This window comes from Arachis ipaensis, chromosome B8 (assembly GCF_059453495.1).
Source record: "Arachis ipaensis isolate K30076 ecotype BB chromosome B8, ASM5945349v1, whole genome shotgun sequence".
NCBI classification, from domain to species: Eukaryota; Viridiplantae; Streptophyta; class Magnoliopsida; order Fabales; family Fabaceae; genus Arachis; species Arachis ipaensis.
Genome location: NC_142443.1, coordinates 3,594,351 through 3,721,690, shown reverse-complemented (window position 1 = coordinate 3,721,690; position 127,340 = coordinate 3,594,351). Strand labels below are relative to the sequence as shown.

Below are 127,340 nucleotides of genomic sequence, written 5' to 3'. Positions count from 1 at the left end.
ACAAGAAAAATTATGGAAGGAAAAAGAATTATATTCAAAAGAAAGAATCTCACCAGAAGTGGGATAAAGAAAGAAATATCGGGCAGAATAAATCAACAGAGGATAAGTGTTTCCGTTGTGGTGGAAAGGGCCATTGGTCACGTACCTGTCGTACCCCAAGGCACCTAGTCAATTTTTACCAGGCATCTTTGAAAAAGGATGACAAAGGAAAGGAAACAAATTTTGTTTCAAATAATGCTGAAAATTCCACCACTCATTATGATGTATTTGATTTCTTTGAGGATCTTGAAGGAAATATTGGTCATTTGATCAATGATGGAATAGTTTAATATGTGGGATTCTGAAGTATCTATGTAAATAAATAATGTAAAGAACTTATTGTTAAGTTTTATTTTCTATGTATTAAAGTTTTAAATATGATGTATATAAATAATGAAATATTAATGTTTATGAATTTTGAAATCATTAAATATGTCATGTTTTAAAAAAAAAATTAGTATATGACATTATTTTTATGTGCAATATTTCTTAAAAAAATAACTCCGATCAGTATTCAATTTAACTGTGCATACTACTCATTTTATTATTATTTGTCTTTGAAGAGAATGGCAAGGATATGTAATGAAGATGTATGCCTTGCGGATAGTGCAAGTTCGCATACTATTCTCAAAAGTGATATATATTTTACCCATCTTGTGCCAAAAGAAGAATGTGTTAATACTATCATTGGCTCAGGCAACGTGATAGAAGGCTCCGGAAGAGCTATAATTTTGTTTCCTGGAGGAACAAAATTTATAATAAATAATGCACTATTATCTACCAAGTCCCTGAGGAACTTGTTGAGTGTCAAAGATATTCGCCGAAATGGATATCATGTTGAGACAATGAATGAGGAAAATCATGAGTATTTATGTATCACAACTCATGATTTAAATAAAAAGGTAATATTAGAAAATTTACCCTCACTTTCATTTGAGTTGTATTATACCAAGATTAGTACAATTGAATCACATGCCATTGTAAACCAGAAGTTTACTAGCCCAAATGAATTCATAAATTGGTATGATAGATTGGGTCATCCGGGAACAACCATGATGAGGAGAATTATTGAAAACTCTCATGGACATTCACTAAAGAACCAGAAGATTCTTAAAACTAGTGAATTTTGTTGTGCTGCATGTTCTCATGGAAAGTTGATTTTAAGGCCATCACCAGTAAAAATTGGATTTGAGTCCCCTAAATTTCTAGAAAGGATTCAAGGTGATATATGTGGACCTATTCATCCACCATGTGGATTTTTTAGATATTTTATGGTCCTGATAGACGCATCTTCGAGATGGTCACATGCGTGCTTATTATCTTCTCGCAACCTGGCGTTTGCGAGATTTTTGGCTCAAATTATTCGATTAAAAGCACAATTTCCAGAAAATCCAATCAAAGTAATTCGTCTTGATAATGCTGGTGAATTTACTTCCCAAACTTTTGATGCTTATTGTATGGCTAATGGAATAAGTGTTGAACATCCAGTAGCTTATGTTCACACACAAAATGGGTTAGCAGAATCACTTATTAAACGCCTCCAATTAATTTCTAGACCCTTACTTATGAGAACAAATCTCCCAACCTCGGTTTGGGGGCATGCTGTTTTACATGCTACAGCACTTATTCGTTTGAAGCCAACGAGTTACCATCAATTCTCTCCTATGCAATTAGCTTTTGGCTAGCAGCCAAATGTTTCCCATTTAAGAATATTTGGGTGTGCGATATATGTTCCCATTGCACCACCTAATCGCACCAAAATGGGACCCCAAAGGAAATTGGGGATATATGTTGGATATGATTCTCCCTCTATAGTGAGGTATCTTGAGATACAAACTGGAGATGTGTTTAAAGCCCGGTTTGCGGATTGTCATTTTGATTAATCAAAATTTCCAACATTTGGGGAGAGAATAAGCTTCCTGAAAAGGAACTTAATTGGAATGCATTATCATTGATGCATTTAGATCCTCGATCAGGGCAATGTGAACTAGAAGTTCAAAAGATCATACATTTGCAAAGAATAGCAAATGAATTGCCTGATGCATTTTTCGATACAAAGAGGATAACCAAGTCGTATATACCAGCGGAAAATGCTCCAATTCGAATTGATGTCCCAGTTGGACAAATTGCCACCGAAGCAAATACACGCCAGAAGCGTGGTAGGCCTGTCGGTTCCAAAGACAAAAATTCTCGAAAGAGAAAAGAGGTAAATAATATTCCTGTTGAAAAAGACATAGTAAAGACACCTGCAGTTGTCCAAAATTCTGATATAGTGTTAACGTCAGAAGACGTTCAGGTACCTGAAAATTGTGAAAATGACGAGATCTCGATAAATTATGTCTTTACAGGAAAGAAATGGAACCGAAATAAGACAATTATCAATAAAATATTTGCATATAATGTGGCATTAAATATCATGCATGAAAGTAAGGATCTTGAGCCAAGATCAGTCGAAGAATGTCGACAAAGAAATAATTGGCCAAAATGGAAAGAAGTCATGAAGGTCGAGTTAGACTCACTTGCAAAACGTGAAGTCTTTGGACCTGTAGTCCGTACACCTGAAGATGTAAAACCTGTTGGATACTGATGGGTATTTGTGAGAAAACGAAATGAGAAAAATGAAGTTGTGCGCTACAAAACCCGACTTGTGGCACAAGGTTTTTCACAAAGGCCCGGTATAGATTATGAAGAAACGTATTCTCCTGTAGTGGATGCGATAACATTGCGTTATTTGGTCAGTTTATCTGCATATCATAAACTGCATATGCATTTAATGGATGTGGTAACAGCCTATTTATACGGCTCATTAGATCGAGATATCTATATGAAAGTCCCTGAAGGACTAAAAATATCTAAACCATCCAATGAATATTCGCAAGGGTTATACTCAGTTAAATTGCAAAGATCTTTATATGGTCTAAAGCAATCTGGACGAATGTGGTATAATCGTCTTACTGAGTATCTGTCCAAAAATGGATTCAAGAATGATGATATATGTCCGTGTGTTTTCATAAAGAAAACTGCATCTGGATTCATTATAATTGCTGTGTACGTTGATGATTTAAATATCATTGGAACTCCTGAAGAGATTCCAACAATTATAAAAACTCTAAAAGAAGAGTTTGAGATGAAAGATCTTGGAAAGACTAAATTTTGTCTCGGCCTGCAGATCGAGCATACAAAAAATGGGATCTTTATTCATCAAACGACATACACAGAAAAGATCTTGAAAAGATTTTATATGGATAAGTCACATCCCTTGAGTACCCCAATGATCGTAAGATATTTGGATGTGAAAAAGGATCAATTACGTCCTAAAGAAGAAAATGAAGATATCCTTGGTTCTGAAGTACCATATCTTAGTGCTATTGGAGCGCTAATGTATCTTGCTAATAATACACGACCCGATATATCATTCGCGGTGAATTTACTAGCGAGATATAGTTCCTCTCCAACCAGAAGACATTGGAGTTGAGTCAAACAAATCTTTCGATATCTTCATGGAACGGTTGATATGGGATTATTTTATCCCTATGGATCCAAGTCAAACCTAGTTGGCTATGCAGATGCCGGATACTTGTCTGATCCACATAAAGGGAGATCTCAAACAGGATACCTGTTCACATATGGTGGTACAGCTATATCTTGGAGGTCCACAAAACAGACGATTGCTGCAACATCCTCTAATCATGCTGAAATACTGGCGATTCATGAAGCTAGTCGCGAGTGTTTTGGCTGAGGAGTCTGATTCAATATATTCTATCATCATGTGGACTGATTGATCATAAGATAGCTCCAACTGTCCTATTTGAAGATAATACAGCATGCATTGCTCAACTTAAGGGTGGATACATCAAAGGTGATAGAACAAATCATATTTCTCCCAAATTCTTCTTCACTCATGATCTTCAAAATCAAGGGACAATTGATGTCCAACAAATCCGCTCAAGTGACAATCTGGCAGATTTATTTACAAAGTCACTCCCAAAATCCTCCTTTGAAAAATTGGTACATGATATTGGGATGCGCCGATTTCGAGACATTAAATGATGTCGGCAAGAGGGGGAGACTGTACTCTTTTTTCCTTGGTCAGGTTTTTTCCCATTGAGTTTTTCTTGACAAGGTTTTTAATGAGGCAGTCCCTATCGCAAATGATATTGTACTCTTTTTCCTTCACTAAGGTTTTTCCTAGAGGGTTTTCCTTTAGTAAAGTTTTAATGAGGCAATAATCCTAAATGGTCATCCAAGGGGGAGTGTTGTGATAAGTTCAAAAATGTGGAATGTGGATGACCATTCATGGGCGGCTGTTTTTTCCTACGAAGAAGTGTTGCTCCCAAGCCAAATTAACATTAAATAAAGTTTGAAATATTCCATGCTTTACCTCTATAAATAGTGAGGTATGAGACAATGGACGTACAGTAACAATAAACAAATGCAATTCTCTCTCTCTTTACTTTTAATATTTCTTTCTATCTTTATATATATATATATATATACACATTACAACATATAATATTATTATATATATATAAATCATTATTGAGCTAATTATATTAATGCTAGAGTCTTCTATTTATACATCTTTATTTTATATTTAATATATCTTTTATTTATTTTACAACATTAACAACGTTAATATTACAAGTGGTCTCAGTTATAATTATTTTTGTAGGCTTTAATTCGGTAGTATTCTGAAGAGATACTTCTACGATGAGGTTGATGGCTTCTCTTTCGTGTTATAGAAACATCAAATGATTTTAAGTTTTTTGAGTAACGCTAAGTCTTCTAAGTCTTCTTATAAATTAAATCTAACTAAATTAAATAATAAAATTTAAAATATTGCTAATCATAATATTTAGAGTAATTACCCAAATCAGTCCCCGAAAATTTTAAAAACGGACATTTTAGTCCCCAAAGAAAATTAATACACAGATTAATCCTTTAAGATTTGTTCCGATGGACAAATTAGTCCCCAGTCCAGTTTCCGGTGTGACTCATCAAGGGAGACTGCTGAGTTGGCACGTTCAGATGCACATGTGGCACTTAACATGCACAGGTGTCTGTCATGGACAAATTGGTCCCCAGTGTAAAAGGCAAAGTGACGTCGTTTTAAGGTTGGAGAAACGTAACGTTGCAAGGGGATAATGAAAGTCACGTTTCTTCTCTTCCCTTTCAACCCTTTTTCACTGCAAAAAGACCCTAATCCTATTCTTTCTTATCAGTTTTTACTTTTTACAGAGAGCACTCTCCACGTTGCTTCATCACGACCCACCTCATCTCCCACCTCATCTCCCAACATTACGATCGTGACGGTTGTTGTTCAATTTCATCTTTGTATTCCGTTACCCTTCATGAGGCGTCTCTCCTGGATGCATCAGTACCAATTCGCAAGGAAGAGGCACTGAAGTGGATGTGATCACCATTGAAGATTCACACTGAAGAAGGTGAGACTCTGTTTGATTATGTTTCTCGTAGTTAGAATTGATATATTATTTTGAAGTGTATCTTGCAGTATAGAGCACAATGCTATGTGTACAAAGTGTCTTTGATTTTGCATGCATCTTCCTTGACAGTGACTAAATTTGCTGAATGAACAATTTTTTGGTTTGTTTCTTTTAAGAAAATTGTGACAATAGAGCTAATATTCTATGAATATTTTTTTGGTTTGTTTCTTCTATTCATACAGGTAGATGGAGGAATTTGCGATTCCTATTTTTCACCATGGTGGACATTTTGTGAGGGATAACAAGGGATTTCTTGTATATATTGAGGGAAAAGTTGAAAAATTTCCTAAGATGGATATTGATCTGATATGCTTCTTTGACCTGCAAACTCTGTTCAAATGCTTGGGTTATTTGGATTATAAGGCTATGTACTGGTTTGATCCTACTGCACCTGACTTAGAGAATGGGTTGCACCTTATAAACGGAGACCTTGAGATTAATCAGCTGCGTGAGAATATACTAAAGAACAAGGACACGGAGGAGTTTTATTTGTATTTTGATCACCCAATAATGGTTACTCCTGTTGAGGATGTTGAGATGGACATTGATATTGATGCAGATGTTGAAGAGGATTCCAGTGATGATGGGTATGAAACGACAGAAGATGAACCATACAAACCACCTCCCCAAGGATTTGAAGAGGATAGCAGTGACTCAGACTGTGTGATTGTGAAGAAACAGAGTAGGAAAGTTTGCAAAAAAATAGAGAGTGTGGTGGAAAAGAAGAGCTTAAAGATGGTTAGTTTAAAAAAGAAGGCTTCAACAGTTGATAATAGATGTACTGGTGGACCCAGTTCTAGGCCAACTGTGGGTACCAAAAAATCTGCCAAGGCAAAGTATAATGGACCAATTGGTGCTAGAGGCCCAAAATCTCCTGGGCCTATTAGTGCTAGAGGCCCAAAATTCTCTAGGTCTGTTGGTGCTAAGGCCAATTTCAAGATCCAAAAAAATACTGCACAAAAGGGTGCTGCCTCGACCTCCTTTGGGGCAAATTTTGGTGGAAGAGGTGCTGCTATTCCAAGATCAGAGGATGCAAATTCTGGTGAAGATGATGAAAAAAGTGCAGAAAATGTGGATGAAGAAGATCCAATCTTTGAGTATGAATCAGAGTCATTGCTGACACCAAATAGTTCTGAAGATGAAAAAGAGAGGTATGAATTTCCTCAATTTAATGATGCTGCTGGATTTGGAGAGGTGTATTTTGAGTTGGGGATGGAATTTGCCACAATTGAATCTTTCAAGATTGCTCTGAAGGATCATGTCATTTATGAGGGAAGGAAAATTAGGTATATAAAAAATGATCAAAGGAGAGTTAGATGTGATTGTGAGCATGGGTTGGAGAGAATAAAAAAGCCAAGAAAGTCAAAGGGGGCCAATGAGGCATCTACTAACAACAATGCAGAACCAAAAAGTAATGATGCAAACAATGTTCAGAGAGGTGATGGCAATGATGTGGGAACTGTGGAAGGTGGAGCTGTGAATGAAGAGGCTGCAAATGTGACCGTTGAAACTAATTCTGTGAAAGTTGTTACTGCTGAGGCTGCTGGTGCTGTCAACAAAAGGTAGTTTTATTGTGCTGATTTCTTAGTTGCTTTTGCCTTAGTAAGTTAACGGTTAGTTTTATATAGTTAATTGCTGGTTAGTTTTATTGTGTAGTTATTAGTTAGTTACCAAGTTATTAGAGCTGTTAGTTATTTTCTTGTTACTTTTAATATTGTTAGTATAATTTGACACGTTAGTAAATTTCTGGTTTCTGCTAATTTCTTAGTTAGTTGATGGTTAGTTTTTTTAGCTCTTTTATATAGTAAATTGCTGGTTAGTTGATTAAGCTGCTGATTTCTTAGTTGATTAAATTTTTGGTTAGTTGATTTCTTAGTTTTATGCAGTTAAATTGCTGGTTAGTTGATTTCTTAGTTGATTAAACTGCTGATTTCTTAGTTTTATATAGTTAAATTGCTGGTTAGTTGATTTCTTAGTTTTATGTAGTTGAATTGCTGGTTAGTTGATTTCTTAGTTGATTCAACTGCTGATTTCATAGTATTGGAAGTATGCTTTCTTGCTGCAATAGTTCCCTTGGCTCTTTGCATCCATTATTAAAGAAAATATTATTTATAATGAATCTTCAGTGTGCCAAAACTCTTGTGCATCAAGTACTTGGACAATTTTCTCCAAGCATGAAATGAAGTCTTGTGCCAATACTCAAGTGTTAAGTAACACATGCGCTTGATGCATACTTTTATTTCTTTCTGGGCACACATTTTGGAATATAACATGAAGCAGGCAATCATTCATTAATATTTAATATTGAGAGAAGGTATATTTTGAGACACCAAATTTTAATGAAATACAAATCCTTGTATTGCTAACCTTAATAGCAGCCACTCTTTGCGCCTGAAGCTTGGGATCCTGGTGGATAATCTTCATTCGGTTGCTAAATAGACAAGTTTTGCTAAATAGTTAAATTGCTGGTTAATTAGTTGATTTCTTAGTTGATTCAACTGCTGATTTTTTAGTTGATTTATAGTTAAATTGCTGGTTAGTTGATTTCTTAGTTTTATGTAGTTAAATTGTTGGTTAGTTGATTTCTTAGTTGATTAAACTGCTAATTTCTTAGTTAATTTATAGTTAAATTGTTGGTTAGTTGATTTTACTGCTGATTTGTTAGTTAGTTGATGATTAGTTTTTTTTTTCTTGAAGAAGAAAATTTTACACCCTGTTAAATACAAACTTGAAATAAGACAAGAGTTTCAACCATAAAAACTAAATCGGTACTAATAATACTCAGGATATCAATCTTGAGCGGCATTAATCAAAGCCAAAATTGATTAGGAATGCATAATCCATGCCCATGATTTAGGCAAAAGAAGAATGGTCATAGTGAGTGCTACCTCAGAAAGAAGTTGCCATGCTGATTTATGTTACCATCACTTTTAGTTTTCCTTTATCATAATACTTCACATTAACTTCCTTGGACCCCTTTAATTACTCTCCACTTTTCATTTTTGAGAACCATTATATTTTTGCTTTCCAAGTGTCATTTTCAATTCTAAAAAGTTTAGAAATTCTTTTTATTTTCAACATTGCGATCATGTATATCATCAATTTGTTATCCTCCTCTCCTGATAGTGACCCACTTAATTGATTCCCTCATTTTTACATCAGTATAAATTTAATATTTAAAATCAAATGGTGCACAAATTTATGTAAATTCTACTTTATTTAGTGTAATAACACATGCATCTATTTTACATAAAAAGTGTATTGTTCGGTAACTAACTCTTTTGGACTAATTGGACTGTCAGAAATAGTAAGCAAGCAGTATAGTTTTAATATAGTTTTAATATAGTTTTTTATAGTTTAATTGCTGGTTAGTTTTAATAGTTTATCTGAGTTGCCGTTAATTGTTTTTTTTCTTTGATGGTATGAGATAGGGTCTATTGCCTGCGTTAAAAGAGGTGATGCCTCACGCACATCATTAGAACTGTGTCAGGCATATATGGAAAAACTTCACAAACCGATACAAGGACAAGAGAGTTAAGAATGTTGTGTGGGAATGTGGGCGAAAGCTAGTGCACTCTAGGCAAAGTAGGGAGTGCAGCACTTTTTAAAAGTTAACCTGCTATCAAAAGTAATTAGGTAAATTAAATTTATTTATTATTGTTATTTTTTTTTGTCATGGGCTGAACAAACAAACCGGCACTAACAAAAAAAACTAAATTTGATCGACTTCCTCCTTTATTATGTTATTGTTGATCTGATGTCTTCAAGCATTTTTACTGTTTTGTTTGCTAGCAGGTGCTTCCACTATTGTTCTGTCTAGCCACAGATTTTGACGCTCTTGAACCCACCCCATTCCACATCTACCATAAATGGACCTTCAAAGTCCGAAAAATTGCTGCCATAGAAAAGGAAGACGCTGTCTGTCGCCGCTGCTGGTTGGCTGACTCCAAACGTAAAACTGATTCTGTAGAAGAACCCGGTCTCCATGAAGGCGCCATGATTCTTAGATGACAACGAATCAAAGCACAAAATACATGACAGTTACAACAAGTCCATTATCTTTTATTTCAAATTATCCTCAACGTGTACGTAATAGAATGAAAAATTAAAATACAATTATATTTAAACAATTATTTGTATTATTTTTATTAATTTATTCAAAAAATAATTAAATTTTGAAGCTAATTGGTATAAAATATTACATATATAAAACTAAGAAAAATCTTTATTTGTATAAGAATGAGCCTAATAAATAATTATTTTATTTAATATATAATTAAGAGTATTTCTTTTTTTGCCAACGAGTTATAGTTCAAATGACATAGTCTCTATATTCACCTAAGAGTTGGTAAAAAAAAAGAATACTTTTTTTTTATTAACTTTTTTAAACATTAATTATTTATTTTACATACAATATAGAAATAAATGAATATAATATTTATTGAGTAGACGCAGTTACGTAAAAAAAATTTATTGTCATAGTATTTGAACCAAAGAAAAAAAAGTATTATTTAAAAAAAAAACTAATAATATATTTTTAATAATATTCTTAATACAAAATAATAAATTTTAAATATTTTTTAAATAATATATATTAACTAAAATAATATAATTATCCCAAATAATATATTATAAATATAGTAAAATGACATATTTCAATAAAAAAATTGTTAATAAAAACTTATATGAATTTTTGTTTCGCACAAAATAAAATTATTATACGTTTGTTTGCTTTTTACGTTGTATATATATTTTTTTAATTAAATTAGTATAATACAAAATCTTTTATCATTCTGTTCATATTTAATGTTTAAATTTTGTTTCTCACAAAATAAAATTATATATATATAACACAAAATTTTTTATCATTGTGTTTATATTTAATATTTTAATTTTATTTCACATAAAATAAAATTTATTTAAATTTTAATATTATATACATAATATATATTTAATATTATTTTTTTAAGATTCTAATATATCTTTTTTTTTAGATTTAGTACATGAATTTTCAACTTATTTTTTATGTATTATTTATTTTAATTCTAAAGTCCAATAATTTTTTTACAGACATGTTGTTTTTAATATTTATATACTATTTTTTTATTTTGAACTTCAGCCCAATACCTGAGACTTACAAAAAAAATCTAAAACTTATCAAAAAATGATTAACCTGATTAACAGGTTACCTTTTTAAATCCAGACCATTCAAATAAAATATAATAAATGAAGAGTTCAGATTTACGAATTCATAAGGTGTGCAGCACTCCATACTTAGCAAGGAGCGTTTAAGAATGAGCCGGGAATGTGCTAAATGCACCACTGATGCCGAGTTCCAAGCAAGTATGATGAAATTGAAAAGGATTAATGAAGATGCATGGAGCTACCTTGCAAAGTTTGACCCAGCTTGTTGGACCAAAGCTCACTTCAGTCACGGGCCCAAGTGTGACAACCTCACCAACAATATGTGCGAGGTTTGGAATGCAAAAATAGTTAACTATCGATCCAAACCCATTTTGACTATGTGTGAGGAGCTTCGGTGCTATATTATGAGGAGAATGACGAAATACAAACAAGTTTTGGAGACCTACGTGGGCACTGAAGTGGCTCCTACTCAACAAAAAAGGCTTGACGACATTATGAAGGATGTTAGATATTGGCAGCCAGTTTGGGTTGGTGACGATGAAAGGAGAATATTTGAGATCCAACAGGGATCTAAGAAGCTGTCTGTTAATCTATCTCTGAACAAATGTACCTGTAATGCCTGGCAATTAACTGGTACTATATTATCAATTTATTTTCATTTACGAAATTGTTGTGCTTTAGTTGCTAAAAGTTTGTCCTTTGTAGGTCTTCCGTGCGTTCATGCACTTGCTGCCATAGCTAGAAGGGGTGATAGACCCAAAACATATGTACATCCACTTCTGAAGATTGGAGCAGCTTTAGCAACATACCAACACTGCATCCAGCCTGTTAACTCTGAGGAGTATTGGGAGAAAACAAATTACCTGAATCCAATTCCTCCAAAGCTAAAGAGGCCAGTAGGTCGACCAGTAAAGAGGAGGAGAAAAGATCAATCTGAGAAAGAAGCTAGTAGAACCGATAACAATAAGGTTACGAAAATATTTCGAGTTACGTGTAGCAAGTGCGGAGAGACTGGTCACAATTTCAAGACTTGCAAAGGTCCTCCAGCAGCAACAATTAGAAAACCAACTAATCCGAACAAAAGAACAACAAAAGTTGGAACAAATTCTGGAACCCCAACCCAACCAGCAGAAGAGATCCATATCTCTCAGTCAGCACCCCAAGTGCAGGTAGTAACCACGACCAAGCATATTGTTGCATATCTCTTGAAGGGACTAAATAGGATTTAGTAATACTCAATAGGGACTACACTGGGTATTTTAAAAATCTATGGGGACTATATTGTGAATTTTTAAAATAGCTGAAGGACTATTTTATGTATGTATTTTTTTCCTGTTTTAGACTGTGGTTGAGCATTCCCTTCCGACTCATGCAGCAACAAATTCACCTGATTTCGTGACTAATGTTGTGAGTGAAAGGATTACTAAATATTCACATTGTGCTGCTAATCCGATAGTTATGCTAACATTACTTTGTTTAATCCTTGCAGAACATTGTCTCAAATACATTGTGTCAAGTTGCAGGTAACTATGGAGCATCTAATCTACCAAGTACAAGGGCCAAGCAACCTATCATTAGGCCTCATCATCCTGCAACAATCCATTTTAGCACACCCCCTCCTATTCCACCACCTGGAACCTCTCATGGAGTCTCAGCAGAAACTGTTGCAGCTGCAAGTGAGGGGACTGCATCAAGGATGTTCCAGTTTATCCCAAATCCTGGTTTCAATCATCCGAAAAAGAAGTGATGAAAAACTGCAAACTAAGGACAAATGATTTGGCTATTTTGATGTCTTAGTTTAATCTTTTTTTGGTTATGAAGAAAACTTGAAATACTATTAATGCTCCATTAGATGAGAGATTGTTTCGGACAAAACTCTCTTTTATTTTTGAATCATGTTTAGACTGGTGTATGCATGAATGTTGTCTTTGCTGGTTTAAGTAGCTATTATGTTTTAAAGTTTAGAGCAACATATTTGGTATTGCAAGTATTGCTGCTGTTTTATTGTTAATTTCTCTTCTAGTATCTTCAGAGTTTGATATATCACATCAAATGTGTATATGAATTTATAAACTAAATCCAGGAAACAAATCTATGAAAACACCACTTATGTTATTTACTAATTGTTTTGGTATTATGTTTTTTATTTGCCAAATAACATACCACCCCACTTTTGTGATTATGCTAGTATAAGAAACTATTAAATACTCTGAGAAAGATGATTGTGACGTGTTGGCAGGGGAGCTTTTACCAAAAAGCATAACAAAGTTAAATAAGTCTTGTTTGTGAACCAAACAAGGGAATTGATAGAATGCTAAAAATTAGTTTTCAGCTTTTACAAAGGACATATTTGTTCAAGCAATTATGTTTGAATAATATTTTAGATACTTATGATTTTGTAATGATTTTATAATGGTCATCCTTTTAATTTTTTGTTAGACCTATAAATACTAATATGTTGTAAATATTTTGTTTTATCTAACTTTGATTCAATTCACAAAGAAAATAGAATGCAACTGTGATTCACACCTTGAACTGAATCAATGCTTATATATCAGTTACAAAGAAGCAATTCCAACTCCCATGACCAAAACCAACAATGCACACACGATAATAACAAACACTACATTAAAATATCTCGTCTTCCACTCAATTTCTGGGACTACATTTTGATGAATTTCTAACATGTCAACTCTACTTTGCAATTCCATCACTTTATGCTCCAAACCAGCAATGTTAGCAGCAAACATATGTGAAACATGACCAGCAGTCTCACAACCATCCATTGCAACATCCTCCAAATAATCATAATCCAAATTGATGTAAAATAATTGATCAACCCATGCAAAGAACTTGCAATGCGGTATTTTTTCCTGTTTATCACACAACGACATTATTCATTACCATTCATAGTACAAGATAAATTAGTAGAATCCCTAAAATTGATTACCTTATATAGTGGGCATCCAAAAAAAAGTCTACCCAGATTCTCTGGAGTCCTTGAAATGGAGATTATTGCATTCAAATCGCACAAGCATTTTGGGTGTTGCCCTTTCAAAAATTCAACTTTTTCTACTTTGCTATTTTCAGCGTGTTTGAGACCATTACCATTAGATCGACCATGTCTTCCTCCTCGGCGGCTCCATGAAGAAGTGCTTCCTTTGTTTGTCGCCATTGCAGTTGAAATAGGGTTTACAATGGAGCTTATGATTACACAGTTTCAGGCTTTCAGCAATGAAAAATTTCAAATTTATTTGCAACGAGAGGTTTGGAAGAGAACATCAAAACGACGTCATTCTTCACCAATGTGCAGGGACTATTTTGTCCTTTTCGCACACGTGGACACTTAAGTGCCACGTGTGCATCTGAACATGCCAACTTAGCAGTCTCCCTTGATGAGTCACGCCGGAAACTGGACTGAGGACTAATTTGTCCGCCGGAATAAATCTTAAAGAATTAATCTGTGTATTAATTTTTTTTGGGGACTAAAATGTCCGTTTTTAAAATTTTCGGAGGACTGATTTGGGTAATTACTCTAATATTTATTATGTTAGATGCGAACATTATTCAAAATAAACCGTTATATACCAGTGTTTGTGACGTTGTGTCCTGTAAAAATAGATCAAATCAGACAGCTCATTAAAAAGACAACCTTGACCTGGGACCCAGCTGCCAGTTTCGGAGCCGACCTTGGCGTCCACCAAAGAGAAGTTATTTCTAGTTATTATTAGTTTACTGCTGCACGTGGCTGCTTGTACAAGCCCATTTCCGTAGGTTGGATTTGGCTTCTGACTCTTATTGCACCCAAAATATCATGCGGCGTCAGTCACGAGCGAATTTTCGCCTTTCTTACGTTGATGAAATGTTAAAAACTCCTTATGCCCCCGGTGATGCGTGCCCTGGTTTGGTACTAATGCTGTGTCCTGTGTGTACTGTACTACTGTGTACTTTGCTTTGCTGAATATCCATACGCCGAAAAATAAATAATTAATATTACTTTTGGAATGCAAGATCTAGTTTAGTACAAACACGCCAGAAACATATTACATACCTTACATATTCCTGCCTCCTCCACAAGACTAACCACCCTTTTTCTTTTTTATCCTCTATACTCCCCAGAGAAAAAAATAATAATAAATGAATATATATTATTTGTGGAATTACATCTCAACAAATATGCTATTTACAGAACTTGGACTCTCCTAGTTAATAGCAGTAAGAGGGAGCCTGGAGTCTCTAACTGATTGCGCGGCTTCGTATGCCCCAATTTGTTTAACATCTCCATTTGCTTGTTTTGGAGATCTTGCATCCCAAAATGACTTCAATAGTTCGTCAAACGATGGGGTTCTTAGTTCTTCTATGGATGAAACGCTTGGCAAATTGAAAGGTCTCTTTCTTGGTGTTGAACAAGATGGTTCGTCCACCTGTTCGTCACAGGGTAATTAAGACATTTAGAAAAATTTGTACGCAGTAACAAGTAAATGTTGTCACTGTACTGTTTGTGAACTATAACATTACATATTATACGCTCTAATATACAAAAATATGTATGGCAAGTTCAACTCTCTTACCGTGTATTCATTGAGCAGACATTTGCCTGAATTTTCGGTTATCTCTACAATTCTGTGGTAATGACCGCCCTTCAGTTCTCTTAGATCTCCATAGCATGGGACGATCATGGAGTTCAGGTTCTCACAAGCTTCATGATCAAGTTGCAACGAATCTGCAAGTGCGGTATCAGTTGACATTTGCATATTGATCTATAAAGGGAATAAAATCATGGTAACTGAGGTATGAGACTAAAATACTGACCATCGATCGATAAGTTAATATCCTTGTTAGCTGTGCCTGCATCTTCGAGTGTTGTTGATACAGCACTTGAGAATTGGGTTCGTAGGCCTTGATTAGCTTCCATTCCTCGCCTAGCCAGAAAGTAATGGGGAAAAATAAAGCGTAACGTTAACAATATAGTTAATATATATTATTGTATTTTGATCATTTTGGTCTGAGTGGGCAAATCAAAGCCTACCTAATTATAGTATCCACTGAATCACCATTTCTCTTCTCCAAACTAACCAAGGACTCTTGAGCTTTTCTCCATTGTTGCGAACCTACTTTGGCCTTGTTGAGGCTGCAGTTGTATGTTCACCGTTAGACACAGTAAACAGAAGATAGATAATAAATGATTAGGAAAAATTGATGCATTGTTTATATACCAGGTTTGAAGAACCTCAACTAGGTGTTTCTTTCCAGATTCTACAGCAGAAGTATTCTCTTGGTAGTTTGATTCTGATTTTTCCATGTGAACTCTCCATTCTGCCTTGACAGATGAAGTGGAATCCTGCATGGTTAATGTTTCTTGCCGCAGCTGACTGGTTTTACTGTTTGCACTATCGCGAAGATCATTAACCGCCATTTGAACCTAGGAAAAATAAGAATAGGATGTTATCTTCAAGTGTTTGTGGGAGACTCTATAAGCCAAACTTGAAAATTCACATGTTCAGAAGCAATAGCTACCAGTTTTTTCTTTCTAGCATTTGAGGTTGCAAGCATTTCTGCCACTTTCTCCAATAGTTGTTTTTCCTCAAAAGCAGCACACTCCTACATTACCGAAGTTAAAAGATAAGACAAATTTGTGTTCTCTTCTTAAAAATAATATCCAATCATGATTTGTGTAATTATGAGAAAATACATAGTTGGTCACCTCAAACTTCTTTTCAAGCTCACATAATTTTTTATCATTATCAACTTGTGCTTCCTCCACTATTTGGGTCAGACTGGATGCATGCTTGTCTAAAGTTTCAAAGAAGTTCACCGTTATTTTAGACACTGCACGGTTAGTCTCAACTGCTCTAGCATGTGCCTGCATGCAACAGCAGAAAATTGAGCATCCTCAAAAATCAGAATGTCCAACTCAAAAGTGTGAACAACCCAAAAATTGCATACCTCCCGTTGTTGATTAGCATACGCAGTTAAATTGGCTTCTTGCTTGTGGAGACTACTTTGAAGATCGTTTAGTAGCGAATCAGCTTCTAAGGCAATTCCTTTAAAAAGCTGTAGCACAGAAATCAAGTTAAACATAGCAATAAAATCTGACTTTAGGTAGAATCAACTTCAACGAGTGAATAATAAATCGCTTACATCCTCCAAGGCAGAAGAATGCTTTGCTACTTCAGATTTCAAGTCTTCATAAGTTAACTGGTTATTTCCTTTAAGCTCCTCAGCCAAATCATCCAAAGCTTTAATGCCAGTGCCATACATGTTTTTCACCTTTGCTACCCTTATTCTAAGGTCTTCGGTAGCCTTCAAAAGCATACCAAAACGAAGTTAGTAAATCCGGAAAATTCTAGTTTTCTAACAAAGGTTTGTTTAAAAACTTTAAACCCACCGTTGCCTTTGTTGATACAAAAGACTGCATATCTTCCTCCATATCCTTTAGTTGCTTCTCTTGATGCATTACAGATTCTGACACTGTCTTGTGCAACACCTCAAGCTGTTGAGCTAACTGAGACTGGAATTTTTGGATAAGTATTCTATTTCCTTCTTCAATTTTATCCTTCCGCTCTATTGTTGGAAAAGAAAATTTATCGATAAATATGTCCCTCATGTCAGTGGTATGTACTTTATTCAATTCATTCCCAGAAAAGGAAAAAAGAAAAGAAAAGAAACTCTAGAGAATAATACTAACCAATTTTGGAAAATAGGTTTGTCACATCTGATGCAGCATTCTCAAGCTCAGCTCGTAGGTCAATTGCACGTTCCACAAGTGCCTTCTCTGAAAATATAAGAAAAGAATTGATAAAAAGATATAAAATGTAAGCATCTACTCACGCAAAATACTGAACTAGATTGCATTGGCATAAGATGGTATTCAACCAACTTGAAAATTTAACAATACTAGAGGAAGTTACACAAACGTAGGATTATAATTCACTAACCTGATTTTAAGAGATTTGATATCAGATATTCCTTTTCCTTAATTTTTGCATTTGCTTGTTTATGCCTTTCCTCTAGATCAAACAAGGACTGCTGAGTTTCTTCTAGACTTTTCTGAGAATACAGACACCAGAAGTAAGTTTAATTTGTGAACATATCAGCAGTTCAACACAAAAGAACGGAGTTATGCATGACCGAATTTACCTCAGTTCTTTCAAGTTTGTCACTTAATTCAGCAGTCAAATGTTGCTGAGAATGGTAGAGTTCTTGAAGCTCCACTAGTTGCTAATCACAAATCAGGGCACATCGTTATTTTAATTGCTAACTCAATAGCTATAAATGGAATAATCAATGACGGAGTACACACCTTATCTTTGGACTCTGCCTCTTGTTCCATGCGCTCTATCTTTTCAGCCATGGCCTATGGAACATAGATTAGGGATTAGCAATGCTGCCAAAGCTATCACAGTATTTCCAATTCAAATTAACATTAGAACACTCAAAGGAAACCTTCTTCTCTGCTTCTTCGTGAAGATATCGATCACGTGGTATATAGATTCCATTCTTCTCTCTAGCAGCATATACCTCTGGGTAACATAAATAAAAAAATTTTTAAAGGAAGAAACATCGAGGAAGATAAGTTTAACAATCTGAAAAGTGTAAACAGTAAACAACCTTGCTTCAGTCTGTCAATCTCGGAATACAAATCCTTGATCATTGCAGATTTCATCATTTTCTGATTAACCTGACAAAATAACCAACTCCAAATTGTTATATATGGTTTACTGTTGAAAACATCAAACTGATTCGTTGAAATATCAAAATGTTAACCGGAAAGAAGGAGCAGCAACTAAAAAAGTCACCTCTGGTTTGTTCTTTATATTCTTGGCACGATGTGCATAATCCAAGGTACTAAGGGTTTCTTCAAGACAGTGAATGGAAGGCGATATTGTGGCAATAATGCATGTCTTGGTTTTACCACCCAAGGAATCCCTCAACAATCTGGTTAATTTGCTATCCCTGATATAATAAAAGAAAGAAGGCCTGATTTAAAAGTAACCAAAATAATATGAATGACAATCGACTATATTAGTTGCAGCTGCTCATACCTATACGGAACGTGACCTGAGTGCTCAACAAGGGCGTTAATCACTCGACCTAGTGTAAGTAGACTTTTATTTATCTCCCCAGCCTCCCTTGCTCTACCCTGCAAGTATTGTTTTTCTTAGTGGAAGTTCAAAAGCTGTGAAATTTTGTTCTGTTCAGACACTAGAGAACAAGGCAGAGTCAATGCAGCAGATTAACACAATTTCTTAGAACACCAACAAAACTAATAATTAATGACAAAACTTATGCGAAAACAAACAGGATATCATGTAGCCACATGTTCCCACCCAAATCAGGCATAATCATATAATACCTCTCTTGCACCAGAACGAGAGATATTCTCAGAGCCTGCAAGGTCCACAAGATTTAGCTTTCCACATTTAATCATTTCTTCACCCTCCGGAGTACACTCCTTAATATGAATTGTGATTGAAAAAATGGAATGAGAACGGCTACTTTGTTTGTTAAGAAGAGTCTCAGCAGTACGCCTTTTTGCTGAACCTTTTTCCAATATCTTGTAAATTTCATTTGCAGTGCAAACAATCTCTTCCTCTAATCCTCTAACGAAGACACCCCCTTTCCCATCCTCCATTAGAGCGATAGGTTTTTTAGACTTATCATCTACAAATTTTACAGTCTCCTCAGGGGCCAAAAGATCCGTTATTTCCTCATTGTAAAGCTCTAAGAACGTTACTTTCATGTTGTACTCTGCATTCTGAGCCTCCAATATATCGAAAATCTGTTTCACAGCTCTGGGGATGACACCAGCATCACTCGGAAATTCGCCATTCTGCACCATGAAGAGCACAGAAGGAGAAATGGATTTCAATACAAAACGATTGAGCAGACGTAAAAAGCAGTTAAAACAGGGGAATATTGAATAACCTTCTTTCTAGCTCCTCCTTCCATTGTGTATGTCTTCCCCGTTCCCGTTTGACCATATGCAAAAATTGTGCAGTTATAACCCTCAAGTACTTCATACACAATCGGAGACACAGCCTGGTCATACAGTTCCTTCTGCTGAGAGGCAGGGCCAAACACCTACACTCCAAAGTAAACCAAATTCAAAATAACTGCAATTGCTGTTTAAATTACAGAAAGAAAGGAAAAAATAAATATTTAGAAGTTCTTTACTACCATGATCACGACCGATAAGATATAAGTTATTTCAAAATGCCAATGTGAAAGGGCTTTCAAAATCCAATTGATGAATGTTATTTTCTTCTAGAATTCTAAATTGAACCTCCACAAGTATTCTTATTCACTTTACTAGAAGATTCTCCACAAGATCACATATGTGCAATACAATTCGTGCACTTGAATAAATTGCAAGAAGGCACAAAACCTTGTCAAATGCGAAGGTTTTATCGATCTGTTTGTTGGCTATATTCTGCACAGCGGAAACCTCCCTTCTACCTTCATTGCAGGAAATCACAACAGGCGTATTCACCCTCATTTCATCTTCGTTCAACGGCCTGCAACAAACAAAACGAAAACAATCACATAACAATCCAGAGTTGCAAAAACAAGCTGAATCAGCTTAGCAGCGAGTGAGAGTCACCTGCATCGGAGGAGAACCTGCACATTGACGCCTTTGTCCTTGTCATTCTTATTGAAACTAGTTGAATTGGAATCCGCAGATCGCAGATCTCGCACTGCCTTGTCGCTGGAGCGAGGCGTGGATGGAGATATCGACACGAGTCCTCCTCCTCTTCTCTGCTGTGCATCCATGATCGGCGATGGAAGAGCGTGGAATGTGGATAGAGAATGAGGAAGAATCGGAATTGAAACGATAAAATGAGAAGCTTACAGTAGGAAGAGAACAAAGGAAGAAAAAAGTGCCGGCCTTCAAATGGAATTTCACGTGAGAATTCAGAAACCAGAAATCTTAGAGTCAAAGACTCTTTACACTATGCAACACAATATAATACAATCCGATATTGCTTAAGATAATAATTTCCGTCGATTTATAAATAATAATTAAATATATATTATGATTATGTAGTTAGTTGTCTTGATAGAGAGAGCGTGTGAGTGTGTGTCTTTTCTCGGGAGCTGGAAGAGAAAAGGTGCGTGTGACTGTGAGCGATCCAATTTTGGGTACTGACAGAGATAAACCAAATAAGTTACAAATTTCCGAACTCAAATAGAAAGCCGTTACGGCAATTCACGAGCAAAAATGGGCCCGGATAACGGCGTCCAAATGCCACCTTTCTACTTTCTCGTTTCATTCGACCGTTATAAACAACACAAGGTTAGCTTCCGTCAGTAACTTAAAAAACCCATCTTTTATTTTGTTTGAAAAATTTTGAAACCCTGCCTTTTTCGTAGGGTAAAAATTTACTGTGAGAGAAGTGCTAGGTAAACAATGATCATCTTGAATAACATGAACAACCATTAATCAAATAAAAATACATTACATTCTAATTTAATGCTACTAATTAAATTTAAGATTAATTTACTCTTTTAATCCTATTAATTCACATTATTCACACATTATTAAAAAATGTTGTTGTTTACCTATACTTTTTCATTCACTATTTAAGTATTTTTAACCAACTTGGGTTGATCAAGTGGTCAGCTCACTTGTCCGCTTAAATAGGTGTTAGGGATTCGAATTCCGTCTAGTGCATGCAGCAACCCATTGGCAAAGAATAATAAACAAATAAATAAGAGTATAAAGGTGAGAGTTCCTATTTATTATGAAGGAGGAACAAATTAAAGGTGGTTTCAATTAGCATATGACCAAGGACCCACTGCAAATTCTGCTGGTTTAATTTAAACAAAATATTATGGTCCGGGGACCTTGTCTACTCTTTGACTTTTGAGTTGATGTTTTAAAAGTGGAGTGATTTGCCTCTGATTTTTTATTATGAGTGTTGATGGGAAATATATCATGCACTATTTAAATATCTCCTGCTAGGTTCTAGCAAGCAAATCACATTTTTCAGGTGCTATCTGTTTTTAATATTTAGACTTTATATATTAGTGTTCCAGATTGCTGCAATTTTTGTTTTTCAAATAAAAAAGGTTCAAAGTACACCTAACAGTCTAACCTGAGATTCATTTGGAATTGACAAGGTACATGATTAGGAGATCTAATAGTGGATGGTTTTGACATGATTAGGAGATCTAATAGTGGATGGTTTTGATAATGCATCTTGAAAAGATACATAACATTTTTTAAAATTAATTTTTTAGTATATTAATAAGGTTTTTTTTTATTATTTTATTTTATTTTACAAAATAGAGTTATTACAAGTTTACAACTTAAAAAAAAAAAATAGCAGTAGTCACCCTAACCCTGTTTAGATAATGTTTATTTGTGGATACATAATAAAAGTAAGCAAAGTTGGTACCTGAATGGAACGGAAAATAATAAATAGAGTGATTTTTACGATTGAATATGATTTAGATATATAAAGAATGAAGAAAGAGGAGGAGTGTTGATAAGGAAAGAAGTAGAAGTTTGGTGGTTCAGAAAAGGAAGGCAAGGCAAGGCAAGGCAAGGTAGGGTATTTAGCATGGTGGTATAAGGTACCCCACCTTGATAATGATAAAGAATAAGGCACATGCTAGCCACTTGGTTCTTATGATTGTTATTACGATTCCTTTTTCTTCATTTTTATCTTTCTTATGTATAATTCTACAAACCTTGTCTTGTAGTTTTGATGCATGGCAGAATCCTATGACCATAAATAGGCTATATGAAACTTACACTGGATTTAAATTTAGTTAGTTATTAGTTTATTTGATATTTGATTGATTTGCTTTCTACATCTACTCATCTAATAACACCTTTTTGCTTTCTTTAACACTCCATACCATATATTATATGATGTTGTTACTTACGTCTTTGTTGGTATGCCCATCGTCTTCTACCCAAATATTAATTTTTCTAACGAAAAAAAAATTACAAAACTTTTTAAAGCAGGGACATGAAGTTTAAACTTGAAAGGAACTCTACTAAGATAATAAGGAATCTATCTGATTCTTGTTACTAGCTACCTCGGCCAAAACAAATAGATGACACAAGAACGAAGCAAAAGCTGCTTAAGTGCAACAGCTATGAAATTTCCACTTCGGGTGCAATTAACTTGGCAATTAAGTGCAAGTTACGGTTAGATAGTTCCTTATTATATTGGACCATATATAATTCATATTTATATAATATGTGTTATATGTTATTATAATGATATAATTAATCAAGAACGATAAGGTTGTGCCATTGACACTATTCCGTTCTGTAGTGATACGTTCGTGAGAATATTTATATACGTTGAAAATTTACTTCATCGATGTACGTACAATTTGGTTGTGGTCGTGAGAAATCATTGAAAACTAACATTGAAGCAAATAAGCAATCCATATTGGGATTTTTTTTTTTATGTTTTAATATTTGTGATACAATATATACAAAGATAACAAATATCAAATGAAAATTATTATTTCTGTATGTTCGATGACACTTATTTTTATATATTTATATAACTATATCGCTCATATCAAATGGGTGTAGTCATGAGATCAGACATAACTAACTTGGGAGATTAATTACAAAAATGTGTCCACTCAAAGTTATTGTGCTTTTCTAGTGTGCGTGATTTTTTTTTTCTGTGGAAATAATTTGTCATACAAGTATTCATCTCAAAAACTTAAATTAATAAAAAAATAATATAATCATTATGTTACGATGGGTAACCGGAGATTATTGGGTTGGATTAGTTTGGCTGGCCCAATCGTTAGAATGAGGAAGTATCCAAGCGGATTGATGATCCAAGGCCCCGTCCGACTTCGGTATGAGAGAATGGGGGGTGGTACCTGCAAAGATACTCCGATGCCAAAGTCAACAAAGGAAGCAAGACAAGTCTAGAGAGTATTGGACTTCTGAGATACCTGAGAAGTGTCAGTGTATTTATAATGGTGAACCCATAACCACCATTGGTGTAGTTCCGTTATTTATGGGGAGTAACCGTCCCTTTATCTTAGGGAGGTTAAGATATGACTCCAGGAAGTGGGTAGAGAGATTTTAGGGGCAGTTACTCATTTGAATGGGTGTTTATCTGCCAGCTAATCTTCGTCCCGACTTCTTTAGAGCAAGTCGTGGTAAGGACCGACTTCGTGGGGCGAAGGTCGGTGTATGGCGAGGCTCAATCCTTTGGATTGGACCTTTTGTTTGGACCTGGGCCTTATCATTGGGCCAGGGTATGAACAGTGCCCCTACTCAAGCCCAATTTCTTTTAGGACTTGGGTTCGAGTATTCTACTCGGGGTCGTAGCCGACTTGTTGGAGGACCGACGTGATGGTTTGGAACCGACGTGACTTTTCGTGACCTTTGATTTTCACAGTTACGTCTAATCAAACGTCGTGTCCGTTAGAGGTTTGCGTAGGGGTTGTCTTGGTAACGGTGCACCCATTAATGACTGCGTCCATTTTTACCATTATGCCCCTAACGTGTTTATAAATACGTTCCTTCTCTTTCGTTGCTTCGTTTCTGCGATTTTTCAAATTTTCTTCTCATCCGTTCGTGGAGCATTCCTCGTTTGAAGGCTTTCATTTTCCTCTACCTTATTTCCAGGCGAAGGTTAGTCTTTTTCTCCTTGTCTCTTTTATGAAATGCTTCTGTTTGCATGCCTTTACTTTAAAGAGAGGAGTTGACTTCGTAGGCTTTTTGTTTGATTCTGTATCCCCTTAGAGACCCTGTTCGTGATCTTTTTCCTTTTTCCTTTGTAGGTTTCGCTAATCCTTTTTAGGAAAAGAAAAATGACTTCCATAGAAACTCTTGCTCAGTGGGTCGATGTTACGGTCTTAGGAGAGGAACCTATGGTTGATACTGATTTTATCACTGACCTTCGCACTCGTCACCGGCTCTGCACCTCTGATGAGGATGAGCCAAAGTATGAACTGCTTGCCCCGGGTCCGGAAGACCGGGTTTGCTTTGGGAGGGCTTCAGAGGCAGCCCCTCATTTCTTTTATATGTACGAGAGCATGATCACCCGCCTGGGCGTTTTTCTCCCTTTCTCTGATTTTGAGATTGCTGTTTTACGTCACTGTCGTGTTGCACCTACCCAGCTTCACCCCAATTCATGGAGTTTTCTAAAAATTTATCAGTTTATCAGCCATGCCTTAGAATTTTCGACTTCTTTGAGGATTTTTTTCTTTCTTTTCCACATGACCAAGCCCTTCAGTGGGCAGAATAATAAGCAACAATGGGTATCCTTCCGAGCTATACAAGGTCGGAGGGTCTTTACCTTTTTTGATGAATCTTTCCATGACTTCAAAAATTATTTTTTCAAAGTTCAAGCCGTAGAGGGTCACCACCCCTTTTTCTTGGATGAGAATTCTTCTCCTCGCTTTCTCTTGTACTGGTTAGAGACTTCCCCCTGTGAGAAATATGGTTTGGAGGATCTGGATGAGGTGGAGGCAACCATTGTAGGGTTCCTCCGAGAAGTATGGGGGAGGGCCCCATATCTGGATACCAAAAAACTTCTCCAGGGGTCGTCGTCTTTTGTCCAGACACAACTAGGTAGCTTTTATCTACTTTGTTTCCGACTTGTTTCTACCGACTTGAAGTTTACCGACTTGTTTTACTAATTGTTTTCTTTTACAGAGATGGCGAGGAAGAATTCCAATGAGTCTTACCAGAGAGTCCAGGAGGCCAAGGCGAGGTCTCGCGCCAGAATCGGTGGTGCCAGGGTAACTAGCTCTCCTCTTCCTCTTCCTCCCCCTTCTTCCCAAAATTTGGAGACTCCTTCTCAACCCATTGTTATCTCCTCTTCGACTTCTTCTCAGCCGTCCCCTCCTCCCCGACCTTCCCCTGAGCCAGAGAAGAAGAAGCACAAGGCTTTAGAGTCTGGCTCTTCTTTTGAAGGTGAGGCTAAGGTGGATGCTCCTGCATTTATCCGAAAATTTATCTACCCCATACCCGTATAGGTATGGATGATGTTTCTATTCGGAACCACCTCACTATTCTGGCTGAGGAGAGCATCAGGGCGGCGGGGATTTGTGCCAAGTTCCTCGATATTTTTGAGAAGACTCCTCTTAGCTCTCTGGGTTCAACCTCTAGGGTTGAAGAGTTGGAGGGAAGGCTTCTCATATATCAGAAACATGAGAAGGAGTTGAAGAAGGAGGTCGCCAAATTGAAGGAGGAGAGGGATGACCTCCGAGAGAAGGAGAGCAAGTTACAAGCCCTATGTAACATGGAGGAGGGCTTGAGAAAGAAGGCGCAGGAGAGTTATCAGAGTTTATTTGAGGACCTTGTGGCTGTAAGGAGGGATTTGTTGAACTCTCGGACTGCCTACGCCGAGTTGGAGGACTCTATTGCTGAGGGGGCCGAGGAGGCCTGGAGGATTTTTAAGGAGCAGGTCGGAGTCCTTGATCCCGACCTGGATCTGTCTCCTTTGGATCTTGACAAGGTCATTATTGATGGTGCCATAGTTTATCCCCCAGCTCCCGAGGTCGTCACCGAGTCAGATTTGAAGACTCGAGGGCAGAGAATCATTGAGTCCCCTCCTCGTCCAAAGGATGTTCCGAGTTCCTCAAGACCTCACGGCACCTCTTCTCCGACTCCTATGGACACTTCTCTCCCTGGTCCTGATGGCGCTCCGACTTCTCTTCCCGACTCTGGTGGTGATCCGACTACTCCCTTTGGTCCTGGTGGTGATGCTCTTTAAAAATTTGTTATTTGTTGGCTATATGGGGGCCCGGCCTGTGGGTCCCCTCTTTTTTAAACTCTTTATATTTGTGGTGGTGGTATGTTGACATTGGCCTTTTGTGGCCGTAAACAAAAATATTTATAGTTGCCCTTTTTTTTTGGATAAGGGTTTTAAAAAATACCCTTTTTAGTATAAGGGTTTCAGCTACCTTTCTGTGTGCATGCTTTTCTGATTTTGATTTTTCGAAGTCCCCTTGATCTTTTCTAAAAACCTTTTCTTTGGCTTGTCTGTATTTCTGAGCTTTTTTGTTTTAAGGACTTTTAGGACATCTTTTAAGCTTTTTCTAGGCTTTTTTGATCCCTTTTTTATTATTCCTTATACTCAACTTTGTTTTATTGAGCTTTTATGGCTTAAGTTATTTTTGCGATGCGTTTTCTTTTCTACTCGGTTTTTCATTTCGACTTATGAGTCGGAATGTTTCCGAGTTTCTCACGATCAACTTTTATAACCTCTTTACACCGACTTGTACCTCGTCGTTTTATCCTGACGATCATCTAGGTCGGTTCATGGGATTTTCACATTTTGTCGAGCTTAAGTCGGCGCGTTTCGTAGAAAAGTAAACGATAGGGAATTTATAAGAGATATTGTAAAAAAGATCTTTATTTATTTGGGAAGGTACTTTACGGCTGCTAAGGGTTTAATGATCTATTCCCCCCTTAGCCTCTACTATGATGCCTCGTTAAAAATCCTTCTTCAGAAAAAACCCTTTAATTTTTGGGAAAAAATCGTGAAGTTGGGAAAAGAGTACATCAGGGAGTAGAGTTCGCTTTTAGCTATAGTACCTTTTCATGTTACAAGCATGCCACGACCTTGGTAGCTCGGTGTCGTTTAAGTCGGTCACTTTATAATAACCTTTTCCTAAGACCTCGCTAACTTGGTAGGGTCCTTTCCAATTAGCAGCGAGTTTTCCTTCCCCCGATTTGTTGACTCCTATATCGTTTCTGATCAAGACCAGATCGTTTAAGGCGAAACTTCTTCGACTGACTTTTTTGTTGTACCTGGTAGTCATCCTTTGTTTCAGCGCTGCTTCTCTTATCTGGGCTTGTTCTCGGACTTCGGGGAGCAATTCAAGCTCCTCTTTGTGCCCCTGTATGTTCCCGATTTCATCATGGAAAATCACTCTTGGGCTTTGCTCACTGATTTCCACTGGTATCATAGCTTCTACACCATAGACAAGTCAGAAGGGTGTTTCTCCAGTGACAAATTGGGGTGTCGTCCGATAAGCCCACAACACTTGGGGGAGCTCCTCTGTCCAGGCTCCTTTTGCATCTTGTAGTCTTTTCTTTAGTCCCACCAGTATGATTTTGTTAGCTGCCTCCGCTTGTCCATTTGCTTGTGGATGCTCCACCGAGGTGAACTGGTGTTTTATTTTCATACTGGTTACTAGGCTTCTGAAGGTGGAGTCGGTGAACTGGGTTCCATTATCTGTGGTAATGGAGTGAGGTATCCCATACCTTGTGATGATATTTTTGTAGAGGAACCTCCGACTTCTCTGGGCGGTGATGGTGGCCAATGGTTCTACTTCTATCCACTTTGTGAAGTAATCTATTCCCACGATCAAGTATTTGACTTGTCCTGGCGCCTGGGGAAAAGGACCTAACAAATACATTTCCCATTTTGCGAAGGGCCATGGAGAAGTTATACTAATGAGCTCCTCTGGGGGAGCCACGTGGAAATTTGCATGCATTTGGCAAGGTTGGCATTTTTTCACAAATTCTGTGGCATCTTTCTGCAAGGTCGGCCAATAAAATCCAGCTCGGATTACTTTTCTGGCTAGCGACCTGGCTCCGAGATGGTTTCCGCAGATCCCATTGTGGACCTCCTCTAGCACTTCAGTGGTCCTTGAGGTCGGTACGCACTTCAACAATGGCGTTGATATTCCTCTTTTATAAAGGATATTTTTCACCAGAGTGTAATATTGTGCTTCCTTCCAGATTTTCTTGGCCTCTTTTTCCTCTTTGGGGAGGATGTCAAATTTTAGGTATTCGACCAGAGGATTCATCCATCCGAGATTTAGCCCGGATACCTCAAGGACATCTTGTTTGCCCTCTGCTTTTACTACAGAGGGCTCTTGGAGAGTTTCCTGGATCAGGCTTCTATTATTCCCTCCTGGCTTAGTACTTGCTAACTTGGAGAGGGCGTCTGCTCTGCTATTGAGATCCCGAGTTATATGCTTAACCTCGGTTTCAGCAAAGTGCCCGAGGTATTCCAGAGTTTTTTCCAGGTATCTCTTCATGTTTGGGTCTTTGGCCTGATACTCTCCATTTATCTGGGAGGTCACCACCTGAGAGTCACTGTATATCATCACTTTTGTTGCACCGACTTTTTTGGCCAGCTTCAGTCCTGCAACCAGGGCTTCATATTCTGCCTGATTATTTGAAGCTGGGAATTCAAATTTGAGGGATACCTCTATTTGAGTTCCCCTTTCGTCGGCTAGTATTATGCCTGCACCGCTTTCTGTCTTGTTTGAGGATCCATCTACATAAAGTTCCCATGTAGTTGGCTTTTCCTCTTGATCTCCCGCGTATTCTGCTATGAAGTCGGTAAGGCATTGGGCTTTGATTGCTGTTCGAGTTTCATACTTCAAGTCGAACTCGGAGAGCTCTATTGCCCATTGAACCATTCTCCCTGCAACATCCGTCTTCTGGAGGATTTGCTTCATGGATTGGTTCGTCCGGACTTTTATTGTATGTGCTTGAAAGTAAGGCCATAGCCTTCGTGAGGCTATTACTAAGGAGTAGGCAAACTTTTCTAGTTTGTGGTACCTTAGCTCGGGGCCCTGTAGAACTTTGCTGATGAAGTAAACTGGATGCTGTCCGACCTCGTCCTCCCTTATCAGGGCTGATGCGACAGCTTTGTCTGCTACGGACAAATAAAGGACGAGGTCCTCCCCGACTAGAGGTCGGGTCAGTATTGGTGGTTGGCTCAAGAATCTTTTGAACTCCTGGAACGCTCCTTCGCATTCTGGAGTCCATTCAAACTAGCATCCCTTTCTTAATAAAGAAAACAGTGGAAGGGATTTTAGTGCCGATCCTGCTAAAAATCTGGAGAGGGCTGCAAGTCGGCCATTCAGTTGTTGAACCTCTCTCAAGCAAGTCGGGCTCTTCATTTCCAGGATAGCTTTACACTTATTGGGATTTGCTTCAATCCCTCTCTGTGTTAGCATAAATCCTAGGAATTTTCCGGCCTCCACTGCGAAGGTACACTTTGCGGGATTTAGCCTCATCCCGTGTAACCTTATGGTGTCAAATACTTGCGAGAGGTCTGCTAAGAGGTCGGCTTCTTCCTTGGTTTTTACTAGCATGTCGTCTACGTAGACTTCCATTAAGCTCCCAAGGTGGGAAGCAAACACCTTGTTCATCAGCCTTTGGTATGTGGCCCCTGTATTTTTTAATCCAAATAGCATGACCACGTAGCAAAAATTTGCTCTGGGCGTGATGAATGATGTTTTCTCCTGGTCTGGCTCATACATTGGGATTTGGTTATATCCCAAGTAGGCATCCATGAACGACAAGTATTGATATCCCGAGCTAGAATCTACTAGGGTATCAATACTCGGGAGTGGATAAGGGTCTTTGGGACATGCCTTATTTAAGTCGGTGTAGTCAACACACATCCTCCATTTGCCGTTTTGCTTCTTAACTAGCACTACATTTGCTAGCCATGTTGGATATTTAACTTCTCTAATGAAGCCGGCTTCTAGGAGTGCCTGTATTTGCTCTTCCACCACTAGGGCTCACTCCGGGCTGAGCTTGCGCCTTCTCTGTTGTATAGGTCGGGATTCCGGATGTACCGAGAGCTTGTGGGACATGAGCTCGGGGTCTATCCCAGGCATGTCGGAAGCTTTCCAGGCGAAGAGGTCAGAATTGTCTCTTAGGAGCTTGGTCAACCCTTGCTTCAGGGTTTCCCCTAGGTTGGCTCCTGTGTTGGTATTCTTTCCTTCCTCTTCGCCGACCTGTATTTCTTCAGTTTTTCCTCCTGGTTGTGGTCGTAGTTCTTCTTTGGCCCTTGCACCACCGAGCTCTATGGTGTGAACCTCTTTGCCTTTTCCCCTCAGGTTCAGGCTTTCATTGTAGCACTTTCTTGCCAACTTTTGGTCTCCCCGCACTGTTGCTATTCCCGCAGGTGTTGGAAATTTCATGCAAAGATGAGGGGTAGACACCACCGCTCCGAGTCGATTCAGGGTAGTTCTGCCGATTAGGGCATTGTATGCTGACCCTACGTCGATGACTATAAAGTCTATGCTCAGAGTTTTGGATTTTTCCCCCTTTCCGAAGGTAGTGTGGAGGGGTAGAAATCCTAGTGGTTTTATTGGGGTATCGCCTAGCCCGTACAAGGTGTCGGGGTAGGCTCTTAACTCCTTTTCATCCAGCCCCAGTTTGTCAAACGCGGGCTTGAAAAGGATATCCGCCGAGCTTCCTTGATCTACTAGGGTTCTGTGGAGATGGGCATTAGCTAGGATCATAGTTATTACCACTGGATCGTCGTGTCCAGAGATTACTCCTTGCCCATCTTCCTTTGTAAATGAGATGGTGGGGAGGTCGGATGATTCATTTATGACCTGGTAGACTCACTTGAGGTGTCTTTTGCGAGCAGACTTGGTGAGTCCCCCTCCCACGAATCCGCCTGAGATCATATGTATATGTCTCTCCGGAGTCTGCGGTGGTGGGTCTCTTCTATCCGCATCGTCTCGCTTTCTCTTCCCATGATTGTCCGACCTTTCTATGAGATATCTGTCAAGTCGGCCTTCTCTGGCCAGCTTTTCTATCACATTTTTAAGGTCGTAACAGTCATTTGTTGAGTGACCATATATTTTATGGTACTCACAATAGTCGCTGTGACTCCCCCCTTTTTTATTTTTAATGGGCCTGAGAGGCGGCAACCTTTCAGTATTGCAAATTTCTCTGTATACGTCCACTATAGAAACCTTTAGAGGAGTATAAGAGTGATATTTCCTGGGTCTGTCGAGACCGAGGTCTTCTTTCTTCTTGGGCTCCCTCTCCCTCTCTTTTATCGAGGGAAGGTGCCCAGGTCGCCAACTCGACTCTCTCAGTCTAGCATTTTTCTCCATGTTGATGTACTTTTCGGCTCTTTCTTGTACATCACTCAGGGAGGTGGGGTGCCTTTTTGATATGGACTGTGAGAAGGAACCTTCTCTAAGTCCATTTACCAGCCCCATAATGACTGCCTCGGTGGGCAGGTCTTGAATCTCTAAGCATGCTTTATTGAACCTTTCCATATAATCTCGTAGAGGTTCTCCAACCTCCTGCTTTATTCCCAGGAGGCTCGGTGCATGCTTTACTTTATCTTTCTGAATGGAGAACCTCATTAGAAACTTCCCTGAGAGGTCCTCGAAGCTGGTGACCGACCTTGGAGGGAGACTATCGAACCACTTCATTGCTGCTTTCGATAAGGTGGTCGGGAAAGCTTTGCAGCGCGTTGCGTCAGAAGCATCAGCCAGATACATCCGACTTTTAAAGTTGCTTAGATGATGCTTCAGATCGGTGGTTCCGTCATAGAGGTCCATATCGGGGCTTTTGAAGTTTCTTGGAACTTTTGTCCTCATTATGTTCTCACTAAAAGGGTCCTCCCCTCTTGGGGGCGACTCTTCTCGCTCGTCACGGGAGTTCCGACCTCTGAGGGAGGATTCTAATTTTAAGAGTTTTTTCTCTAACTCTTTTCGTCGATCCATCTCCTCTCTTAGGTGCTTTTCTATCTCCTTTTGTCGCTCCCGTTCCTGTTCCAGCTGTTCCAAGCGATTTTGGTGAACATGGACTAGCCCCATTAGTTCAGTTGCGTGGGGTGGTCCGTCCTTTTCTGATTCACGCCCCTCCGAGGAATTTGTCTTCGGATTTTTAAATCCGGAGGTCCCTTCCCTGTGTTGGTCGTTGGTTCTCTGGTGGAGGGTCAGGTCTGCGTCGTTGTTTCTGGTATCCAGATTTTCTTGTTCGGAATTCGACGCCACATGACCATCTTCAGGGGATACATCCGCCATTACTGGCTGATCTCTCGGGCCCCCGACAACGGCGCCAATGTTACGATGGGTAACCGGAGATTATTGGGTTGGATTAGTTTGGCTGGCCCAATCGTTGGAATGAGGAAGTATCCAAGCGGATTGATGATCCAAGGCCCCCGTCCGACTTCGGTATGAGAGAATGGGGATGGTACCTGCAAAGACACTCCGATGCCAAAGTCAGCAAAGGAAACAAGACAGGTCTAGAGAGTATTGGGCTTCTGAGATACCTGAGAAGTGTTAGTGTATTTATAGTGGTGAACCCATAACCACCGTTGGTGTAATTCCGTTATTTATGGAGAGTAACCGTCCCTTTATCTTAGGGAGGTTAAGATATGGCTCCAGGAAGTGGGTAGAGAGATTTTAGGGGCAGTTACTCATTTGAATGGGTGTTTATCTGCCAGCTAATCTTCGTCCCGACTTCTTTAGAGCAAGTCATGGTAGGGACCGACTTCGTGGGGCGAAGATCGGTGTATGGCGAGGCTCAATCCTTTGGATTGGTCCAAACAAGGATTGGACCTTTTGTTTGGACCTGGGCCTTATCATTGAGTCAGGGTATGAACACATTATATCTTTAATATTATTAATAAAAAAATAATATAATCATTATATCTTTAATATTTTTTCTCAAGTAAGAGTTTTATTTTGGATTTGTTTAATTTTAGATCTTATTTTCTTCTTTTATTTATTTGATAGAAGGAGGCAACATAAACAGTTATATATTTATATCTCTACCATGAATAATAAAATTATAAAAAGAAATGAAAAAATAAAATATAAAAAATGTGGTACTTTATTTTTTTTTATTAAAAAATTATAAAAATAAAGCTAAATATATATAAAATATTATTATGAAATATTAGAATAAATAAGAATAAGATATCAATAAATAAAAATAAGATAAAAATTTAATAATGAATTGTGAAGAATGATATCTTTAGCATGTTCTAATATGAAAAAAAGAATAGTATCACCGCCCCATCACCCCTAAGAACGGGAGTCCAACCTAGCTAATTACCAAAGTTACAATATAAATATGAATTTATCTATCTTTGAATACTTTTGCTTGGGACATACTCTATGTCTATGCTTCTGCAAAGATGACCACCTTCTCTGACATTTTCACATGATATGACGAGGTTCTCAATCTGATTCTTTCCAATTCAGAAATATGCTCTTTGGCCTCCACACGTACACCTTCAAATTACGCAATGTTGTTCAAAAAGGAAGTCAAACCTTATTACTAATACTCCCACTACAAGCCTTAATGCTTTTATCTAGTATATATATGCTGTTAAAAAAAATGTAATTTTTTATTCATGTAAAATTATATGCCCTAATGAAGCTTAAATATGTGTTTGGTAACTAAACATATTTATACATTTTAGTTTTAGTCACTAAATAATAAAAAAGGTATTCTATTTTTTTTTCTTGGACTTGAAAAACTTACTCTAGGTTATGCATACTGGATAGCACTTAAGCCCATATTGACCCAAATCAATCTGTTTTTTAGGCCTTATTCTGTTATGTTCTCTTTTTATTTGGAAAAGATTCTGTTATGTTCTTACGTTTTAGGCCTTGATGTTACTGTTTTTCCCTTGGACTCTTTTGAAGCCCAGAAGTGAATCAATGCTATCCAATAAAAAAAAAACTATACAAATACTTTGACAAAATCGTTGACAAACATACAAAATCCCCCTAAAATAAATAAACAAGATAAATAATCCTGTTAGTCCTGTTCAGCAATTTAAGTTCAAGCAGCAGTATATCAACCACAAAAAGATCAAGGAAATCATCTGAACTAAAAATCAAATATCAATGTATATGTAATCTGAATGGAATGAACAATAATTTCCCCTTTCGAGTGAGGGACACACTCCTCAATGATAACAATTCATAATTTCTTACCACTCCTCTATTCTTTGCCTTCCTTTTTATCCTTTTCTCTCTCTAAGTTGTTACGTAACTAACTCAATACTACCTCTGATTTTATTACTCTACTGCGCCCTTATTTTAAAGTTCATAATCCTTCATCCACGCTGGCTGTTTCTTCACCCGTTTGTCCCTCTGCTCAGCTGCTGGTTTATCTGGCCCAATTACTATCTCATCACTTTCAGTTTGCTGTATTGGGCCGGGAGTAGCAGCTGTTAATGGGCTCGTATCAATTACTCCCCCCATGACAATGACCTTGTCCTCAAGGTCTTCATTCAGAAACATTTTGGTAAGTTCGACCCAATTCACCCAAGTAGCTTCCTCTCTCGGGGTACCTTCCCATTCTACAAGCACTTGCACTTCTCTAACATTTTCGTCTGATTGGGAGACACGACTATCAATAATGGCAGCAGGCACAGGTTCAAACGGTAATGATGGGGGTAGCTAATGGATGCTCGTATCACTAGAGACCTCGCCCTTGTACTCCTTCAACAAAGATACATGAAAAACAGGATGAATTGCGCTACCAGCAGGAAGTTCCAGTTTGTAAGCAACCACACCTACTTTTTGTAGCACCTTGAAAGGTCCATAGAACCGCTTTCCAAGCTTCAAATTTCCACGGTTAATTACTGAACCTTGGCGATATGGTTGGAGCTTGAGGAGGACCCAATCACCGACATTGAAACTCTTCTCGCGCCTATGTTTATCAGCTTGGCGTTTCATGCGATCTTGGGCAACCTTCAAGTGATAATGAAGTTCCATATCGAGAATTTCTCTCGCACGCAACATGTCCTCAACATCCTGAACAGTTGCAGTGTGGTTTATGTAACCTGGAATGGGACGAGCAGCGAAACCATACAAAGCCTCATGGGGTGACATCCCAATGGTGGAATGAAAAGATGTGTTGTAACAGTATTCAGCCCAGGCAAGGTAAGCAGACCACTTAGAAGGGTAAGAGTGAGAGAACACACGTAAATACTGCTCAATAGTGCGATTAACGACCTCAGTCTGACCATCCGTTTGTGGGTGGTAAGCCGTGCTAAATAGAAGTTTGGTTCCACAATTCTGAAGTAATTGCTTCCAAAATCGGCTCAAAAATAGTGGGTCACGATCGGATACAATCGTCGCAGGAAACCCATGAAGTCGTACCACCACATTTATAAATTTCTGGGCCACCATCTTGGCTGTGAATCCGGTCTTTAAGGGAGCTATGCGAGCTGTTTTGCTGAACCTATCAACCACAACCAGTAACGCTGTAAACCCAGCAGAAGGAGGTAACCGGGTGATGAAATCCATGCTAATGTCTTCCCATGGTCTCATCGGCACTGGGAGTGGCTGTAACAACCCTTGCGGCTTTGCAGTGATATATTTAGTACATTGACAATCCGGGCAATGATTCACAAATCGAATCACATCTTGCCGCATTCCCGGCCAAAAGAAGAGCTCACCTAACCCCTTATATGTCTTTAATATTCCCCCATGCCTGGCTGTCACCGTTGTATGAAACTGGTGTAGAAGAAGGTCTCTGAGGTTATCAATTTGGGGAACCCAAATCTTACCACGATATAAAAGAAGACCATCTCGGAAGGTATAGTCCGAGGAGATGTCACCCGTGTGCAATTGCTCCTTTAGGATTAACAGTTCTTCCACTTCTTGGTTGGCCTTCAAGAGGGCTGGAATGATTGAGGCTTGAAGAGTAGTGAAGGCTTGGAATTGGACTCTATCCATTTCTTCTTGCTGCCTTGATAGCGCGTCTGCTGCATTGTTAAATTTTCCAGGTCTATATTCGATGTCAAAATCGTAACCCAGTAATTTGGAGAGGTAGTGTTGCTGTTCGGGGGTGAGGATTACCTGCGTCATAAGCTCCCGAAGACCTTGATGATCTGTTTTAATAGTGAACTTGCGGCCTAAAAGATAATGCCGCCATTTCGCTACTGCCTGTGTCACAGCATATAGCTCTCGCACATAAGCCGAAGCCTGTGCCATGCGTAACCCCATTTTCTTACTGAAATACGCTATAGGATGGCCTCCTTGTGATAGAACTGCCCCTATGCCGGTGCCTGACGCATCCATTTCTACCACAAATTCTTTGGAAAAATCAGGGAGTGCGAGTACGGGAGTGTGCGTCATAATGTTTTTCAACTGATGGAATGCTTGATCTGCAGCAACTGTCCACTGGAAGGCATTCTTTTTCAACAGCTCCGTCAGTGGGAAAGCTAACTGGGCATACCCTGCCACAAACTTCCGATAATACCCTGTCAACCCCAGGAATCCGCGCAATTGTTTCAGATTCGTGGGTTCTGGCCAAGCAAGAATAGCCTCAATTTTCGCTGGATCCACTTTCACTCCTTCCCCTGTGATCACATGGCCCAAATATTCTACTTGTTGTTGGGCAAAGGAACATTTGGATTGTTTAGCAAAGAGCTGGTTCTCACGCAGCACTTGTAAAGTGAGGACAAGTGCTCTAGATGTTCCTCCTTACTCCTGCTATATACCAATATGTCATCAAAAAATACTGCCACGAAACGCCTCAAGAATGGCTGAAAAATACGATTCATGGTTGCCTGAAAGGTGGAAGGTGCATTCGTAAGTCCAAATGGCATTACCACAAACTCGTAATGGCCAATGTGCGTTCGAAAGGCAGTTTTATCAATGTCCTCCTCCTTCATGCGAATCTGGTGGTAGCCACTGCGCAGGTCAATCTTAGAGAAATAGATGGCACCGTGCAGTTCATCTAAGATTTCATCAATAGTAGGGATAGGAAACTTATCTTTTACTGTAATGGAGTTGAGAGCTCGGTAATCGACACAGAAACGCCACCCTCCATCCTTCTTCCTGACTAGCAGTATTGGACTAGAGAAAGCGCTTTGGCTATTGCGAATAATCCCTGTACTCAGCATTTATTCCACAAGCCTCTCCATTTCTTCTTTCTGGAAGTGGGGATAACGGTACGGTCGTATACTCACCGGTGCAGAGCCAGGAATTAGATGAATATGGTGATCGACTTCACGTTGCGGCGGCAATTTAATGGGCTCCTCAAAGACTTCTGAGAATTCAGTAAGAACCCCTTGAACACTTTCATCTTCCAAGGTAGCTTGTGGTGTGGAATCAGTATTGGTAACCTCTAAATGGAACATGGAGACAATAGCGTTGCTCGCATTGAGCTTCTTAAGCTCTCTGAAATGAAGATTAGCATCCTTCAGTAGCCGCTCACCTTGGAACACTACCCATTTACCCATGATTTTAAACTTCATGAATAATTCCATGTAGTTAATCCTAATTGTCCCTAACCGCATCATCCAGTGCACCCCCAAGACAACATCAGCACCCTTTAAGTCCAGTACATAAGTATCAACCGCAAAATTATACCCTTGAGCTGTTAGTGCCAAGTTCTTGCACATTGCTCCGCAATGGATAGAATCACCGTTACCCACCATCACTTGTAGAGCAGGAGTTGGACTGAGCGACAAATTCAACTTCTTGGCTACAGACCCTTTTACAAAGTTATGAGTACTTCCACCATCAATGAGGATCATCAATTGTCGGTTAGAGTGGGTACCACGGACTCTGAGCGTTTCCGGGTGAAATTCCCCTGCGAGGGCATTCAAACTAATCTTGGGTGGTTGTTCATCCCCTTCCCCAGCGTCGTCGGAATCAGATTCTGGCTCTACCACTGCCGTATGAGGCTCTTGCATCAGTTCCCGTAATTCCTCTTCCCCCATTAGGAGTTGCAATGATGATTTGCAGCGGTGACCGGGGCTGTACTTGTCGTCACAATAATAACAAAGTCCCTTTTCCCGGCGTGCACGTATATTGGCGCTGGTGAGTCTCTTGACCGGTGGGGTTTGTGGTGCGGTGGGAGAAGAATTGGTTGAGGGGGTGGGGGGAACGAAGGGTTTGAAGAGGTGACGGTGTGAGTGATGGGTTTCTGAAGTTGGGAAACTGGGTGTAGAGTTCGGTTGGGTGCAAACCGATTCGGTGGCCCAAATGAGGAGTTTGATTTGCTGCTATTGTTTTTTGTGAGGCCCAAAGTTACTGCATGTTTCTGCTCATGCAGTTTGGCAAGAGAGACAGCTTGGATATAGGAATTGGGTCGGGCCAGCAGTAGCTCGCACTTCAGGTGCTCTTGGAGCCCAGCGGTAAACAGAGCCACAATCCACTCTTCACTCAGCCCTGTCACACGGTTGCTCAGTTCTTCGAATTGACACTGATACTCTTCCACCGACCCACCTTGCTTCAATTCCTTGAGGGCTGTTCTTGGATCATAGAACACGTTCTTGCCAAAGCGAGCATTCAGCGCCTCAAGAAATGAGTCCCAGGTGTACGCAATATTGTTGTTGACTCCCCAGCGGTACCATGCATAGGCGGCACCCACCAGATGGAAGGATAGTACCCGAATCCTTTGTTCAATTGGAATGTTGAAGGTCTCCAAGTATTGCCTTGCCCGGAAAACCCAATCCTCTACTCCATCTCCTTCGAACATAGGAAGGTCGGCCACCTTCAATTTTCGGGGCCATTGTGGTTCTCCATCCAAATTAACAGATCCCGAGCCTTCCACCACATCATCTCTAGCAAAACTGGGATCGCCACTAGCTGCCTTCAGTTTCATACCCTCACGGAGCAGCTTTTCAATAGCACGCAGTGATGAATCCATCGCTGTAAGTTGCTGTTGCGTCCCTGCTATCCGTTCGTTCGCCTCCACCAAACCACGGCTCAGCGTCGCTACCTCATGCTTATTGGAGAGTGTTAATTCTTCTAGTCGGGATAATCGAGTTCCTTCCGTTATCTTGAGTTCGACTCTCAACGAGAGCACCAATTGTTAGTCCTGTTCAGCAATTTAAGTTCAAGCAGCAGTATATCAACCACAAAAAGATCAAGGAAATCATGCAGTTCAGAATGAAGTAAAAATCAAATATCAATGTATATGTAATCTGAATGGAATGAACAATAATTTTCCCTTTCGAGGGAGGGACACACTCCTCAATGATAACAATTCATAATTTCTTACCACTCCTCTATTCTTTGCCTTCCTTTTTATCCTTTTCTCTCTCTAAGTTGTTACGTAACTAACTCAATACTACCTCTGATTTTATTACTTTACTGCGCCCTTATTTTAAAGTTCATAATCCTTCATCCACGCTGGCTGTTTCTTCACCCGTTTGTCCCTCTGCTCAGCTGCTGGTTTATCTGGCCCAATTACTATCTCATCACTTTCAGTTTACTGTATTGGGCCGGGAGTAGCAGCTGTTAATGGGCTCGTATCAAATCCCCTAATGGTTATTCACAAAAAATATGATTAAGCAATTGTGTTGAACAGTTTAGTGAAACGTATTAAATTATTTTAAAATTTTCAATTATCATTAACATATTTTTTTATAAATTGTCTGCTATTCATACCCTATACCAGAGTGATGGAATACTATTAGTCCCGACTCCTTAGATTGGTGTATTAGTACCATAGTAGTAATGATTTATTCCGCAATGCAATATAACTATATAAGTTTGAGAATAACAACTCCCTTCTCAAATGACTTATTTGCAGAGAAAAGATATTTCATCATAAAATAATAAATGGGGTTAGGTTGATTTAGATTTGAGACGCTTTGCCTTGTAAGACTTGAAAGCTTTGGCGTCCAATCCCAACGAAGTCTCCGTGACGAATGAAATCATTAACCGCTTCTTTCTTTGACCCTTCTTATACACTTTTTGGTTCAATTTTTTTATTTTTTTTTCTTTTTTAATTTACAAAAGTTTAGTGGGTAAGCTCCATTATTCTACCGGGATCAGGAAAGATATAAAGTAATTAACAATTTTTTCTTATTTTTTGACTTGCATTAAAATCAAATTAACCAATTCTTCACATTTCTATCACTAAAAGTGTTACGTCTCTAACATTATATATAAAAATTCATGCAATTTTTGTGTGTGTAAATTAATAGTAAAGAATTATTAGATATTAATTTAATTAAATATATCAAATTATTTACTATTTTTAATTATTAATTTTATACAATTGCTTATTTGTAATATGTTTTAACTTGTTTTGTGTGGGTTAGTTACACGTAAATAATCTGTTTAGATTTTAGTTATTTTTATTTAGAATGAAGAGGTTTAGGATATGATAGATTAGAAACTTAGACTTTCATGCAATTCTTAGTTATTATACATTGACAAGTTTGTTTAATCAATATTACCTACTAAAGCATTTAGTTTGCAGCCAATGAGTTATTAGCTCAAATGGCATAGTCTCCCCATACTCAATTAAGAGGTTGCGGATTCGAATCTCCTATCTTTGGTAAAAAAGAAAAAAAAAAAAATTTAGTTTGCAACTTTGCATGATTGCAAGTGGTGGTATTTGGATCAACTTGTATGTATTTTAATTACAATATGTCAAAGGATATCAACCCAGTAGATATATCTTGATCTGTTCCTTTCAATAATCTCTTTGGAAATTCTTATATGAAAAAATCAACCTAATAATATAGATGGACCAAATTTGAAAAATGTAACAAATATTAAATGAAATTGGTTGCGCATGAGGTGACCTGAGTGGTCAAAGATATTTTCCAATGCAAGGCGCCAGAATAATATTCGTTGACCAAAAAAACAAAATAAAATTCAACACTGATGATTTATGGTTGTGTTTGAGATTGGAGAAAATGAATGAAGGATTGCGTTTCCTCTATTTAAGCATGTCTAAGTTGTGTGCTATATCATATTAGTTAATTAATTAACACCTTCTGAATCTAATAAGCACAAATGGAACTTCCAAGTATTTGCAAGCTTTGCTTTGCAATCTTCATCCTAAACGCTTCATTGTTGTTCCTCGCAGCAGCAACACCACCCTCGGACTCAAACTTGTTCCGAGAATACATTGGAGCTGAGTTCAACAATGTCAAATTCTCAGATGTTCCTGTTAACTCCAACGTTGACTTCCACTTCATTCTCTCCTTTGCCATTGACTACGATACTTCATCTTCTACTTCTCCAACCAATGGAAAATTCAACATCTTCTGGGACAATCAGAATCTTAGCCCTTCCCAAGTATCTTCCATCAAGTCCGAGAACTCCAATGTCAAGGTGTGTTACAAACCACTTTAGCCGTTAAAAACTTGCTTATTTAACATTCATTAATTGTTACAAACCTAAGAGCCGTTAAATAAAAATTTAGTCAAATCAATCAAATTATCTAACGACTCTCAGATATCAACTTCACGTGAAGTCGACTTTACCTGAATTTCTACCTTGTTACAATTATAACAATTAATGAATAGTAACCAAATTCTGACTATTTTTTGTTAATTTTCTTTTATTACCAAACATTTCTGTAATATTTAATAGGTAGCACTTAGTCTCGGCGGCGACAGCGTTAACGGCGAATCTGCTTACTTCAATCCATCTTCGGTGGATTCATGGGTTTCCAACGCAGTTTCTTCGCTCACAAGCATAATCAAGGAGTACAACTTAGATGGAATTGACATCGACTATGAGCACTTCAAATCAGACCCTGATACCTTTGCTGAATGCATTGGAAAGTTGATCAAAACTCTCAAGGAAAATGGGGTGATCAAATTCGCTTCTATAGCTCCGTTCGACGACGACGTTGTCCAGAGTCACTACATGACACTGTGGAAGAGTTATGGAAGCCTGATAGACTATGTGAACTTTCAGTTCTATGCATATGACAAAGGAACCACAGTGGATGAGTTCATAGGGTACTTCAACACACAGAGTTCAAACTATAATGGTGGGAAGGTGTTGGTGAGTTTTATCAGTGATGGGAGTGGAGGGTTGTCACCAGATGGTGGATTCTTCACTGCATGTAGCACTCTCAAGAGCCAGCAGAAACTTCATGGTATCTTTGTCTGGTCTGCTGATGATTCTAAGGCTAATGGATTCAAATATGAGAAGCAATCACAAGCACTTTTGGCTATTCCTCATTAGATTTTATGTATATATGTCTTCATTCTGTTACTATATGCTTTCTATGTATGTATTTGTTTCCAGAGTACTATTTTAATAAAATGGTATTTTAATTTCTATACTTTTTTTTCACAAAATTGTCAACCTATTGTGTACATTCATGACGATTTGACAAAGAAAGCATTTAGAGTAACATTGGTGCTTAATTTCAAGAAGTGGAAGGCCAAAATCTTATCTCAAACAGTGTTATAATATTGGTGGAGCACTCTGCTTAATCTTCTGCCGTAGCAGGAAAGAAAACCATTGGAATTCATACAAAATCCACTTATTATTACATTGTATAGATGCTTAATGATTATTATTCCCTTGCCATGCAAATGGATTAAATAGTATTTTATTATTTAACAAGGATAAGTAGTACATATTCATAGGAACATATGTGATAGAATAGAACATGGGTCTTATTTAACAGCACATAAGTATATGATATAGAGTAGAGTAGCTTGAGGTAGAAATTGTTGCATGATCATGCATTATTCATTGGTTATTATAGTAATTATGGTAATGGATGGAGACACCAACGCCTCTTCTTTTCTTGAGAATATCCATGCCTCCAAGAAAGAACACAATTGGAGAGAGAGTACCCCAGTCCTCATTCTCCGCACTGTACCCAGCAAACAGCTTCCTTTTCGGATAAAACTCTCCCACTAGCTTGTTGTATTGCACCAACAACGTTTTTGGATCCAACACTGGAGATTCCTCATTTTGGAACTGGTAATCTACCCAGTCAATTAGAATTGGACACGTCTTGTACAAGGGGAAGTAGAAGTCCTTGTTGAGACCTGAGGATGGTGAAATTGAAGCCACACTAATCACACCACCATCCTTTAAGTTCTTCATGACCTGCCCAAAATAGTGATGATATATTTTTCATCAATAATTATTGTTAGAAACAAGAGACTAAACTGGAGAAAGGATTTGTGTATTATTGAGTGTATTCAAGTTGTCTGGAATGATACAATATAAAAGGTATTTATAGGTATTAAGAGAATCGTAATAATAAAGACGTAATCTCCTATAATAAATATTCAGATATACTAAATAATACTAATTGATCCTAATTATATTCTAACCATTATGTTTAAATAATACTACTCTAACTCTAACCTGGGCAATGCAGTCGACAAAAACATCGGGTGTGGCATTGATGTGGTCGTATAAGACATCAATGCCATCAATTTGGAGGTCAGAGTGATCATTATGGATGATGTTGGTGATTGATTGAGTTGCATTGGTGATCCATGAGTTGTTGTCAAGAGGGCTGAAGGGGAATATGGTGCCTTTGTTTCCAATGCAAATGAAGACTTTGACATTGACATCAGGATGGTCCTTCTTGAACTGAGAGATTGCTGAGGCAGTGACCTTTGTTAGGTCCCAAGTGGGTCTGAACACCCCATTGGTTGGGACACCCTCTTCATCATAGTCTGTGGCGTATGTCAGGGCAATTTGGAACTCCTTCAGGAACTTACTCGATACAAATACTTGTAAGAATGAATCATCAAATGTGTATTGCCTAAAGATGGATAATGCCATTGAATTGCAATTTGGGGTAATAATGTTGATCTTAATGTGTGATCAACATGGTGGCTTTATATATACTTGTTCTTAATTAGATAGGTGAGTTTATGAATGGTTGAAATGCAAGGTATGTATGGAGTTACCGTAAAATCAAATCAAGTTATTTCACCAACTCTCTAATCCTAAGAAGAACAAAGATTTTGTAGTTGATCCTTCTCATTGGATAGCTATGGATATCATCCCGGATTTTGTCAAGCTAAGATTCATCACTTGAGATTGAAGGTCATCAAATATCTCTGAAAACATTGTTTAAACATGTTTTATTGTCACGTGCTTGCATCTAAACTCAATAATGGACACCACTTCATAGTCATGTATGAATACTTGAAGGAGTTTTCATTAACTTGACGTTGGAAATTATCTGCAATAATAATATTTTAAGTAACATTTTTCATTGATTCTAATATCACATTTTTGGGTCTATAGCCATCAACAACATTTTTTTTGGGCCTTTTAACCATCAGCAAGTTCAAAAGGGCATTCACTGTCCAACTGAAAGAATTAGTCTACTCATCAGCTATGGGCCTATATAAGTATATATCATGCATTTACTCCTTGTCCAAACTTAAATAACCCAGATAATATGCCAATGAGCCTTAGCTCACACGGCATTCCGTTCCCTCCCCATCTTAAAGATTTCGGGCTCAACTCCTACTAATTGCATTCAAGGAGAAAAAATTGGTAAATATATGAAGAATGTATAAGTGTATCTACTTGTACCTAAAATTGGAGATTGTCCAATCCATTTGAGGTACCTAGGATTAGGGTTTATAAGTTAGTCTGCTTCACCCTCGAACAATAATATATCAATCCCAATAATAATAAAAAATATATCGTCCAAAATCAAGACATAAAAGTTAAGGTGAATTATATAAAACTTATAACTTAGTATATAATTTTTGTTTAACTTATTTCCTGTGACAAATTTTAAATATTAATTATTAACTTTTTTTAATAAGCCAAACACAACTTTTTAAGCACCATGCTAATCACCATCATCTCATAAAACAAAAGTCCCATGAAATGGTGATGAATAATCCGCGCATATTCACCCTAGAACTCACAGCATATATAGTAAATAATCAAAATCAGGATTCAGGAACAACACTGAAGCGTATATTGCAAATACAAATGATAGGAGAATGTGTGATATCAACATCAAATGACAAGATCATGACATGCCCGGAATCTTGCTGCTTTATAGCTTCTCATAATAATAATTCATCTTTATTTCTCTCTTTGGCTTTCAGAAAAGATAATTTAGGTCCTCCTCCCACCTAGCCAAGGCTATATATGGCTACCGCTAGATATATAGGTACAATCCATTTTGGCACAATCATTAAATTTATGAACCTGCTTACAACTAAATATGAGAATTTTTCTTTGCAATATCAAATCAATGATAATACAATCTGCTAATTCTTTGTTGAAATTATTAATCGCCAGACACAAAATAAGGCCAGACTTTAATAACTTCCAACCATATTACCTGCCTGCCTCTCAAGACCTTTGACTCAACATTCCAAATGGTTCCTTATGATTTGTTGAATACAATAAATTAATTTGTATTCACTTTTATATTAAAACCATCATGATTGATCATGAAATAAGTAAATTGTCAAATTGGATAAAAGTACAAGAAACTAGAAGACTCCACATATTACTAACTTGTTAGAAGATTTGAAAATTTATAATTCATGATATTTTTTATAAAATCTTAAAAGATTTAAAAATGTTACAAATTACTTACAACATATTAGAAGTAGTGTTTATAATGCAAAGTCAAATATGAGTTGTAAAGTTTAACTATATATTTTGCCTATATAAAAGCTTGAAACTCATATACTTTAATATCTCTATATGAATGAAAATGTATTAAGTTGTTAGAAACTCTATCTTCTCCTTTGTGAGTATAGTTTTTAAAATCAGACCGATCAATTTGACCGAAAAATCAATAAACCAAACCTTACATCGGTTCAATTGAAAGCTAAAACCGATACGAACCTTCATGTTCTAGAGCTTCTGAAAATGGGCCACCAAGTTGTCATGTTTCTTGTTAGTATATATGCAAATTATAATAACTTATAGATATCTTTCGTCAAATGATTTACTTTTATTTAATTTATTTTAATTTTAGTTATAAATTTATTTATTTTTTCTTTTGATAATTATGCAATATCTGTTAATATTATTTTTCAATAAATACTTGTAAGATAGAATAGTATAATATGTATAAATTAATAAATAAATTATTAAAATTTAAAAATAATAGTTATTTTAATATAAAAACAAAACAAAAATACTTATGATAGAGTAAAAATAATAAAATACTTATTGTTCTTGTTCTATATTATTTTAGATTGGCTTGATTATTCTTAAAATGTTAATAAATATATGTATTTTAAATTTTAATTTTAAGTTTTTGACTATTTTATATTTTTTATTTACGTAAAATTGAGAACTGGTTTAATTAATGTCACATTGGTTGAACTAGTGACCCAATGACCTAATAACCTAATTGGTTCGATTATCATTTCAATTTTGATAATTATGCTTGTAAATGTGTTAGTAAATTTAAGAGATAAAAATATGATAGTACTATTTATGTAAACAAATAATTTTAAAATTAATTAAGTGTAAGTATTATATTTACAACATAATTGATTAATTGAAGCCTAACTATGACAACTACTTATTAATAAGGTTGTGTTGACCTTAATTGGCACATCATTGCCATAATAATCTCTAATAATAAGGACAGGAAAAGAAAGAAAACATAATTTTTTCCTTCTCAGTATAAAATATATCTACTTTTAATTTAATAATCTTGTATCTCAATTCTAAATTACAATTAAGAGCAAATATTGTCCAAGAGAAGTAAAACTCTTACCCGGTAGAATGAGTATGAAAGAACGACCCACCCTAAGCTAGAAACACGTTTTTCGTTAGCCAAAAAGCCTATTCAGTATTCACTTGGACGTATATATATATAGGCACTTACGTCTTATACATAGCATTTTATTAGTACACATTTCTTTGCAACATAATGATCATGATTCGTTACATGTCAACTTTTTCCACCAATTTCTATAGAGTTTGTATAAAGTGCTTAATTAAGGATAGAAAATGACCTTACCCCTCTTACCATTATGCTGATCGATATATATATATAGCATGGCACTTGTTAGAGTTGTAATTAAAATGAGTCAACGGTTAAAGGCCTTGTGAGGTCTAAATGAAATGACAAATCGACACATATACGTTGAAACAAGAAGGGATATAGAGTCCTATATGATTAGTTTGTGAATTTTTCATACAAGACTAATGTACATGACAAGAGAGAAAGTGATACCTGCGGAGATTATTATTATGATACGCTGCTTAATGGTATGATCCATATCCTTATCCGATATTTTCCCATTCATTCATGCTATGTGTCAGTCAAAATCCATCACTAAAATAATCATTAATATAAAATATATATTAAAAATAAATTAAATAATACAAATTTTTATATATAAAAATATAATAATTAATTTTAATAATTAATTTAAATATACAGATAATATTTTTTTATTTATATTAATTCCTTCCATCTGTCACATACATGATATATTCTTATTCACGCCGCCCTCAACCTCCATCACACGGGTTTTTTTAGATGGTTAATTATTTTATAAAAAAAATATATAAAATGTATAATTAAATATAATAAATATTTTATATTTAATTTGATTTTTTTATGATATTTTTTAATTTAAGAGATCAAAGACTAATCTATTATAAATCAAAAATTTATTTAAAAATTTATTGTTGATTAATAAATTATTATATGATAAGACAATTTAAACTCTCAATATTTAATTATACAAAATAATAAACTAACTACTAAACGAATTAAATTTAGTTATATTTTATAAATATTTAATTTCTAAATGTTTGTAGAACATTTTTATTAGTATATATATAACTTAAAAGATGGATGTATTATTTATCCACTAAAATACCAATAAAAACTGGTAAATTTAAGTTTGAAGTTGAGAGTCTTAACGAGTTGACTCGAATCTAGCTAGGGCAAGATGGAATGGGTGATAATAGTGGAGATAACTGTTGAAACTTGAAAAGATCGGATGGGGGTGCAAATTGTTTCGTTGTCTTGTATCCATTGGGAAGAATTCAGCTTTCCATCTAAGCATAAACCCCACCAGACTCAAATTCCATTTTTATTATTATTATTATTTCTTCATATAGCTTTCTAGCTACTAAGACTTCAATTCTTGCACAGGCCGGTGCTACCTATATAGCTAGCTATATTATCATTCTTTCTTCTCTTCTTTAATTTCATCATTTAACACTTATTTCTTTTTAAACCAATTTGGACCGGTGAAATTACTCGTTCTTTTAAATAAATATTAAAATTTAAATTTTATCTTATAATATAATAATTTATTGACAACAATAAATTTTTAAATATAACTTAAATTTACGATAAATTAATTTTTGATTTGTCAAATTAAAAAATATCATAAGAAAATAAACAAATTAAATTTAAATATGTCCAAATTTGCTAATTTTTTTTTGTTATGGAAGTAAAAGTGGTGATATGCTTTAACATTGTAATTTTTGGTGTTTTTTAAAACTATAGAAAGTACACAAATTCTTGGGTCCGATTTCTGTACTTAAATTTTTTTTATTTTTTTTAACACAAATCGAACGGTCTGATTTGTGTACCTCTCAGAAATCGGACGGTCCGATTTCTGTACCTCTAATAAATCGGGCGGTCCGATTTCTGCTTCTCTAGTTAAACGATTCCACATTTTAGTATAACACCCCAACAATCTACATTTAAAAAAAGAGAACAACTAGAGAACCAAAAGTATATCAGCCAAAAATCAGCTAAAATATGTTTGGGTTCCATAAAAAATCGAATTTTGGTTTGTGCTCAGTGATCTCAGGAGCGATTTTCAAACATATTATTCAAAAAGTGATTTTAATTAAACGATTTTGTTTACTTTTTGGTTGGTCACATTTTGATTCCATATACTTTTCCTTAAAAAAAACACCACTACCACTCTATTTTAAAAATAAAAAGTTCCCAAATCGCCGCTACTAATTTATTTTTATTTTGCTAGCCAGAAACATCAAATCAGATCGACCTTTCGATCGATGTAACAGTGCTGAAAAGTCAACCGGTATCAATAATTTCAATTTGGAACATGTTCACTTGGTAGCACTCTCTAGTTCCTTCTGGAATAATGGTTTATCGTAAATGCGAGTGTAGTTAAACGAAAATCCATAAATACATTCTTTTTATCATTGTATGCTATAAATTCTTATATGCAATGATGGAGCTTCCACTACTAGCTAGATCATCCCATGCTTCTCTTATTCCATTTTTTATTTTTTAAAAATCAACTGAATATATGAACTTACATGAAAAGAAACATATTAATTAATTAGCTAATATTTTGTCAAAATTCTTATTTGTAAAATTATTTTTATAATTCTCAATTTTTGGAGTATTTAAAATTTAAAGTTAAAATTTATAATTTAAACTTTATGATAGGAAATAATTTAATAAAATTAGATATTAGTTGAAAAAAAAAGTTGACTTTCTAATTTATCTCGAAGAATTACTGCTAAGTACAAATTAGGGTTGACATAGCTCATCAAAATGGTAAACTTTGTGAAGCTAAAAGAAAATGTATGAGGTATAGCTGCAATTAAAATTTATTAATGGCAGGGGATGTATGGCAGGTTTATTTATTAATCTGCTCTACCAAAACAGAACCACATTTATGTTTCTTAGCAGCATATATATGAATGAATGGAAGACCTAGCTAGCTAGCTAGTTGCCAACTGAAAAAGATTATGCAGCACGCACTGTGGGGACTATAGTGACAAAGATGTATCAACGTTAATGCGTAATAGATTCTCCCTTTGCTTAGCTTCAACCATTTCAATTTAGTTCATTATTCCCCTTCAAATTCTGCTTCTCAATTGGCTCATTATTTTCGGAAGCAATATTCGTGGATGTAACTGTTGTATAAAAAAATGGTGTGTCTCTTGTACAAACTCTCAGGCTAAAAAATTTTGATATGGAAGCAAAATGAGTGATATACTTTAAGATAGTAATTTTTGGTGTTTTTTAAAATTTGTGGGAGTATACAAATCAGATGATTCGATTTGTGTTTAAAAAGTTGAAAATAATTCAAAGTACACAAATTGAAAGGTCTGATTTGTGTTAAAAAAAATTGAAAAAACTCAGAGTATATAAATCGGACCATGCGAGTTGTTTGATTTTAAAATTTTGCTTAGGAAATCGCATGATCCGACTTGTGGTTGGACAAATATGAATTTCGGAAGCTAGAAAACAGACTCTCCGAGTTATTTTTTGTTGTCAATTTTTTGTTATGAAATGGAATATCAAACGTAATTTGGAGTGTCCGTTTACTGATGGAGAACTCGCATGATCCAAATTCTGTTCCACTGACACCACATGGCTATGAAGCACCTGTATTCTCCATATCCGAGTCCAACACCACTTTTGCTTTCATATTCAAATTAAAAAAAATACAAACTCTCATGTTCTAATATTTATTATTAATTAGTATTATTGCTAGAGAGACTACAATCTAAAGTTATATATTATTTAATTATTCTAATAATAATTAAAAAATACAAAATAAAATAACTTTGTACTATTTTGGACTGATTTATTATTATATTCCGAACATTTTTGGCTTATAAATTTTCTTTTATATATATATTGAAGCAACCAAGAGTATGTAGAATATTTAATTACTGAAAAAAAAATCATAATCTAAGGGTAGTACATGCCTTAAGTGTTAATTATAGTGCAGTGAATAACAAAATCTTATTATCATAGATATTTTATTTGATTTCTTAGCAAGTAGTGGTACGAGTAGGTAAGTTACAGAAAATCAAGAGGGATTGATAGATCATTCTAGACATTCTTTCTCCTTCCGACAATAACATGCAACAACTAACATATGTTGATATTGTTGTCTCTAATTAAAGCTGCATGCGCCAGCATGGATATATATGGAGCTATGTATAATCTAATGATGGTGATAATGAAAACAAAGACTTTGGTGTATGTTGTCTTAAAAGTCGTAAAAAATCCTAATTCTAAATCTTCCCTAACACATACACGACGTACCCACCTTAAGAATCTTAATTTACTAGGTTAATTAATTTAATTACTTTAGAAATGGCAGGTACTATACATAATACATAATTACATATACTGTATGTGTCACATGGGAGGGATGTAGAAAATTAGAGTTACTCGGAAAATGGTGCATGGTAGGGTCAGAAGAAGAGACGACGCAATGCAAGTTGGGTACGATTAGATTCCATGCCCTTTGATTTGAGAAGCAATATATATTAACAGAGATACAAAAAAGGACCATGAATCAGTAAACAATAGTGCCAGTACTACAAACTCTGCTGACCAATTAGAGATTCTGAGCATATATAGTGCCCTGCCAACACTCACTTCATATTGTTTTCCATAATGAATCAAACTAGACATATTATATAAGTAACTGTGTTTTTTCACAGACATTTAAAGCATTTAATAATCTACTTGCATGTTTAGAAATTCATCGTTAAGCTTGATCCGTTACTAATAATTCGACCTACACGGTCTATAGATTGAAACTATATAAATAAAACATGTTAAATCAAAGGTATGCATTTTTTTTTTCTTTTAATAAAATTTTTGGTATGAACGCAAATAATGTTCAAAAATAATTACTATAAAATTAGGCTAATATTCTTAATAGTTTCGTAATATTAGGTCTGTAAATTAATCGTTATTTATCACAATAATTCTATAAAAAGAAAAAACTCTAAAAGGAGAAGGTATACGCTATTTATTTTGAATAACATTATACTCATCTCTTATTCTTACTTACTTGAGCTTCGAAGTGTCTTTATAGGTAAACGTCACTACTATTTCTTTTGAATACTGAGTGTCCAACTAATTTTAACAACTAAATTAAATGTATTCATTTTAAAAATTGAAAAAGTGACCCCTCTATTTTATATGAAATTGCGAAAAAGACCCAAGAAAACCATACATTTTTATTTTGACGCTTCCTAGCTGACCGGTGTGCCAAACAGCTTTTTGGGCGTTTCGGTGCGCTAACACCTCCCGCGTACCGAATCCGTGTCCTCTTTGTAGATACACGTCGCTGCTGTTTCTCTTAAAACCTACATCTACCTCTTTTACTTCAGGTGAAAGAGAGCTCAATCCCTAAATAGAACAACAGGTTATATATCTACCGCCAGACTTATTATATATAAGAACAAAGCTAACTAATAAATAAAAAAATTTATATGAATAAGTTCATATTATAAATCTCCTAGGATTAATACCTTAAAAAGAACTTTAAAATTTTAGACTTTTCTACTATAATAACTAACTTTTATGGAGCAATGATTTTTTAAAAATTGTTCGATTTTTGACGTAATACTCTTTTTTAAAGTATTAGTCCCACAAAACTCGTGTGCTCTCTAAAAATTGTATCTATCTGTTATTCACTTATTTATGAACAAAATCCTAACACGCTCAATAAAAAGATGGAAATGGAAGATGGTACACTAGAGTGTAGAGTCGAGAGACGTGTTAGTATTTTATAGTTCCGTACAATGGTGAAAAGATGTGCCATCTGTGAGAGTACAGATTGAAGTGAGTTGGAGTAGATCCTGATGGTTATAAAGATGCAGTGGGTGGGTGTATTTGGAGTGCAAATGGCACCAAACCACGCACTGTTGTGTTAAAAGTAACTACTTTATTTTACTAGCTGAATGGAGACACACGGGGCTATTTGTCTCATCTCAAACTCGAAGAATCTCATAAATAAATGGATTTCCATATGCCGGAAATGCCATCAGACATTAACAATGCTAACAATAGTAGTTCTATCCAAATTTAGAATCGCTCAACAATTATGTCCAATAATGTGGATCAATTAACATAACTATTCAGCTGAGTTAAACTGACTAAGATGATCACATTGGCGAGGGAGTTACCCGTAAAAAAATTAGTTTTCAAAATACTAATTGTTCTTCTTGTGTGATGATTTTGATCTTAAATTTCATAATTTTTTGTCTGAGAACAAAATATATTTTAGCTTTTTGAAAAAAATAGGATGGATGCATGATAAGTGTAAAAAAGATTTCAACACACAAGTTAAGTTTATAGAATATTTTATCAAAGGGTTATGCTAGGTAACTAATAATTTTTTTGAATAACATGAAGAGCCACCAATCAAATCAAAACACATTATATCTCTAAATTACTGATCTCTTAATAGAGCAATGCTAGGGGCCAGCAACATTTGTGATTGGTAGCCATCAACTAGCCATCAATGATGATTTGATGGTGTGAGATTGGTGTGAGATTTCATCCAATGGCTCACCTTTCTCTGCTGGTTACATGCTGGCCAAAATGCAATAAAATTGCTGGCCCCCTAGACTTTTTCCTCTTAATATTATAATAACTATCCGCACACCTAGTGAAATGAACATCTGATATATCCATTGTTTACATTATTGTTTAGTATTTTCATTATCTACCTATACTTTTCCTTTATCAAATATTTTTTAAAGAAAGAATTTTTTAACATACTTTACACTTATTTTTATAACAAAAAAAAGTCAAAAATTATTTTATTTAGTATTTATTAATAATTACAATAATTAATAAATATTAAATAAGACAATTTTTTACTGTTTTTAGTATTTTTTGTCAAATATTTCTGTTTTCATAATTTTTTTTATAATCGATAACGTTACTGCTTTAGAATTTTTAGTTACTACTTTAAAGATTGATTATTATAATAAAGACTATGAACGATTTTATTCATTACCAAACTAAGCATTAAAATTTCTCTCTAAGTTATATATATATATATATATATATATATATATATATATGGTTTATAGATTCTACTTTCTTTCTCATTATTTTTAAAATTTTTACCATGATGAAATATAAATGTTATCGGAGGACCTTCCATCTAAGGCTTGCAAGGCCTCCAAATCCTATAAAAAATTTAAAACAGAACATGAAAAACACTAAATCATCACCAACATAACAACTAAACCAGTAACCATTACTCCATTAACATAAACAATAGTTATCATTTTTCTAAACCACAAAAATAGAGTCTTTCCTCAGTTATGCATATAGCCGATCATAAACCAAATCCTGGAATGAAACTCTAGACCCTATGCACTAACATATTCTTAACGATGACTCAATCATATAATGCAAAAACTAGGGGTTTATATAGTGTTACCAATTTTTTTTCACAAGATACAAAAAACTTTACCTCTCACTTCGAACGCAGAAACAATGCTGTATAGTTGCCTTCAACTTTCTCACCAAGTTCCAGAGCAGACGCACGAACAATGCTCCACGACTACTCTAATGTTTACGGACAATGGGGCGGTCTTCTTTGTCTTCGTGATGGTTGCTTATGGGTCAGAGAAACAAAGAGTCACGGTGAGAATGAAAAAGAACAAGTGAGGTTAGATATCAAAAACAAAGTGTAAAACGTTACACTCTACCTTCAAAACGGTGGTGTTTCACTGCAAGACTCTCAAGTTGCCAAACGACGTCGTTTGGTTGGGTGAGCTGCCAGCTCACATTTCACGTCAGTTAATTTCTAACGGCGACGTCACCTGGTTAACGGAAGGACCAACATGATTTAAAATAATTCTTACAGGGACTAATTTAATTAAAAAAAAATTATTCGAGGACGAAAATGAAAATCGCATAATCGGGACGAATTTGAGTATTAACCCATATATATATATATATATATATATATTATGATTTATAAAAATATTTTTATATAAAGAGAATACAAATTGGTGGCTTGGTGCATATAATATTAAACAATTTAATCACATATATTAGTTTTGCATAAAAATATTTTTATAAGAGTTATAGTTTGTTAAAATGTTGGTAATATAAGGTTTACACTTTACCGTAGCAACGGTCCTCTTCTCACTCCTAATAAGTGTGTCTGAGTTGAATGTTTAGAGGTCAACGCTTTACCAAATGCTATGAAGAAGATGATGTCATTCTCCACGTCATTCAAATTTTACTGTCTTATTCTTATATAAATGAGAGTGTGCATTACTCACTTCTCACTTGCGTCCATTAATAACACAAATAATAACTGCTTGTAATAATCACACGCGCCATGTACACACGCGCCACCTCATCATCAACTTTTCTCTCGCCGGATTATCCCCCAGTGCACCCGTTCCCGGACGAACTGGCCCTCACGGAGTTGGAATCGCTTCTGAACTGCAACAACTCGGAGATAGTAAGCTTCAACAAGAGTAGTAGCAGCGGTAGTTACAATAGTGAGCATGGGTCGGTGATGCAGAGGAGCGTTAGCAGCAACTCTCTCCATAAGAATCCCTTCTCTGCTCTCTTGGCTGAGTTGTTCGACGACGACGCTCCTCTTAGGAGAGTTTGCAGCACCGGTGATCTCCACGTACGCACCATATATTAGCTTTCTTTCGTTCCTTCATTCCTTCATTCTTGGCATGCAACGTTTGTTTTCTTGGTACAGGGGACTACTCATGGCGGCATCATGCATAACAATAATGAATCAGCTGATAGTCCATTGTCAAGTGAAAGCAGCATGATCATTGAAGGAATGAGTAGAGCATGTAGGTATAGCCCTGAGGAGAAGAAACTCAGGATTGAGAGGTATAGAACCAAGAGAAACCAAAGAAACTTCAACAAGAAAATTAAGGTATACTATTATTCCCTTTTGTGTTTTTAACTTGAAGAGATCTGCACATGAATAATCACTTAAACAAAACAAAATTTGTAATTAGAAATGAACTAGCGAAAGTTATGGTGTGGATTATTGTGGAACGCAGTGAAATGCTTATTATTTTTTTAGACAAAATACTGCTGAATTTATTATACATAAGTGTGATTTCAAGTGTATTTTAATATATGATAAGATGACATGATGATATGAATCTTTTGAACTATGAAACTTGTCTTGCTCTAACTACTGGTAAGTAAGTAGTAACCCTGTTAATGTCATGCTAAAACTTTGGAGTAAAAAAAAAAAAATCACTTAAAAATGATAGTGTACTACTGTTTGGTCCACCACTATATATACTATTTAATGGAGATAATAACTTGTTTTCTTCTTGCAATCATCAGTATGTTTGCAGGAAGACTTTAGCAGACAGCAGGCCGCGCATTAGAGGACGATTCGCGAGGAACGACGAAATTGACAAGAATCCTTCATCAGTTCATCAATGGAGTCATCACATTGGTGCTGGAGCAGAGGAAGACCAAGAAGATCAAAACTGGGTCAGTATCTTTGATTCACTAGTTGCTGCAAATACTGATCATCAAGAGTCCCAGGACAGTTCTTCTTTCGGTTTATTGTATTAGAAATTATAATAAATGGTGCTGCTTCATAAATTCTAGTTTGATTTGATTTCCATGTTTAGTTTTGTTGTAGCTAGTGAACTTTAGCATAGATCAAGGTACTAATGTAAATATGCTTACTACTTATTATTCCAACCATGTGCATGTTGACTTTAATTGAGGGTGAAGTTTTTTATTGCCCTATACCTTTTATCATATTATCAAAGTATAATTATTGAACCACAACTTTGGCAAGTATATTATTACTCAGGGTTAAACTAAATTGTATTTATAGTATCATGACCTTTATTGTTGGTGCAATTACAAAATAATCAGAAGAGTAAAAAGACATGTGACCATCACCCAATAAAGTGAAGTGGTGAAGGTACGAGAGAGTGGCTATATATGTCAACTGTTTTTCAATTATGATGGTTGAACTGCAACTGAGATAGATAGTTGAGGATGCTATACTCTGACAATGACCCAAGAAAAAGATAGTCCTACTCCTAAGAAGGATTTTGGTTAGTGCGCTTTCGGTGAAGTAGTCAAGCCACGAGTCAAAAACCAAGTTTTCGACTACAATTTTGTTACGCTTTCTCCCAGAATCAAAAGATAAATTATTCTTTTTTAATATATGTTATTAACTTATTATGTAATAAGTTGTGTTATTATGTAATATAAGTTCAGTGAATATTTCATTCGATCCCTGAGAATTACCTCGAAAGGATAACGAGACTTAAAAAAAAAAACACCCAATTTGATTCCTGATCTTTTTTTTGAGACGGATTAGTTCTTGTGCAAAAAAAATAATATTGATTTTTTTTTTTGCATAAGGGCCTCGTTGTCCTTTTGAGGTAATTGTCAGAGGCTGGGTTGCATTTTTTTTTGTTAAAGGTCTCGTTGTCTTTTGAGGTAATTGTCAGGAACTATTTTAGATTTTTCTCTAATAAGTTTGTTTTGAATATTTTTTAACGTATAAAATGAAATAATCACATAATTAATTTAATATATGATAAACAAAAAGAATAAAATATATTTTTTATTATTTTTTTAAATATTTCTCATATTTAATTACATTTAATTTTGTTTCTAACATTTTTTATTTGCATTAAAATTATCCAAAGATGTTAAATCTATTTAAAATGTTAATAAGGACAAAATTAAAAACGTATAGGAATAATTTTGAAACAAATAGAAAACGTTAGAAATAAAATTGAATGAATCGAAAATATTAGAAATAAAATTAAAATAAATTAAATATTAGAAATATTTAAAAAATACAAATGTTGAGAATAAAAATAATATTTTATCCTAAATAAAATGTTATTTGAACTTAAAATTAACTACTAGTATAAAATACATATTAGAATATAAAATATATATTAAAAATAAGTTAAATAATATATATATTATACACAAACATATGGTAATTAATTTTGGTATATATATACCTAACATAGTTGTATAATAAATTTTAGATAAATATAAGTTTTTGAAACACACATTTAAGTATACTATAAAATTATTCAAGCATCTTTTAAGTTTTATAATTCTATAAGAATAGAAATAATTCGATAGGTTAATTATCTAGAGCTTAATTTAAATATAATACTTTAAATTTAAATAAATATGTCAAGATATTTATTTTATATGTTAAATCTGTGTACAATTAAACTTATTATAATATAATATATAAGAAAGGAAAATTTTTCGTCTAATTTTAACAAATACCAAAGTAATTGTCTATATATTATCCCTTGTGATAATTTCTTCCTCATTTTCATTTAAAAAAAAAATAATTCCAAGAAAATATACCAGTTCAGAGCATATCTTATTGACTTGATGAGCTAAAATTTAATTGGTTTAAGTCTCGTTGTGGATAGCTAAGATCATAACTGATCATAAGTTCATAACTAATTAAGATAGTTATTTTATGATTTGTTATAAATAAATAAAAAAGGAGATAGTTATTTTCAGAGCAATACATCATGATAAGTTATATATGTAGAAGAATAGGTTTCTCACTTAATTTTATTTGAGTTTTGTTTTTACCACATGAACATTATATAACTACAAATCTTTTTAAATTGATTTAATGAAACAAATATTTACAAGTTGAAACCATTTGTTTTATACTTTTATCTAAGCAGGTGTGCTAGCATCCAAAGCAGGCAACCTACCATATTTTATATTGCCTACTTTCTCTAAGTATGGTCTCTCCCAAGAATGATTAATATAAGCTCGCACTTGGGTACACGTTTTCAGCTTTTCACTAATGATTACTTATAAGTCATAGGAATCAAACAACATGAACATATGGTGAAATTGAGGGATTATACATGAGACATTTATATAATATTCTCCAAGTATGATGAGGTTTTGAATTCATGTTGCTCTCTCAAGTTAAAGCCTATAGATTCTAAGATAACTTCAGAAGGTGGGGGGAGGACGGCCCTATTCGTCTTTTGTTGGCCGGCGGTGTGTCAGCCACTAGGTTTGTGGGCTGTTTTTTATATCAATATATGTAATTAACAATGATTAAATTAGGTTAAAATAATACTTTAGTCCTCTATTGAAATTCTTGAATTTTTTAATTCATAGATTATCTATATTAAATCATTAAAAAAATACTAAATGTACATGAATTTATATCGTTTTTCACTAGGTTAAACCGAATTATTACTTTACTCAAAATTAAGTAAAGTGACGTCCAATCTTGCTGTTATTTGTTCCATGGTTTTTCACTTTTTCTTATATCGTTTTGTCTTGTTATTTTCACATGAACATGTTTAAAAATCTAGCAGAGGTGTTTCGAACACTTGGGAGTTGGGAAGTCAATTCCTCCAAAAATAAATAAATAAATAAATAATCAATCCAACTTGTTTGTTTGATCTTCTCAATCCTCCTTATGATGAATGCCTAATAAATTTATAATGTGCTACGAGCTATGAATGGAACTAGGCATCAACAAGGTTGGGGCAAAAAATGGTTTTGTTAACTATGATGATGGAGTCAAGTTGATTAAACAAAAAGAAGATCATGTGGGGGGGCCGCTTCCAAAACCAAAACTAGTATGACACCGTTAAGTACAAATGTCAATTGTCACCTAAGGAAAAAGCACCAAAGTGATGATAAGTCATAATATTAAAAAGATAATAACGGCACATGCAGAGCAATACCCCCTCCCTGGGGCCAATCACTACTACAAGGAACTAGGAAGCTGAGAGGAAAGAGCAATGCTTCAAATCCACCCGTTACACAGCGTTCAGACTTCAGATTAATAGAATTGAGTCACTCTAACTTGCTCAAATAAAAAAAGTCACTATAACTTGTTCAAAAAGGGGTTTGTTTGATTCTGAAAATAGAATAAAATATAATATTAAAAACAAAACATAAAAAATGAAAAAATTAAAATTAAAATTTTTATATTTTATTTAATAATAAATTAAAAATAATATAATATTAAAAAATATTATTATAAAAATTTAATAAAAATAATAAAATAAAAAATAAATTATATTTTTTATTAGTATTTTTTTGTATTTTTTATCAGAAAAAATACAAAATATAATTTAGAGTCTTTAAATAAAATGTCTTTGTTCATATTTTATTTGTCAAACATGATTTTATATATTTGTATCTCTCTGCCTTACACTTGTAAATAAACGCAGCAAAATAACCCAGTCACATAGATTATTTTCTAGTTTCTACTGCCTTGACGATTTTAGATAATAAATTATAATTAGTTATTTTAGACTGTAGGCCTGTGGCAAGTCACCAAAAAAAAAGACTGTAGGCCTGTGGCAGATGTGCTGATTTATCGGACTGAATACATAGTCGTGTATTAAAATACTCTTGGTCGTATTATATTCTATAAAATTTCGTTACTGTGTATCAAATAAATCACAAGGCTTGGATCTCAGTTGATTAAGCAGTCATAACGAAAACACTATCTATCATTAAGTGATATTCCCAAAATTTAGAGTTCATACAACATTAAAGAATTAGCTCACTCACATCTATGCCAAATAACCAAAAATATTCCACCAGCGAGATGGGAGTTGAGGAGATTATTCTGGCTTAGTTTTGCTCTTCTTTTTTCTACCTTTCCTCTTAAAAAGCATTCGACTAAATAATCGTTTGAAAGGGAACAAAGGTGGTGCTGGAGGTCTCCTCCGCTTCACCCTCGATCGACCTACAGAAAACAGAAATTTGCTCAGTTGTTTTTACATATTATTCGAAACTTATAACAGAAACGTGCAAAAAAGATTATCAAATGCATTTAAACATTTATGGGGGAAGCTAGGAATTATAATACAATTAGGAAAATGAAGTGAAATCAAACATATTAATCAACTTCTGGTGGGTGGGGCTAAAACCAAACAAATTATATGAACTTCTGTGATTGAATGAGAGAAAAATAACACAGCTTGCAATATAAAAGTAAAGATGTGCATCATCAGATAGGGTACCTGATACAGACTCAACCGGGGAAACTTGATCAGATTCAGTGCTCAGTCTATTAAGTTTTTGATCTTCTATATGAGTTACAACTGCAGAACCATCCTCTTCAATCTCCATCTCATCAAGTTTAACTGCTTCAGTTTCAAGTTTACCAGATTGTTCAGCCACCAATAAATTTTTGGAAATAGATATGTCTGTCTTTGAGACTGTATGCTGTGCAATTTCCAAATCCTCACTTTGAGGAGCTTCTTGCATCTCTGTAATTTTTGCATTTAAATTAGGATAAAATATTTTCTCACTATCATGTTCATCATCACGTTTTGCATCTTGCAAATATTTCTGCAGTTTGCTGTTCTCATTTTGTATCGCAGCATCCAACGCAGTGCCGAGGGTGCCCAAGTTTGATTGTGAATCATGTGATTTTCTAGAATTGAATGTTTCAGTGGGTATACTTTTTTTAGTTTTCTCACACAACTTGTTGCAGCTCAAAAGGATGTCATTTGATCCGTGTAATTGACTACACCTAGTAGGACAAGATTTTTTTGTTGATATTGTTGCTGGCGTTGTTGTCATTGTCGTCATCGCCACTTGATCTGCTTCCATAGCATCGGGTCTTGAGCTTTCATCTTGCCTGTTGGGCTGCTCAGTTGAGTTTTTAAGTACAGGTGTTGACTGACTGATCTTTTCACCATTCGAGACGACAGGGGAAGCATTACTTGAAGGTAAGAAATCCTTTGTTTGAAAACCATGAGATGGCATGCTGTCAACCACGGGAGCAATTTCTGATGCTTTAGAGTATAATGATGAAAAACACTTTGCCCAATCATTCAACGAGATGTCACCTTCACTGGAGAGAGAATCCAATTTTAGTAATTCTTCCTGCTGATCATCCTCAAAATTAGATACTGTATTTGATGACGATGGTTGCACTCTTATTGCATTCTTATAAAACCGTTTTTTCCTTAAAGCTTTTACCAAAAGATTCCTGCAAACGTTCGAAAGGACATTCAAGATATCTCAAATGTTGGTCATGAGAAAACAAAGGCATTACTAAAGTATTAGTGCAAGTTTTCATACCTACAGTTTTTAGAAATAGCATCTCTAGCTCGCTCCTTGGAGATTCCCAATATGGACAATAAGTTTGCAACATCCCAAGGTCCTCTAAGAAGATTCACTGAAGGAGTAGAACTTGAAAAGATAACGTTTCTTCCCTGAGTCCACTCCATCAAACACTACACGTTTAATCAGTGTGTTAGTTTACATGTGTTCTAATGTCAGTGTCAAAAAAGGTACCTAGAAGCAAACTACTAAGGTCAACCAATAGTTATCAGTTATCAGACTACTCTACTTTCTCTTTCTCACCTAATACATACACTAAAACTACATCCTAGAAACAAATTCAAGCCAAAGCACAAAGCAGATATAGTATCAACCTCAAATGTAGAAGTAATTCTGCTTAAGACTGACACCACCGAGTTGATTAAGACTCATCTAATGATGATAACTCATCATAACAAGTAAATAATCAAGTTGCGAAAATCCTCCAGTATACTTGGCCACTCACTCCGAGAATCATTCAGGAAAATAGACATTACCTTAGCACCGTAGATCCACTGATCCCTGATTTTAGCATTATTTAAAAGACAAGAGTAATCAACTTCAAAGCAAACCCCTCGCTGTGTAGAAATATTAACAAACCATGTATCAATTAACTGAACTCTATTAAAAGGATTCATTCATTACATTAATCCTTTTGCTCATTGAAGTAAAAGAAAAGATTGCAGAGCAAACCTCGGCAGCAACTTTAACCATGTTCTCCGTCATTCCAAAGAGCATCCCCTTCGAAAAGTCAACCGTAATGATATCTACCTGCAATCACTTCAGCATTCAAAAGTTAATCACTTCAACCCTATACACACAATTGAACTCATATTTCGTCGTTACGCTTCCGCTACAGGATTTAGTTACATAGACAGTTAACAAATCTCTAAATCTCTAACTAACTAACTGTAATATTAACTAACTCACCTCCGATTTCTGGCATGCCATATCGAATGTGGCCCGTGTGGAGGGCTTAATGGCAACGAGATCGTAGGTCTTGAGGATAGGGTTGTCGCAGCAGACGGATGTGGCATGGAAGGGGGTCTCGAACAAGACGGTGACGCGTGTGTACTGACGGAAGGGGGTGGACAAGGGGATACGGAGGAGGTCGCGGTGAAGCTTAGCGGAGAGGGAAAGAGAGGGGAGGGTGTTGAGGAGAGAGGATATGGAGAGAGGTTTGATGGAGCAACGGTGTTTATCGGAGATGACGCCACTGATCGTGCGGTTGTAGGCGATTCCAGTGTAGCCAAGCTCCATGGCCTTCACGGCAATCCTGGTGCGGCTGGCTTCGACTGCCCTTTCTGGCGGATGCGTGTACGGTATGTTTAGGTCAAAGAACCCCATCGGTGGTCGCTCTATTCCGGCAAGCGGTTTAGCTTAGGACTTGGGAGTTTGGGGTTTCTGACTCTGGAGGAGGGGCTTTAGGCGCCGTACACACGCATTCTTTTTTTTCGTTTTTAATTTTTGGTCCGATTTGGGCTGGCAATATTTTTGGTAGCCCAAGTACTTAATGAGCAGAATAAAAATGCAGGTTATAGAAGGCTAGAAGCCCAAGCCACCATGTAATTGGGCTTTTGGATAAGTAAATTATGATAATGTAGTTACCAAAAAAAAAATTATGATAATGTAACTTGACCAAAATAAAAAAATCATGTAATGTAATAATATGAGAGCATTGATCATTAAATAGAACTCAAAGTTGTTCTAATCGTTAGCTCACTAGTTTGTTTAAACAAGTGTTTGTAGTTTGAATATCTTTTGTGTATATAACAACCTATTAGCCAACAATAAACCTTCAAATAGAGTTTAGATCTATGACGGATTAGTTTTTAATCTGAAAATATCGTGGATAACAAAAAAAATATGAGAGTATTGACTATACCATCTCTCTAATAACAATAACTAATAATAAAAATAATTAAATTTAAGCCAATGTGATAATTAATTATACTATTTAATAATATAATTCAGATGATTATACATGTCCTTTTCTTATTGTTTGAAATTTGACTTAGTTTGATCCTTTAAATTTGTAGCCTTGCAAGATTTGATGAGTAAAATAAAAATGACAATGGAAAAAACGAAGTATATGGCTTAAAATCAATTACCTGAATGGAAGTTAGTACAGCGTAATAAAAGATATAAGCTAAATTCAAAAGACAGTTGTTCACACTTCAGATGAGAGATACCAATATGTCACATTCCTCAGGCATATCAAATTCATACAGATTTGACCGCATTAATGCATTATCTTTATTTTTGTTTGTCACTGAATATTCCTATCTGTTATATTGTTATTGGACTCTGTCTATAAATTAAAAGTGAAAACTCAAATGCAGTCGACTTCACATGAAGTTAATAACTGAGAGCCGTTAGATGAAGTCGTACTAAATCAGCCAAATCATCTAACGACTCTCAATTATCAACCTTACGTGAAATTTACTGTATACATACTTTTTTGAATAGTTAAATATTGACTAAATTTTAATAAAAGTGTTGGTTTCAAAACTTTTTCTTACATAAGCTGTAACATAAACTCCTTTAGTCACACTCCAACAATCGAGTATAAGTGTACTATTACTATATATGTCTTCCCAGAATCCATGGCCTCCGTTATCATATCCAACTGTGTCGACGAAGAAACAAGCCTTCCCATTCGGCCATTAACCTTCGTAAACCTCCACAAGTGGCCGGAATCCGACGTAGAGTTCGTGAAGAGGGTGAACTCCTTCAACAATGGCGAGGAGCGAAGAGTAAACAGCCACCTCTTGTGCAGGCAAATGTATCTGAGGAGCTACAAGTTTTCGAGGGAGAAGAAGGGTGTGACTCACAAGGCCATTAAGCGTCTTAGAACTCTAAAGGAGAGTGTGGTTCGCGCCACAAATAATGCTGCGCCATCAACCAATTTTATTAAGCCTAATTATTATAAGGTTCTCATCACTGCTAATGCTGCCTTCTTCTCAACCCTTCACAAGCTTATGTCTTGCTTTTCATCATGTCGCTCCCCATAGCTTTCCTGTCTTCAATTACTTGGTTCTATGTATTGGTTTATATACTCTGTCTGCTTCTATTTGATTAATGGCATATCACCGATTAAATTCAATAGCCTTGCTTAATACTTTAATCTATGAAGCTTGTAATACATGAAAACTTTATGTTAAATATAGTTTTGAGAGATTATGAGAAAATAAAACTGCATTTTATTTTGTCAGAAAATATAATTTTAACTCAATTATAAGTGCTTCCTCTAATAATATCCTAATTCCTCCTGTACGGAAGTGCTTTGTCAACATTTCATCTGTTATATCATGTAGCTGTTTGAGAGACTTGCATAGTGTGTACCTGTCTATTAAAGTATACTAGTAGTATATAATGTGATCTCAGATTGTTGAAGCATAAAACTATGAGAAGTGATATTGTCCCAACTTTTTGTGTGTATAGTTTTTTTTGGGTATAATTTGAGGGGAACTTTCTTAGGTAAATTGTGGATCTTCCACTACAGTATTGCCATGTCTATATATATATATTATTCTCGGAAGATGAAGCAGTGCTATTATAAGAAGAATTTTAAGTATACTAAGTATATCGGTGTTCCAATTATTTTAACCGTTAAATTTAATAACAAAAAATTTATATAATATATATTAATTAAAATCAACGAAAAATTTATATAATATATATTAATTAAAATCAACGATTAAGATTATTGAAATGTTGGTGTTCTGGATAAATTTAAAAACTTTCTGCTATTATATTATGTTTCTCTTCAACTAGCTAGTGCATTAGTAGTAGGCAAGGGGACTAGGGGAGAAGATAAAGGTGGTGGTGGATGTTCACTAGGCCTAAGTGCAACTATGACTAAATGAAACACAATAGTTATAAAAGCTATGGAATTCTATTCTACTACTAAATTCTAAATTGAATAATTTTAAATTTGTAATGATAGGGATGTGCACTAGCTATTGAACGTCACGCACAAAAGATAATACAAAAGAGAAGATGGCAACATAGTGTGGCCAACAGAAATACCATTTTCCTATTACATGGTTCTAATCATGGATCACTAGAAAATAGAAACATCACCATTTCGTTTTCTTATTTTTCAAATGATGGATTACATCTAATCTAAATCTAAATGAGAAGTAAATTAACCACTGTAGTCTCATGCCAAACTAAAAGGAACAAAAGGATACCAACACTAACATGAGCCAGTGAGTAGAAGGGAGATGGCAGATGGGAGAGAAAAAAGAACAGAACACAATAATGCTGCATAACCATAATATTAGCATGCCAAAATAATGTATTAAAATTCTAAAATCAAATTTGTCAACCTATTAATTCAGTTTCACCTAAGAAGATAGTTAGAAATGGTTAAATAACAATTTAGTCAAACATATCAAATCATTTAAAAAGTATATAAAAAGTATATGAAAAAATTCAGAAAGTCAGTATTTTTATTAAAATTTGACCAGCACTTAACCAGCAAAAAAAAAGAATAATCTCATACCATTAAATATAATTTCACATCATTAAAAATACTAATAATAGCTAATTGATTATTACAAATCACAAAACCTACTGGTCCCTAACACTCCTCAAAGTATATAAGAAGAGTTTATTTTCTCAAAAAAAAAAAAAACAAATTATTTGTTAGGTGGTATGTACTCTTTATATAATCCTACTACAATTAATTATAATCACACATTAAATAGCTAACAAACTAAACTCTATTCTAATTAACATATACCAAAGGAAAAATCTAGGGGCTAGCAACTTTGTTAAATTCTGGCCAGCATGTAACCAGCAAAGAAAAGTGAGCCATTGGATGAAATCTCACACCAATCTCACACCATTAAAACCATCATTGATGGCTATTTGATGGCTACAAATCACAAAAGTTACTGGCCCTAACATTCCTCTGTACGAAAATGATCAACTTATACAAATTTCAATATTGAACGAATGGATCCATTTGGTGTTCTGGCTACCAATTAAGTAAAGACGTCTGATTAACTAAGTCTTTCTTTACAAATCTATAAAAGTATCTTAATATAGTGTGTCAGGACAGAGAGATCAAGTGATCATAATAAAAATCAAAATATAATACAAACAAGAAAAAATAATAAAACAACAGCGTTGTAATAAAAAAGTTGAATATCCACCAATATTGAAAATCATCTTCATCTTCCTTCTGACTTCACCAACTGAGAAAACACCCTACTCATTGAAACACCAGACAGATCATCCACATTTGTGCCTTCAAATTTAATGGTAGAGGCGCTTGCATCGTCGTTGAAGTTGTTGACCTGTGGAGAGAGACTGATCATATTAGTACTGTTTTCTTGAGGATCATTCCCTTGAGTAGCAGACTCTTGAAGCTGCAGGGCATACTCCAAATTCCACAATACATCTCCCATAGAAGGCCTGTCTACACCGAAGTCTGCCAAGCATTTCTCCGCGGTTTCTCCAAACTTCCTGAGAGATTCCGGTCTTATGTTGCTTGCAAGTGCCGGATCTATGATCTCCTCCAGTTGCCCCTTCTTCTGCCACTTCATTGCCCATTCTGCCAAGTTTACCATCTCCCTGGGAAGGGACGGATCTATGACAGGTCTTGCACAAAGAACTTCAAACAGAACCACGCCGAATGAATACACATCAGACTTTTCTGTTAGCTGCTGCCTCCTGAAGTATTCAGGATCAAGGTAGCCAAAGCTTCCTTTAACAGCTGTGCTCACATGTGTCTGATCAAGTTCTGGCCCAGTCTTGGATAATCCAAAATCAGCAACTTTAGCCATCAGGTTCTCATCAAGGAGGATATTTGCAGACTTCACATCGCGGTGAATAACTGCTTTAGCATAGCCGGTGTGCAGGTAATGAAGCCCTCTAGCAGCTCCAATGCATATCTCAAGCCTCTCCTTCCAACTTAAGGTTGGGAACCCCGAACCATATAGATGACCCTTGAGTGTTCCTTTCTCCATATACTCATATATCAGTATCATTTCATTCCTTTCATCACAATAGCCAATCAAAGATACCAGATGCCGGTGACGGAACTGAGACAGCATTTCGATTTCAGTTCGGAACTCGGCAATACCCTGCTGTGACCGAGGATTTCCTCTCTTAACTGCCACTTTAGTGCCGTCGCTCAATTCCCCCTTGTATACTTTCCCAAAGCCACCAATCCCAATAACCCAACTCTCATCAAAATTGTTTGTAGCTTCCTGAACTGCAGCAAGAGGGACACGGTACTCGAAGTTTGAAGCAGCACTAATTGTAGTACCATTAGAATATTTACTTCCCATGGTGTGAGAAGTTGTTCCGTTGATGGAGAAAGGAATCCATGTCTTAGACTGCCTCCGCCGCGCCAACCGCCTTCTTTTCCTGCATAGTACGCACAAAAGTCCAGCCAAGACCACTGCACATACTGCCCCAAGAACTGCACCCACAATTACACCAACATTCTTTGAATTTGAACCAGAAGTAGTAGCAACAGCAGCCGTCGCTGTACTAAGACTGCCCACAGAATTGTTCATTTTCATGATCTCCAAACCATTCAGAATGGCATTAGGGTAGTCCTTATTTACATTAGAAGGTCCCATACTTACTCGAAGCAAGTTGCTAGATGTCAAGGGTGTAACAACATCCCTATAATATGGAACACCCAAGGCATTTTGATTTATTGAAGCAAGATCAAGATCCTTGGCAGCAAACAAGGAATCAACATAAACATTGAAGTAGAGTTCATTGAGACCTTTACTCACTAAATCACAGAAGTGAAGTCTAACAAGGTACTGAAATCCAGAATCCACCTTAAACTCCCATGTCACATTGAAATTAACACGTGGATCACTTTGTGAGTTCATCTGTTGTCCAGTACCATAAACACTAGCCGGAGCATCATTTTCAGTAGCCGAGCCGTTCACATACTGAACACCTCCAATATTTGAGAAATTAGCAGCAAGGTTTTTTTCTTTTAGGAAGCTAAGATCCGGATCCCAGGTTCGTTGAAGAGTGTCACTACCAGAGGAGACAGTTGGACCCCCCATGTTAACCCTCCAGACCGTCTCCAGAGCCTGTGCTGCCAAGCCAGAGTAGGTTGATAATCCATTAGTCAGGCTGAGACCAGCATCATCAATGAGATCATCAGGGACCGAAACAACTTCGATTGCATTCACAAAGGCAATCGAACCACTCGAAGGGGTAAAGTCTATAACAAGAGAATTAGAGCTCACATTCACAGAGTATTCCTTCATCACAGGATCTTTCTGCACACCAAAATCACTAACAAGGACATTGTTCTGCGTGGCAACCGAGAATTTCGCTGCACTCATATCATACTTCTGATAGGTAAATGGAAAGAAATAAAGACGGATCCAATGTCTCCCTTTTTGTTTGATTGGGAAAGTGTACTTTGAGGAACCAGTGAAGACCCTAGCAGTTTGATAGAGAGTGGAATCACCAGTGGAAGTGATTGATTTCAAGGAAGTACTTGCAAGAACATCTTGCTGAGTGGATAATAGCTTCTTAGAAGCACTATCCGCAGAGAAATTGCGGTTACCTACAACAGTACCAGAACTTGCTCCACAATCTATAAGGTAGTTATCTACTGGAACAAAATCGGCAGAGAAACACAGATAGGGATAAAAGATAGATAAAGCACAGAAAAACAAAGAAAGTTTTCTGTAATACATCATTGTGGCATCTAACAGTATTGTTTTAGGAGATTAATTTTCCTATGAAGATAAGATCTATGGCACAATCAAGGGAAGGAATTATTCAAGCACAAAGGTACAAACTCAAACAAGTCAAAGACACGGAAATAGAAGGGAATAGAAGAAAGGAGTGAGAACACATAGAAATGGCACCTTTGAATACAGTTACAGCTAGGTCCAGAAGATGAAGCAGGAAGAGCCAAGATTACAGAGAAGAATACAAATCTGGAGCCACACCCTGAATCTCTGACTGTGAAGGAAAATTTTAATACATATATGTAAAACAAAAAATTGAAAAACACGCTCAGAAATCTAGCTCAGGACAAGCTGGAATAAAATTGATGACAACCTTAGCACTTGACATAATCATAGATTCTTTGTTTTTGTTTTTATTTTTATTTATAATAACGGAAAAGAATATATATAAAAATATATTGTCAGTGACAGAGAGAAAAAACCGGATGCGGTGGGAAAATAAATAAACAAACATAAATTAATAATTAAAAAAAAAAAGGAAAAACAACTCAAAAAGAGTTGGAAGAAATTTTGATTATTTGATTAGGGTTGAGATGCTGACCTGATTTTTTTAGGTGAGAGCATTAAGAAGCATGATGCAGGGAACCTTATCTGTGATGCAAGTGGGGAATCAAATAGATTAAAGAGTTGTAACGACCAAGCTGAGTTGGTTTAGGTTTACCTTGCCCAGTACCAATATATATAAATATAACATTAATAATATCCATTGCATATTTAATGTAGATGTTACACTTTTATTTTCCTTACAAAAAATATACTATCAATTATTTATGTTATCCATATTTCCCAAAAGAAATCTTTTACCTAAATTTATTTTTTAAAAGCAATTAAAATTTTAAATTAATAGACCATCTACCGTATGAAATTTAAATTATAAACTACCAAAAAGAAAAGATTAATTAGATTATTGCGTATAAAATTATTGTACTTCAGAGAATTAAATTAGTATACAATAGCGTGGTGGGTATGTTACTATGTTAGTACTTAGTAGAGAAATTAACAGGTGGCCGTTTATAATGTTTTTCTACTTTGTGCATGTGGGCTCGCTTTCGCTGTGATTATGAGTGAATTGAGGAAATTTTGGATGGAAAAGTTGTGCTAGTAATGTGAAAGTATGAAATATTGAATGGTATGGTAGTAAATAATCCTGCCAAATCGGAAGAAATTGACATGTAATCTAAGTTATAATCTTTCTTCCAAACTATCATTAATCAGGTGTCGTCACAGTTGCGTGAAATGGAATTTTATCATCATACAATATATCACTTTAAAGTTAAAAAGAAATCAATAAAGTAATACGTCTTTCTTGCTTCTTCGGAGATTTTTATGCAATATCTCACTCAGTTAACGAAATACTATCGTACCTAACATCGTTAAATCATATAATAATAACACTAATGTAACCTAGTGTTCGTAATTGCATCTCACACTTTCCAAACTAACATAGTTACAGAGAAGTTGAAACTTGAAACATTATTTCTTATTGTTTGGTGTTTTGTCGATTTTTAGTAAATCGATGGCGAAACTTATTTTTTTGTGCGAGTACCAATTTATTAAAAGTGTATCAAAGTGCCTTCGATTAGACGAATAATAGTATAAAGGTAAATTAAAAACTCGTAAAACAATAAAAGAAATAAATAAGTGAGGTTTTCAAAATTATAATATGCTGAAACCGGAAAAGGTTGCGTTGAAGTTAAAAGAAAATACTAAAATGTCTTTGATGGAGTCAAAGAATTTTGACATAGAAATTTAAAGTACAGAAAAATAAATTGGATAATGAAAATAGAAAACACTTGGAATAATAAAATTACTTAAAATGTGAAATTTACAAAAAAGTAAATTAAAAGATAAAGAAGATGGAAGGAACCTTATAGAAAAGTTAACTCAATTGCATACTCAGGAATTCATTGGGATGTGAGTGTGTTTGAGTGTTTTTTTTTAGTAAAAGTTCCAACTCTTATTCACTAACACTTCTTAGTATTTATAGGCTAATCTTACATAACTGACAATTAATTTACAATTAATTACAATTAAATACGAAATTTCAAATTTGAAGTGCAATATCTCTCTTGGTAACCGTTCTCGCCGCATGATTGTAGATACTCCCCATAATTTTCTCGTGTAATAAAAGCCACTAACTCTCCCACTTCTATGACTATTCGATCAGCTCATCGAAGACCTTACTTAATCTTTCTAATTGAATCTCCTTACTCGATCAGGCCTACTCGATTAACAAACACAATCGAAATCCAAATCAGCGCCCATTACTTCCAACTTCAAGTTCATGCGTATTTCTTCTCGAGAAACCATACTTGACCCATTCCGAATCGATCCACTCTTGTCGAAAATATTTTCCGATCAACAAATTGCCCCCTTAGATTAATGTGGTTGTCTTCGATAACATTATCGAAAAATAAAACACTTAATCCAAAAAGTCGTTAGTTTTCAAATCAGTAATAATTGTCATTTAAACTCCCAATTACTACTGATCCACTCAACACGTCTCCCGAAACTTGTGATTTCTCTTTCCACCACTTCACCTTCTTCGCGAAGTTACCCTTATTAGCATTCCTTCCACAGTAACGGCTACAGTGATACTTTAAATTTATCACTTTCTCCTTTGTTCAAATCTCTCGAACCTCATCATTCTCTGAATCTTCTCTACATCAAGAGCTTCTTCACAAAAAATCATCAACCTTCAATCTCCTTTCTTTTCTTTGATAATGGCTGGTTCCTCTTCTTATGCCACTACTCAAGATAAGGGTAAAGGTCATGTAATAGCACCGCCATCTCCACCAGCTCTTCGCATTCTTAACCAAGTAAATGATGAAATCATTGATGATCCTTATTTGCAAGTCAATGATACCAGAATCCTAATCCCTTTCACAATCGATGCAGATACACATTGCTTTCTTGGACCGATTGAAACCCTTGAAAGAGCGAACAAAAAACTTTCTTTCTTCCCAAATGCTGAAGGGGGAGATTTATTGATAAACCAAGCTTTTAACATCTTTCACTTCATCACCAAAAACCCTTCCGAAATAATCCAAAAATCAATCCTCGAGGGTTCGATTTCACAACTTGGTACAAACGCCTTGAACCCTCAAAGGGCGCTACCTGGGGAGCCCTTGGAATACAAGAACTACTAAGGCTATCTCATTTTTCACTCACTACACATCCTTGGATGATTGGAGCAGTAACTTGTTTCTGGAATAGGACTACCAACAACTTTCACCTTCCTTGCGGAATGATCGAAATGTCCCTCCTCGATATGGCTGCCCTCACAGGTCTCCTAATAAGTTCTCCAGATTGTACCCCTGACATGCAATCTCAACATCAGTACAATGTTACCTTTAGCACTTCCTACAGTGAGTTCATTGCCCATAACATGGGTGAAGATGGTATAGAAATCACGGACAGTGAACATGTAACCTTCTTATTTTACTGGTTGAATGCAGTTTTGTTCTGTTCCCGAAGCGTACAAATGTCAAAGCTCTTCCTTCCCTTGGCTGCTCTCCTACATGAAGGAAAAGCTCTCAACTTGGCCAAGCTTCTTCTGGGACACATTTTCGAGGAGCTTGGTCTGTTTGTCTGTGACCTTCGAGATAATAAAATAATCAACACAGGAAGCCCACTATGGCTCCTTCAATTATGGCTTAACGCCGTTTTTAAAAATTTTATGACAAAACTTGAAGGTGGCAACACCGATAAACAACACATCGAGGATTTTTGTTTGTCTAATTACAAACCCAATTTTCCAAACACCCAATCAGATGAAGACAGATTCTGGGCAGTTTTCTCTCTTTTTCATTCCTGCAAAGATTTTGACAATGATCAAGTTAATTTTACTCCTTTTTTGTGCCGTAATTGCGGCCCTGCCTGGCTTAATCGTTTGCTCTTCCCAAATACTAACGAGAAAAATGAACTTGCAAATCGAACTTGGGCAAATTTATTGGTTGTTCAAGTGATACCAATAGGGTTACCACAGTACAGGAAAGAAAGGTTCAAGATAACCCTGTATGCTCCTCATTTGACTGCAAGACAACTGGAATTTTCTCAAGCTATCCTAACTCCACAACCTCGACACAGTGATCCATTCTGTCACATTACTTTGACATCCCAAGAAGATTTCAACACTTGTCTCTCAAAAAACCAAAAACAAAGAAACCGCTTCAACTTCTTGATCTATGAACGTAGTTCATTTATCACCAAATCTTGCTTCGAATGGTGGGCTGCCTATTATTCAAGGTACACCTGTATCTTAGAAGATATTCAGCAAACTGCTGTTCGAACGGCTGTCACTGAAAGTTTCCCAAAGAGAACTCACAAAAGGAAAGCTGATGCCACTCGACCACCACCACATAAGAGCAGAAGGACTCCTACCAGAACCTCTCGAAGGGTAACTCTTCTATTTACAACTTTTCTTTTACACTCGAAATGCTCTTTGAATATATATATATTTTTAAAATAAGCCATAATTGATTTTGAATTCTTACCAGTTAGTGCTACCATCATCAAGCGAAAGCGCTGATGAAAGTGAACCAAACAAGGACACTATCGTTGTCTCCTCCAAATCGGAAGATGCAGCCGATTCTGACCCTGGCTCTCAACTAGTTCAAAGATCCAGACTTCCTAAGGTAACACAATTATCTCTTCACACATTTTACTTAGTTTAAAATAAATCTTAAGCTCATATGTGTACCTTTTGCACTAGCCCATTAATGTTGCCCAATCAGCTTCTTCCACTGAAGCTCTTGATCAACCAATTACTCGACAACAAAATGACCCAGAGCATTCCACATCACATGATTTGATTCAATTCACAGAGTCCCTACAATCAATTCCTGCCACTCATCCACCTTCCTTCCATACAACACAGGTGATTGAACCAACAACAAATCCCTTGCAACATTCTCCAGAAGGAACACACATACTTGAGTCAATTTCACCAAACAATCAGGCTGCATTCTCCGCAGAAAACCTATTGATCCCAGACTCCGATTCTGCTTCTAAGGCTGCTGACACCACCAATTCAGATCCCTCTCGATTCAAGGTTTTCGAAACTCCTCCCGAGTTACAACCTAGACCTTCACCCCAGGCTAATCTTCAAACTCCTCCCGGACTAAGGCCTAAAACAGCAAGTGCTTCTACTACCCCTACAAGTGCTTCCTTGGATAACTTGATTTCTGTCTTAAATAAAGTTATCCAAGAAAATAAAATTCCAGTGCTTGTACCAGCGATCTCAAGACCTGCTACATCAAGGCCTTCAATTGAATTAGATTCTGATATTCGGGAACAACTTCGATCACTCATCAAGCTCTTGGATCATCTACCTACAACATGGGTTAATGATCCAATTCTCAACAAACTTTGGCTGACCTTTTGAATTCTTCTTTTGAACTCCCAACTAATACACCACATTCTACCTCAATTCAAGAATTCAAACAACTTCTCAATGAGAGTGTTTCATCTCAATTTCAACTCCAAGAAATTGAGAATGAAAAAGCTACAGCCAAATCCAATATAGAAAATTGCCTCGCAACCGCTCAACCAATCCAAACTTTCCATGAGAAATTTGATGTAAGAATCTCTCATGCTATTTCTGTTCAAGCTTTTCATGATCAAGAAGAAGCAAGACTCGAGGCAGAATTAATTCAGATTCAAGAACAGCTTGCCACCATACGCCAAAGTCGAGCTGCCATAGCCACACCCCTAGCAATAGCCCAACAAGATCAACATCACCTTATTCAGGAACTTATCTCAATTGATATCAAACAGGGAGAATACGAAAATCAACTCGAGAAAATCCAAGCCGATAAGTTCAAACAAATTGAAATGCTTTCAATTCTAGAGAACAAAAGGGCAAAGCTACGCTCCGATTTGGCAAAACTAGTGGCACCTTGAATTCTCTTTTTTTATTTCTTATTTCATCTTTTGTAGCAACTTTCATCTTTTCTAGACATATGTATGTTACATTTCTACTTTTGCCAACAATAGTATTGCTTCAAGTATTTTCCATTAACCGAATTAATTATTCTTCCTAACTCAATATCTTTAATCTGATAAGCATTTCCAGAATACGTTCTAATTATTTGGAATGGGCCCTCCCAAGTATGGGACCACTTACCAAGAAATCTCGATTTCTTTTTCATTGGCAAAATAACTTTCAAAACCAATTCACCTGTATTAAAAGACCTTTCCTTGATTTGACGATTATAACTTCGAGCAATACTTTCTTTTTGTCGAATCATATTATCAAGTGCCAGAATTCGTTATAAGTCTAATTCATTCAACTCATCGAACATTGCATTCCAATAATCATCAACTGGCAAATCATTCTATCTCGATACTCTCAAAGTATTCAAATTAATTTTTAATGGTAGTATTGCATCATGACCATACACTAGCTTAAATGGTGAAGTACTTGTCGAACCCCTTGGTGAATTTCGATAAGCCCATAACACTTGGCTCAAAGTTTTATGCCATGTTCGAGGCCTATTTCCAATATACTTTTTAATCAAACTTATCAAAATTTTATTTGCTACTTCTACCTGCCCATTAGCCTGTGCATAATAGGGAGTCGAAGTAATCATATTGATATTCCTTGAAGCTGCAAAACTTTTCACCCGCTGACCAGTAAACATTGTTCCTTGATCAGTACTTAACGTTTGAGAAATTCCAAATCGATGAATAATATGTTCTTCAATAAAATCTATTATCTCACTTTGACCTACTTCGATCAAGGGAATCGCCTCAACCCATTTTGTAAAATAATCAATCGCTACTAAGATAAACTTATGTTGCTTGGACGAAGGAGGATGAATTAATCCAATTAAATCCAAAGCCCAACCTCTAAATGGCCATGGTTTTATTATCGAATGTAATTCAGATGATGGAACTTGTTGAATTGAACCATGTTTTTGGCATTCCAGACATGCCTTCGCATAATCAATACAATCTTTTATCATGGACGGCCAATGTACATGATTTCGATATAATACCCATCTCATCTTTTTTCCTGCCTGATGGGCACCACATATTCCATTATGGACTTCACCCAAGGCAATGTTCTGATCATCTCGACTTAAGCATCTTAATAAACTCCCAATAATCCCTTTTTTATACAGTTCATCAGCCAATAAGACAAAATTCATGGCTCGTAATTTTATCTTTCTATCAACTGCAACATTGGGATCCTTTAAATAAAGAGCAATAGGCTTTCTCCAATCAGGATCCTCCCATTCATCCATACACAAAACCTCTCTTTCATTTGCTGGTACTTAAATTTGATGGATACCAGATAATTTCCTAAGAGTCTCTAGACCAACCCGATACCTCGAAGCAATTTGGGCTAACTCATTAGCAATTTCGTTATGAATTCTAGGGATATGCACCAAGAAAATCTTTCGAAAAGATGTTAATAATTCTCAAGCAGTTACTAAATATTTCTGTAACGTCTCATTATTACACTTAAATTCTTTCGATAACTGCTTTAAGACTAACTGTGAATACCCTAAAATTTGAACCTCTAAAGCCCCTTTGCTGATTAAAATTTCAAGACCCAAAATTAGAGCCTCATATTTGGCCACATTATTCAAACAAGGATACTTTAATTCAAACAAGAATTCTGATGGAATACCATCTGGTGAGATAATGAGAATCCCAACTCCTGTACCATTTTTATGCTTGGATCCATCAAAATACAATTTCCAATAACTGCTTTCTACTTCGATTATGTTTGCCCCCTGGTCATTCAGATCTTTCGAATTATCTACAAGAAAATCCGCAATGACCTGTCCTTTCACAGCTTTGGCTGGAACATACTGTAAATCGAATTCTGTCAATGCCAGCATCCACTTCCCTAAATGTCCCTTTAACATAGGGAAACTTAACATATACTTAATTAGGTCAGTTTGTGCTATAACTTTTACTGACTTAGCTACCATATAACACTTTAATTTCATACATGCATGATATAAAGACAAACACAATTTTTCGATTGCGGAATACCTTGCTTCGATGTCAGTTAATACTTGACTAAGGTAATAAACTGCTCGCTCATGCCCATTTTCATCATCCTGGGCTAACATACATCCAATAGTATTTTCAGATGCTGCAATATATAATTTTAAAGGCTTAAACGGACGAACATTCGCCATAATCGGGGCTTTTGACAAATATGCCTTAATCAAATCGAACACTGATCGATGTTCTGTAGTCCATTCGAATTTTGAACCATTTTTTAATTTCATTAAAGGCGCAAATACTCTAGTTTGATCTGAAAGATTCGAGATGAATCTCTGAAGATAATTCACTTTTTCCAAAAATGATTGCACTTCCTTCTTCGATTTGGGTGTAGACAATGCTAATATTGCATCTGCTTCATTTTTATCAATAGCTATCCCTTTTATATGAACAACAAATCCCAAGAAATTTTTAGCTGAAACTCCAAATTAAAAGCACATTTCAACAGATTCATTTTTAAACCTTTCTTCCTCATAGTAAGGAATTCCTTTCTTAAGTGGTCAATATGTTGACTCACGGAAATCGATTTGACCATTACGTCATCGATATATACCTCCATAAACTTCCCAATGAATTTATGAAAAATGGCATTCATTGCACGCTGATATGTTGCTCCAGCATTCTTTAAACCGAAAGGCATAACCACCCATTCATATGTACCTAATGCCCCAGGACAACGGAAAGCAGTTTTAGCCACGTCATCTTCCGCAATAAAAATCTTATTATATCTAGAATATCCATCTATGAAACTAAGAATTTCATTCCCCGCCGCAGAATCGATTAACATATCTGCAATAGGCATAAAATATTCATCTTTTGGAATAGCATTATTCAAATCTCGAAAATCGATGCAGACTCTCAACTTCCCATTCTTCTTCATAACAGGGACAATGTTTGATACCCACTCCACATAACGTGTAGTTCGAATAAATTTCACTTTGATTAAGCGTTCTATTTCTTCTTTAATTTTAATATTGATTTCAGGAGCAAAATGCCTTGGAGTCTGTTTTACAGGTCGAGCATTAGGTTTCAATGCTAATCGATGTTCTACCAATGAACGATCGAGACCAGGCATCTCATGATAATCCCAAGCAAAACAATCTTTAAATTCATATAAAAGATTAAAGAGTTCAGTTCGAAAAGGATCAACAAGATCTTTACAAATATATGTAATTCGAACATCATCAAGAGTCCCTAAATTAATTTCTTCTAAGGGATCTTGAGATTCAAACCCTTTATAATAATCATCCTCTTTGGTTAAATATTTTTCAAATCTCAAAGGTTCCAAATCATAGATGCAATTAAAAGTGAAATCAATAGAATCATCAGAAATAGAAGAAATCGGATCTTTGATTAAATCATCATCACTTTTATTTTCTACATAATGGGCCTCTGCTATTAAATCGGCAGTCCGGCTCGCATCATTAGTTTCATTACAAGAAATAAGAAAACTATAACTAAATTCGACTGGGAACGTCGAATCGAACGCATTACAATTAACAAACTTACTAAACCTATCTGATTCAACTTCATCAGAAGAATCATCTTTATTTTCTAATAACTGCGAATTATTTAAATAATTTTGTAATGTTACCAGGTAGTCAGAAACTCCCTCAACCTGGTCCATGGACTAGTCCCTTTCAAGTCTTCAAGAGAGGCAATCCCAACCAGTTGGTTCACAATCCACTTCTGGATAGCGCAACTTCACTGTAAGGTCTTCCGAGGACAAGTAGCACCCTTCACAATTATAAGGACTCAATGATCGATCAACATCTAAGGGCCTTAATTTATGATTATAAACCCTAAAATCGACATGCATTTGTTCGACGTATAAATTCGAATCTGCCTTAACGGTTTCAGGTTTACTCTCATTAGTCCATAAAAGCACACTTTGATGCACTGTTGAAGGTACAGCTCCTACACCATGTATCCAATCTCGTCCCAACAAAGCATTATAACTCGCTCTCGAAGGAACCACCACAAAGACAGTATTACGCTCAGATGAGCCAACCTTTACGGTCAGAGTTACCAACCCCCTGGCTGGAGTTGAAGCCCCACTGAAATTTGTCACAGCAATGTTTGTAGGGATTAAATGATCAGGATGCTTCCCTACTTTAATTAACATCCTTTCTGGCAACAAACTGATTGTAGCGCCACCATCAATCAAAACCTTATTCACCTTTATCCCACTTAAAGTAGTTGTTATATAAAGTGGGCGAAGGTGAGACATCTGCCTCTCAGTAGCTGTAAGAAGTAACCTGGCTCATCCTCTATCCGGATGAAGGAAAAAGCTTCCTCTCTGAATCATAATCTGCATCTGGATCTCCTTTATACTCCTCCAAATATTCAGTGGGAATGATCGATATTGTCCCAACCATGTCATCATCGCCCTCATCGAAATATTCCTCATCCACATCAACATCTTTGTTTTTATCAATTCCAGAAGATTGGGCTACTGCCTTGCCTTTTTCCATTTTCGCAGGTGATGGAATTTCTTTAGGGTAATTTTCTCCATCAGAAGGAAAAACGATTCTAGAATGCACAGAAGGCGTTGCCCCCTTGCTTAGTTCCTTATCTGTCTCAATCGAAGGTTTCTTGTTCTGATTGAAACCTCTCCTTCCTCCTCTTCCTTGTGGATAACCCCTGGCACGACCTCGATAGTAGGAATATTGATTCCGGGAAGGCGCTCGATGTCCTCACTGTGGATTACGTCGATACAAATGATCACGTCTCTGAAACTCCTGGCAATTCCTGATCCACTGAACACCTATAGCTTGAGAACGGCTTAAAGGTGTAGATACATTCTCTTGAGGAGTCTTCGAACTAGAGCCCTCCATATGCCTGATTGGCTGCCTCTGGCGCGCCTGCTCTTCCCTATGAGCCAACTCCTTCTTCATCCTTTCTTTTTCAAAAATTGCTGCTGCTTCAGCATCGAAAACAGCATTGCACCGCAGACACAGAGATACGTCCCGGTCTTTGATCTTTTGCTGAACTAAGAAGTCCAGCAAACCATCCCCTGTCCTAGGGTATACTGATCTGACCTGTGACTCGAAATCATCAAGAGCCACATCAAAATTGTAGGACATGCCTACCATGTTTACTCCAAAGCAAGGTTCAACATAACTGGCATCAACTTCGAAGGGATCTACATCAACCTTTATCTCTTTCTTGCCATCATCGAATTTCAATCGCCCCTCCATTATTGCTTCTTGAATTAAGTCCCTGAAACGGACACAACTGTTAGTCGAATGACTTGTTGCTTGATGAAACTTACAGTAAGGCTTTCTTTTTAAATCTTTCACAGAAAGCAAAGTTCTACCCTCAGGTAAAATTAATTGTTTATCTTTAAGCAACGCATCAAAAATCTTATCAGATTTCGAAATATTAAAACTATATTTCTTTTCACTTTTTAGTTTTGATTTATTCGACTTTTCACTGCTTGGCAATTTCTTCAACAAAGAGCAAACATATGGAGGGCCTTTCTTAAGTTCGGCCAAATCGATTTTTGTTTCAAATTCGAGTTCCTCTTCAGAAGACTCCATTGTTACATAAGCAACTTTTTCTTTTTGAGTAAAAGGTTTACTCTTCGATCTTTGTTCACTCCTATATTTTTCTTTTTCTTTTTTCATAAGTTCGGTCTGTCGAACCTTTTCAGCCAGATGGGCCAAATTGGGAATATGCACATTAAGCAGTTTTCTGCGCATATAAAACCCTAACCCCATAATTGCTATTTTCACTATCTCATTCTCAGGTAATGACACATAGCATCTACTTTTGGCATTTTTAAAACGTATTAAATAATCATCAATGGTTTCACCTTTTTCACGTTTCAAAGCCACCAGATCGGTAACTGCTACATTCATTTCCCCTCGATAAAATTGAGCGTGAAAAGCAGTTTTCTAACTGATTCCACGTTGTAATCGAATTTGGTTTGAGATTCGAGAACCAAGTAAATGCATTCTTTGTTAACGACGAAGGGAAAAAATTCATTTTCAGATTTTCATCATTAACTAAATTCTCAATCTCAACCAAATAATGAGCAACATGTTCAGTAGTTGATTCTCTAACTTCACCAGCAAATTTTGTGGTTATCTTCGAATTTTTCACCCCTCTTGGCACTTCAGCCATTTGGACCACTTGGGGAAAAGCTGACACAAAATGTGGTTGATTCATAAAACCAACATTCAGCCCAACCCGATTCAAAACCTCTTCTATAATTCTTGTAACTTGATAGCGTTCGCCACCACGCAATCTGGCTAAAAATTCATCAGCATTTTGACATCGAAGAACCACGTGAGGATTTTCTCGATTTAGAATATTGTTTTCATTTTGAAAAATATTTTCCATCCCTTCATTATTTTCCCTGGCATTATGCCTTTCACCTTTATCATAATCAACAATTCAAGCAATCCTCTCGACTTGTCTAGCAAGACGCTCGAATCTTGATTCATGATCAGTCATCATGGGGTTCAGAATTGTAGTCATTTGCTGAGTCAATAAATTGACCAAGTCATGATGACTTTCCTCCACTTGTTGTCGATATGCCGCCATTGAGTTCACAGCATTCGAAGTGGAGCCCACATTAAAATCACGAGAATACTCGGAATGTTGTGGGTTTTGAACATTATTCACTCCGTTAATATTTTCAAAGCGAACAGGCGGCACAAAACCACCCACCGGTGGGGTATAACCAGGAGGAAGACCATAAGGAGGCCAACCGGCGGTTAATGGAGGTTGATATGGTGGCACAAGACCACGTGGACGAATATTACGTCCAACATTCCCAGTTTGAATAGTCGTAACGACTATACTTTCAGTTCCAATTGCTCCTTCCGATCGTGAAGATACGTCGGCTTGTTGCATGGACACCGGTATGCTATCATTGGTGGACGAACCACCATTCACATTTGATAATTCATCAACCATGTGAATGGTCTTCCCACTTCGTAATCGCATACACTAAAAATTACTGGAAAGAATATTTATCTGAGACACTTCAATTTAAAAACTGTCCCACTGGATGTGCCAATTTGTTTTGTCGATTTTTAGCAAATCGATAGTGGTTCGATATCTAATGGTTTGGGAGCGAAACCTACCCCTTTGTACGAGTACCCGTTTTCTAAAAGTGCATCAAAGCGCCTTCGATTAGACGAATAATAGTATAAAGGTAAATTAAAAACTCGTAAAGTAATAAAAGAAATAAATAAGTGAGGTTTTCAAAATGATAATATGCTGAAACCGAAAAAGGTTGCGTTGAAGTTAAAAGAAAACACTAAAATGTCTCTAATGGGGTCGAAGAACTTCGACATAGAAATTTAAAGTACAGAAAGATAAATTGGATAATGAAAATAGAAAACACTTGGAATAATAAAATTACTTGAAATGTGAAATTTACAAAAAAAGTAAATTAAAAGATAAAAAAGATGGAAGGAACCCTACAGAAAAATTAACTTGATTGCAGACTCAGGAATTCATTGGGATGTGAGTGTACTTGAGTGTTTTTTCTGAATAAAAGTTCCAACCCTTATTCACTAACACTTCTTAGTATTTATAGGCTAATCTTACATAACTGACAATTAATTTACAATTAATTACAATTAAATACGAAATTTCAAATTTGAAGTGCAATCTCTCTTGGTAACCGTTCCCGTTGCATGATTGTAGATATTTCCCATAATTTTCTCGTGTAATAAAAGCCACTAACTCTCTCACTTCTATGACTAGTCGATTAGCTCATCGAAGACCTTACTTATCTTTCTAATCGAATCTCCTTATTCAATCAGGCCTACTCGATTAACAAATACAATCGAAATCCAAATCAGCGCCCATTACTTCCAACTTCAAATTCATATATATTTCTTCTCGAAAAATCATACCTAACCCATTCCGAATCGATCCACTCTTAGTCAAAAATATTTTTCGATCAACACTTGGCCTCTTATTTTTCTTTAATACTAATAAAGTAATAATTAGATAATCTTTATAATATTAAAAGTAGAATAGCAAAACAGTGTAACAAACCCTTCCTTGCTAACACATTGACACGTGTACTCCCTATTTATACATTGCTAACACATTGCTACCAAATAAAGCTTAATAACCAATCTCATTAGAAATTTGTAGCATTTGGTTAGTTCTCAAGTTTCTCCTTCTCAGTTTGGTTTCAAGTTTGCAGCATTTGGTTACTTCTCAAGTTTCTCCTTCTCAGTTTGGTTTCTCCTTCTCTTTATAATATTAAAAGTAGAATAGCAAAACAGTGTAACAAACCCTTCCTTGCTAACACATTGACACGTGTACTCCCTATTTATACATTGCTAACACATTGCTACCAAATAAAGCTTAATAACCAATCTCATTAGAAATTTGTAGCATTTGGTTAGTTCTCAAGTTTCTCCTTCTCAGTTTGGTTTCAAGTTTGCAGCATTTGGTTACTTCTCAAGTTTCTCCTTCTCAGTTTGGTTTCGGCAATCCCAAGGTCATGCAATAAAATGAAGTTCCTGTTTTCTCATTGGTTGATAAGTGATTTGGAGGATCACCATGTTGGATTAGACATGCATAAAGTATGTTAAACTTTCCCGCTCTTTTAACACATTTCAATAGCAACTTTTTATTACAATTTCTTGGTCTGCCTTTCGAGCAGCTGGTAGTGTATATATACATGTTTGTTGCACAAGATTGTGTAGAAGGTGTACACACTTTTAGATGGCCACGCTTAGTATTTCAAATAGTGCAACCCATGGAGTTGATCGTGTGGCAGACATCAACCCGTCTAAACTAGAATGGTCCGTGGTGGTGGGCGTTGTTCGACTGTACGAGGTTCCGAGTCAGTGGAATCCGGATGAAGCTTTTAGCATCGAGATGATCCTTCAGGATGAACGGGTAAGTGTATCATGTATTGAAATCGTTATTATTTTAGTGTGCCCAGGCCTGTGGGTTTATTAATGTAATTTATTATATTAAATCTTTCTTTGTTTTTATGTGGTTGGCTTTTGTTCATATAGGGTGATCGGATCCATTGTAGTGTACCGAGGAACAGCATTGTGATATTTAGGAGTGTTATCCGCGAGCATGAAATCTATTCCATGAAGAACTTCATTGTGCAAGGCTATGGAAAGTCAGTGAGGACTACACCTCACAAATATAAACTAAGTTTTTATATGAAAACGTCTGTGTCTAGACTCACCCCTGACACATTTGTTTTCAACCCGTTTCGATTCACAAAGTATGAAGAAATTGAGGCAATGGCTTCAGTTGTCGCTCAAAACCACTTGATCGGTTAGTATTCGGTCTTTCATTCTAGGCTGTTATGGTTTCTTTAATTCTTGGTCACTTTGAACCGGAGTGAATAGTAAGTGATCAGAGTATGTTTTCCATGTCTTATGTAGATTGCATTGGTCATGTGGTAGCTAAAGAAGATGCAAGAGATTTGGTTACCAAAACTGGGCAACACACTAAACGCATGGTGGTTTACTTGGAGGATTTAGAGTTTGTTTTCTTGATTCTCCTTTTGTTGTTGAATGAATTTTGACGTGGTTATAATCTTTTTTATATTAGCTGTTTTTGTGTCACTTTGGTGGTGTTCTTATTGATGCATTCTGCCTGTGTTTTTAGGGGACATAAGATGAAGTGTACTCTATTTGGCACCTTTGTTGATGAAGTGGTTACATTCTTGCATAGGCCAGATTGTGAGCCATTAGTTATGGTTGCCCAGCTTTTTAAACCATATGTATATTTGAATGATGTTAACATCCAAAGTAGCTTTGACCCTTCTCGAGTATATTGTAATGCTGACTTCCCTGCTGTTATTAGTTTCAAGAAGAGGTATGCAAAAAATGAAAAAAAGGGAAGGTCAATTCCTTTAGTTTTTTCTCCATATATGCATAATTTTTTTTAACAATAAAAACTGTGCTGTGTTATGTTCAATATTTTTTGTGTTATGTAGTTTACTTGAGCAAGGTGATCTAGCTTCTCAGAGAATCAATCTTATCGAGAGTCATGGCCAACCTTCCGTCTCTGATGAAATATCTCGAGGAACAATTCCAATCAAGTCAATGGAAGAAGTTCTCAACTTGGACCATGTGAGCTTTTTGGTTGAGTGTTTGGGTTTAAACATTCCTTTATTTTATGTTCTGTTGATGGAAAGACGTTATGTTTTTTTTAAATGGTTAGGAGACATCATGTTGGGTTGTTGGTACCATAGTTTCTGTCGATGTGGGTTTGAAGGATTGGTTCTACGTATCGTGCAACACATGTCCCAGAAAAGTGCAGCCAAATAAGGACCGCTATTGGTGTGATCATTGTAGAAAGGTTGGGTTTAATGGTGCTCTGAGGTAATTAGATGACAATAAGGATGTATTCATGTGCATTTATTTAGCATGTGTCACGATACAAGTTGGTCTTCCTAATTGCCATTACAATTGTGTTGTGTTTATAGATATCGTCTTGCTGTCATCCTTACTGATGGTACCGGTTGTATTAAGGTGACCTTATGGAATTCAGAAGCCAAGACTATTGTTGGCAAATCAGCCAGTGAAATACGTGATCCGACTGTAAGTCTTTGTGATTAATAATATTTTCAATTATCGGCAAGACCTGTTTCTAAGTTGTTAATTGCCAAAACATAGGATACATACCCGGGAAGTTCGTATCCGAAAGCTTTCGATGCGATTGTTGAAAGGAAGTATTTGTTTAAATTGTCTGTGACGTATCGGAATATCAGGTCGGTTGACCAGCCTTACAATGTAGTTAAGATAAGTGATGATGAGTCGCTGATAGGCCTTTATTCGACGGAATCTTCGACTTCCGTTAATATTGGGGTATGCTGGCATCCGGTTTAACATGTTTTGTTCGTTAATAGACTACCTACTTTTGTTGCTTACAAGTAGTGTGTTTTGGTGGTTTAGGCAAGGGTTCACAGTTTTACAACCAGTTTGGGTGGTGGTTCTCATGAAGGGGATCAAAGTTTTAGTGCCACTTTGGATGGTTCTTGCCAATTGGAAACTGAATCAGAAGCAAATGCGTTGGGTTTTATATCTGCATTGAAGGTTAGAAGGCAATTAAAGATAATCCAAAAAGTTAATTTATATTATGTTATGTTTTAGAAGGCCTTACATTTTTTTGTGCACGCAGGACTCCCCAACTGAAAGCAAATGTGAAAGCGTCCATGCCAGTCCCGTTAAGTCGGTGGTCGGTGAGGTTGTTGACAATGCTATCACGGTAGGGATATGTACTCCAGATGGTCAAGGTTCCAGCAACAAGACATTTAAAAGAAACACTGGAAAGAGGAAGCTAGAGTAATCTTAGTTTGAGTTGTTTTGCATAAGGGTGAATTGAGGAATTAATGTTGTAAAACTAATGTTAAATATGTTATATTACATGTTGTTGCTTTAGTAGTGTAATGTCAAGTACATGGGAATTAAGTTCAAGGTGTTGTAAGTTCTAATTAGTTAGGGGTTGAATGATGAAGGTAGGTGTAAGTGGGTGCAAGGTGCATGTATGTATATTTAGCTATATATATATATAAAAGATTAGTATGAAATTTGGTTGCTGCTCATTTTAGTAGTTCATTTGTTCGAAAATTCATTAGTCAATATATATATATATATGGTTATATGAGAAAATAAAGTCAGAAATTTCAACAAGCTTTTTCATCATCTAAATTGTTCGCTGATGTTGAAATACCTTTAAAGAACAGTGTAGCAAGTGTATACAACTTGAAGTATTAGTACAATGGTTGTTTCTCTTGCTACAAAGTATTCAGACAAGAAAATTACTAATTTAAAATGAAGAATGAAGTGCAGAGGCAAAGAAAACCTAATACAATATCTCATTCAATATCCATCCTGTGGCTTTCATCACAACAGGTTAATATATATATATATATATATATATATATATATATGTTGGGCAATGTTTAAGAAGTTGTTTCTCTTGCTACAAAGTATTCAGACAAGACAATTACTAATTTAAAATGAAGATTGAACTGCAGAGGCAAGGAAAACCTAATACAATATCTCATTCAATATCTCATTCATCATATTAGATGATGTTTTACATCAGTTGATAACTCTAGCTCAAAAGATACATCATATATCAGGATTCAGCTCATAAAAATGTATCTTCTCACAAGACTTGCGGATGTTCTACTCTCTCGGATACCTTCGAATGTCTACCATCATTCGCAAATTACGTTTGCAGACTATCCTAAAGGCTAGAAGATCTTTTGGTTTCAGCACATGTGCCTTGCAAAAATCCTGCCATCCGAGTCCAAACCTGATATCAAAAGGATTAGTAGGATTTTGATGGCCTTGGAACAGAAAAGTAGACCCCTGTGGCGAAGGGGGACTTATTATTGTCCAAATGGCAGCATCTCCGAATGTTTTCAATATTTCTGCGAAGTCAACTGGCACATACTGTGGGCGTCATTCCAAAACAAAATTATTAATATAATTGCTAACAGGTTAAATTAATTGAACCATACAACATAGACTCATAGTAGTGTTGTGTTATTTTACCAGTCTGCTGGCTCCAATGTCACTTGGCTGGAGTTCTTTGGAGTAAGTGTGAAAAATTATGTCTCTAACATAGATCAACAAATTTGAACACATTGTAATTGTCAGATAATTGATTTCTATGATTATGTTTGTTGAAAGGAATGAAATGGGATGACAAAAGTCACAAAATCAACTATGGAGTAAGAGTCATCTTACCTCATGTGATTGTCGATTTCGACAGGATCAGCCGTGTTAGGGCCTACTACTTCTTCAACATCTGTTGACTGAGGTGAATCACCGCTACTTGAGGTCACTTGAGGTTGTTCATCCTTTTGTACGTACTTTAGATTCAAATTCAGTTCAATTTCATCAAGTTTGTCAGAGGTTAGTTGGTCTCTCACATAGAAATTTGGATTTTGGGTCAAAGCTAACTCAAAGTTCATCTTATCCCACAGGGAAAGATAAAAGAGACCAAAGCCTACATACCAAAGCTTAACTGTTACATCTCTTTCTGCTTGATAAAAGGCTCTAATTGTCTCAAATGTGTCTTCTTCTATAACTCTATTCATATGATTACCGACTAACTGAATCTTCAAGCAGTTGTCACAGTGATCAATTGCAAAACATGTATTACCAAATTCTTTTCCATATCTTGCTAAAAAGTGTTTGGGAAAATGTCTTTTGCCCTAACATCATATGAACATATTTCAGTCGCCGTGGAAATTGAAATTTAATTCTATGTAACTTAAAATTACAACAAAATCAGTTTACCTTTACTTTGACAAGACGAAACTTGATAAGTCTATCATCATCTGAAGGCCAACTATTCATTGTTGCCATAAATCTTCTGTGTTAACGAAAGGGTAAACAATGTTAGATTGTACTATTTTCATTTAGTAAGTAACCTTTTTCACAAAAACTGATTGCATTTTCAGGAACATTCACCCATTCAGTTTTGAAGCGACTACTGTTCGTGGTAAGGGTTACGTCTTTTTTAATTTATACCCATAGATAGATATTCAAAAATAATAAAAAATTTCTCACACAAGTACCCACTTTGAAGTATAAAGCTCTGATTTTTAAGGAAGACACATGCATGTGTCTCATAGTATGCAATGAAAAATATAGAGTCATGAAAGTATGGTGGTTGAAGTTTTTTTACCTGTTAATGTCACTCCTGGAAGCAGAAATAGCCATGCCTACGCTTTGTTTTCTCTTCTGGTACCGGTCTTTTGAGGGTTAACAAGTTGAGAGTTGGTAGGGTTTAGGGTTTCCGAAATGAAGCAAGGAACCAAGTGATGCTTCTATGGCAGCGAGTGGAGTACCGGGTTCACCGTTCACATGGTGTAACATAATCTGCAAAGGATGTAGTTTAGAAGTTTTATTTCCGTTTCCTTCTGGACGAAGTTTTGGGGCCTCGGCTGATAGGCACAACCACGGATTAGACCTGGCACTAAACTCGCTAAATAGGCCTTTGCTTTGCTTAAAACAACATAAAAGTTGAGTTTGGAAATGAGGAAAAAATATGGTTTCGAGGGCGGGGCCTGTTAGGCCATGACTAAAACGAAAGTACTCTCTTTATTTATGTTTATTAAAATGATTTGCTTTAACAATAGAGAATTTATTTTGCAAAAATTGATCTCCCATACATGCCTAATATTAGTAATAAATATTCCTTTAAATCTCTCAGAAGATAAACTAAAATTAGTAATAATTCACTAATCAAGTTCCATTACTACTCATGTCAAATTAAACATTAAGAAAAATAAAATTCATCCAACATTAAACAAAAACATCAATTAAGTATTTAGTACGCTCCTCTCAACCATTTTTCAGTCATCAACTAAAAAATTCAAACAATTAAACAACTTCATAAAATGAAAACTTGAACACAAAATATACTATCAAGTTATTTTTCATGTTTTTTTTTTTCCGATAAGTTCAACTCATCAAAGCCAAAAGACCATGAGCAAGATCAGTTTGACAATGTACATCCCCAAAGATAAACTGATACAGAAAAATAACATAAACTAAAATAACCAACAAAATACTGTTACATCGGACATCTAAACAAACTATCCATACAACAAATAGTCACCTGCCATGACATTAAGACCCTAACTACAAACAATCACAGAGTTGAAGTCTCTAAATTATCTAATCACTACTCACCCACCTCTTACTAGCAAACTTTGTGTCCATTTTCATTATACATTCAAAAGCAAAAAAAGGATTGTGTTTCTTATGTCCCGCTTTTATTTTTTTTTTATCTATCCATCAATATACATATGATTTTGATGTGGTTATTTTTATCCATTTATAATTAATATGTCATTCTATTTTTGTTTTCATTTAAACTTATTATTTTTTTCTTCCCAATTACAAGTTATGGGTTATATAATATTTTTGCTGAATTTAATTTTAACCCAAAAAAAATCATTCAATGTATATTATTACTAAATTACTATTTTTGGAAAAAAAAAATAATAAGTACATGGACTAAAATAGTAATTAAATATTTTTATCTTTTCTTTTAATGAGAATATTTATTTAAATACTTAATTTAAATGATATTTAAAACATGCATCAAATCTGTCATTAGTTAAGAAAATGAGAAAACCAAATTTTTTGTTATGTTAAATTCTTTGGTGACAGTGATAAGCACGTTTCCTTTATCTGGTCATCGGGTCAGTCTAGCCAAAAAATAATTCAACCCGCCTGAAAACCCACTCATGAACCCGCCCCACCCATACTCTCCTATGTAAGCACTCATGTTTTATGGGTTTTTCTTATTGTTGTTGGTCTATGAGTTTCACAACATGTAAAATAATATAAAATAGTGAAAATCTTGAAAACCTAATAGTAGTCAACAACAATTATATCTGCGGAATGATTGAGCAATTCATTAGCTAATTTAGAACTGATCCAAAACCAATCCAAATGCAATCAAACTATTTCAGCAACTTATAACCAATTCAACATTTCAATTGTACCAAGAAGCCAAAGCTGAATGAAGAAGAATGAAATAGCTTGAAGAACAAAGACCAACAAAGGAATCTTAGAAGAGAACAGAACGAAAAAATCTGAATATACCTCTTTATTATTAGTGTAAGAAAAAAAGATCCATACAAAATCAATGATCTAAATCTCTCTCTTTACCTGATTAGTCATAGCTATTTATACATGTACTTCAAAATTATTATGCAGATCGATAACCAAGTTGAGAACACTAATCTTAACAAACCAAACTTAAAAGTAGAATAGCAAAACAGTCTTCCTTGCTAACACATTGACACGTGTACTCCCCATTTATACATTGCTAACACATTGCTACCAAATAAAGCTTAATAACCAATCTCATTAGAAGCTATTTACACATGTACTTCAAAATTATTATGCAGATGAATAACCAAGTTGAGAACACTAATCTTAACAAACCAATCTCAGTCTTCTTGGCTTTTTATTTTTTTATCTTTGCTATCTTTATTTGTACCTTCAACAAATTCATCCAGTGCCATACTTATGCCTAATCAGTTCAGCAACCAGTCAACATTTTATGATTTAAAACTTACAATTAATCAACAACAAAATATAAAGAAAAAAGCATAATCACAGTGCAGCTAAGCAATCAGAATCAAACCATAAATATCTCATAATTACGAAAATTTCAGCAGTCCATCAGAATGCAATGAGGCATGCACCATATCATCATCAACATTTTAGAATCAGGAAATCAGCTACTGGAATCACCAATCCAAAATTAGAATAAATCAGCATCAACATCTGAAGGCAGGATTAATAAATTGAACAATTGAATTTAAAACTCATCAACAGAAAGAATTCAAATAAAGAATCAAGAAATTAATATCTGAACAATCAGAATCATAAAAAAGACACCACATGCAGATTGAGAATAAAGTTCAAATTTTAGAAGAGTCGAGTCCGAGAGAGTTACTCTGAGACTTTAGACCTGAGGGTTTAACATTTGAAAACTTTGGCCATCGTGATAAACTGCAACTGCGAAACACCACACGCAGAACAGAAGCAACGACGGTGAGATACGGTGTGAATTGGACAACCAGAAACGATGCCGGCGAGGAAGGGAGTAGCAGACACGCGACGGGGGTCAGAAGCAGAAACGACGCAAAAGATGAAGGTAGAACCCGCGACGACACACGACGAGGATTGGAGACACGGCGACGACGACCCACGGCGAGGAGCAGAAAATCATTAACGACGACCCAAGGCGAGGAGCAGCGAGGCAGCGACAGAGTCAAAGAGGGCGACAGATAGACAAGGAAGAGAAGGGCTCGGTGATCACAACTATGTGGGGCTGTGTGGCCTGCGGTGGCTATGGGGTGGGTGGCTGTGGGTGGCTACGTTTCTTTTTGAAAGTCTCTGCATTTTCAGAGAGTAGAGGCTAAGAGGGGTGGGAGTGGGTTGCGGGTTTTGGGTTGTCATTTGTTTTATTTTATTTTTTTTGTATTTTTTTTCCTAACCTATAAAACCGGGCTCTTATGAGGGGGGGTATTCGAACCGTAATCCTTTAATAAACCCCCCGGATCAGGAGATTCACCGGTTAATTTCCGGTTCAACATATTTTCTGTTCAGTTTTTTATCAGCCAGCCGATCCAGCTCGGGTTCGAAAACTATCTTATAATGGGGAGTGACTCTTTTAACAATTTGAGAATCAACCATAGTTAGTAAAGTAACCTGTTGATTAATGCTCTGATGGAAGCCATCATTTCACATTTCATATTTTAAATGAGGCTCATTTGTTAACACAGATACTTTATGCACACCAAGTACAGTTTATAGGTATCTATTGTTTTACTACTTAGAGTTAATAATACCCCAAAAGAAAAAGTAAATGTCATTGTCAACCATTAATGTTTGCTTTAAAAGAAAACATGTAGTCATGTAGATTGTATGGCTTCTAAATAGCAAAGTCACAGAGTTGGTATTGTCTTAGTGATTGATGTGGTTCCATCCATTCTATTAATTGCACCAACTTCTTAATAACACCATAGATTTATAACAGATGACATAAATCCTAATTTAAAAACCTATTGAATAATGTTGGATTAACTTTTGTTTTTGATCGCATACCCTAAACATAGCCACTTTAAGAATTTGATAGAATTATCGTCATTTTTTATAAATATTAGTTATTTGAAAATAGTAATATAATCACATCATATGCAAGTTATGAAAAATAATTAGAAGTTTTAATTATACTCCTATTTTTTAAATATATAATTGATTGAGATTATATAATATTTAGTGATTAATATTTGAGTAAATTATGTTATACAATATATTTTTTTTATCTTAGTTATCAGTTATCAGAGCTATTTTAAATATTATTTATATCAATATCAACAGTTATTTTTTAAAAAAATTCTCTAATTATATATTGGACATAATTAAATAAATAACAAAGATAAGATTAAATAAATTTGTTGAATTGATACATTTTTCGTCTTTCAATAATAGTTAAAAGTTTCAAAAATAGTCATCAAGGTTTATTTTGTTTCAATTTTGTCTTAGGATAAGTTTTTCCTTTGAATTAAATGTACTCTTCCTGAATAATTTTTTACACAATTTTACAATTCTTTATTTATAGTTTTGTTCTCCTATACTATATAAATTATTGGGCATAACACAGCTGTGAAGAATAATAATAATAATAATAATAATAATAATAATAATAATAATAATAATAATAATAATAATATTTTTGACAGAAATTAAATAAGTTAATGATTTTTATAAACATGGTGTTCAAATGCTTACCAAAGGGACATTTGATCGAAATCAAAATAATAATATAATCACATCATATGCAAGTTATGAAAAATTATTAAATATTTTAATTATACTCCTATTTTTTAAATATATTATTGGTTGAGATTATATAATACTTTAATGATTAATATTTGAGTAAATTATCTTTTATACAATTTTATTGTCAACGATATATTTGATTCAAATTTAAAAACTTTAAGGATAAAGGTGAAACAAACTAAAACTTAGAGTATTCCTAAAATTTTAAACGAATTTCAGAGAAAAAAAAATATACTTTATCCAAATTTGTAATTATCATCTACTTACAATTCTAAAGCCTTTTGGAAGAATTTTGTCAAAAAAATTTTGAAAATACAATTTTATCGTTAACAATTAATATGGTAATTTGAGTCTTGCTCCTTAAAAGCTCGACTTTATTTATCCATCCCAACTCTTTCACTATTTAGTATTTTACAAGGTCATTTTGCAAAGATTAAATAAATTTGTAGAATAAATACATTTTTTGTCTTTCAATAATAGTTAAAAGTTTTAAAAATAGTCATCGAAGGTTTATTTTGTTTTAATTTTGTCTCAGTATAAGTTTTCACTTTCAATTAAATGTACTCTTTGTGAGTAATTTTTTACATAATTTTACAATTCTTTATTTATAGTTTTGTTCTCCTATAATATATAGATTGTTGGACATAACACAGCTTTGAATAATAATAATAATAATAATGACAGGAATGAGGATAATGATTTTCATAAACGTGGTGTTCAAGTGTTTACCAAAGAGACATTTTATCGAAATAAAATTAATAGTATAGTCACATCATTTGCAAGTTATGAACAATGTGTAAAAATTTTAATTATACTCCTATTTTTTAAATATATAATTGGTTTAAATTATATAGTAATTTAATGATTAATATTTTAGTAAATTATCTTTTATACAATTTTCCTATCAACGATATATTTGATTCAAATTTAAAAATTTTTTGGATAAAGGTGAAACAAAGTAAAATTTAGAATATTTCTTGAATTTTAAACAAATTTCAGAGGCAAAAAATATACTTTACCCAAATTTGTAATTATCATCTACTTACATTTCTAAAGCCTTTTGGTAGAATTACGTAAAAAAATCTCTAAAATACGATTTTATCGTTAATAATTAATATAGTAATTTAAATCTTGCTCCTTAAAAGCTCAGCTTTATTTATCCATCCCAACTCTTTCACTATTTAGTATCTTACAAGGTCATTTTGCACTTAATGTTAGCTAAACCATGCAAGACCTAAAACTTGTGAAATTTATTGCATCTGAAGAAGGTAGTTGTGCTTTCAAAGACATATTAACATTCTATAAATGGACTTCAACAAGCATTGGTCACCACAACATATTGTTTGGAGTTTGTCAAGTACTCTATTTTACACTTTGTAATCCTAAGTATGAGTGATATACCTCCAACAGAAGTTGAGGTTCCACAACTCCCTGATGAGATTATAAGTGAGATCCTCTATTTATGTGACGCTCAAACCATTGTCAGTTTCAGTGCTACTTGCCGTTATTGGAGGCAAAGGGTAACTTCATTTGAATTTCTCAGTCAAATCTCAAGGATATGGAAAAGGCGTGGCTGCTCACTATTCATTCACTTTGGGTTTGCATCTCCTGTGATCACCTCGGTGGATTGGATAATGAAGATTGATGCCGTTACCGGGGAAACCGGCTACCTCAACTTGCCTTTTCTTTTAACCCAACACGGTTGGTTTCAGCTCATTGGAGTCGAGATGGGAATCTTCTGTATCCGTTACTCCTCCCTTGGAAGGAGAAGCCACTTGGTGATTTGGAATCCAGTTTTTCAAATCCCTCGGGTACTAGATGATCCTTTGCAAGGTGGTTATTGTGAGGGTGCTTTCACTTATGCCTTTGCTCACTTTCCTAACAGTGTTCATTATGCAATTTTGCATGTATTTAAAGATGAACCCGAAAGCACTGCTTACACTTTAACTATGTATACAAGTTTCACTAGGAATTGGCATGTTAGAATTGCATGTCCTTCGTATGTGCAACGGTTGGATCATTCATATGTTGCAGCCAGTGGTGTTGTGTATTGGCTTGCTGACCGTGAAGACAATGATCAACCATACATTGTATCTTTTTCATTGATGACATTGACTTTTGGCCAAATTTACGTCCCTCCTCAAGCTACGTCTCATTGTGGTTGCCTTTTGGTTAGAGATGGATGTCTATGTTTGGCATCAAATAATCACACAATCTATTCATACAACTCAGTTATATGGCAAGTAAGTGACACCCATGGAGGTGTTAACTGGTCACAACTATTTACATATAATGGAATAGGTACTTTGTACGTGCCAGCTGTCATGGTTGATCATGATGTTATCCAAGTTATGGAGAGGCACCTACAACTGGTTGGGGCTCAAGTCATTGCGTACTCTCAGTTTTTTATGGTTCGATATAACCCCATTGAAGGCACAAGAAAGAGGCTTCATCGGGTTTTTTATGATAATTATGTTAAGATTAAATCTATCCATGCATATGAAGAAACTTTATTTCCTGTGTGATGGATTACCTAGAAAGTTGTAATAGCCATGCGTTGCTCCAAACTATGCTTCCTAGGACTTAGGGTTTAAAGCTTTAAGGGTTGTGTGCTATTTAGAGTTGGTTTTAGTGGAAAACTATGTCTTTGCTTATTGTGGTTTGTTTAGTGTGTATGAGTGTTACCACCAATGTCATATATTGGTTCGACTTGCATTGTACAACGAACACCATGCATGGCATTGTTGGTTCGTTTGTAGTATTTATCCTTTATTTTTAAGTTCATCTGCCTTATTTGTGTTGTAAGGGTTTGTATTTGAGTTGGTGCAAAGTATTTTATTTATTATGCTGTGTTTTTATGATTATATACTTCGATGGGTTTGAAAAGAAAATGTTCGATTTCTTTCTCTTAGAAAGACACAACACATAGTGAAAGTTTGCCAAATAGTTTCCAATTGTATACCGTATTTGATGAGCAAGTTATATTAAAAATATCAAATCTTAAAGGGCAGCTTTGAATGACTCAAGAGAGTTTGATTATGTTATGAAACAACTTTGGATAAATGAAAAAAAAAATATTAGTCACACCAAACATAGCATTCAAAATCAATCTTAATGAAGTTGTTTGGAATAAAAAAAAGTAAAAAATAATATTGTTTACATAAAATTGTCCTAACATTTACTATCATAATCAAAGAGTTCTTCGAAGAAAGGAAATAAACGATTTTATCATACACACACACAATCCTAATAATATTAAAAAATGTTTGACAAAACTAAAATAATATTGCTATGCATGCACCCCTAGCATTATCACAAACAGGATAATACTTTGCATGTTAAAGCACCGTGTTGTTAGTGTATTACCAAAAGTTATTACATTTAATGTTGGTTTATGTCCATCCTACTTGATTGCTAATGAACTATGCTAAATGGGTGTTGACTTTCTCAAGATATTAGAGGCTAGGTGTAATTATTACTTAAGTATCTACTTTTACTTATATGTATATTTATTAGTTTGCCTCTTTTTACACTGCACTCACTAATTATTATCAAGTGGTTCAAAATAAAAAATTAAATGAAGATGGGACATGAAATATTGCTTCAGGTCATTTCTAAATCTTTTCTTACTTATTGTGGAGTAGTTCAAGACAAAGAATTAAATGGAGATAGATATGAAAGATTTCCTCCTGTCATTTCAATCTTTCTTACATTGCCTTTAGTATACTTAAAACTTAATAGATGTTAGCTTAATATCAAAATAAGAAGTAGAATTTTTGTAAGATATGATACCATTATTTATAATCTAGATTTATTAAATTTTTTAAATATTATTTACTATTTTTGTAGGAATTATTAAGTCATTCAGGAATATAATATATAATTATATATACTATAAAAAAAATTTTAAATTCTTCATTATGCACTATGCAGCGACAAATTCATTATCATATCATCTAAAATTCTCTTAAGTATATAGTCAATGGTAATGATTATTATAACAAAATGAATTAATAGAGATAAATTAAAATATATCAAAAAAAATTGCTAAAATTGCAGCTAATTATTTTTTGCAATTAAGTATTATAAAAAAATAATTCTTAAATTGTCTAATCGGTGAAGATGGTTGTTTATATCATCATTTATTTTTTTAAGTTATAAAAGTTAGCTTCTTTATTTGCTTTTTGCCACCTTCACTATTTAACTTGAAGTTTGCATCATCTACTGTTTCATTTTACATCTATCACATATTTGTCAGGTTGCCAATTTGAATGAAGGCTAATGCTACATTTAAGAGAACTATCTAAAAGTAGTGAAAGATAAAACAATAAAGCATGCAACTATGTATTAAAAAAAATATTTTCAAACCTTAACAATACACATCAACTAGCATAGATAAAGGTGCCCATATATGATGGAGCTAAGAAGAATTAATTCCTCAACTTAAAGAAACTAAACTAACATTTGGTTCCGGATCAAAAAAATAAGACGACAAGTAGAATGGCATCTTCTAAACTTTTGTATGATTTATCAATAAGTTCCAATAAAGAGAACAAGTTAAACATAATGGCAAGGTTAGAAATGGGATAGTATAAAATATCCTTTAGGCCCCATGTGATTTATTCCTAGCCAAAATTTATGTAATAGTTATGTGCAAACCGGTTATATGCCAAATACTAAAGCCCTGGTTGCATGCTTCATTACATAAGTCATGTCACTTCTTTGAACAATTTGATTGTTATTGTCCGAACAAAAAAAGAAAAATGTTTCTTGATTTAGCTTCCATGTTTTGTAATAAATAGGCACTACCACCACACTACCCTTATGCACAACTTTTTCATCTCCACTAAAAACCTTAACCTGCTCATCTGTTCAACTAAAGGGAAGCATGAGTGACATAGCTCCCACAAAAGCCTACCCTTTAACTCTTCCTGAAGAATTAATCTTTGACATTTTTCTCAAGAGTGATCCGAAAACATTGGTTGCATGCAGAGCTACAAATCACTACTGGAGGGACAAATTGAATGCGATTCCATTTTTGCAAGAGACACACTCAAAGTGGAAAGCAAGAGGCCAGTTCATCTATCTTCATTTTACTCTTGGACCTTTCAATCAAAGGCCTGATTGGATCATGAAGATGGATGCTACAACAGGGGAAGCCATGCAGCTTGCATTGCCTGTAACAATAAATCCTGGAGGTTGGTTTCGAATAATTGGCACCGCAAACGGCAATGTATGTATGCGTTTCTCCTCTACAGGTAAAGCACCTCAAATATTAATATGGAATCCTGCTGCTAATACATTACGCAGTATACGTGATCCTACTCAACACTTTTGCACTATGTGCACATTCACGTATGCCTTTCTATACTATCCTGGGTCTTCTAAGTATGCAATAGTTCATATATTTAAAAGGAATTTAGGCGATCAGGATTCTTGGCTAACCATGTTTTGTGCTGAAAGCTCCGATTGGCAATATGTTATTCCTTGTCCCAAGTATGTAAAGAACTTAGATCAAAATTGTGTGACCAGTGATGGAGTTGCCTTTTGGTTGAGTTGGTCCATGCATGACTCAACATATCCTTCCTATATTGTTTCATTTTCCATTGCAAACAAGAGTTTTTTTACTATACCAATACCACATCATATAGTGTCACATGATCATCGGCTCTTGATATATCAAGATTCTCTTTGCATGGTTTCCAATAGAGATACTCGTGATGGGTATGAAATAAATATGTTCAGAATTCTTAAAAATGGAATTCACTATGCATGGGAAAAGATTTTCACATTCACTGGCATAGGAAGCCTAGAAAACCCTGTTTTGATTCATGAAGAAGAACTTATTTTGTTAAAGAAAACCCACAGAGAGAGAAATGCACTTATGCGCCGTCCAGAAACATCCCAATTCATGTTTTTAAGATTTGATCCACTAAGTCAACATAAGAAGATACTCAATGCTCCATTTTATCTGGGACATGTACAACTTATATCAACGCACGTTTATTCACAAGGATGCTTTCCAGTGTGATCACTTGTGGTTTTAGGCTAGATGTGTTAGATGGTACAATGTGAAGTGTATTATTAAATGTAGCAACTACTATTTAAAAGACCGTGGCAAGATCTTATTTAACTCACATGTCGCTTATGATGCAAAGACATTAGTGTTTTCCCAGTTTTAATTATTTCCAATGTTATATACTAAGTTTAAGTTCAATGCTATGTAATTTAAGTCTTTTTGTGTGTATTTTAATATTCCAATGAAATTCTATTCCATGAAGTGTAAGTGTGTTGGTTGCCATTAAGAGTAGTAAAGCTAAAGAGTAGTCTATAAAAATTAAGAGCTACTATTATATGTATTCCGACTATTATGCTAGCATGAACAAAGTATATAATGACTTAAATTATTCACTTATTAAAATGGAGGTACTAAAAAAATAGAAAAAAGTGTATTATAAAGTCAAAATTGTGTGATGGTGAAAACTATTCTATTCAAAATAAATGGGGTTGTTGCCCCCAGAGCTTTTATAAAATCTTTCGGAACAAAATTATATAGAATATAATTAGAATTCATTTGGTCAAAACTTTATACACTATATGAAGTATATTGTGTTTAAGTCTTAAACTCATCCGTTTTGACTTCTTTTTTTTTAGCAAAATTTGTTGATTAATGGACTATTTATCTTTTCTTCAAGTTGATTAAAAAAATGAGCTCTCTTACTATTTTTCTTCAATTTCGTTGGACTAATGCAGTTACTAAAATAGTCCTTTATAAATTAATTGCTTCAATAAAACTCATCATCATAATCATTATAATAATTAGTTTATTTATTTAATGGTATTTTATGTCTCATTGGTTTTATTTTATTTTTTACACAAAATATTATAATATTATTTAACTATTGCTGTCATTTTATTAGTGTAAACTAATGGAACATTTTTATAATTTACAACTTTTAAAGTTTTAAACTTCCAAACTAGGTTGTAAATAATTTTATTATATTTTTTCATATAAATTTTAAAAATTTTAATAGTGCTTTTATATTTAATTAATTTGGTACTATTTTACGCTGTGTTAGTTTTTGAGTTAAATTTAAAAAAAAAATATTCACAATACAATAAGAATTGTAATTTTTAGTATTTATCGTTCTAACTAAAAAAATTTAGTTCTTATTGAATAATTGAATATTTTAAACCATGCAGTATTCGAAAAGTACGATTTTAAAGCTTTTCAAAAAAAAATTTGTATAAAATTATGCTTTTATTATCATCTTAGTTACAAACTTAAAAGCAGTTATTTATTTAAATTTTATTTTTATATCAATATTTTTTTGTTTTTTCTATGTTACAATTTTGGCCCCCCCCCCCAGAAATATTTTTGAAGTTTTCATAATTGCTAGGGCTGGAATTGAGCCAAGCTGAAATGAGGTTGAACAGACTGAAGCTCGACTCACACAAATTGAGATTGGCTCAAGGCTCAACTCATTAATAATCGAGCCTATCTCTTAAGGTAAAGGTCGACTCACGCAAAGCTTACGACCTGGCCCAGATAAATAGAACATAATCTATACCGTTATATCAATAAATTATAACTTATATATTTTTAAAATATTTAAAAATATCAATTTCATATTGACACCTATGGATCAATTATAAATTTTTTATTTATATTATGCATCAAAATTATATATCAAAAATAAATATAAAATTGTAGATAATTAAGAATATTAATATATATATGTGTGTGTGTGTGTGTAATTAAAATTATATATTAATATATGAATATATATATACTATGAAAAGTAGTGTGTGTAATTAAAGTTATATATTAATATATGATTATATATACTATGAAAAGTAGTAGTATAGATTAAAATATTAAAATTATCATTGAAATGTTAAAATTATCACCGTGTGCCATCCATATTCCATATTATTATATAGATAAAGAAATTTTCCAAAAACACTTAATCACCTCTTTGCTAATTAGCTTTTTGTTAGTGGTGAAAAGATAAAAAAACTAATAATAATTCTATTATCCCTATGTACATGCTACCATCCCAAGAACCTCTAATGTAGGTAATGATGCAACACCTACAATTTTAGAGATGCTATAGTTGCTTGCGCAGTGCAAAAACTCTAATATCGATGCCATCATGTCAATATACGTAGGATAGCAACTTGGTTGCATGCCCAAGCAATCCTTTCTATTTGCACAAATTTTTTGTATTCTTAGTTATACCCCTCCTTATGTTTCTTAAACCAACATAGAGCAAATATGTGGCCAATCACTATCGAAAATCACAACAAAAAATATACAATCATAACACATTGATAAAATTTAGTTGCTGCCAAGGAGAGCAACCATACACACTCGATCCAAACAAACTTCCTTCTAAGAATACTATTTCCTGTAACTATAACCTCACAAATCAACCTACCTTCAATGTTTTTTTGTTCAACAAGTAGATGAATAATCAAGTTACCACTCCTTGCATCTCACAACCAACGCTTCCAAAAGATCTCATATTGGATATAATTTCCAGGTGTGATCCTGCTACAATTGGTAGATGCAGAATGTTGTCACATGAATGGAAAGAAGAACTCACAGGTGAGGCATTTTTGTGGCGGCAGTACGTAACCTGTTCAACAAGAGAAAAATCAATATTGATACAAATTTTCTTTCCTCATTGGACCGCACAAAACATCAGAATAATTAGGTTAACTCCTACCACAGGTAACATTTTATCCATCCCCTTACTGCCATACCAACCCAACTATGGAAACTTTGATATCATTGGAGAACACAACGGGAGCATATGTGCTAAATATTCAACGTTGGAGCAAAAGGTGGTACTTGTGGTTTGGAACATGCTATCCCGATCAATGAAACAAATTCCACAGCTAAAGCAGTTTACTCATCATATGGCAATCAATGTGTTTGCATTTGCATACCTTCCAAACAGTATTCATTATGTCGTTTGTCATGCTTTCAAAAAAAACCTTCCTAACAAGTTCCTTTACTATAGAATATATTCTTCCGCTGAGGCTAAGTGGACATCGACATTCGCATTGGGCGGTGATATTGGAAAGATTGGTCCCAGATATGTTGTCTTACATGGTGATATTTTCTGGATTAATTTCACTACGGATGAATTCCAGGTTGCGAAAAAATCCTCATCTTATCCTTAAAAACACAACAATTCCAAATCCTTCCCATCAGAGAAAGGTACAGATCTGATTTCCAATCACTAATGATTTTTGACAATCATGTTTGTTTTGCTTCCCACCCGCGACAAGAGGATAACTATACTATAAGTTTGTGGGCTATTAACAAGACTAAAGAAAACTCCTACACGTGGTCGTCTTTGTTCAAGCTCGGTGGCTTGAGAGTATATGATAATCCCTTATTATTTGTGAGCAAAGATCTGATAACGTTAGCGGACGATAGCATCCGCACAGGAAGACCTATAAATGAGCTAATTATGTCAAGCTTTAGAGAAGAGGTTCAGTATGAAAGGAGAATTTTGAAATACAAAATTTGGGGCCAGGAAGTTGAGCTGAAATTCATCACAGAATATTGCTATGGGTTGTTCCCTGTTTAATGCACTAAAAAATAAAATATTTTGATTATTCGTGTCATCTGTGTTGTTAAATTCTTGCTATTTGTATATTGTGATACCACTGGGTATGTAAGTATGTAACCATACAATGAGATGTACTAAGGTGCTTAATATATAAGCATATTAAACCAATAATGAGCTCATGTTAAAGAAGTCTAAATTAAATGACAAAGTTTTACCAATATTTAAAAAATCGAACCGATCATCAAACCGATTTCATTATTGATTCATTTGTTTAGCGGTTCAACCACTCCAACCGTGGTTCAATCAATATTAATATTTTTTAATCAAATAATATATAAAATTATAAATGAATATAGAAAAATTTAATTATAATCTAATACATATTTTAAAAAATATGCAAATTAAAGGTACAAGTAACTTATAATAAAAATTTAATCTGGATATATTAGTAAAGTAATTATAATAGTTTTGACAATCAACGCTTAAAATTCAATTAATTCAAAAGAAAATAAAAAAAATTATTTTGAATGTTTTGAAACTTAATTGAAACCTAAATTGAATATTAAACAATTAAAACTACTCATTCAGATGTTGAGAGATTGAATTTATTTAACTAGACTTCAATTAAATTATATTGAAATAAATTTAATATTTTAATGTTATAAATATTGTGGAATAATATAACCAAAAAAATAAGTATAATCACCATTTATCGGTAGATATTAATATTATTACAAGAAATAATAATAATAATAATAATAATAATAATAATAATAATAATAATAATAATAATAGATCTTTTGAAAAAACACAAAATAGTTATTGATTATATGATATTATATAATTAATAAAATAAGAAACACTACCACCAAGTTTACTAAATGTCACGTGAATATGTAGTGAAGGAGTCCATGTGTGGTTAATATAGTCATATACTCAATGAACTCCCCAATATATGTACCCACGTCTAGCTAATCTTCTCAAGATAGGACAAGTCACATCAAATAGTCAATAAGACAATTTTCTACCTCCAAAAGTGGAGGGATCTATCCAAGACAGATAGCTTCACACCTTTGGTCTCAAGGTTAGGATTCTCAAAACTCATTAAAAAAATTCGCACAAAGTTAGATTCATAGAAATTTTTTTTTTCCACACTACATTGCTAAAGTTTCACATATCTTTGAACTTGCAGATTCCTCTAAGGACTAACACAACACTATTGTGCATATTGTTGGAATACTATGGATCTATACAATGCAAAGGAAGCAAGGAAACACAGGCATCTTATCCTGGCTGAAAAGAGGAGGAGATTAAGCGAAGACGGGCAAAAAGGTATCTTAAATCTTAATCTGAACTTTTTATTCAGGTATAATCATCTATTCAAAAACATGTCCGACTAATATTGAATTGATTTGCAGAAAATCTTTGCCTCCAGAACTGGCCAAATACTACTACGAAGGGTTCACTTCATACGCTTCAGGAAAAGTTGACATCCCTCAAAAGGAAGCCACTCACACCAAACTTCACAGGCATGTTTTAATTGTTGTGCTCCAGCTATGTAACATTCAAACTAGAAGCCTTTTCATGTAACTCAAAAAATGTGGTTTATATTTTAGTTTGTAGTACTAAGGCAAGAGGTCAAATCCATAGAAATAATACATGAAGTTGCTATATTTTTTTATGATGTGTCTTGCAAGAGTAGATGTTATCATGTGAATAGGAAATATAACTCAGCATATACAATAATACAGGACAACAAAGTGATCCTATAACTGCACACACATCACTTGGCAAGACAATCAGTTCAAACAGAGCAACAGAGCAACATACTATCTGTGTAGTTCACAGGCAAAATAATGCCACCCCAGGTGATTCCTTTATCTACTTATTGAACCAAATGAAACTAAATACCATTAAAACTTCAGTCATTCACACATTTTCATATAATTACCGAACAACGTTCCTTGCATGCTTTAGTTTTCCGTCCAACTCATGCTCGGGAACAATCCGAACATCTGTCGGATTCAATTCAATGTGTTCAATGTCTCAACATGGGAGAACCGCATCATGAAACGCAATCAACCACAACTAACAATCATATTGCTACACCAGCCATAGTGGAAGATCGATCAATCAGAGCTAAGAAAGGTTTGATATCAAGTCATAATAGCAAATATCATACGTATCTGCATTATGCGTAGGCTGCATGAACGCATGACAAATCACTTTCATGAATTGGATAATTCTTTTATCGCTAATTAATTTGGCATAATTTTTTGCTCTGTTAGTGTTTTAATTAAATTGTCTCTAAAAAATATAGTCAATGTTCAATAAATATAAAATTTTTTAATATTTATCATTCTAACTAAGAGAAATTTAGTTCTGGTGTAATTGTTGACTATTTTAAACCATTCAAGACTCCAACAGTACTATTTTAAAATATTTTATAAAATTATTCATTTATTATCATCTCAGTGACAAACTCTAAAAGCCTGTTTTCGAAAATTTTGTTTCTATAGAAATAATACAATGTATTTTCTATGTTAAAGTTTTGCCTTCCTCGATAATATTTTTGAACTTTCGCCACAGTGCATTAAGGTACCACATATTACAGGCAAAAATTATCATTAATTTTGGTTTTATATCAATTTAAAAACAAATAATCTGCTTCTTAAAAATTACAGCGAGTGCACGACGAAAGTTTACCCATCCCATACAAGGACCAAGTAAAAACATGAGGACAGCTGAAACAGTTCGAGAAGAAGATGAAGTAGGTGCGTAACTGAAATTTATGAAACAAAGTCATTATTTTTGGTATTCAAACAAAACAACGTATTTGTCGAACCTAACATCATACTTTAAAACAAATAATCTTCTTCTTAAAAATTACAGTGAGTGTACGAGGAAAGTTTTTCCATCGCATACAAGTACCAAGTCAAAACCTTCAGACAGATGAAACAGTTGGCGAAGAAGATGATGCAGGTGCGTTAATGAAGTCTATGGAACAACATTATTATATTTTATTGTATTAAAACAAAAAAATATAGTTGTGGAAAATGACATGATATTTTAAACTATTAGGTTGCCCAATTTACATAGTATACACATATTAGAACCAGAGTTATGCAAGTTCCTTCATTACTCTGCAGCTACTTTTTTAGTTAACTTTATTTAGTTTGTTGTTTTACTATAAATCTATTCATTCTAACAGTTCCCATGCTACATGATATACATGCAATGGCAGAGCTTAGTGTGCACGATGGGGGACCATGGCCCCCAAAGTTTTTATAGCATCTTTAGTAAATAAATTATATAGAATATAATTAGAGTTCAGATCACAAAATTTGTGTGCACTGTACTAAGTGTCTTGTGTTGGAGTCTTAAAGTCTTCCATTTTTACTATGCTTTTTGTTCAAATTTGTACATTCATCAGCTATCTATTCTTTCTCAAAGTTGGTACATTAATGGGCTATCTTACAATTTTTCTTCAAATTCGTCGGACTAATTCACTAACTAAAATGGTCTCTTATAAAGTATTTGATACAACAAAATTCATCTTCATAATCATTATGATAGTTACTTTATTTTTTTATGCTATTTTATTTCTTATTGGTTTTATTTTTTTTTACGCAAAATATTTAAATATTCTTTAACTATTGGTGTGATTTTATTAGCAGTAGACTAATGGAGAATTTTCATAAGTTACAACTTTTACATTTTTAATCTTTGAAAATCATTTCTCCGTAATTACATTTTTTTGTATCATCTTTAAGAAATTGAATTATTATTTTATCTGTAATTAATTTGGTGATATTTTTTGCGTTGTTAGTTTTTTAATCAAATTGTTTCTAACACATATATTTAATGTTCAATAAATAATATCATTTTTAATATTTATCATTCTAACTAAAAGAAATTTTGTTTCGGTTTAATTATTGAATATTTTAAACCGTTCAATACTTCAAGAGTACTATTTTAAATTATTTTATACAAATATTCATTTATTATCCTCTTAGTGAAAAACTTGAAAAAGTTGTTGTCGAAAATTTTGTTTCCGTTTACATTAAAATTATGTATTTCCTTTGTCAAAGTTTCAGCCTCCTAAAAAATATTTTTGAAGTTCTGCCACAGTGTGTTAAGCTACCACATAATACAAGTGAAAATTATCATTATTTTTTGTTTTATATTAACTTAAAAAAAAGTAATTTGCTTCTTAAAAAATTGCAGCGAGTGCACGAGGGAAGTTTGCCCATAGCATACAAGTACCAAGTCAAAACCTTCAGGCAGATGAAACAGTTCAAGAAGAAGATACAGCAGGTGTGCACCCAAAATTTATGGAACAGCACCATTATTTTTGGGTATTAAAACAAAACAATGTATTTGTGGAACTTAATATCATATTTTAAACTATGAAGTCACCCAACTGATAGAATATTCATTAATTAGATGCAGGCCAAGCAGAACAACATTGTGATGATGACAATGAACTTGAAGAGATCACTGAAGGTAGTATTGCATTTAGTCAATCTGATTTTTATACCAAGCCGAAACCGTTATAACCATAACATGTGTTAGCTATTTTAGAAGTCTCATATCTTGACTTTGGCAACCCTGATTATCAATGCCAACATTGTGGAGCCACATTCTGGTATGAAGAACGCCTAAACAAGCACTGTCATGAGAGAGTTCCAAAATTTGGCCTCTGTTGTCGTCAAGGGCAGGTGGAATTACCGGTACTCCAACAACCTCCGGAAATTCTTCATCAGTTACTATCAGGTTGTGATGAAAAATCCATCCACTTTCAGAAGAACACCCGTACATACAATAGTATGTTTGCTTTCACGTCTTTCGGCGGAAAGATTGACAGATCCATTAACCACAGCAAAGGACCGCCAACATTCCTACTTCATGGCCAAAACTATCATTTGATGGGTAGTTTGTTACCACAAGAGGGAAGTCCTGCCAAATTTGCACAACTATATATTTATGACACACAGAATGAAATCAACAATAGAACTGCTGTTGTTAGGTACCTAACCATGACAAAGCTACATTCCAAAAAAAATGATTGGAACCTTAAGTGACAATTTATAGTTAATAATCATTATGTTGTTTGAACTGCAGCTCTGATAACAGCACAGATCATCTAGACAAAACCATTGTGGCTGACCTTATGAAGATGCTTGACACCCACAACGTGCTGGCAAAGACATTCCGAATGATGCGCGAAGTTATGAAATCCAATCCAATTCGCGATATTCGACTTAAATTGATTGGAAAGCGAGGCAAGGATGGAAGACGGTATAATTTGCCGTCTGTTGATGAGATTGCAGGGTTGGTGGTGGGAGATTTTGATGCGTCAATGAAAGAGAGAGATATCATTGTTGAAACGAGATCAGGAGCACTACAGCGAGTTTCAGAACTAAATCCATCATACTTGGCACTACAATATCCTCTGTTGTTTCCATACGGGGAAGATGGTTGGCGTGAAAATATTCCATTGAATAGGCCACAAAAAAATACAAATGCTGAAGATGCAAACATTAGTATGCGGGACTTTTTTGCATTCCGAGTTCAGCACAGACAATCATGCAAAGGTGCTTTACTATATTCTAGGCGTCTGTTTCAGCAATTCCTGGTCGATGCATTCTCAATGGTTGAAGCAGCAAGATTGAAATACGTCTATACGAAGCAAAAAAAGCTAAGAGCTGAAATTTACAAGGGCCTTAGAGATGCAGTTCTTAATGGAGAAACAGAAGCAGCCTCGCTAGGCAAACGCGTTGTCCTACCAGCAACCTTTACTGGGGGAGCCAGATACATGATACAAAATTACCAAGATGCTATGGCAATATGCAGGTCTATTGGGTATCCAGATTTGTTCATTACAGTTACCTGCAATCCTCAATGGGAAGAGATTCAACGTTATTGCAAGGAGAATAATCTAAAGCCAGAAGATAGGCCTGATACTGTTTGCAGATTATTTAAGGCAAAGTTGGACAAGTTGATTAAGGATATTCACATAAACAAATTATTCGGAAAGTCGACTGCAGGTAACATGCAAGAAAGTTTGTTTAATCATAACAACATTTCATGCTATTTAAGTACAGGTTAACTAACATATTGCAAATTGTTTCGTTGCAGTTATATACACAATTGAGTTCCAAAAGCGTGGATTGCCTCATGCACACATATTATTGTTTCTCGCTGCTCAAGATAAGTTTCCTGCTCCTGAAGATATTGACAGGATTATTTCAGCTGAGATTCCGGATCCAACTTTGGACCCAAAATATTATGAAGCAGTAAAGAGTCAAATGATGCATGGTCCATGTGGTATTGCTAGAAAAAATTCGCCTTGCATGGATAATGGACGTTGTTCTCGACATTTTCCGAAGAAGTTTATTGAATTTACGACAGTAGATCATGATGGATATCCAGTTTATAGGCGTCGCAATGATGGCCGAACGATTGACATTTCTGGAATTCCTCTAGACAATCGTTATGTGGTGCCGCATAATCGATACTTGCTGTTAAAATATGGAGCTCATATCAATGTTGAATGGTGCAATCAATCGCGTTCCATAAAATATCTCTTTAAGTATGTTAACAAGGGAAGTGATCGAGTGACAGCTTCTTTTTATTCAAGTTCAAACGACAATAATCCCACTGTTAAGCCTGTTGATGAGATTAAGTTGTTTTATGATTGCCGGTATATTTCTCCATGTGAATCTGCATGGAGAATATTTGCTTTTAATATTCACTATCGAAAGCCATCAGTTGAACGATTGAGCTTCCACTTACCAGATGAGCAGACAGTGCTCTTTGCAGACGAAGATGACTTGTCAACTACTATAAATAAAGCGACAGTTCGAGAATCTATGTTTGTCGCGTGGTTCAAGGCAAATAAAAAATACGAGATTGCAAGACAGCTAACTTACAATGAGTTCCCAAGTAAATTTGTTTGGAAGCGCAATGCCAGGATATGGGAACCAAGGAAAAGAAATGCTGTTATTGGAAGGCTCTTTTTTGTCCCTCCAACATCTGGAGAATTATACTATCTTAGAATGTTGTTAAACATTGTTCAGGGTCCAACAAGTTATAAAGATCTTAGAACATACAGGGATATTGTGTACTCATCATTTAGAGATGCATGCTATGCAAGAGGCTTATTAGATGATGATCAAGAATACATCGATGCCATTGAAGAAGCAAGCCATTGGGGATCTGGTCATTATTTACGGAAGCTTTTTGCAACTCTATTATGGTCAAACTCAATGGTTCGGCCAGAAGTCGTATGGAGCAAGTGCTGGACTTTGCTAGCTGATGGAATTCTTCACAATCACATGAACATGTTTCAATTACAAGGTTTTGTCTTAAACTATTATTAATCATGAAACATGTTATATCTTGCTTGCATCTCAATCACCAACATTGATTACGAATTACTTAAATATATATTATCATTATTTGAGTTTTCTGGGAATATTACCATGCTTATTTGTACAATAGTCTATAATACTATATCATATGGTATCTAACTTTATAGTTCATTATATACAATACAGATATGGTTTTGACAGATGACGAGTTATCTCAGTTGACTTTACTTGAGATAGAAGAAAATCTTAATCACAATGGCAAATCATTGCGAGATTTCCCAACAATGCCATTTCCCAATATCAAGATAACTCAATCTGTAAGAGAAGGTGCCTCCCGGAACAAACTAATCATGGATGAGCTTCGTTATGATCGACGTTCATTGGCTCAGCAATATGAAAATTACTTACTACAAATGACGACAGAGCAAAGACATGTGCATGATCAGATCATTAACGCAGTTAACTCGAATTGTGGCCAATTATTTTTCTTATATGGACATGGTGGCACTGGGAAGACATTCATTTGGAAAACTCTTGCAGCTGGACTTAGATCAAAAGGTGAAATTGTGTTAGCAGTGGCTTCAAGTGGTATTGCATCTCTTTTATTGCCTGGAGGCAGAACAGCACACTCTAGGTTTGCAATTCCTCTCACACCAGATGAATATTCCACTTGCAATATCAAACAAGGTACTCCTTTGGCAGAATTAATCATAAGAACAAAGTTAATTATTTGGGATGAAGCTCCTATGATGAATAGATTCTGTTTTGAGGCACTAGATCGAACGATGAGAGATTTGTTACGAGTTAACAATGAATCAAGCTCGGGATTAAGCTTTGGAGGAAAAACAGTTGTTCTAGGTGGAGACTTTAGGCAAATACTTCCAGTGATAACAAAAGGATCTAGGCAGGATATTGTTAATGCATCAATCAATTCATCCTATCTTTGGCAACAATGTAAGCTACTTAGGTTAACACAAAATATGCGTCTAAGAGTTACTAATGGAGATGAAAACATTGAAGATTTAAGGAAATTTGCAAATTGGATTCTTGATGTGGGTGATGGAAAACTAGGAAACTTAGAAGATAGTGCCAGTGTAATCAGTATTCCACCTGAGCTTCTTATAAAGGAATTTGATGATCCAATTGAGGCAATTGTTCAAGCTATCTATGGTGATTACTTAAAAGACTCGACTGATTTTAGTCATCTTCAAGGTCGCGCAATATTAGCTCCAACTACTAACATCGTTGAAGAGGTCAATCACTACATGCTTTCTTTGAACAGTCACGAAATGAAAACATACCTAAGTTGTAACTCAGCTTCCTTTAAAGGTGGTAATAACACGTTTGACAATCTTCACACTCCCGAATTTTTGGCAACTATCAAAACTTCAGGTCTTCCAAATCATGAGCTCAATTTTAAAGAGGGATGCCCTGTAATGCTTATTCGAAATATTGATCATTCAGCAGGACTTTGTAATGGCACAAGATTAGTCATCACTAAATTAGGAGAAAAGATTATTCAAGCAGAGGTGTTATCAGGAGACAACGCTGGTGACAAAGTTCTCATTCCTAGGATGACTTTGACTCCCTCTGATGTAAGATTACCCTTTAAATTTCAACGGAGACAATACCCACTGATACTGTCCTACGCCATGACTATTAATAAAAGTCAAGGACAATCTTTAAATCAGGTTGGATTGCTTCTTAAACACCCTGTCTTCACACATGGGCAGCTTTATGTTGCCGTCTCGCGCGTCACAAGTAAAAATGGTTTGAAGATTGTGATCTCACATGATGATTCAAACAACTCAACTGAAACAAGGAATGTGGTTTATTACGAAGTCTTTAGGAACATTTCATCTCATTCTGAAAATGCATACTCTATTGACTAAATAATCAGGTAACATCAAACCTTCCAGATTACCATATTACAACTATCGTATTCAAATTTACAATCCCATTTCTATATATGTCTTTCTATATCTATATTGTTATCTTAGGTCAACTACATCTAATATTTTCTTCTATCGATAATAACAATTAGCCCTTAATCCTACATTCTATAAAGCTATCTTCATAACTTCACCAATAATTTACGAAAGTAATTGCATATAAAAATTGTCACTTTTCATGTATCCTCTGTTTTTGACATTTCTAACAAAAAAAAAAGTAACCTTTCTCAACATGCTAAAAACTCATTGTTGATATCATTTCAGGGGATGGCCTGTTTACACAACTTCAGAAGTTCATTTTGAGCAAACCATGTATGATCTCTATGTCTATAAATATATTTATCATTTTTAATATTAGGTTCCATATAATGGATTCATTATACCTTTGGAATCACTTGCAAAAACAACTCATCCAACCAACTTCTTTCACAAATATTCATGACAAATATGAAATGCGTCGATAATTGATCAAACACTAACACGCACACAAATATTTTCTTATCATAAATTGTGTCTATTAATACAGCCATAACGACAAACTCATTGTATAAATAATTCCCAATTATGACCTACACATATTGTCTAATCTATTACTCCATTATAATTATATGGCATTAATGCTTTGCAATGTACTACATCGCAAGCTTATCATCTTCAAATTAACCCTAATAAATATTAAAATTAAGTTTCAAACTTTGTTATTCATACTCACACATGTCGATACAAATTTTGCCAATACGAAGCATTACTTCTTCCATGTTTACCGCGCGGAGGCGCGGGTGGACAGCTAGTTAAATTAGAATTTGCACCGTAAGAAGAATACAGCAGACGATGGCTGAATACGTGTTAATAGTATTATTTTTTGGGTGGGCCAGTAAGCTGAAATATTTAGCTTAGCTCCATGGTTGTCAAGTAGCCCAAGTATGATTTGGACACCTGGCCCCGTAAACCACGCGTTTTTCTTTCTTACCTTAAAATTAAAATTAATTAAGGAATATATAATTAAGTGGAAATATTGAGTATTCCTTAAAAAGAATATGAATATTGAGTAGGCACAACCGCTGCCAATTGCCGAGTGGAAAATTCGAAATCATACGAAATAAAAAAATTAGACGGCTTTCTCAATTCAATTCACGTGATTCGTGCCGCTTCTTATGGTCTTTGACTGACTCAAAACAAAGCAGTTTAAAATAAATCAATAAATCCCCTCAACTTTGAATTTTTTGGTGCCCTTAACTTTTTGAGTCTTTGAGGATAAATAAAAAGAACACTGAAATTTGAATAATTAGTAAGACTAATCTCCACCCAACTTGTATTGTACTTATTTTGACACATGATACAAATACAATACATGATGAATGGAAGTTGAGATATTTATACTACTAGTCACTAGCAGATCATTTCATTGTCATGAGTAGACATTATTCACACATATTATGTTGTTATTCGCTATTCTTTAATTTGAAACTCGAAAGTAACGTGCCTACCTCATTCCTGTCATTTTCTTTTTGTTTTACTGATTTATATGATTTTAAATTAATTTTATAGAAATAAATAGGGATAAGTGCCGGTAGTGAGCAATGGGTGAACACCGACGTTTGAAAGTTGCATGCTCATTAACAATTCTTTTTAAAAATCCAGTACGTGACTGCCATTTGCTACCTCAGAATGGATAAAATAAGAGACACTCGGATTTCGGGGTCAACCACGAAGAATGATGAATGATTTTGAAGGGACGGCGTTGGATACTATAGAACTCATTGATTTCAACCATGAATAATTAATTTGATACAATATTTTATGTGATTAATATATCTAACCCATAAAAAGAGGGGCAAATTTGATCGATATGCTTAGTATCATTTTTCAATGTAGTCTAAAAAGCATTCAATAATTTCTCTTTGCTTCATCATATCCTATAGTCATTCTTTCTAGTTTCTTGCCGTAGGATCAATTCAACATTCTTGGGAGCTATAATGTCTTTCGTGGTTTTTGGTCAATGGAGCTATTATAATGTTTCTTTTTTTTTTTGTTTACTTACGTATGGGCCTAAGCCCAAAAAGAAAAAACAAGGCTACAAGCTAAATTGAACGAGTATTGTTACCTGACCTAATTAGGGTGTGTTTAGTAAATACGTTGGTAGCACAAGAAGCGTGTTCAAAAAGATTGAACGCGCTAATTTTTATTTGGCTATTTTTTTTTCTAAACGCGAACATGATTCTGAGTTTAAACTCCCGTTCAGCAGAAGCAACAAATTGTAACTTTTGCTTTTAGCTTCGGCGTTCACTTCATAAATTAAAAAATTAATTGGCATTCTACCAATTTTACTATTTGTTACGATGGGTAACCGGAGATTAGTGGGCCGAATGACGTTGGTTGACCCAAACGTGTGAGGGAGGTGGCCAGCTGGTGCACCTGAAACTCAGTGTTCCTCCGTTCGACTTGCGCGTCTGGGAGAATGGGGGTGGTACCTGCAATGACACTCCGATGCCTAAGTTAGCAAGAGTGTGAGCAAGTTGAGAATGTATTGGGACTTAGTGATACCTGAGGGATGTCAGGGTATTTATGGAGGTGAACCAATAACCACCGCTGAAGTAGTGCCACCTTTTTAGGTGGATAACCGTTCCCATATCTTAGGGAGGTTAAGATATGGCTCTATGAAGTGGTTAGAGAGTTTCTAGGGGTGGTTACTCATTCGAATGAGTGTTATCTGCCAGCTAACCCTCGTATCCGACTTCTTTGGAGTAGGTCGTGTTCAGTACCGACTTCTGGGGATGAAGGCCGGTACTGGGGGAGGGCCAACCCCTTTGGGTTGGGCTTCTTTGCTTGGATCCTGGGTCCTATTTATTGGGCCAGGGTATGAACAGTGCCCCTACTCGAGCCCAATTTATTTTTAAGAGTTGGGTTCGAGTATTCAACTCGGGGTCGTAGCCGATTTGTGAGAGGACCGATGTGATGGTTTGAAAACCGACGTGATTTTTTGTGACCTTTTGGTTCTGACAGTTACGTCTAATCAAGCGTCGTGTCCGTTAGGGGTGTGCGTAGGGATTTAATAGCCTTGGTAACGGTGCATCCTTATTAATGATTGCCCCGATTTTACCGTTATGCCCCTAACGTTCTTATAAATATTTTCCCTCTCTTTCGTTGTTTCGTTTCTGCGATCTTTCAAATTTTCCTTGCCTTCGTTCGTGCTGCGTTCTTGCGTCTTCAAAGGCTTTTTGCTTCCAACCCTTATTTCCGGATAAAGGTTAGTTCTTTAATATGCCTTTGTAGATAAATTTGATTTGTAGACTTTAGTTTCGCATCCTCCTCCCTTTAGAGACCGTGTTGGTGACATTTCTTTTCCCCTTGTAGGTTTGTTATCCCCCTCTTTTTATAAAAAGAAATGGCTTCTGTAGATGCTCTCTCTCACTGGGTTGATGTCACGGTCTTAGGGGAGGAGCCCTCAGTCGATTCTGAGTTCATTACCAACCTTCGCACTCATCACAGAATTTGTACTTCTGAGGATGACGAACCAAAATACGAATTGGTAGTCCCGGGTCCTGAAGACCGGGTTTGTTTTGGAAGAGTCGATGAGGCGGCCCCTCATTTTTTCTTTATGTACGAGTGCATGATCACCCGTTTGGGTGTTTTTCTTCCTTTTTCGAATTTTGAGATATCTGTTTTGCGTCACTGTCGAGTCGCTCCCACCCAGCTTCACCCAACTCTTGGGGTTTTTTGAAATTTTATCAATTTATCAGCCAGGCTTTAGAGTTCCCGACTTCTTTAAAGATTTTCTTCCATCTTTTCCATATGACAAAACCCTTCAGTGGGCTAAACAATAAACAACAGTGGGTGTCGTTCCGAGCCATACAAGGTCGGAGACTTTTTACCCTTTTTGACGAGTCCTTTCATGACTTCAAGAACTACTTTTTCAAAGTGCAAGCTGTAGAGGGTCACCACCCCTTTTTTCTGGATGATCATTCTTCTCCCCGATTTCCTTTATATTGGCTGGAGGCCTCCCCTTGCGAGAAATATGGTCTGGATGATTTAACTGAGGTAGAAGCAGCCATTGTGGGGTTCCTCCGAGAAGCGTGGGGGAGGGCCCCATACTTGGATACTAAAAAATTTCTCCAGGGGTCGCCGTCCTTTGTCCAGTCACAATTAGGTAGCTTTTTGTGTTTCTTGCTTATTTCCGACTTGCAATTTCTTTTACCGACTTTGTCTGATTTCGGCTACCAATTTGTTTTTTTGTAGAGATGGCAAAGAAAAACGCTCAAGAGTCTTACCAGAGGGTTCAGGAAGCCAAGGCAAAGTCTCGAGCCAGGTCTGGGGGTGTTAGGATGGTTGTCTCTCCTCCTCCTCCTCCTCGGAACGTTGGGACTCCTTCTCAGCCTATCGTAATTTCTTCCTCTACTTCCTCTCTGCCACCCCCTTCCGTCCGATCTACTCCCGAACCAGAGCCAAAGAAGCGCAAGACCTTAGAGTCTGGCGCTTCTGGTGAGGCGGACGCTCTTGCGTTCGTCCGAAAGAACATCTATCCTCATGCTCGTATGAGTATGGATGATGTTTCTGTTCGGCACTACCTCACTACTGTGGTTGAGGAGAGTCTCAAGACGGCGGGGGTTTGTGGCAAACTCTTGGATATATTTCAGAAGACTCCCATCAGCTCTTTAGGGACGACCTCGAGGGTCGAGGAGCTGGAGGGTAGGCTCCGTATATATCAGGAGCATGAGAAGGAGTTGGAGGGGAAAGTCGCCAAACTGGAGGTGGAGAGGAACAGCCTCCGAGAGAAGGGGCAGAAGTTGCAAGCCCAATGCAACATGGAGGTGGAGTTGAGGAAGGCAGCGCAAGCCAGCTACAATAGTTTATTTGCTGATCTTGTGTCTGTAAAGAACGACTTACTGAACGCTCGGAAGGCCTACACCGAGTTGGAGGACTCTATTGCGGATGGTGCTGATGAAGCCTGGAGGATTTTCAAGGAACAGGTCGGGGTTATTGCTCCTGACTTGGACCTTTCTCCTTTGGACCCTGATAAGGTTGTTATTGATGGTGCCATCGTGGATCCTCCTGTCCCCATAGTGGAATCTGAGTCTGATTTAAAGACTCGGGGGCAGAGGATCGTAGAGTCCCCTCCTCGCTCTAAGGACGCTCCGAGTTCTTCTACCGTTCCTCCGACTTCCTCTTCAACTCCTACCCCTGGCGTTCCCCCTGATCCTGCTGGTGGTGATCTAAAAAAGTGATTTTTGGCTATCGGGGCCCGGCTTGTGGGCCCCTCTTTTTTTTTTTTTGAACTCTTTATATTTATTTGTTTGGTGTTTTGAACAATTTTGGCCTTTAAAGGCCGTAAACAAAACAGTGATGCCCCCTTTTAACAGGGGTTTAATTTAGCGTTAAATAAATGCCCTTTTTGGATAAGGGTTTTGAGTTACCTTATGCGCGCATGCTTTTCGTGGTTTATTTGACTCTTTGATCTTTTGTGGAGAAAACCTTTTCTTTGGGACCTGCTTGCTTTTCTGAATTCCCTTGATTCTTAAAGCAGCCTTTTTTCTTAGTTTTTCCCTTATCTCTTTTGGTATTCCTAGTACTCAATTTTGTTTTATTGAGTTTTTCGTGACTTAGGCTACTTTTGCGATTCATTTTAATTGTACTCGGTTTCGTATTCCGCCCTGTCAGTCGGACCGATCCCGAGTTTATCATGATCGACTTCTATAGCCTCTTTACACCGACTTGTACCTCGTCGTTTTATCCTGACGACCATCCAGGTCGGTTCATGGGATTTTTACGTTTTGTCGAGCTTAAATCGGCGCGTTTCGTAGAAAGAAAATTTAAAAGGGAATTTTGAAAGAGATTTTTAAAATGGAAGAGTTCTTTATTAATTGAGGAGGTACCTTATTGCTACTAAGGGCTTTTGCTAATTTATTTCCCTTAGCCCCTACTGTGATGCCTCGTTAAAAACCCTTCTTCAGAAAAAACCCTTTGATTCTGGGAAAAAATCATGAAGCTGGGAAAAGAGTACATCAGGGAGTAGGGTTTGCTTTTAACTGTAGTACCTTTTCATATTACAAGCATGCCATGACCTTGGTAACTCGGTGCCGCCTAAGTCGGTCACCTTATAATAGCCTTTTCCTAAGACCTCCTTGATTTTGTATGGTCCTTTCCAATTGGCGGCGAGCTTTCCCTCCCCAGATTTGTTGGCCCCAATGTCGTTTCTGATTAAGACTAAGTCATCTGGGGTGAAACTCCTTCGAATGACTTTTTTGTTGTACCTTGTAGTCATCCTTTGTTTCAATGCTGCTTCTCTTATCTGAGCTTCTTCTCGGACTTCAGGGAGCAAGTCGAGTTCTTCTTTATGTCCCTGTATATTCTTGATCTCATCGTGAAAAATCACTCTTGGGCTTTGCTCATTGACCTCTATTGGGATCATGGCTTCTACGCCATAGACTAGTCGGAAGGGTGTTTCTCCAGTGGCGGATTGGGGAGTTGTTCTGTAAGCCCATAGTACTTGTTGGAGCTCTTCAGCCCAAGCCCCTTTCGCGTCTTGTAACCTTTTCTTCAGTCCTGCCAAAATGACTTTGTTGGCTGCTTCGGCTTGCCCATTGGCTTGTGGGTGTTCCACCGAGGTGAACTGGTGTTTAATTTTCATACTGGCTACCAGGCTTCTAAAGGTGGAGTCGGTGAACTGGGTTCCGTTATCTGTGGTAATGGAATAAGGTATCCCATACCTTGTGATTATATTTTTGTAGAGGAACCTCCGACTCCTCTGTGCAGTGATGGTGGCCAGTGGTTCTGCTTCTATCCACTTTGTGAAGTAATCTATTCCCACGATTAGGTATTTAACTTGTCCTGGCGCTTGGGGAAAAGGACCTAACAAATCCATTCCCCATTTTGCAAAGGGCCATGGAGAAGTGATACTAATGAGCTCTTCTGGGGGAGCCACGTGGAAATTTGCATGCATTTGGCATGGCTGGCACTTTTTCACAAATTCTGTGGCATCTTTCTGTAAGGCTGGCCAGTAGAATCCAGCTCGGATTACTTTCCTGGCCAATGACCTGGCTCCGAGATGGTTCCCGCAGATTCCGCTATGTACCTCTTCCAACACCTCGGTGGTTTTTAAGGTCGGTACACACTTTAACAATGGTGTTGATATCCCCCTTCTGTAGAGAACATTTTTCACCAAAGTATAATGTTGTGCTTCCCTTCGGATTTTCTGGGCTTCTTTTTCCTCCTTAGGGAGGATGTCGAATTTTAGGTATTCGACTAAGGGGTTCATCCATCCGAGGTTTAATCCGACCACTTCAAAGACTTCTAGTGTGTCTTCTGTTTTTAACACTGAGGGTTCCTGGAGGGTCTCTTGGATCAAGCTTCTGTTATTGCCTCCGGGCTTGGTACTTGCTAGCTTGGATAGGGCGTCTGCTCTGCTGTTTAGATCCCGAGTTATGTGCTTCACCTCGGTTTCTGCAAAGCGCCCCAAGAGCTCCGAGGCTTTCTCCAAGTACCTTTTCATAGTTGGGTCTTTTGCCTGGTACTCCCCACTTATTTGAGAGGTCACCACCTGGGAGTCGCTGTATACCATCACTTTCGTAGCACCGACTTCTTCAGCGAGCTTCAATCCTGCGATCAAGGCTTCGTATTCCGCCTGATTATTTGAAGCTGGGAACTCGAACTTGAGGGAAACTTCTATCTGGGTTTCCCTTTCATCTACCAATATTATGCCTGCGCCGCTTCCTGTTTTATTGGAGGATCCATCCACGTAGAGTTCCCAGGTGGTTGGTTTATCCTCTTGATCCCCTGCATATTCTGCAATGAAGTCGGCGAGGCATTGGGCTTTAATCGCCGTCCGAGTTTCGTACTTCAAGTCGAACTCGGAGAGTTCTATTGCCCATTGAACCATTCTTCCTGCAACATCCGTCTTTTGGAGGATTTGCTTCATGGGTTGGTTCGTGCGGACTCTTATTGTGTGAGCTTGGAAGTAAGGCCGTAGCTTTCGAGAGGCTATTACTAAGGAGTAGGCAAACTTTTCTAATTTGTGATACCTTAGCTCAGGGCCCTGTAGAACTTTACTGATGAAGTAGATTGGGTGTTGACCGACCTCGTCTTCCCTTATCAAGGCTGCTGAGACAGCTTTGTCTGCCACGGATAGGTAGAGGACGAGGTCTTTTCCGGCTATAGGTCGGGTCAAAATAGGAGGTTGGCTCAAAAACTTTTTGAACTCCTGGAACGTCTCCTCGCATTCGGGAGTCCATTCAAATTGGTGTCCCTTTCTCAATAGGGAGAACAGTGGAAGGGATCTTAGTGCTGATCCTGCCAAAAATCTGGAGAGAGCTGCTAGTCGGCCATTCAGCTGTTGGACCTCTCTCAAACAAGTCGGGCTTCTCATTTCTAGGATAGCTCTACACTTGTCGGGGTTGGCTTCGATCCCTCTTTGTGTTAGCATGAATCCTAGAAATTTTCCTGCCTCCACCGCGAAGGCGCACTTTGCAGGATTTAGTCTCATCCCGTGCAACCTTATGGTATCAAAGACTTGTGAGAGGTCGGATAGGAGGTCCACTTCTTCCTTGGTTTTTACCAGCATATCGTCGACATAGGCTTCCATTAAGCTCCCTAAGTGGGGGGCAAACACCTTATTCATCAGCCTCTGGTATGTGGCCCCTGCATTTTTCAATCCAAATGGCATGACCACGTAGCAATAGTTGGCTCTGGGCGTGATGAATGATGTTTTTTCCTGGTCTGGTTCGTACATCGGGATTTGGTTATATCCTGAGTAGGCGTCCATGAATGACAGGTATTGATACCCCGAACTAGAGTCCACTAGGGCGTCAATGCTTGGTAGTGGATAGGGGTCCTTGGGACATGCCTTATTTAAGTCGGTGTAGTCGACGCACATTCTCCATTTACCATTTTGTTTTTTGACTAGCACTACATTGGCTAGCCATGTTGGGTATTTGACTTCTCTGATGAAGCCGGCTTCTAGGAGCGCCTGCACTTGTTCTTCTACTACTAGGGCTCGCTCTGGGCCGAGCTTGCGTCTTCTTTGCTGTACAGGTCGAGACCCTGAGTTGACCGAGAGCTTGTGAGACATGAGCTCGGGATCTATCCCAGGCATGTCGGAGGCCTTCCAGGCGAAGAGATCGGAGTTATCTCTTAGGAGCCTAGTCAACCCTTGTCTTAGGGTTTCCCCTAGGTTGGCTCCTATGTGAGTGTTTTTTCCTTCCTCTTCGCCGACCTGAATTTCCTCAGTTTTTCCCCCGGGCTGTGGTCGTAGCTCTTCTTTAACCCTTGCTCCCCCAAGTTCTATTGTGTGGACTTCTCTGCCTTTTCCTCTCAGGTTTAGGCTTTCATTGTAGCACTTCCTTGCCAGCTTCTGATCTCCCCTCACCGTCGCTATTCCCGAAGAGGTCGGGAACTTCATGCACAGGTGGGGCGTCGATACCACCGCTCCAAGTCGGTTAAGGGTAGCCCTGCCGATTAAAGCATTATAAGCCGACCCCACATCGATGACTATGAAGTCTATGCTCAGAGTCTTTGACTTTTCCCCCTTTCCAAAGGTGGTGTGGAGGGGTAAAAATCCTAGTGGCTTTATCGGTGTGTCGCCTAATCCGTATAAGGTGTCGGGGTAGGCTCTTAACTCTTTCTCATCTAAACCTAGCTTGTCGAAAGCGGGCTTAAAGAGGATGTCTGCTGAGCTTCCTTGGTCTACTAGGGTTCTGTGTAGATGGGCATTTGCCAGGATCATAGTAATTACCACTGGGTCATCGTGCCCAGGGATTACTCCTCGCCCGTCTTCCTTTGTGAATGAAATGGTCGGAAGATCGGGGGACCCCTCTTCGACCTGGTAGACTCTCTTGAGGTGTCTTTTTCGGGAGGATTTTGTGAGTCCCCCTCCCGCGAATCCTCCTGAGATCATATGGATATGTCTCTCCGGAGTTTGTGGCGGTGGGTTTCTTCTATCCGCATCTTCTCGCTTTCTTTTTCCATGACCATCCGACCTTTCTATGAGATATCTGTCAAGCCGACCTTCTCTGGCTAGCTTTTCTATCACATTTTTAAGGTCGTAACAGTCGTTTGTGGAGTGTCCATATATCTTATGGTACTCGCAGTAATCACTGCGGCTCCCCCCTTTTTTATTCTTGATGGGTCTGGGGGGAGGCAGTCTTTCAGTATTGCAAATTTCTCTGTATACGTCTACTACAGGAACTTTCAATGGAGTATAAGAGTGATATTTTCTTGGCCTATCAAGGCCGAGCTCTTCCTTTTTCTTCGCTTCCCTCTCCCTTTCTTTCGTTGAGGGAGGGGGTCCGATTCGCAAACTCGGGTCTCTTAGCCTAGCGTTTTCTTCCATATTGATGTACTTTTCAGCTCTTTCCTGTACATCATTTAAAGAGGCGGGGTGTCTTTTTGATATGGACTGTGAGAAGGGACCTTCTCTAAGACCATTGACTAGCCCCATGATGACCGCTTCGGTGGGCAGGTCTTGAATCTCCAAACATGCTTTGTTGAATCTTTCCATATAGGCCCGTAAGGACTCCCCGACCTCCTGTTTTATTCCCAGGAGGCTTGGTGCATGTTTTACTTTGTCCTTCTGGATGGAGAACCTCATCAAGAATTTTCTTGAGAGGTCTTCAAAACTGGTAATTGACCTCGGAGGGAGACTGTCGAACCACTTCATCGCTGCTTTGGACAAAGTTGTCGGGAAAGCTTTGCATCGCGTAGCGTCTGAAGCGTCGGTCAGATACATCCGACTTTTAAAGTTGCTCAGATGATGCTTTGGATCGGTGGTTCCATCGTAGAGGTCCATATCGGGGCTTCTAAAGTTTCTCGGAACTTTTGCCCTCATTATGTCCTCGCTAAACGGATCTTTCTCTCCTATGGGAGAATCTTCTCTATCGCCTTGGGAATTCCGACCCTTGAGGGAGGATTCTAACTTTAAGAGTTTTCTTTCTAACTCTTTTCGTCGCTCCATCTCCTCTTTTAGGTTCTTTTCAGCTTCCCTTTGTCGTTCCCGCTCCTGCTCTAGCTGCTCGAGGCGGCTGTGAATTAGCCCCATAAGCTCACTAGCGAGAGGGGGTCCTTCTTTTTCTGACTCGCGCCCCTCCGAGGAGTTTGCCTTCGGATTTTTGATTCCGGAAGTACCTTCCTTATTTTGATCATTAGCTTCCTGGTGGAGGTTCTGATCTGCTTCATTGTTTCCGGTGTTCAAATTCTCTTGATCAGAATCTGTCTCCACATGACCTTCTTCAGGGAATCTTTCCGCCATCACTGGTCGATCTCTCGGGTCCCCGGCAACGGCGCCAATGTTACGATGGGTAACCGGAGATTAGTGGGCCGAATGACGTTGGTTGACCCAAACGTGTGAGGGAGGTGGCCAGCTGGTGCACCTGAAACTCAGTGTTCCTCCGTTCGACTTGCGCGTCTGGGAGAATGGGGGTGGTACCTGCAATGACAATCCGATGCCTAAGTTAGCAAGAGTGTGAGCAAGTTGAGAATGTATTGGGACTTAGTGATACCTGAGGGATGTCAGGGTATTTATGGAGGTGAACCAATAACCACCGCTGAAGTAGTGCCACCTTTTTAGGTGGATAACCGTTCCCATATCTTAGGGAGGTTAAGATATGGCTCTATGAAGTGGTTAGAGAGTTTCTAGGGGTGGTTACTCATTCGAATGAGTGTTATCTGCCAGCTAACCCTCGTATCCGACTTCTTTGGAGTAGGTCGTGTTCAGTACCGACTTCTGGGGATGAAGGCCGGTACTGGGGGAGGGCCAACCCCTTTGGGTTGGGCTTCTTTGCTTGGATCCTGGGTCCTATTTATTGGGCCAGGGTATGAACACTATTCAATCTCATCTACAATAAAAATACTAAAAAAATTATCAGAGTTCTTGAATTTTTTCATAGCTATGCTTCACAAACAAATATTTTTTTAATATTATTATTAGTACTCTTTGTTAAGTTTTAATTTTTATCAACTTTTTATTTATTTTTTTATTAATAGTATAGATGTTTTTGTTTAGAATTTTTTTATGTTCACTTATGTGTATCATTGTATTTTTTAATAGAATTTTTAATATTCATTATTCATATTTTTTTAATTATTTTTATTAATACGTATTTTTTTATAGAATTTTATTTTTTTATTTGACTTTATATATTTTTTATTATATATTCTTAAATTAGTATATATTTTATTTATTATTATTAATTTTTATAATATAAATTTTATTAAAAAGATATAATTAAATACAAAAAGAGTACGAAAGAAGAGTACTAACAAATTATAACAAAAGAGTACTAATTTTCAATACATAAATTTAAATTCTTTTCAAAAGTAATTATAGTAAAAAAATGTTAAAATAATATAGATCTGAATGATATAAATTTATGTCCTTTTTAGTAATTTTTGTCTAAACGTAATTTTGAATAATGTAATGCAAATAACATTCATTTTATTATAATCCATTAAATCACGTTAACACCAACTCACTGTTTTTTTTTTTTATCAAAGATAGGAGACTCGAACCCGCAACCTCTTAATTGAAATGGGGAGACTATGCCATTTGAACTCTTACTCATTAGCAACACCAATTCACTTTTTATCAAAATTAAGTTTGTAAAATCAATTTTATACAAAATTTTGTTTGCAAATTCTAATCCAAACACACACTTAGTCATATATAATAGTAATTAGTTAGTAAGTGCTGATGTGGACAAAATTCTATTAGTAAGGTAGCGTTTGTTTTTAGAAACAGGACAGAGACATTAAAAGTTATTCTTTGTGTATTGTGTTTGGATACGATGTACAAAACAGTAATGTAATGTCTAGTATTATGTTTGGATACACATAGACAAGACTAAAATATTATATAAAATGACTAAAATAGTCATATAATAAGATTTGAAAGGACCAAAAATTTTAATAAAAAATTATATAATAGTATTTATATTAAAATAAAATTTATAAATATAATTATTTGATTTTTAAATTTATTATTAATATGTAGGAATACATATAGTTAATATTAACATAATAAAAAATTTCTTTAGGATAATAAGTCAAATTAATTTTAGGGCAAAAAACCATATTGAGCCAAAGCAAGAATCTTGTAACCAAAATGCGCCAAATCCAATTTCGTTTCAGCAATGAGCCAAAGTGTATTTTAATATAATTCGAACCAAGCTGGTTCGAATTGCACTCCTTCATAATTCGAACCAACATGGTTCGATTTAGTGTTGAACGTTTTTGAATAATTCGAACCAATAAGGTTCGAACTTCTCTCATACATAATTCGAACCAGGGTGGTTCGAATTATGCTTTGAACTCGATTCCATGTAATTCGAACCAGGCTGGTTCGAATTACTCCTAGTGCACTCCTTTATAATTCGAACCAGGCTGGTTCGAATTAGGTGTGATTCGACTATATAAGGAGTTCGAATCACCCTCATTCGAACCATTCTCCCTCCCCCCTACCCCACAAAATCTCAGAGAAAACGACCCAGATTCTCTCCGAGGAAGACCTGAACGGACTACTCTGCTGATGGGGGACGATCCGGCACGGTTATATCGGTTGGATGGAGTCGCTCATATAGCCGGGGTCATCAACGACGAGGTTAGTACGGAAATATTTTTGATTCAAGCGTTAGTTGTGCCTTAGTGGTTTTGTTTCTTGGTTAGACGGTACTTTATGTTAGTGGTTTATGTAGGTGGTTTAGGTGAGGGGATTATGTAGGTGGTTTATGATAGTGGTTTAAGCTAGCGGTATAAGTTAGTGGTTTATGTTAGTGGTTTAGGGTGGTGGTTTAGGGTAGTGGTTTTTGTTAGTGGTTTAAGTCAGTGGTTTTTGGTAGTGGTTTATGTTGGTGGTTTATGTTAGCGGTTTTTGTTAGCGGTTTTTGCAAGCGATTTTTATATGTGGTTTAGGGTAGTTGTTTAATGCTAGGTGGTTTAAGTAAGCCGGTTTATTGAATTTGTTTCTTGTTAATGGCTCTCGTTAATTGTGGTATATGCTAGCGGTTTAGTTGTGTGGTTTAGGGTTTGTTTTCCAGTTAGTTATCTTTCATGTAATGTTATGCTGTTTAATTTAGCAAAATGGTTAATGTAAACCGGTTTATGTAAACCGTTTTATGTAAACCCGTTTATGTAAACCGGTTTACTGTAAATCGGTTTATGTGAACCGGTTTACTGTAAAACCTGTGTAGTTATATATCTCAGTATGCGGTTCTTTTCATGCGCAGCCCGAGCGATGCATTAGGAGCATGAGGCGGCAGCAGGGCATGCGTCTTGATGACAGATACGTTCCATACTTGCAGATGGCAGGGCTATACCATCTTGCAAGGCTGAACGACCGGTGGTTCCGGGTAGACGAGGCGCTCGT

At 36.0% G+C, this 127,340-nt stretch overlaps 13 protein-coding genes and 1 pseudogene across 15 annotated transcripts; 8 read left to right on the top strand and 6 right to left on the bottom strand.

Moving 5' to 3' along the window:
* The first annotated feature begins 5,288 nt into the window (after window positions 1-5,288).
* On the top strand, window positions 5,289-9,728 carry LOC148547018 (uncharacterized). Of its 2 annotated transcripts, XR_015896746.1 has the most exons (4): window positions 5,289-5,483; window positions 5,726-7,105; window positions 8,975-9,179; window positions 9,339-9,728. XR_015896746.1 is itself a non-coding variant. In XM_088497338.1 (3 exons), the coding sequence occupies exons 2-3, from the start codon at window positions 5,730-5,732 to the stop codon at window positions 9,361-9,363; spliced, it is 1,401 nt and encodes a 466-aa protein (XP_088353464.1). In that variant the 5' UTR covers window positions 5,289-5,483; window positions 5,726-5,729; the 3' UTR covers window positions 9,364-9,728. The 2 variants fall into 2 exon arrangements, 1 of the variants encoding a protein (XP_088353464.1); XM_088497338.1 differs by lacking the exon at window positions 8,975-9,179.
* Window positions 9,729-14,668: 4,940 nt separating this feature from the next.
* Window positions 14,669-20,823, bottom strand: LOC107613367 (kinesin-like protein KIN-5D). Its single transcript, XM_088496780.1, has 22 exons — window positions 20,293-20,823; window positions 20,077-20,206; window positions 19,617-19,772; window positions 19,045-19,521; window positions 18,734-18,831; window positions 18,488-18,644; window positions 18,300-18,369; window positions 18,135-18,211; window positions 17,992-18,045; window positions 17,829-17,909; window positions 17,627-17,738; window positions 17,377-17,463; window positions 17,077-17,252; window positions 16,830-16,991; window positions 16,635-16,742; window positions 16,393-16,551; window positions 16,206-16,289; window positions 15,905-16,110; window positions 15,718-15,819; window positions 15,501-15,610; window positions 15,260-15,411; window positions 14,669-15,112 (listed from the first exon to the last, which is right to left on the bottom strand). Exons 1-22 carry the CDS (start codon window positions 20,460-20,462, stop codon window positions 14,891-14,893), a joined length of 3,150 nt encoding a protein of 1,049 aa, XP_088352906.1. The 5' UTR covers window positions 20,463-20,823; the 3' UTR covers window positions 14,669-14,890.
* Window positions 20,824-37,291: 16,468 nt separating this feature from the next.
* LOC148547017 (uncharacterized) lies at window positions 37,292-38,113 on the bottom strand. Its single transcript, XM_088495256.1, has one exon. The coding sequence runs from the start codon at window positions 38,111-38,113 to the stop codon at window positions 37,292-37,294; it is 822 nt and encodes a 273-aa protein (XP_088351382.1).
* Window positions 38,114-41,037: 2,924 nt separating this feature from the next.
* LOC107611827 (chitinase 2) lies at window positions 41,038-42,433 on the top strand. The gene is made up of 2 exons (XM_016313719.3): window positions 41,038-41,471; window positions 41,733-42,433. The coding sequence occupies exons 1-2, from the start codon at window positions 41,151-41,153 to the stop codon at window positions 42,333-42,335; spliced, it is 924 nt and encodes a 307-aa protein (XP_016169205.1). The 5' UTR covers window positions 41,038-41,150; the 3' UTR covers window positions 42,336-42,433.
* Window positions 42,434-42,712: 279 nt separating this feature from the next.
* Window positions 42,713-43,947, bottom strand: LOC107612063 (ruBisCO-associated protein-like). Its single transcript, XM_016313900.3, has 2 exons — window positions 43,482-43,947; window positions 42,713-43,217 (listed from the first exon to the last, which is right to left on the bottom strand). Exons 1-2 carry the CDS (start codon window positions 43,905-43,907, stop codon window positions 42,852-42,854), a joined length of 792 nt encoding a protein of 263 aa, XP_016169386.1. The 5' UTR covers window positions 43,908-43,947; the 3' UTR covers window positions 42,713-42,851.
* An 11,197-nt stretch (window positions 43,948-55,144) lies between these two features.
* Window positions 55,145-56,655, top strand: LOC148547016 (zinc finger protein CONSTANS-like). The gene is made up of 3 exons (XM_088497321.1): window positions 55,145-55,498; window positions 55,577-55,762; window positions 56,188-56,655. The coding sequence occupies exons 1-3, from the start codon at window positions 55,199-55,201 to the stop codon at window positions 56,422-56,424; spliced, it is 723 nt and encodes a 240-aa protein (XP_088353447.1). The 5' UTR covers window positions 55,145-55,198; the 3' UTR covers window positions 56,425-56,655.
* A 3,683-nt stretch (window positions 56,656-60,338) lies between these two features.
* On the bottom strand, window positions 60,339-63,400 carry LOC148547015 (protein GAMETOPHYTE DEFECTIVE 1-like). The gene is made up of 6 exons (XM_088495238.1): window positions 62,893-63,400; window positions 62,656-62,733; window positions 62,460-62,540; window positions 61,942-62,096; window positions 60,873-61,849; window positions 60,339-60,595 (listed from the first exon to the last, which is right to left on the bottom strand). The coding sequence occupies exons 1-6, from the start codon at window positions 63,307-63,309 to the stop codon at window positions 60,471-60,473; spliced, it is 1,833 nt and encodes a 610-aa protein (XP_088351364.1). The 5' UTR covers window positions 63,310-63,400; the 3' UTR covers window positions 60,339-60,470.
* A 1,129-nt stretch (window positions 63,401-64,529) lies between these two features.
* On the top strand, window positions 64,530-65,063 carry LOC107612470 (uncharacterized). The gene has a single exon (XM_016314163.3). The coding sequence runs from the start codon at window positions 64,569-64,571 to the stop codon at window positions 64,974-64,976; it is 408 nt and encodes a 135-aa protein (XP_016169649.1). The 5' UTR covers window positions 64,530-64,568; the 3' UTR covers window positions 64,977-65,063.
* Window positions 65,064-66,956: 1,893 nt separating this feature from the next.
* LOC148547014 (receptor-like protein kinase HERK 1 pseudogene) lies at window positions 66,957-70,371 on the bottom strand (annotated as a pseudogene). Its single transcript, XR_015896177.1, has 2 exons — window positions 70,255-70,371; window positions 66,957-69,927 (listed from the first exon to the last, which is right to left on the bottom strand). The product of XR_015896177.1 is annotated as a receptor-like protein kinase HERK 1 pseudogene (transcript).
* A 14,069-nt stretch (window positions 70,372-84,440) lies between these two features.
* LOC148547013 (replication protein A 70 kDa DNA-binding subunit B-like) lies at window positions 84,441-87,035 on the top strand. Its single transcript, XM_088495255.1, has 10 exons — window positions 84,441-84,617; window positions 84,740-85,013; window positions 85,124-85,223; window positions 85,350-85,559; window positions 85,681-85,816; window positions 85,908-86,068; window positions 86,173-86,287; window positions 86,363-86,554; window positions 86,642-86,782; window positions 86,868-87,035. Exons 1-10 carry the CDS (start codon window positions 84,441-84,443, stop codon window positions 87,033-87,035), a joined length of 1,674 nt encoding a protein of 557 aa, XP_088351381.1.
* Window positions 87,036-87,733: 698 nt separating this feature from the next.
* On the bottom strand, window positions 87,734-89,587 carry LOC148547012 (uncharacterized). Its single transcript, XM_088496095.1, has 5 exons — window positions 89,394-89,587; window positions 89,003-89,078; window positions 88,448-88,917; window positions 88,253-88,316; window positions 87,734-88,150 (listed from the first exon to the last, which is right to left on the bottom strand). Exons 1-5 carry the CDS (start codon window positions 89,426-89,428, stop codon window positions 87,881-87,883), a joined length of 915 nt encoding a protein of 304 aa, XP_088352221.1. The 5' UTR covers window positions 89,429-89,587; the 3' UTR covers window positions 87,734-87,880.
* Window positions 89,588-95,466: 5,879 nt separating this feature from the next.
* LOC148547011 (putative F-box protein At3g25460) lies at window positions 95,467-96,603 on the top strand. Its single transcript, XM_088495254.1, has one exon. It carries the CDS (start codon window positions 95,467-95,469, stop codon window positions 96,601-96,603), a length of 1,137 nt encoding a protein of 378 aa, XP_088351380.1.
* Window positions 96,604-104,663: 8,060 nt separating this feature from the next.
* LOC148547010 (uncharacterized) lies at window positions 104,664-112,933 on the top strand. The gene is made up of 12 exons (XM_088495253.1): window positions 104,664-104,749; window positions 104,858-104,997; window positions 105,084-105,533; window positions 105,643-105,813; window positions 106,350-106,439; window positions 106,558-106,647; window positions 107,893-107,982; window positions 108,112-108,171; window positions 108,250-108,694; window positions 108,790-109,715; window positions 109,807-111,027; window positions 111,228-112,933. The coding sequence occupies exons 4-12, from the start codon at window positions 105,717-105,719 to the stop codon at window positions 112,931-112,933; spliced, it is 4,725 nt and encodes a 1,574-aa protein (XP_088351379.1). The 5' UTR covers window positions 104,664-104,749; window positions 104,858-104,997; window positions 105,084-105,533; window positions 105,643-105,716.
* Window positions 112,934-117,231: 4,298 nt separating this feature from the next.
* On the top strand, window positions 117,232-118,215 carry LOC148547009 (uncharacterized). The gene has a single exon (XM_088497710.1). It carries the CDS (start codon window positions 117,232-117,234, stop codon window positions 118,213-118,215), a length of 984 nt encoding a protein of 327 aa, XP_088353836.1.
* Window positions 118,216-127,340: the final 9,125 nt, after the last annotated feature.

What these genes read in the sequence shown, in the direction of transcription:
- LOC148547018 (XM_088497338.1), top strand. Translation starts at nt 5,730, where the DNA reads ATGGAGGAATTTGCGATTCCTATTTTTCACCATGGTGGACATTTTGTG. An exon ending in GCTGGTGCTGTCAACAAAAG is followed by an intron (nt 7,106 to 9,338) that starts GTAGTTTTATTG and finishes GTTTGCTAGCAG; the next exon opens with GTGCTTCCACTATTGTTCTG.
- LOC107613367 (XM_088496780.1), bottom strand. Translation starts at nt 20,462, where the DNA reads ATGGATGCACAGCAGAGAAGAGGAGGAGGACTCGTGTCGATATCTCCA. An exon ending in AGGCAGAGTCCAAAGATAAG is followed by an intron (nt 17,910 to 17,991) that starts GTGTGTACTCCG and finishes ATTTGTGATTAG; the next exon opens with CAACTAGTGGAGCTTCAAGA. An exon ending in TCAGTGGATACTATAATTAG is followed by an intron (nt 15,611 to 15,717) that starts GTAGGCTTTGAT and finishes CTTTCTGGCTAG; the next exon opens with GCGAGGAATGGAAGCTAATC.
- LOC148547017 (XM_088495256.1), bottom strand. Translation starts at nt 38,113, where the DNA reads ATGGGGGAAGAGGAATTACGGGAACTGATGCAAGAGCCTCATACGGCA.
- LOC107611827 (XM_016313719.3), top strand. Translation starts at nt 41,151, where the DNA reads ATGGAACTTCCAAGTATTTGCAAGCTTTGCTTTGCAATCTTCATCCTA. An exon ending in CCGAGAACTCCAATGTCAAG is followed by an intron (nt 41,472 to 41,732) that starts GTGTGTTACAAA and finishes AATATTTAATAG; the next exon opens with GTAGCACTTAGTCTCGGCGG.
- LOC107612063 (XM_016313900.3), bottom strand. Translation starts at nt 43,907, where the DNA reads ATGGCATTATCCATCTTTAGGCAATACACATTTGATGATTCATTCTTA. An exon ending in TTGTCGACTGCATTGCCCAG is followed by an intron (nt 43,218 to 43,481) that starts GTTAGAGTTAGA and finishes TATTTTGGGCAG; the next exon opens with GTCATGAAGAACTTAAAGGA.
- LOC148547016 (XM_088497321.1), top strand. Translation starts at nt 55,199, where the DNA reads ATGTACACACGCGCCACCTCATCATCAACTTTTCTCTCGCCGGATTAT. An exon ending in GCAGCACCGGTGATCTCCAC is followed by an intron (nt 55,499 to 55,576) that starts GTACGCACCATA and finishes TTCTTGGTACAG; the next exon opens with GGGACTACTCATGGCGGCAT. An exon ending in ACTTCAACAAGAAAATTAAG is followed by an intron (nt 55,763 to 56,187) that starts GTATACTATTAT and finishes TGCAATCATCAG; the next exon opens with TATGTTTGCAGGAAGACTTT.
- LOC148547015 (XM_088495238.1), bottom strand. Translation starts at nt 63,309, where the DNA reads ATGGGGTTCTTTGACCTAAACATACCGTACACGCATCCGCCAGAAAGG. An exon ending in AGTGGATCTACGGTGCTAAG is followed by an intron (nt 62,097 to 62,459) that starts GTAATGTCTATT and finishes TTAAACGTGTAG; the next exon opens with TGTTTGATGGAGTGGACTCA. An exon ending in GCTATTTCTAAAAACTGTAG is followed by an intron (nt 61,850 to 61,941) that starts GTATGAAAACTT and finishes GAACGTTTGCAG; the next exon opens with GAATCTTTTGGTAAAAGCTT.
- LOC107612470 (XM_016314163.3), top strand. Translation starts at nt 64,569, where the DNA reads ATGGCCTCCGTTATCATATCCAACTGTGTCGACGAAGAAACAAGCCTT.
- LOC148547013 (XM_088495255.1), top strand. Translation starts at nt 84,441, where the DNA reads ATGGCCACGCTTAGTATTTCAAATAGTGCAACCCATGGAGTTGATCGT. An exon ending in CGCTCAAAACCACTTGATCG is followed by an intron (nt 85,014 to 85,123) that starts GTTAGTATTCGG and finishes TGTCTTATGTAG; the next exon opens with ATTGCATTGGTCATGTGGTA. An exon ending in GTTTTATATCTGCATTGAAG is followed by an intron (nt 86,783 to 86,867) that starts GTTAGAAGGCAA and finishes TTGTGCACGCAG; the next exon opens with GACTCCCCAACTGAAAGCAA.
- LOC148547012 (XM_088496095.1), bottom strand. Translation starts at nt 89,428, where the DNA reads ATGGCTATTTCTGCTTCCAGGAGTGACATTAACAG. An exon ending in TTCGTCTTGTCAAAGTAAAG is followed by an intron (nt 88,918 to 89,002) that starts GTAAACTGATTT and finishes ATATGATGTTAG; the next exon opens with GGCAAAAGACATTTTCCCAA. An exon ending in ACATTGGAGCCAGCAGACTG is followed by an intron (nt 88,151 to 88,252) that starts GTAAAATAACAC and finishes TGACGCCCACAG; the next exon opens with TATGTGCCAGTTGACTTCGC.
- LOC148547011 (XM_088495254.1), top strand. Translation starts at nt 95,467, where the DNA reads ATGAGTGATATACCTCCAACAGAAGTTGAGGTTCCACAACTCCCTGAT.
- LOC148547010 (XM_088495253.1), top strand. Translation starts at nt 105,717, where the DNA reads ATGGGAGAACCGCATCATGAAACGCAATCAACCACAACTAACAATCAT. An exon ending in ACTTGAAGAGATCACTGAAG is followed by an intron (nt 108,172 to 108,249) that starts GTAGTATTGCAT and finishes TAGCTATTTTAG; the next exon opens with AAGTCTCATATCTTGACTTT. An exon ending in ATTCGGAAAGTCGACTGCAG is followed by an intron (nt 109,716 to 109,806) that starts GTAACATGCAAG and finishes GTTTCGTTGCAG; the next exon opens with TTATATACACAATTGAGTTC.
- LOC148547009 (XM_088497710.1), top strand. Translation starts at nt 117,232, where the DNA reads ATGGCAAAGAAAAACGCTCAAGAGTCTTACCAGAGGGTTCAGGAAGCC.